General features: G+C 43.2%; 3 protein-coding genes and 1 long non-coding RNA gene across 6 annotated transcripts; 2 read left to right on the forward strand and 2 right to left on the reverse strand.

The window, feature by feature from the left end:
* The first annotated feature begins 16688 nt into the window (after positions 1 to 16688).
* Positions 16689 to 21616, forward strand: LOC117518153 (cathepsin L1-like). The gene is given in 5 exon segments (XM_034179212.1): positions 16689 to 16784; positions 16786 to 16992; positions 17073 to 17241; positions 20821 to 20926; positions 21017 to 21616. Coding segments are annotated over 5 exon segments (678 nt in total). The 3' UTR covers positions 21117 to 21616.
* A 35391-nt stretch (positions 21617 to 57007) lies between these two features.
* LOC117519161 lies at positions 57008 to 59679 on the reverse strand. 3 transcript variants are annotated; one of them, XR_004563190.1, is made up of 4 exons: positions 59522 to 59679; positions 58534 to 58595; positions 57855 to 58072; positions 57065 to 57393 (listed from the first exon to the last, which is right to left on the reverse strand). It is a non-coding gene; the product is annotated as an uncharacterized LOC117519161 (long non-coding RNA). The 3 variants fall into 3 exon arrangements; XR_004563191.1 differs by lacking the exons at positions 57855 to 58072; positions 58534 to 58595 and having other exon boundaries at positions 57008 to 57081; positions 57176 to 57393; positions 59522 to 59659; XR_004563189.1 differs by lacking the exons at positions 57855 to 58072; positions 58534 to 58595 and having other exon boundaries at positions 59522 to 59669.
* A 347-nt stretch (positions 59680 to 60026) lies between these two features.
* Positions 60027 to 79666, reverse strand: LOC117518154 (m7GpppN-mRNA hydrolase-like). Its single transcript, XM_034179213.1, has 2 exons — positions 79393 to 79666; positions 60027 to 60904 (listed from the first exon to the last, which is right to left on the reverse strand). Exons 1-2 carry the CDS (start codon positions 79664 to 79666, stop codon positions 60036 to 60038), a joined length of 1143 nt encoding a protein of 380 aa, XP_034035104.1. The 3' UTR covers positions 60027 to 60035.
* A 19974-nt stretch (positions 79667 to 99640) lies between these two features.
* LOC117518155 (40S ribosomal protein S3-like) lies at positions 99641 to 101452 on the forward strand. Its single transcript, XM_034179214.1, has 2 exons — positions 99641 to 100180; positions 101401 to 101452. Exons 1-2 carry the CDS (start codon positions 99672 to 99674, stop codon positions 101450 to 101452), a joined length of 561 nt encoding a protein of 186 aa, XP_034035105.1. The 5' UTR covers positions 99641 to 99671.
* Positions 101453 to 122760: the final 21308 nt, after the last annotated feature.

Raw genomic sequence — 122760 nt, forward strand, 5'->3', positions numbered from 1 at the left:
ACCTGGAGTGTCCAGAAGTATAATGTTCAGTGCTTAGACACATGGCCATGGGACGGAAGGCTAAAACATGACCACCACTCACAAAGTGAAATGTCAATACTGGGGCAAGAAATATCTAAACACAGATTTTTCAAAGGTTTTATGGACAGATGAAATGAGAGCGATTCTTGATGAATGAGGTGGATGGACCCATGACTGGGTCATGACTGGACACAAAGCACCACTACGAGTCAGTTGCCAGCAAGGTAGAGGAGGGGTGCTGTTACAGGCACTATTGTTGAGGAAGAGCTAACGTGCACCTTTTCCGGTTGAATATGGACCTATATGTACATAAAACCCCCCTTTCACCTCAAACTGGGGTCTTCTACTACAGGCCTGGGAGGTTGAACCAAAAATATGCACAAATTTAATTTCAATTTATTTAGTTTATATAACGTCAAATCACAACAAAGCTGCCTCAATGTGCGTCACACGAGTGAGGTTTAACCTTACCAACAACCTAGAGCAGCACACAGGCAACAGTAGTAAGGAAAAACTCCCTCTGATGATACTGAGGAAGAAACATCAAGCAGGATAGACTCAGAGGCGTGACCCACTGCTTAGGCCATTCTAACAGTTACAAGGTTTTTACAAAGGTTTACAAAGATGTTTTACTGAAGAAACAGAAAACAGGAAATCAAACAAACATCAAAACAAAATGCAATTGTTGAGATGACCATACGAACATTTACGCCGCAGGATGTGTACGGTACATCTAGAAAGCAAGGGCGTAGGTTTGGTCTCAGCTTTGGTAGGGACAATACCACCACCCCCGCCCCCCTGCTCACCACCACCACCCCCTAACCCACTCATACCATTAGACGCACAAGTACAGCATAATACATAACATATGACGACATAATGCTGAATAATTTAACACTTTATTTACATTATTAAGTGTGTAGGCAAACAAACAAATAGCTTAAATAACAAAATTGCACCCAAAATCATGAATCTATTCTATAGGCCTACACCTGAGAGAACAAGACAACAACAAAAAAAAATACTTGTGGAGCTAACAAAAAAAAAAGTTTTTGCAACCAAGATGTATAATCTATTCTCTTCATCAATAATGCAGTTGTAGGTATCTGGCAACCTAATTTGCCAACAAAAAAAAGGGCTTTACAATGATATATATGGTGTATTACGGTAAACGTAAGCCTGTGATGTCATAACGCAGAGGAAAAACACGGAAGTTCACACTAGTGCGCCGCTGATTCTCATTACCGTAAGTTCTCATGTAAGCCCTCACGCTGAAAAATTTCAACACTGACAGCAAGCCAAGAACCCGTGCTTTCCACAGTATGCTATATGTTGCATATATTACGGTAAAGTGCGTTCGGTGACTTTTGAAACGAGGGAAAAGTATGAAAAAGAGCGCAAAAGTGACAGAAAAGTACAGACAGCAAACATAAATGTAGTAATTTTTGAGGAAAAGGCAGGGTGTTAGTGTCATTTGTGAAGGTGTGCGTGCGTGTTTATGTGGGTGTGCAGTTTATTTTAAGTGTGGCGCACAGCATTGTTCGCAAGCCCCGCCCTTCTTGTTTTTCTGCACCGGAGCAGTGTTGCCAGATATGAAATATGAAACTATCGTACCAAAACCTCAAAATGATCGTATTTTGGGAGAAATTATCGTACACAAACAAAACGCATACAACGTAGCTATTTTAGCGGTTTTTTTTTTTTAATTTACAAAGAATTTTATGTTACATTTTTAAACAGTAATTATAGTAATGGGGAAACTATGGCACAAAAAGAACGCAAATGCACAAGCAAATGCACTACCAGACTAGAATGATTTATTTTTCTGTGAAGGGACACAAACGTGTTAATTACCAGACTAGAAAGAGTCGAATTCAACCTTGAGGTCGCTGTCGTCATACGATGCCATGGACACTTGTGCGATTTTGTTGAACACAGAAAAAATGTTGATACTGTTAAAGATTTTGTATATATGTTATCACTGTTAAAACTTTGTACCTTTGTCTTCTTTCTCATGAGACGGTGTTGTGCTGTTTTTGCACCTAACCCTGAGAATGTACATGTTATTCAACCTTGTTTTAGCATGCTGGGGTCAATCTGAACTGGGAATGAAGAGCTGGATGTACTTATTATTATTATACAATGTTTGTAGCCGCTAACGACTGGGAGTGAAGCATGACGGGGTCAGGGCTGAACTGGGAAGTAAACGAACTGAAGGTGTTTTGACTGTTGTGATGTGATGCTTAGTGTGAAGACCAGGACACTCCAGGCAGATGCACAACAGCTGCTAACTGCAACAGACGAACGGGATGTGCTGAACCTTCGACGATAAGAGCAAAAGAAAGAAACTGTTTTTCCTTACAGCTGCGCTTATTGACGTATGTGTTTATGTTACGGGAAGAAACTTGTCTTCGCGCGCACACCCCCCGACCCCCCCCCCCCCCCCCCCCCCCCCCCTTAGGACAAGTTTTTTTTTATGTGATGAGGGCATCTCTAATAAAAAGAGCGGGAGAGCAGGCCAGACTTTAGTGTAGCCTTGGTGTACAGCCTGACTGCACTCCGCGCGTGATAAATTTGACTTTCTGTCTCACTGGTGTTTCTTGACTCTGTTTGTCTTATCAAGTTTTTAAGAATGTTTGGGAGGAGAAAATACCCAACATTGACTGGGGGCTACGTCCGGGATCTCAACAACACCAGAGGTGTCCGGCGGAGGTCGTCAAGTCCAGATGAAAATCCTTGGCCAAGGTCCGATCGATTGATCGTGTCTGCAATTGTCGACCGCCGTTGGCACGTCTGGTTGACGAGATTTTTCCCGAAGAAGACAGACAGGAGGTCGAGTCAGTGAGTAGAATTTCTTTTGTAACAGTACTGAAGTGAGTGGTGATCAGATCACATAAAACAGTTAAAACTCCGTAAGCGATGGCGTGGAATCGTCTGTTAATGTAAAGCAGTTAAAATCCGCGAGGAGGGCGGACTCCTCTACGGTTGCGAGGAGCGCACGTAGTTAAATTCCGGAAGGAGGGTACGGACTCCTCTGTTTTAATACGTAAAGGAAATCCCGGGTAGAAATACGTGCACTGTAAAAAGGCAGTTTAAATCTCGCAGGAACGGCGGAGTCCCTAATGCAGGACATTAGTTAAATTTCACGGGAGGGCGAGCTCCCCTGGCCTAAGAATACGAATACGAATACGCGTACGGTTATTAAAAGTGTTTCTATGTGTAAATAGTGTTTTGTGTAAGTGTAAATAGAATAACTGTGTGAAAGTGTAATACTTTGGACAACGTTAGTGACAACCGTGTGCGGATGCAGAGGCAAGTGATTCCGCTTCCTACGGGGAGGTGAAAGGAATCAACCACACGACGGCAAATTAATTGTCACGTCCAAAGAAAGTGAAAACTTCAGATTTAGAACACCCTAGGTGTGCCCCCGTCTGAAGTCCAAATTATAACAAGGGATAATAAAAATGGGGGTAAGACGTCTAAAAATAAGGAAAATTTATCAACTGACGACTGGAAATTTATGGAAGCAAAAAATCCAAAAGCAACAAAGAAATTGGAGACCTGGATAAATAAACTTGACTTTGACGGACGACTGAACCTGATCAGTATACAGAAGCTAAAGAAGGAGTTAGAACAGGAACATAAAGGTGATGAGAAAAAGATGCAGAAGTAGGGGCAGATTTAGTGGCATTTTGGGAGGAGGAAGCAGAGAACAGACGGAAGGGAGCAGAGAAGCGACGATTAGAGAAAGCAAGGAAAAAGAAAGCTGTAGGTAAGGCAGAAGAAGATGTGATAATTCAGCACAGAGAACCAGAACAGCCTCAACAACCACCGCCGGCTGGATCGTCGGTGACAACAAAACCTTTATATCCCTCTCTACCAGAGGATGACGATGTACCGCCACCACAGTATGATTTGGCAGTAAAACCTATGAAAACAAATTGAAAAACGTTTCACCTGTGAAGCTGACAATGACCGATTTGATTCATGATGGCAACTCAACAGCTGTCATGACAGTGACAGGTGCCACTGAAGATGTTTTAAAATTGAGATTCACAGGTATGCCCTTACATGTGTCACTTTGTAGCCATATTGACAGAATGGCAAGAATTGGGACTGACAGTCATAACAGCTTTGCGCCACTGATTGGAGCAGAGTTGGACCACGAACGGAGTTCAGTCCATCAACTAAATTGTATAAAGTGCCAGTTAATGTCTCATTGGTGCTGACAGCTGGAACACATATTGATGTGTCCACTTCACATCCTGAGTGTTTCAGTTGAGTCCTGACGAAGATGATCTTCTCTCTTCGGTACCATCAGGATTGTGGACAACAGGTCCTTCAGACGTAGGACTGATAAAAAATGCACAACCTGTAGTTATACGACCAAAAACAGAATACAGACCATGTGTAAGACAGTATCCATTGAAACCTGATGCAATTGAAGGAATCAGGCCAGTAATAGAGGATTTGTTAACAGCAGGAGTAATAGTGCCATGTCCAGATTCACCATGTAACACACCATATTTCCTGTGAAAAGGCTCCGCCCTCAGTGGGGTGGAGAATGATTCAAGATCTGCAGGCAGTAAATGCTGCTGTGATTAAAAGAGCACCATGTGTTCCAGATCCACACACCTTGTTAAATTCGCTGAGACCAAATTCTATAGTTTCTCAGTAATGACATAAGTAATGCGTTTTTCTCTGTGCCAGTACACCCAGATAGTCAATTCTGGTTTGCTTTTACCTTTAAAGGACAACGATATACATTTACCAGATTACCGCAGGGTTACGCAGAGCGTCCAACTATTTATTCTCAAGTCACTGTCAGCATGTTTAGCCAATTCGTTCCACCGGCAGATAGCCAACTATTAGTGTATGTGATGGACATCTTGATTGCCTCTGACACACGAGAAAACTGCATAACTGACACAGTGGCATTATTATGTTTCTTATTTGATAATGGCCACAAAGTGAGTAAAAACAAAGTTTCAGTGTGTAGGGATAAAGTAAAATATTTAGGACAGAATTATCAGCCACAGGGCGCACGATCCTGTCTGACAGGAAGGACAGCAATTTTTGCACGCTCCAAAACCACAAACTAAAAAGCAGATGATGTCATTTCTGGACTGACTAATTACTGCAGGGCATGGATTCCCTGCTATGCAGAGTTGACTAGTCCACCTTTGATTTGATGTACAAAGATGATATTCAATGTCAACTGTGTTGGAATGGAACAAAGAAGCTGAGGAAGCTTTGTAAAGTAAAACAAACATTAGTGTCATCCACAGTTTTGGCACTACCAGATTATAGTAACACCATTCATCAAACAGTTGATTGTAAGAATAAGTTCATGACTAGGTTTTGGTTCAAATGTATGGCTCAAAATTAAGGCCAGTTGCCTACTACTCATCTAAATTGGATGCAGTGGCAAGTGCTCTACCACCATGTGTACAGGCTGTTGTTGCAGCCTCTATGGCTGTTCAAAGTAGCAGTAATGTTGTTCTATTCCATCAGCTGACATTGAAAGTTCCACATGCAGTTTCTGCACTTCTGTTGCAGACAAACATGAGCCTCTTGTCCCCAGCAAGACATCTTTCGTGCATGTCCTTGCTATTATCACAACCACACCTTACGGTAGAGCGCTGTACAACATTGAATCCCTCCACATTGATACCTTTACCTGAGGATGGTGAGCCGCACAATTGTCTTGATGTAGCAACAGTCTGTACGAAAGCACGCCCGGACCTCCGGGACACACCCATCCCAAACAGTACAATTGTGTATGTGGATGGTTCTTCCACTAAAAATGCTTATGGACAAACGCAATCTGGATATGCTGTTGTCACAAATTCAGAAGTATTGGACTCTACTTCATTGCCGTCGTCATTTTCAGCACAAGCAGCTGAATTAGTTGCTTTAACTGCAGCTTGCTATCTGTTTAAAGGTACGGCTGTAACAATTTATACAGACAGCCAGTACGCTTTCAGCACAGTGCATGTGTTTGCAAAACTGTGGGAAGAGCGTGGAATGGTGACATCATCTGGAAAGCCAGTGACTCGTGCCACTCTCCTAACTGCACTACTGCAAGCTGTGAAATTGCCTCAACAAATTGCTATATGCAAATGTGCGGCTCACACCAAGGCTCTGACAGTGTTTCAAAAGGAAATGATTTGCTGACAGAGCAGCAAAAGAGGCAGCAGCAGCTTCTTCTATTTTTGTTGTACAGGAAACCACTCCAGATTTGCATTTAGGTCATACACTGCTTGCTGACATGCAACAGCAGGCAACGAAAGAGAAAAACAAATGTGGATAAATAAAGAGCTACATATGCAAATGATTTGTACGTATGACCACGAAAGAAACCCATATTGCCAAAAAATATGTTTAAATGGGCAGCTATTATGAGCCATGGCGTGACGCATGTCCATCAGGGGGTATGATATCGCAATTGCAATCTATTTTTGTCTTTATGGGTTCGATGCATATGCAAAAGCATTGTAGAGCATGCATGACATGTGCAAAACACAATTCACAAGGCAATTTGAGACCCCAAAGAGGCAAATTTCCAACACCACAATATCCCTTTCAAGTGATTCATATGGATTATATACAGCTGAGTAAACATGAAGGGAAGGAATTTTGTTTAGTCATAATTGATGCCTTCTCAAAATGGGTAGAATTGTTCCCTACAAAACATGCAGATGCACTTACAGTGGCTAAGGCATTGTGCAAAGACATCATTCCACGATTTGGAATACCAGAGACAGTCTATTCAGATAATGGAGCGCATTTTGTTAATACAATAGTAGTCAAATTCTCAAAAGCATCAAACAGATGATAAGCTGTTTATAGTGGTGAATACCACAGAAAAAGGAACCATATTCCCACCTGATATAGAGGGAGACTGTTGGTTGTTCCTCCTTTGGGAATACAAACCAGGAAAAGATCCATATTTCCATTTTTTCCTCTGTGAAACAGATAGAGTACAGCAACCAATATTGACAGAATTGAGTATGTCAAAGGGGATGTCCATACAAGCAAAGGGGATGTCCGTACAAGGCACAAAAGACATGAAGGCAGATGACTGGTTCCTAGTAACTACAGGAATTAGTGGACAAAATAACAATTGGCTTTTAATGGCAGAACAAGCAGGACTAGCAGCAAAGAAGGACTGTGTTGTATGTATGGGACCCAGACCTATATTACAGGTAATACCGGCAGCATTACCCAAAGACTGTCTGCTGACTGTTATGACACAGACATACATTGCAGCAAACAACAATTGTTCTAAGTGGGACAAGATCTATCCATTGACCAAATTGACTAAGATCAAACCTTTATTTTCAAGCAAAGTTGGGCATGCTAACCATACATGTGTACACTTGACAGGGACAAGTAAGACTTTGGGTAGCTTAAACCACACTGCCTGGTGTAAGAATGTGGTCCATAGTACTCCCACATTCAAACCTGTCGGTAGGAGTGACGTATGGTGGTGGTGTGGTGATAACAGAATCTTTGACAGACTGCCACGAATGTGTCAGGTTATTGTGCATTAATATCATTATTGTTACCAGTTAAAGCTTACCCATGACCCCTGAAGACGTTACGACATATGCAGCCTCTCTTATTCCTGAAGATTGGCAGAAAGGCATAGCCAGACATAGAGTAAAAAGAGAGTGGAAAGGAGTAGGAAATCCAACATATATTGACGCAATAGGAGTCCCCAGAGGAGTGCCTGACGAGTATAAACTGGTTGATCAAATAGCAGCTGGATTCGAATCTTCCATCTGTTGGTGGTGTTCAATTAATAAAAACATGGACAGAATAAACTACATCCACTACAATGTACAGAAATTAGGAAATTGGACTGAGGAAGGATTTAAGGCTGTCCATTCACAGTTAGAAGCCACGTCCCTTATGGCCTTCCAGAATCGTATTGCTCTGGATATGTTGTTGGTGGAGAAAGGAGGTGTTTGTGCCATGTTCGGAGAACAATGCTGCACATTCATTCCCAACAACACAGCTGCAGATGGCAGTCTCACTCAAGCCATTGACGGGCTGAGGACGTTGAACAGGAAGATGAAGAGCACAGTGGAGTAAACACCGAAGGCTGGGATTGGTGGCTGGAAGGGATGGGAAAATGGAGGTCTTTGATTTCTTCACTATTAGTGTCTATAGCAGTATTTGCTGCAATTCTAACATTGTGTGGATGTTGTTGTATTCCATGTCTCCGAGGCCTTGTAAATAGAATGATAACCGCAGCAATAAGTCCAGGACCAGGAGGGGGTCCAGCATCATATCCACTCCTGGGGAAAGACGACGAGGAGGAGGACGATGACTCTCATGACCTGTACCCAGACCAATGGAAGTATGATGACCCAGACACCGATGATGGTGACAATGATGGCATCACCTCTGGGGTGTAAGCCTATAGAACATACCATGATGAACCTCTTAGTGAAAATCTCAAAAAGAAGTGCTAAGCTGGGTGATGCACTGTATGTTTAACAGGCGATAAACAGGAGGGGAATGTTAAAGATTTTGTATATATGTTATCACTGTTAAACATTTGTACCTTTGTCTTCTTTCTCATGAGAACAGTGTTGTGCTGTTTTGCACCTAACCCTGAGAATGTACGTGTTATTCAACCTTGTTTTAGCATGCTGGGGTCAATCTGAACTGGGAATGAAGAGCTGGATGTACTTATTATTATTATACAATGTTTTGTAGCCGCTAACGACTGGGAGTGAAGCATGACGGGGTCAGGCTGAACTGGGAGTAAAAGAACTGAAGGTTGTTTTGACTGTTGTGATGTGATGCTTAGTGTGAAGACCAGGACACTCCAGGCAGATGCACAACAGCTGATAACTGCAACAGACGAACGGGATGTGCTGACCTTCGACGATAAGAGCAAAAGAAAGAAACTGTTTTTCCTTACAGCTGCGCTTATTGACGTATGTGTTTATGTTACGGGAAGAAACTTGTCTTGCGTCGCCCCCCCCCCCCCTTAGGACAAGTTTTTTTTTTATGATGAGGGCCTCTCTAATAAAAAGAGCGGGAGAGCAGGCCAGACTTTAGTGTAGCCTTGGTGTACAGCCTGACTGCACTCCGCGCGTGATAAATTTGACTTTCTGTCTCACTGGTGTTTCTTGACTCTGTTTGTCTTATCAAGGTTTTAAGAATGTTTGGAGGAGAAAATACCCAACAGATACCTCCATAAGGAACTTTAACTTTTTTTTATTCTTCTTGTATATCTCTTTGCTCTTGTGTTTTGTTTGTTTGTTATTGCATTTGTTGAAATAAAGTTTCGAAAAAAAAAGATGTTGGTTGGGGAATCTTCCTGTCCTGCAGAGATTGGATGGGAACTCATTACTTTGTATGGGGAGGGGGCGGGCTTTATGATTTTGTTATATAAAAAAAATTCTAAATATTGGTAGGGACTATTTTGCCATCCCAAAATATTGGTTGTGACTTGTCCCTATGGTCCATATGCAAACCTACGCCCCTGCTAGAAAGTATTCACAGCTCTTCACTTTTTCTACATTTTGTTATGTTACAGCCTTATTCCAAAATGGAGTAAATTAATTTTTCCATCAAAATTCTACTCGAAGTACCCCATAATGGCATGAAAAAAAAATTTTTTTTGTGAAATTTTTATAAATTTATTAATAAAAGAAACTAAGAAATCACATGTACATGTACTTTGCTGTGAAGCTCAAAATTGAGCTCAGGTGCATCCTGTTTCCACTGATCATCCTTGAGTTGTTTCTACAGCTGGCTGGAGTAAATTAAGATGATTAGACATGATTTGGAAAGGCACATACCTGTCAACATATAAGGTCCCATAGTTGACAGTGCATGTCAGAGGACAAACCAGCAATGAAGTCCAAGGAATTGTCTGTAGACCTCTGGTGCAGGGTTTGCTCAAGCCACAAATCTGGGGAAGGGTACTGAAACATTTCTTCTGCATTGAAGGTCCCAATGAGCACAGTGGCCTCCATCATCTGTAAATGGAAGAAGGTTGGATCGACCGAAACGCTTCCTACAGCTGGCCGCCCCTCTAACATAAGCGATTGGGGGAGAAGGACCTTATTCAGGGAGGTGACCAAGAACCCGATGGCCACTATGTCATTATTATTATATTGTAATATGCAAAGTATGTGGCACATATTCATTTTGTGAAGTAGACGTGAACATTGCACAATCATACCGAAAACACCATGTGTTGCTGTGAGTCCATGTATCTCAGAGCCATGGGCAGTGCGCACATCTGAATGGGGTGTTATATCCATGATAAACCTTATATTACAAAGCATTGTCATTCCCTCCCATGGGTTAGATAATGTATGTGAAATATTATGATCATCGTAGCTGTAACACCGTGAGCAGGTGTTCCACGCTGCTGCCCCACGGTGAGTCAATGCATTTCAAAAGCTCAGCGGGGTGTCACAGCTGTAATACACATGGACACCATCAAACCCCTGAGGAGGAATGACATTCCAATTGTATTGCCAAGCCATTACAATATAAATAAAATAAAATATAAAATCACCTTTGGAACAGCTCCAGATGCATCTCACAGCGCAGGAAGAACAACAGCCAGGCTGCAGCCTGTGATAAAATCCCTGTCCTTCTGGGAGTGCCATGTGATGGTTACATCAGCCAAGAGTCGATGGCACATGCCTCGTCCACCATGAAATGTTGTGGGCTGCCTGCTCTGTTCCTGCTGCTGCTCCTCCTCTCTCTCTCTCTCCCCTGCAGAGGTGGCGCGCCTCAAGCTGATCGACGCACCTGATCTCCATCTAATCAGCATCAGAATATGAACCCCGGCTCCTCATTCCATCCAGAAACTCAGCAAACCTTCCACGGTAAGCCTGGTCACTTTCCTCTCCTAAATTGAATATTTTTTGTCTCTTGGTGTTTCCACACACCTGCCTGTTAGAGCCTCTGCTTAGCGTCATGTACATCCTGATTGCTTCCAAGACAATCTTGGAAAACCAGTCTCATCTGCAGCCCGTGCACAGAGCACCCACGCTCTGTATCTGCCAGCTAAGTGTATTGCTCATTTTGCTCCTGTGAGCTTCCGCTCACAGAACACTGCCTGGAATAGTCGTACGTACTGAACTTTGAACTTTTTCTGATAAGAACTGCCAGAGAAACTGAACTAAATCATTCTGAATAACTGCCTACATATCTGGACCCAGCTGTGATAGTTTATTACTGATTGACTGTGAAGAATCACTTCTGGAAGTGACTGGCTCAGCACTCACCCATCTGTGTATCTTCCCCAGCCACGTCGACAGCTTGCTGGCGGCCACCTGGCTCTGAACCCATCACACCAGGACAGAAGTCACCGGGACTGCGGAACCCCTGGTTCCACCGCTGTGCGGGCCGGTCTCCACTCGGCTAGACAACGTTACACACTCCTGCATATCATTTCCTCTGTATACAAATCCATTGTTAAATAAATCCGTCTTCTAACATCCATTTCTCTGCTCCCTGCTTTTGGGTTCGTCCTCCACGCTTGTCCGAACCATAACAATGAAATATATTTCTATATGGCGTGCTGTCCAGCCGGAGAGTGGAACATCCCACTGTGCCTCAGGGTGTAACACGCCTTTGCAAAGTCCAGGCAGTACATCATGTGAAGCACTAACTGATTGCCAGGACACGCATGAACCACAGTGTGGTCATCCAATGGATCTAATATCCTGGAGCGAGGAAAGGCGTGAGGCTGTATCAACTGATCGCTCCGCTGCGCGTGCGCGAGCTCGTGTCGTCTGATCGCTCTGCAGCACGTACATGCGGCTGTATTATCTGATTGCTCCGCTGCACGTGTGTGAGCTCATATCATCTGATCAGTCCACTTACATGCACGACAGTACTGCCACGATCTGAGTACCTGGTTTACATAACAAACACGGCACATGGCAGTGCTCCCCCTTGCTTGCTTTTCAACCAGACTTCGGGTGGCAATCAAACTGCATCCGTATGGCATTCCATATGCATTCTTCTCATTCTTGCTGAATTCTGACAGCATTCTAGGTATTCATACTGCATTCCAACCACGTTTGAACTGGAATTGTACGCATACACACGGTTGTGCACAAACCAGTCGTGGTGGGATCCGCCCACATTCTAAGTGGTCATATGGCATTCATACACAGCTGTCCAAATGTCTGTCCCTCCTTGAAGTTTGGCTTTTTCCCCATTCGGCCTGATTCAGCTTCATTCGTGCTCATGTGTGACGGGGCCCTTAAGCATATCCTGGTTGGAATAACGTTCATTTCAATAAAACACAACCAGATTTTGCAGCACTTTCATAGCTGGACACTACGAGTTTTAATCTATGTTTTGGCGAGTTAGAAGCTAAGATAAGGTCCAGGACTCAAACTCTTTTTTACCAGTGGACAAATGTCTACACAAACGTTAGTTAACTTTCTATTAACACACTGAAATTAGGTATTTTATTGAATTATATAAATAAGACCTGAGCTGTCGAAGAGTTTTGTTATTCTCGGCTTCAATTAAGAACATTTAACATTAATTAAATTGTACTAAAATTACATCTTTATTTTGTACATGATGACAACAGAGCCACAGTTCTGAAAATGTGCTATTATGACTTTTAAAATAATTATTATGACTTTTTTATTTTGGTTATTAATTTCTTCTTCTTATTTTATGATTTTATGTTTGATTTTATGATTATGATTATCTTGGCTTGTGGTGCATATTGTGATTTTAAGGGGTATATTAGGTTCCTATGATGTATGCTTTTATGTCTTACGGGCATTTTTTTTCTCACTAATAAATTAATCTAGAGTCATGCAGTTAAATTTAGATTGAAGATATCTCTAATTATATTCTGAATACTATGAATGATCTGTTGAAAAATAACTCATGTGTGGTCTTAATTAAAAAAATGCTACTTCAAAATTAAACATATCCTGATTATGGATATGTATGTCGGTTCCAGAGTGGATGATCATTGACATCACTAATGCTATCGTTCCAGAATTACAGCAGTGTTACGTCATAGTCTATTTTAGATTAGATAGAACTTTATTAATTCTTTGGGAAGACTCCCTCATGGAAATTGAGGTTGCAGCAGCCTTGTGTAGCAGCACACAGGGTAAGAAGCACACAGAGAATCACAAGTGAAGGTAAGACAAAACAAAACAAAAAAACAAAACTGTTGTGTGGGCCGCTGAAGAAGAGGTACTGCTGGCCCACCACCACCAGTCGGCGCCCGGCTTGGAGTGCGGGCTTCAAGCATAAGAGGGCGCCGAGACAGAGAGTGACAGCTGTCACTCGTTTACACCAGCTGTCACCAATCACCACCATCTCTACAAAAGCCAGATCATTACTCCACCTCCTCGCCGAGAAATCAACTACCGTCGAAGGTAATTCTCTGCATTTCATACTTTCTGAAGAGTAATTATTGTTCTGTGTGCAGCCGTATTCCTGAAGTCTGTAATTGGATTGGCGTGCAGTGAGAGTCTGCGACGTCTTCGCCTCTCACTCCATCCAAGGAGCAACTGTCAGGAGCTGCACGGGTGATTCTGTATCGGAGGTGGAGGTTTTCCCTCCGCGAAGACCTGTAGAAGAAGGATTACTGGGTATGTGGATACACACTCACCATAACTGTTTTGTCATCTTCTACCAGCAGTACCAGGGTCTGCAACAGAAGACGGTGACCACCTGGGGACTCGGGACTTGGCGGCTCCGGTGTTCTTCAGGCCGTTGGTGGTGGAAGCTGTGTGGGTCCCGGCTCTCCGATCGCCAGAGGTCTCCTATCTTCGAGCGTGCCCGCACATCACCTTGTGTACAATTGGCATTATCTGTGTCTGTATCTAGTTGTGCGTTTCACAACATTAAATTGTTACTCTTTGTCTTATCCATTGTCCGTTCATTTGCGCCCCCTGTTGCGGGTCCGTGTTACGACCCTTTCCCAACAGGATTTCTCGGCCATTCGTCATGGATCCCGAGGGGCGTCAACCACAGCTTGAACAGCCAATGGGAGAACAAGGAGCGCAGGCGTCAGCAGGAGGCATGGTAAGTGATCTGCAGCAAATCCTTATCGCTTTCACCGCTCAGTTAAATCTGGTAACCGAGCAGAATGCAGTCCTCAATCGGAGAGTGGAGGCTCTCACCGCCAGAGTGGAAACGCGCGACTCGAGCGCTGCTGCAGTGACTCCTCCTGCTGGCTCTGGGCCACAGATAGACGTTCCACTGGCCGTTCAACAAACCCCCCCACCGTCCCCTGAAGCTTACATAAGCCCTCCAGAACCGTACGGAGGCTGTGTCGAAACGTGCGCAGACTTCTTAATGCAGTGTTCGCTCGTTTTTTCACAGCGTCCAGTTATGTACGCATCAGATGCCAGCCGGGTGGCTTATGTGATTAATTTGCTTCGAGGTGAGGCACGCGCTTGGGCTACGGCGCTTTGGGAACAGAATTCATGGCTCCTGACGTCATACGCTGGGTTTGTACGGGAATTCAAACAGGTGTTTGATCATCCCAACAGAGGCGAGACCGCCTCGAGCGTGCTGCTGTCAATGAGACAGGGGTGCCGAAGCGCAGCTGATTATGCAGTCGACTTCCGCATCGCGGCTGCGAGGTCCGGCTGGAATAATGTTGCGCTCCGCGCCGCCTTCATAAACGGACTGTCTCCAGTTCTGAAGGAGCATTTACTGGCTAAGGACGAACCGCAAGACTTCGATGGGCTTGTCAGTTTGGTTATACGTTTAGACAACTGGTTGAATGAATACCGTCGGGAGCAGGCCGGGGGGCGTGGTTGGGCACAAGCCGTCCCTCTCTCCTCCGGGTCCGAAAGGGTGTCGTCTTCCCCACGTTCCACTGCCAGAGGGCTCCGTGTGGCAACAGCTCCCCCTGCTGACGAAGCTATGGACACGAGCAGGGCCAAATTAAAATCAAATGTCAGACAAAGGAGGCTGGCCCGCGGGGAGTGTTTTTTCTGTGGCTCTTGTGAGCACATGTTAAAAGACTGCTCCAAACGATCAAACTCCAACGCCCATCCTTAGGAACTGGGTTAAGGGTGGGCCATAATATGTACACAGGGAAAACCCATAAATCAGCACGAATCCCAGTAACGATCCTGAGTGGGGATTTAACCCTTCACGCCCCAGCACTGGTAGACACGGGGTCAGAAGGGAATCTGCTGGACAGCAGATGGGCCAGGGAAGTAGGGCTTCCTCTGGTAGCCCTGCCTTCACCATTGAAGGTACGAGCACTAGATGGCACTCTACTCCCGTTAATTACACATCAGACACAGCCAGTAACCTTGGTTGTGTCTGGGAATCACAGGGAGGAGATCGTGTTTTTTGTGACACCTTCTACCTCCCGAGTGATTCTGGGATTTCCATGGATGGTGAAGCACAATCCCTGGATTGATTGGCCGTCTGGGGTGGTGACGCAGTGGAGCGAAACCTGCCACGGGAGTGTCTTGGATCCTCGGTTCCACCCGGAATTACAGCTAAAGAGGAGGTCATAGTCCCCCCCAATCTGACGGCGGTGCCAGAGGTGTACCACGATCTTGCTGACGTCTTCAGCAATCTGGTTGTTGATTTAAAGAATGTTTTAATAGCTCACTTGTGTCTTTCCTGGCAAAAGTGTTCCTGAGTTGTGCTTAGGTTGTTACGTCCACCAAGGACGTAATAAAATCGTTGCCGTTTATTTATTTGTCTGTCTGCCTGTTCGCAGGATTATGTCAAAACTACTGCACGGATTTTGACAAACTTTCATCACAGAAAGTTATAGGCCATGGAAGAACCCATTAAATTCTGGAGTTGATCTGGATCCGGATTCTGGATCAAGTTTCACTTTATATAGGCTTTGAAGGATTACTGTTAGCAGATTACGTCAAAACTACTGCTCGGATTTTGACGAAAGTTTTAACACAGATACATATTAGGCCAAGAAAGGCTCCATTACATTTTGGAGGTGATCTGGATCTGGATCCGGATCCGGATTCTGGATCAAGTTTCACTTTATATAGGCTTTGAAGGATTACGTCAAAACTACCTCACAGATTTTGATGAAATTTTCAACACAGATACATATTAGGCCATGAAATGCTCCATTAAATTTTGGAGGTGCTCTGGATCTGGATCTGGATTCTGGGTCAAGATTCACTTATATAGGCTTTGAAGGATTACATCAAACTACTTAATGGATTCTCACGTAATCTGCACCACAGATAGATATTAGGGCATGGAAGACTGAAATTGCGGATGTCAGAAATCTCTGATTGCTCTTGTTACAATGTGTGGTAGAAAGAACTGAAGTAAGCAAAGAACAACAGTGTATCGCTGTTGGGGTCTTTAGAAATCGAAATAACTCTTTTTCAAAAGGGCAGTGAGGTGAAAGAGTTTTTTACAAAGTGCAGATTTGAATGTGAAGGCGGTTTGCTGGTGTTGCAGCCGAGGCACAGAGGGAGAAGCAGTGGATGTCTGTGGAGATGCCTGGAACCAGGTACCCATAGAGCTAGGTGGGACACCAGTGAAGCTGATGTCGGCTGATATCTGGGTGCTGAGAAAAAGAGGCAAAAAAAATTACATGAGGCAAAAAAGACAAGCATAAGAGAGCAATGATTTAACAGTGGTTTCTTTGGCAAAGTGCACTGTCGAGTGGAAAACCAGGGCAAATGATGATGACAGGTCTGGATGTGGACACACTTAAAATGACCAGTTTTTCAGTGACTAAAACTCTAAGTGGTGTCCTGCAGGGTTTCTGCGGTTCTTTGCTGGGCCTTCAGCACTACGGGAGCGATTGAGGGACAAATATACAAAAATACAGGCAGGCTGATCTCACTGAGCGAGCAAAACCTGGTTGATTGCTCCAGACCATATGGCACCTATGGCTGCAGTGGTGCCTGGATGGCCAATGCCTACGACTACGTGGTCAGCAATGGGCTGCAGTCTGAAACCAGCTACCCATACACCTCAGTGGTGAGTGTCCACCTGCCGGCTCAGCCACCATCCACATATTTCATATGCTCTTACATTTCACACTGTATTGATCTATGCAGGACACACAACCCTGTTTCTATGACAGCAACCTTGCAGTTGCCCATATCAGAGACTACAGATTCATACCGAAAGGGGATGAGCAGGCGCTGGCTGATGCCGTGGCAACCATCGGGCCAATCACAGTCGCTTTTGATGCTGATCATTCGAGTTTTCTCTTCTATAGTTCTGGTGAGTGGTCCTGAAACCCACTGTTCTTTATAGGCTTTAGTTCCACCAAGGAGGTAATAAATATTCAGCCCTGTTTGTTTATCTTACTGTTTGCAGGATGTCTCAAACATAAGGACAGAATTTAATTCAATATGATAGCAATGTAGGCTTTGGGTGAAGGAAGAATGTACATGTAAGACTGCATGTGGATCCAGGAGCATGCTTAATTCACATTTTTAATGCATTGATTGTACTTCTGCAGAACCCCACCTGCACTTTAACTTATTAAAGGACAAATAAAATGTTGAAAGGGCAGCACGGTGGCTTAGTGGTTAGCACTGTTGCCTCACAGTGAGAAGGTCATAGGATTGATTTCCACCTGTGGCCTTTCTGTGTGGAGTTTGCATGTTCTCGTGTTTGTGTGCATTCCCTCTGGGTGCTCCGATTCCTCCCACATTTGAGAAGTTACTTTAGTTACTTTAGTTACTTAGTAACGCGTTCCTTTAATCTGACTTGAAGAACAGTTGTTTCTCAAAGTGTGGTGATGCTCAGAGCTACGGTTTTACAAAGACATTTTTATCTTTTTTTTTCTTTAAAACTCTGTGCTGCTTTGTGAGTGTCCTCGTTAAAAACAGCTGATCCGTGAGCATTATCAACAAATACTAACGCTTTTTTTCTCCACCCAAATCCACCTAAGTCTCTTTGTGAGGACGATATGACATTTAAAAAACCCCTGATAAAACTTTCTTACTTGTCAATCTGGTCGCGTTTAATGCATAAATAAACTTTATCGATTCTTTGGCTCAAACAGAAAGTCAGGGGTGAATCCATGTGGGAAGGGAACATGGGCGGGGGGGCTCCCCACAAGAGCCCTAGATTAAAAGTCCACTTTCTAAGACATTTTTTCATACTATTATTACTACTAATACTACTTATAATACTACTATTACTACTACTAATAATAATTTCATCAACTAACATGTTTAGAAAGAATTTAAATGTGAGATAAATGTCAGAAAGAATTTAATAGTTACATTTACAAACAATGTAGGTTAGAAATGGTAAGTATTACTGTTACAGTGCTGTCAACAGTTAAATATGAGGTCAAGAAAGACTGTCTTTATTACCTCCGCCAAGGAGGTTATGTTTTTGGTCGAGTTTGTTTGTCTGTCTGTCTGTTTGTCAGCAGGATAACTCAAAAAGTTTTGAACGGATTTTGATGAACTTTTGTGGAGTGGTTGGAAATGATAAGAGGAACAAGTGATTAAATTTTAGTGGTGATCCAGATCATGATCCGGATCCAGGAATTTTTTTTAAAGGATTCTTTACCATTGCGGGATAGGGGGAATTTTGACATTCTAGTTTCTAACTCCACAAAAACAAGGCAGAAAGGCTTGAAAAAAATTAGGGTGTAACATAGTCAAATGTTCTATCAAACAACAAAGTTTGGTGATGATCGGATCCGGATTCTGGATCTGGTGATCCAGAATATGCAAAAATATAGGGAAAATAGAAAATGTGTCAGTGTGAGGTGACAAATGAAGCTAGAGATGCACAACTAACACCAAATTGTAGCTGAATCTGTACTGATTCAGTAAGGTGTCATCAGATTTGATGTAGCTTCAAATGTTATGGAGCTAGATCCAGAAGAAACCGCCATTACCGAAAAATCGTTTTATACAATAACTGTTGGGAAAGTGTAGTGACACGGACCCACAATAGGGGGTGCAAATGAACGGTCAATAGATGAGCCAAAATATAACAATTTAATGTTGTGAATGTGCACAACGAACATACAGACAATCTCAGAATATCACAACAGTCAATACACAAAGGTGACGTGTGGGCAGGCTCGAGGATAGAAGACGTCTGTCCTGAGGAGAGCCGGAACCACACGATTTCCGCCGCCCCAGAACCTGTGAATACTGGAGCCGCCAAGTCCCGAATTCCCAGGTGATCACCGTCCCCGACTGTCGGATCTGGTACTGCTGGCGAAGAACAAAGACAGTCAAGTGTGGGTGTGTGTACACCCAGTAACAATAACGGTGGGAATGCCACCTCCACCTCTCACTCAATAACTTGCAGAGTACTGAAGATTCCTCAGGGAAAAGAGTGCCTTCTAGCGCTCTCTCAGCTTCCACTGACAGCGGTACCGGTACTCCTGCAAACACTCACAATATACAAACAATATTGCAAAACGGCTGAGGATATTACCTCCAATGAAGTATGATATCTCGGCAACGAGGTGGAGATGACGTCTGGTCTTTATGGAGTGAGATGATGTTGAGTAGATGGGTGACAGCTGTCACCCCCGGCTGTGTCCATGGCGGCAGCGCCCTCTCGTGCCTGAAGCCCGCACTTCAGGCAGAGCGCCCACTGGTGGTGGGCCAGCAGTACCTCCTCTTCTGGCGGCCCACACACAACAATAACTTTTGAACTAATAAAGACATAAAAGTGATTCCAAGTTCTAGTGGTATGTTTTCATGGTCAAGGATGTCAAATATAAAGGAAAGAAAAGTGTATGTATCATAGTTTTGGTTGTAACACTGAATTGTTGAATAGATCACTGTGCCAAGGAGGGAATCTCTTTAGGGTCAGTGACCCTATGGCCTTGTGTAGCACATGCAACACTTAAAAAATAGTTCTATTTCAGAATTTACTGTTATTTATTTAGAGAAGTGTTTCATAAATGTTAAAATATTCATATATTTGCAGTTGAATAATAAATTGAATTTTGTGAATTTTGTTTATTTATTTTTTATTTTGTCTGTCTTATTTGTTTTTGTCTATAAGCACATGCAATATCAATATCAGTGCTCAGGTGACAGTAGCTTCTGGGAAAGGTGCAAGTTGCAATAAACTGTGATGCCAAGCGCTAAGGATACATGCTATCCAGTCACAGCAGATGAAACTTTTTTTTACTAGCAATAATCATTGTTAGACTTTTTTAGGTTCAATGATTCCACGGCGTGTAGATGTTATGGCGTCAGTGACCCCATGGCCTTGGCGGAGGTTTGCACTCTCCGAGTGCTTCTAGTTTTATTTTTTATAAAACAAGTATTTATGTTCATTGAAGTCAAGAAAGGGTGACTATAAAGTAAGTATGGACAAAACGGGTCATCATTTTCATGTTGAGGTGGCGGGGGTGGGGAGTTGTCGGCAGCTGCTGGTATTAACTAATAAAGTAACTTGTAATCTAACTTAGTTATTTTTAAAATTGAGCAATCAGTAAAATAACTAAGTTACTTTTGCAAGGAGTAATCAGTAATTGGATTACTTTTTCAAAGTAACTGTGGCAACCCTGCATGCAGGTTAGGTGAATTGGAAACTTTAAATTGTCCATAGGTGTGCGTGTGGGTGTGAATGTGTTTGTCTATATGTGTCCCTGTAACAGACTGGCGTCCTGTTCAGGGTGTACCCCGCCTCACGCCCTATGACTGCTGGGACAGGCTGCAGCCTCCTGCGACCCGATCTTGGATAAGAAGATGAGTGTGTGTGTGTGTAAAATATTGAACCTTGGTGGCGCTGTATACTGTGTGAGCACCATCTAGTTTTACAAATGTGAAAAGAAACCACTTGATGCCAGAATATCTTCTGCAGGAATATATGAAGAACCCAACTGCAACCCAAACAATCTGAGCCATGCGGTGCTGCTGGTTGGCTACGGCTCCGAAGGAGGCCAAGACTACTGGATCATCAAAAACAGGTATAAAAATAACACAACAAATATTGGATCCGGACAGATATTGAATAATTGCAATATTTTCAGTTGAGAATCTTTGCTTTTTTGTTTCAGTTGGGGTAGCAGCTGGGGTGAAGGTGGCTACATGCGGCTGATCCGTGATGGCAAGAATACTTGTGGTATTGCTAGCTATGCTTTGTATCCTATCCTCTGATTCTGATCGGATGTTCAGAACAAAATCTCCTGCTACGAGTTTCATGTGGCCTGTTATAAGGACTCCAGAAAACTGTCAGTCATTTCTTGTGCAGATTATTTCATGTTTCGAGTGCTTCTATGGTCAGGATTTTTTCTTTTTGAGTGTCTCTGCTGAAGTCCTTTAAGATTGCTGTTGGCTTTTACGGCTGCTCTCAGGGATCCCTACAGTACAACTGGGTGGCAGAGTATGAAAAAATGCTTTATAATATATTCATATACATATAGTTTCCATTATGCAACAACACTAATATTACTGTCAATAAAGTCTGATTTGTACATTTCATGCAAATCACTGTGATTCAAACTGCTTGCAGAGAGAGAGGGGTGGGGGTGGATGATGGACTTGGTTCAGGTTGACTGAAACCTAAACTCTTTTCCTGGTGTTTTTCACATATGATGTGTTTTAGTACAGACTAAATAAAGCAGTGGACGGTGCAAATAAATATTGTTTTATCTCTACTCAGGTGTGTGTTTGCCTGTTTGACAGCACAAGATCTCAAATGTGTATATGAGAGACTTGTACTAACCACCACTTTGATCTCAAAAAGGATTTCAGTGAAAACTGGCTTATTTTTAGTTTTATTGCCCAATAAATAGATAAACAATGAATAAATTTCGTTATCTAGATGTAAAAATGCTGGGGCATTTCTATTTCTAGCCTTTTACCTACAAACATCAGCCATCACCTCTGTCCGTGCTTCACAACTACATCAAGGTGTGAATAATTACATCCGCCAAAGACATAATAAAATCATTGGCGTTTATTTATTTGTCTGTCTGTCTGTCTGTCTGTATATCTGTCTGGCTGTTAGCAGGATTATGGCAAAACTACTTCACAGATTTTGACAAAATTTTCAACACAGATACATATTAGGCCATGGAAGACTCCCTGTCAGGATTCATAGTGAGGAATAAACAGAATGCAGACTCACAGAAACTGGAGGTGGAGTAATAAAAGGCTTTATCTGAAAAAACTGGCACAGATTCAGTACACGGGTAATCAGTAAAGATGGCGGAGGTAATAGACGTAAAGCTGAAATTTAAATTTTGGAGGTGATCTGGATCCAGATTCTGGATGAAGTTTCACTTTATATAGGCTTTGAAGTATTATGTCAAAACTACGTCACAGATTTTCACCAAAATTTCCACCATGGATACATATTAGGCCATGGAAGACTCCATTAAATTTTGGAGGTGATCTGGATCCCAATCTAGATTCTGGATAAAGATTTCCCTTTATATAGGCTTTGAAGGAGGATTCTCACCAAATTTGCACCACAGATAGATATTAGAGCACGGAAGACTCTATTAAATTTTGGAGGTGATCTGGATCCAGATTGGCGGACATCAGAATTCTCTGATTGCTCTTGTTATTAGGCAGTTTCTTTTTTTCCCCTCAGGCAAAATCTCCCGCCCCTACCTCCCACCCCACACCCAAATAAAAGATTTGCCAGACACAGAGAAGTCAAAAATTGTAAAATGACTTTTAGAAGAATGCAGCACTCTTGAAATAGCTAAGTTATTGACTCGTGGTCAAGGAACAATGAAGTGTTTTATTGTAAGGGAGATGATGGTCTAGTGGTTAAGGTGTTGGGCTTGAGACCAGAAGATCCTCAGTTCAAATCCCTGCCTGACTGGAAAATCACTAAGGGCCCTTGGGCAAGGTCTTTAATCCCCTATTGCTCCCGGTGTGCGCTTATATGGTAGCACCCTGACATCGGGGTGAATGTGAGGCATAATTGTAAAGCGCTTTGAGCGTCTGATGCAGATGGAAAAGCGCTATATAAATGCAGTCCATTGACTATTTACTATTTAAATAGTCACCAGGATCTCAAGATATGCGTGAAGAATGAACAATGCAAATTACTGGCAAAAGACTTAAGAAGACTTAAGACTTAAGAAGAATCAGAAACCCATTATCCTCCAGTACCACCATATTCCAGAACTATAACCTACCTGGAGTGTCCAGAAGTATAATGTTCAGTGCTTAGACACATGGCCATGGGAAGGAAGGCTAAAACATGACCACCACTCACAAAGTGAAATGTCAATACTGGGGCAAGAAATATCTAAACACAGATTTTTCAAAGGTTTTATGGACAGATGAAATGAGAGCGATTCTTGATGAATGAGGTGGATGGACCCATGACTGGGTCATGACTGGACACAAAGCACCACTACGAGTCAGTTGCCAGCAAGGTAGAGGAGGGGGTGCTGTTACAGGCCACTATTGTTGAGGAAGAGCTAAGGTGCACCTTTTCCGGTTGAATATGGACCTATATGTACATAAAACCCCCCTTTCACCTCAAACTGGGGTCTTCTACTACAGGCCTGGGAGGTTGAACCAAAAATATGCACAAATTTAATTTCAATTTATTTGGTTTATATAGCGTCAAATCACAACAAAGCTGCCTCAATGTGCCTCACACGAGTGAGGTTTAACCTTACCAACAACCTAGAGCAGCACACAGGCAACAGTAGTAAGGAAAAACTCCCTCTGATGATACTGAGGAAGAAACCTCAAGCAGGATAGACTCAGAGGGGTGACCCACTGCTTAGGCCATTCTAACAGTTACAAGGTTTTTACAAAGGTTTACAAAGATGTTTTACTGAAGAAACAGAAAACAGGAAATCAAAGAAACATCAAAACAAAATGCAATTGTTGAGATGACCATACGAACATTTACGCCGCAGGATGTGTACGGTACATCTAGAAAGCAAGGGCGTAGGTTTGGTCTCAGCTTTGGTAGGGACAATACCACCCCCCCGCCCCCCTGCTCACCACCACCACCCCCTAACCCACTCATACCATTAGACGCACAAGTACAGCATAACACATAACATATGACGACATAATGCTGAATAATTTAACACTTTATTTACATTATTAAGTGTGTAGGCAAACAAACAAATAGCTTAAATAACAAAATTGCACCCAAAATCAATCTATTCTATAGGCCTACACCTGAGAGAACAAGACAACAAAAAAAAAATACTTGTGGAGCTAACAAAAAAAAAAGTTTTTGCAACCAAGATGTATAATCTATTCTCTTCATCAATAATGCAGTTGTAGGTATCTGGCAACCTAATTTGCCAACAAAAAAAAAGGGCTTTACAATGATATATATGGTGTATTACGGTAAACGTAAGCCTGTGATGTCATAACGCAGAGGAAAAACATGGAAGTTTCACACTAGTGCGCCGCTGATTCTCATTACCGTAAGTTCTCATGTAAGCCCTCACGCTGAAAAATTTCAACACTGACAGCAAGCCAAGAACCCGTGCTTTCCAACAGTATGCTATATGTTGCATATATTACGGTAAAGTGCGTTCGGTGACTTTTGAAACGAGGGAAAAGTATGAAAAAGAGCGCAAAAGTGACAGAAAAGTACAGACAGCAAACATAAATGTAGTAATTTTTGAGGAAAAGGCAGGGTGTTAGTGTCATTTGTGAAGGTGTGCGTGCGTGTTTGTGTGGGTGTGCAGTTTATTTTAAGTGTGGCGCACAGCATTGTTCGCAAGCCCCGCCCTTCTTGTTTTTCTGCACCGGAGCAGTGTTGCCAGATATGAAATATGAAACTATCGTACCAAAACCTCAAAATTATCGTATTTTGGGAGAAATTATCGTACACAAACAAAACGCATACAACGTAGCTATTTTAGCGTTTTTTTTTTTTTAATTTACAAAGAATTTTATGTCACATTTTTAAACAGTAATTATAGTAATGGGGAAACTATGGCACAAAAAGAACGCAAATGCACTACCAGACTAGAAAGATTTATTTTTCTGTGAAGGGACACAAACGTGTTAATTACCAGACTAGAAAGAGTCGAATTCAACCTTGAGGTCGCTGTCGTCATCCGATGCCATGGACACTTGTGCAGATTTTGTTGAACACAGAAAAAAATGTTGATACCTCCATAAGGAACTTTAACTTTTTTTTATTCTTCTTGTATATCTCTTTGCTCTTGTGTTTTGTTCGTTTGTTATTGCATTTGTTGAAATAAAGTTTCGAAAAAAAAAAGATGTTGGTTGGGGAATCTTCCTGTCCTGCAGAGATTGGATGGGAACTCATTACTTTGTATGGGGAGGGGGCGGGCTTTATGATTTTGTCATATAAAAAAAATTCTAAATATTGGTAGGGACTATTTTGCCATCCCAAAATATTGGTTGTGACTTGTCCCTATGGTCCATATGCAAACCTACGCCCCTGCTAGAAAGTATTCACAGCTCTTCACTTTTTCTACATTTTGTTATGTTACAGCCTTATTCCAAAATGGAGTAAATTAATTTTTCCATCAAAATTCTACTCGAAGTACCCCATAATGGCATGAAAAAAAAATTTTTTTTGTGAAATTTTTTATAAATTTATTAATAAAAGAAACTAAGAAATCACATGTACATGTACTTTGCTGTGAAGCTCAAAATTGAGCTCAGGTGCATCCTGTTTCCACTGATCATCCTTGAGTTGTTTCTACAGCTGGCTAGAGTAAATTAAGCTGATTAGACATGATTTGGAAAGGCACATACCTGTCAACATATAAGGTCCCATAGTTGCAGTGCATGTCAGAGGACAAACCAGCAATGAAGTCCAAGGAATTGTCTGTAGACCTCTGGTGCAGGGTTTGCTCAAGCCACAAATCTGGGGAAGGGTACCAAAACATTTCTTCTGCATTGAAGGTCCCAATGAGCACAGTGGCCTCCATCATCTGTAAATGGAAGAAGGTTGGATCGACCGAAACGCTTCCTACAGCTGGCCGCCCCTCTAACATAAGCGATTGGGGGAGAAGGACCTTATTCAGGGAGGTGACCAAGAACCCGATGGCCACTATGTCATTATTATTATATTGTAATATGCAAAGTATGTGGCACATATTCATTTTGTGAAGTAGACGTGAACATTGCACAATCATACCGAAAACACCATGTGTTGCTGTGAGTCCATGTATCTCAGAGCCATGGGCAGTGCGCACATCTGAATGGGGTGTTATATCCATGATAAACCTTATATTACAAAAGCATTGTCATTCCCTCCCATGGGTTAGATAATGTATGTGAAATATTATGATCATCGTAGCTGTAACACCGTGAGCAGGTGTTCCACGCTGCTGCCCCACGGTGAGTCAATGCATTTCAAAAGCTCAGCGGGGTGTCACAGCTGTAATACACATGGACACCATCAAACCCCTGAGGAGGAATGACATTCCAATTGTATTGCCAAGCCATTACAATATAAATAAAATAAAATATAAAATCACCTTTGGAACAGCTCCAGATGCATCTCACAGCGCAGGAAGAACAACAGCCAGGCTGCAGCCTGTGATAAAATCCCTGTCCTTCTGGGAGTGCCATGTGATGGTTACATCAGCCAAGAGTCGATGGCACATGCCTCGTCCACCATGAAATGTTGTGGGCTGCCTGCTCTGTTCCTGCTGCTGCTCCTCCTCTCTCTCTCTCTCCCCTGCAGAGGTGGCGCGCCTCAAGCTGATCGACGCACCTGATCTCCATTTAATCAGCATCAGAATATGAACCCCGGCTCCTCATTCCATCCAGAAACTCAGCAAACCTTCCACGGTAAGCCTGGTCACTTTCCTCTCCTAAATTGAATATTTTTTGTCTCTTGGTGTTTCCACACACCTGCCTGTTAGAGCCTCTGCTTAGCGTCATGTACATCCTGATTGCTTCCAAGACAATCTTGGAAAACCAGTCTCATCTGCAGCCCGTGCACAGAGCACCCACGCTCTGTATCTGCCAGCTAAGTGTATTGCTCATTTTGCTCCTATGAGCTTCCGCTCACAGAACACTGCCTGGAATAGTCGTACGTACTGAACTTTGAACTTTTTCTGATAAGAACTGCCAGAGAAACTGAACTAAATCATTCTGAATAACTGCCTACATATCTGGACCCAGCTGTGATAGTTTGTTACTGATTGACTGTGAAGAATCACTTCTGGAAGTGACTGGCTCAGCACTCACCCATCTGTGTATCTTCCCCAGCCACGTTGACAGCTTGCTGGCGGCCACCTGGCTCCAAACCCATCACACCAGGACAGAAGTCACTGGGACTGCGGAACCCCTGGTTCCACCGCTGTGCGGGCCGGTCTCCACTCGGCTAGACAACGTTACACACTCCTGCATATAATTTCCTCTGTATACAAATCCATTGTTAAATAAATCCGTCTTCTAACATCCATTTCTCTGCTCCCTGCTTTTGGGTTCGTCCTCCACGCTTGTCCAAACCATAACAATTAAATATATATTCTATATGGCGTGCTGTCCAGCCGGAGAGTGGAACATCCCACTGTGCCTCAGGGCATGTAACACGCCTTTGCAAAGTCCAGGCAGTACATCATGTGAAGCACTAACTGATTGCCAGGACACGCGTGAACCACAGTGTGGTCATCCAATGGATCTAATATCCTGGAGCGAGGAAAGGCGTGAGGCTGTATCAACTGATCGCTCCGCTGCGCGTGCGCGAGCTCGTGTCGTCTGATCGCTCTGCAGCACGTACATGCGGCTGTATTATCTGATTGCTCCGCTGCACGTGTGTGAGCTCATATCATCTGATCAGTCCACTTACATGCACGACAGTACTGCCACGATCTGAGGTACCTGGTTTACATAACAAACACGACACATGGCAGTGCTCCCCCTTGCTTGCTTTTCAACCAGACTTCGGGTGGCAATCAAACTGCATCCGTATGGCATTCCATATGCATTCTTCTCATTCTTGCTGAATTCTGACAGCATTCTAGGTATTCATACTGCGTTCCAACCACGTTTGAACTGGAATTGTACGCATACACACGGTTGTGCACAAACCAGTCGTGGTGGGATCCGCCCACATTCTAAGTGGTCATATGGCATTCATACACAGCTGTCCAAATGTCTGTCCCTCCTTGAAGTTTGGCTTTTTCCCCATTCGGCCTGATTCAGCTTCATTCGTGCTCATGTGTGACGGGGCCCTTAAGCATATCCTGGTTGGAATAACGTTCATTTCAATAAAACACAACCAGATTTTGCAGCACTTTCATAGCTGGACACTGCGAGTTTTAATCTATGTTTTGGCGAGTTAGAAGCTAAGATAAGGTCCAGGACTCAAACTCTTTTTTACCAGTGGACAAATGTCTACACAAACGTTAGTTAACTTTCTATTAACACACTGAAATTAGGTATTTTATTGAATTATATAAATAAGACCTGAGCTGTCGAAGAGTTTTGTTATTCTCGGCTTCAATTAAGAACATTTAACATTAATTAAATTGTACTAAAATTACATCTTTATTTTGTACATGATGACAACAGAGCCACAGTTCTGAAAATGTGCTATTATGACTTTTAAAATAATTATTATGACTTTTTTTATTTTGGTTATTAATTTCTTCTTATTATTTTATGATTTTATGTTTGATTTTATGATTATGATTGTCTTGGCTTTATTATTTAAAGTGGTGCATATTGTGATTTTAAGGGGTATATTAGGTTCCTATGATGTATGCTTTTATGTCTTACGGGCATTTTTTTTCTCACTAATAAATTAATCTAGAGTCATGCAGTTAAATTTAGATTGAAGATATCTCTAATTATATTCTGAATACTATGAATGATCTGTTGAAAAATATCTCATGTGTGGTCTTAATTAAAAAAAATGCTACTTCAAAATTAAACATATCCTGATTATGGATATGTATGTCGGTTCCAGAGTGGATGATCATTGACATCACTAATGCTATCGTTCCAGAATTACAGCAGTGTTACGTCATAGTCTATTTTAGATTAGATAGAACTTTATTAATTCTTTGGGAAGACTCCCTCATGGAAATTGAGGTTGCAGCAGCCTTGTGTAGCAGCACACAGGGTAAGAAGCACATAGAGAATCACAAGTGAAGGTAAGACAAAACAAAACAAAAAAACAAAACTGTTGTGTGGGCCGCTGAAGAGGAGGTACTGCTGGCCCACCACCACCAGTCGGCGCCCGGCTTGGAGTGCGGGCTTCAAGCATGAGAGGGCGCCGAGACAGAGAGTGACAGCTGTCACTCGTTTACACCAGCTGTCACCAATCACCACCATCTCTACAAAAGCCGGATCATTACTCCACCTCCTCGCCGAGAAATCAACTACCGTCGAAGGTAATTCTCTGCATTTCATACTTTCTGAAGACTAATTATTGTTCTGTGTGCAGCCGTATTCCTGAAGTCTGTAATTGGATTGGCGTGCAGTGAGAGTCTGCGACATCTTCGCCTCTCACTCCATCCAAGGAGCAACTGTCAGGAGCTGCACGGGTGATTCTGTATCGGAGGTGGAGGTTTTCCCTCCACGAAGACCTGTAGAAGAAGGATTACTGGGTGTGTGGATACACACTCACCATAACTGTTTTGTCATCTTCTGCCAGCAGTACCAGGGTCTGCAACAGAAGACGGTGACCACCTGGGGACTCGGGACTTGGCGGCTCTGGTGTTCTTCAGGCCGTTGGTGGTGGAAGCTGTGTGGGTCCCGGCTCTCCGATCGCCAGAGGTCTCCTGTCTTCGAGCCTGCCCGAACATCACCTTGTGTACAATTGGCATTATCTGTGTCTGTATCTAGTTGTGCGTTTCACAACATTAAATTGTTACTCTTTGTCTTATCCATTGTCCGTTCATTTGCGCCCCCTGTTGCGGGTCCGTGTTACGACCCTTTCCCAACAGGATTTCTCGGCCATTCGTCATGGATCCCGAGGGGCGTCAACCACAGCTTGAACAGCCAATGGGAGAACAAGGAGCGCAGGCGTCAGCAGGAGGCGTGGTAAGTGATCTGCAGCAAATCCTTACCGCTTTCACCGCTCAGTTAAATCTGGTAAGCGAGCAGAATGCAGTCCTCAATCGGAGAGTGGAGGCTCTCACCGCCAGAGTGGAAGCGCGCGACTCGAGCGCTGCTGCAGTGACTCCTCCTGCTGGCTCGGGGCCACAGATAGACGTTCCACTGGCCGTTCAACAAACCCCCCCACCGTCCCCTGAAGCTTACATAAGCCCTCCAGAACCGTACGGAGGCTGTGTCGAAACGTGCGCAGACTTCTTAATGCAGTGTTCGCTCGTTTTTTCACAGCGTCCAGTTATGTACGCATCAGATGCCAGCCGGGTGGCTTATGTGATTAATTTGCTTCGAGGTGAGGCACGCGCTTGGGCTACGGCGCTTTGGGAACAGAATTCATGGCTCCTGACGTCATACGCTGGGTTTGTACGGAAATTCAAACAGGTGTTTGATCATCCCAACAGAGGCGAGACCGCCGCGAGCGTGCTGCTGTCAATGAGACAGGGGTGCCGAAGCGCAGCTGATTATGCAGTCGACTTCCGCATTGCGGCTGCGAGGTCCGGCTGGAATAATGTTGCGCTCCGCGCCGCCTTCATAAACGGACTGTCTCCAGTTCTGAAGGAGCATTTACTGGCTAAGGACGAACCGCAAGACTTCGATGGGCTTGTCAGTTTGGTTATATGTTTAGACAACCGGTTGAATGAACACCGTCGGGAGCAGGCCGGGGGGCGTGGTCGGGCACAAGCCGTCCCTCTCTCCTCCGGGTCCGAAAGGGTGTCATCTTCCCCACGTTCCACTGCCAGAGGGCTCCGTGTGGCAACAGCTCCCCCTGCTGACGAAGCTATGGACACGAGCAGGGCCAAATTAAAATCAAATGTCAGACAAAGGAGGCTGGCCCGCGGGGAGTGTTTTTTCTGTGGCTCTTGTGAGCACATGTTAAAAGACTGCTCCAAACGATCAAACTCCAACGCCCATCCTTAGGAACTGGGTTAAGGGTGGGCCATAATATGTACACAGGGAAAACCCATAAATCAGCACGAATCCCAGTAACGATCCTGAGTGGGGATTTAACCCTTCACGCCCCAGCACTGGTAGACACGGGGTCAGAAGGGAATCTGCTGGACAGCAGATGGGCCAGGGAAGTAGGGCTTCCTCTGGTAGCCCTGCCTTCACCATTGAAGGTACAAGCACTAGATGGCATTCTACTCCCGTTAATTACACATCAGACACAGCCAGTAACCTTGGTTGTGTCTGGGAATCACAGGGAGGAGATCGTGTTTTTTGTGACACCTTCTACCTCCCGAGTGATTCTGGGATTTCCATGGATGGTGAAGCACAATCCCTGGATTGATTGGCCGTCTGGGGTGGTGACGCAGTGGAGCGAAACCTGCCAACGGGAGTGTCTTGGATCCTCGGTTCCACCCGGAATTACAGCTAAAGAGGAGGTCATAGTCCCCCCCAATCTGACGGCGGTGCCAGAGGTGTACCACGATCTTGCTGACGTCTTCAGCAAAGATCTGGCACTCACTCTTCCCCCGCACCGACCGTACGATTGTGCCATCGATTTGATTCCGGGCGCTGAGTACCCGTCCAGTAGATTGTACAACCTCTCACGTCCGGAACGCGAATCGATGGAGACCTACATCCGGGACTCCTTAGCCGCCGGGTTGATTCGGAACTCCACCTCCCCGATGGGTGCGGGTTTCTTTTTTGTGGGTAAAAAAGACGGCGGACTCCGTCCATGCATTACTACAGAGGGCTGAACGAGATTACGGTTCGCAATCGATACCCGTTGCCCCTGTTAGATTCGGTGTTCACGCCCCTGCATGGAGCCAAAATGTTCACCAAACTTGATCTTAGGAATGCGTACCACCTGGTTCGGATCCAGAAGGGAGACGAATGGAAGACGGCATTTAACACCCCGTTAGGTCATTTTGAGTACCTGGTCATGCCGTTCGGCCTCACTAATGCCCCCGCGACGTTCCAAGCATTGGTTAATGACGTCTTGCGGGACTTCCTGCACCGGTTTGTCTTCGTATATCTGGATGATATACTCATCTTTTCTCCGGACCCTGAGTCTCATGTCCAGCATGTACGTCAGGTCCTGCAGCGGTTACTAGAAAACCGGTTGTTTGTGAAGGGCGAGAAGTGTGAGTTCCACCGCACCTCTTTGTCCTTCCTGGGGTTCATCATCTCCTCCAACTCCATCGCCCCGGATCCGGCCAAGGTTGCGGCAGTGAGAGATTGGCCCCAACCAACAAGCCGTAGGAAGCTGCAACAGTTCCCCGGCTTTGCAAATTTCTACCGGAGGTTCATTAAAGGTTACAGTCAGGTTGTTAGCCCCCTGACTGCCCTGACCTCCACTAAAGTCCCCTTCACTTGGTCGGATCGGTGCGAAGCCGCGTTTAGGGAGTTGAAACGCCGGTTTTCGTCTGCACCAGTTCTGGTGCAGCCTGATCCTACTCGCCAGTTCATAGTGGAGGTGGACGCCTCTGACTCAGGGATAGGAGCCGTTCTGTCCCAGAGCGGGGAGTCCAACAAGGTTCTCCATCCATGTGCCTACTTTTCCCGCAGGTTGACCCCCGCTGAACGAACTATGACGTCGGCAATCGGGAACTCCTCGCGGTTAAGGAGGCTCTTGAAGAGTGGAGACACCTGTTGGAGGGAGCTACGGTGCCTTTCACGGTTTTCACGGACCATCGGAACCTGGAGTACATCCGGACCGCCAAGCGGCTGAACCCCAGGCAAGCCCGCTGGTCCCTGTTCTTCGGACGCTTTGACTTCCGGATCACCTACTGTCCCGGGACTAGGAACCAACGATCCGACGCATTGTCCCGGGTGCACGAAGAGGAAGCCAAGGCCGAGTTGTCAGACCCCATCGAGACCATCGTTCCCGAGTCCACTGTCGTGGCCACCCTCACATGGGATGTGGAGAAGACCGTCCGGGAGGCCCTGACCAGGAACCCAGACCCGGGGAACGGTCCTAAGAACAGACTTTACGTCCCACCAGAGGCCAGAGCTGCCGTCTTGGACTTCTGCCACGGATCCAAGCTCTCCTGTCATCCCGGAGTGCGTAGGACCGTGGCGGTAGTCCAGCAGCGCTTCTGGTGGGCGTCACTGGAAGCCGACGTCCGGGACTATGTCCAGGCCTGCACCACCTGTGCCAGGGGCAAGGCGGATCATCACAAGATCAGGGGCCTCCTCCAGCCCCTGCCTGTGCCTCATTGCCCCTGGTCTCACATCGGCCTGGACTTCGTCACGGGCCTCCCGTCGTCCCAGGGTAACACCGTCATCCTCACGATAGTGGACCGGTTCTCCAAGGCGGCCCACTTCGTGGCCCTCCCGAAGCTCCCGACGGCCCAGGAGACAGCAGACCTCCTGGTCCACCACGTCGTGCGTTTGCATGGGATACCATCGGACATTGTTTCGGATCGTGGTCCCCAGTTCTCCTCGCAGGTCTGGAGGAGTTTTTGCAAGGAACTGGGGGCCACCGTGAGTCTCTCGTCCGGGTATCACCCACAGACGAACGGCCAGGCAGAGCGGGCGAACCAGGAGTTGGAACAGGCTCTCCGCTGTGTAACCTCTGTGCATCCGGCGGCTTGGAGTGACCATCTGGCCTGGATCGAGTACGCCCACAATAGCCAGGTCTCATCTGCTACCGGCCTCTCCCCTTTCGAGGCGTGTTTGGGGTATCAGCCCCCATTGTTTCCACTTGTGGAGGGAGAGGTCGGGGTCCCCTCGGTCCAGGCCCACCTGCGGAGGTGCCGCTGGGTGTGGCGGGCCGCCCGTTCTGCCCTGTTGCAGGCCCGGACGAGGGCTAAGGCCCATGCAGATCGCCGGCATTCCCCGGCCCCTGCATACCAGCCTGGGCAGGAGGTGTGGTTATCAACCAAGGACATCCCACTGCAGGTTGAATCGCAAAAGCTCAAAGACCGGTTCATTGGACCATTCTCAATACTCAAGATCCTCAGTCCGGCCGCAGTGAAGCTGAAACTCCCAGCTTCACTGCGGATTCACCCAGTGTTTCATGTCTCAAGGATAAAACCATACCACGCCTCACCACTCTGCACTCCTGGACCCGTACCACCTCCTGCCCGTATCATCGATGGGGAGCCGGCATGGACTGTTCGTCGGCTCCTGGACGTCCGTCGGAAGGGCCGGGGTTTTCAATATCTGGTGGACTGGGAGGGGTACGGACCCGAAGAACGCTCCTGGGTGAAGAGGAGCTTCATCCTGGACCCGGCCCTCCTGGCCGATTTCTACCGCCGACACCCAGACAAGCCTGGTCGGGCGCCAGGAGGCGCCCGTTGAGGGGGGGGTCCGGTTGTGTGGGCCGCTGAAGAGGAGGTACTGCTGGCCCACCACCACCAGTCAGCGCCCGGCTTGGAGTGCGGGCTTCAAGCATGAGAGGGCGCCGAGACAGAGAGTGACAGCTGTCACTCGTTTACACCAGCTGTCACCAATCACCACCATCTCTACAAAAGCTGGATCATTACTCCACCTCCTCGCCGAGAAATCAACTACCGTCGAAGGTAATTCTCTGCATTTCATACTTTCTGAAGACTAATTATTGTTCTGTGTGCAGCCGTATTCCTGAAGTCTGTAATTGGATTGGCGTGCAGTGAGAGTCTGCGACGTCTTCGCCTCTCACTCCATCCAAGGAGCAACTGTCAGGAGCTGCACGGGTGATTCTGTATCGGAGGTGGAGGTTTTCCCTCCGCGAAGACCTGTAGAAGAAGGATTACTGGGTGTGTGGATACACACTCACCATAACTGTTTTGTCATCTTCTGCCAGCAGTACCAGGGTCTGCAACAGAAGACGGTGACCACCTGGGGACTCAGGACTTGGCGGCTCCGGTGTTCTTCAGGCCGTTGGTGGTGGAAGCTGTGTGGGTCCCGGCTCTCCGATCGCCAGAGGTCTCCTATCTTCGAGCCTGCCCGCACGTCACCTTGTGTACAATTGGCATTATCTGTGTCTGTATCTAGTTGTGCATTTCACAACATTAAATTGTTACTCTTTGTCTTATCCATTGTCCGTTCATTTGTGCCCCCTGTTGCGGGTCCGTGTTACGACCCTTTCCCAACAAAAACAAAACAATTTGCGAATAGAAACAAATCCACAAATATAAATACCAGACATACTGATCACGACTGGTTTACTGGCGACTACTGTTCCTCTCCTTCCCATCCTCTGTCTTCCTATTACTCCTCCTCCCCTGAGTGAGGAGTTGTACAATCTGATGGTCTGAGGGACAAAGGAGTCTTTCAGTTTGGGCTCTCAGTTTTGTTGGTTTATGTGTACCAATATCTCAAAGTTGAGTACAAACTGCTGGATTGGTCTTCATATTGGTTCACTGCTGATCCAAGTGGCTTCCAATTTCTGCCTATAAAGTGAACTGGTTTGTTTGTGAATCCAGATTCTAATCCTGCAGAGTGAGAATGTATCCAGATAACAAACAGGACCTTTCAGGTGAAAAATAAACAAAAAGTCACTGCTGCTGCTGCTCTGGAGGACTGTGAAAGAGTTGTGAAATTGCTCCCAGAGGCAAAACAATGGCTGGGTTATTTCTGAAGCCAACCTTGAGAGTGTCTGGAGGAATACAATAATGTTGCTGTGAACTGAACTGAACTGAACGTGACTGTGATGCTACAAGAGTTACTGGCTGCGGTCCCCTTGGTGGACTTATTCTGAAAGTCACTATTTATTTAGACAGAAATGACAAACTTTGACTTGTTCCAGCTTTTCTTGCATGAAGGTTGGCCTTTTGCTGTTTTCACTGAGATAATGTGGTTTACTCATTTAAAGCTGGGGTAAGTGACTTAAACCAGATATCTGGTTTAATCAACTCTAGACACCAGGATTAATCAGCTCTGAACTACTGGTCACATGTCAAACTGGTTTTAGAACATCTGCTATTATTGTTGCCTTTTCGGCCGCTCACGTGTTGTTTTACGCTGGATGGCGTGTTTATTAGACCCCATTCCTGTCAGGCTGCTCAAGGAAGTCCTACCATTATTTAATGCTTCAATCTTAAATATGATCAATCTATCTTTGTTAGTTGGTTATGTGCCACAGGCTTTTAAGGTGGCAGTAATTAAACCATTACTTAAAAAGCCATCACTTGACCCAGCTATCTTAGCTAATTATAGGCCAATCTCCAACCTTCCTTTTCTCTCAAAGATTCTTGAGAGGGTAGTTGTAAAACAGCTAACTGATCACCTGCAGAGGAATGGTCTATTTGAAGAGTTTCAGTCAGGTTTTAGAATTCATCATAGTACAGAAACAGCATTAGTGAAGGTTACAAATGATCTTCTTATGGCTTCGGACAGTGGACTTATCTCTGTGCTTGTTCTGTTAGACCTCAGTGCTGCTTTTGATACTGTTGACCATAAAATTTTATTACAGAGATTAGAGCATGTCATAGGTATTAAAGGCACTGCGCTGCGGTGGTTTGAATCATATTTGTCTAATAGATTACAGTTTGTTCATGTAAATGGGGAATCTTCTTCACAGACTAAAGTTAATTATGGAGTTCCACAAGGTTCTGTGCTAGGACCAATTTTATTCACTTTATACATGCTTCCCTTAGGCAGTATTATTAGACGGTATTGCTTAAATTTTCATTGTTACGCAGATGATACCCAGCTTCATCTATCCATGAAGCCAGAGGATACACACCAATTAGCTAAACTGCAGGATTGTCTTACAGACATAAAGACATGGATGACCTCTAATTTCCTGCTTTTAAACTCAGATAAAACTGAAGTTATTGTACTTGGCCCCACAAATCTTAGAAGCATGGTGTCTAACCAGATCTTTACTCTGGATGGCATTTCCCTGACCTCTAGTAATACTGTGAGAAATCTTGGAGTCATTTTTGATCAGGATATGTCATTCAAAGCACATATTAAACAAATATGTAGGACTGCCTTTTTGCATTTACGCAATATCTCTAAAATCAGAAAGGTCTTGTCTCAGAGTGATGCTGAAAAACTAATTCATGCATTTATTTCCTCTAGGCTGGACTATTGTAATTCATTATTATCAGGTTGTCCTAAAAGTTCCCTAAAAAGCCTTCAGTTGGTTCAGAATGCTGCAGCTAGAGTACTGACGGGGACTAGCAGGAGAGAGCATATCTCACCCGTGTTGGCCTCTCTTCATTGGCTTCCTGTTAATTCTAGAATAGAATTTAAAATTCTTCTTCTTACTTATAAGGTTTTGAATAATCAGGTCCCATCTTATCTTAGGGACCTCGTAGTACCATATTACCCCATTAGAGCGCTTCGCTCTGAGACTGCAGGCTTACTTGTAGTTCCTAGGGTTTGTAAGAGTAGAATGGGAGGCAGAGCCTTCAGCTTTCAGGCTCCTCTCCTGTGGAACCAGCTCCCAATTCAGATCAGGGAGACAGATACCCTCTCTACTTTTAAGATTAGGCTTAAAACTTTCCTTTTCGCTAAGGCTTATAGTTAGGGCTGGATCAGGTGACCCTGGACCATCCCTTGGTTATGCTGCTTTAGACGTAGACTGTGGGGGGGTTCCCATGATGCACTGTTTCTTTCTCTTTTTGCTCCGTATGCATTACTCTGCATTTAATCATTAGTGATCGATCTCTGCCCCACTCCACAGCATGTCTTTTTCCTGGTTCTTTCCCTCAGCCCCAACCAGTCTCAGCAGAAGACTGCCCCTCCCTGAGCCTGGTTCTGCTGGAGGTTTCTTCCTGTTAAAAGGGAGTTTTTCCTTCCCACTGTAGCCAAGTGCTTGCTCATAGGGGGTCGTTTTGACCGTTGGGGTTTTTCATAATTATTGTATGGCCTTGCCTTACAATATAGAGCGCCTTGGGGCAACTGTTTGTTGTGATTTGGCGCTATATAAAAAAAAAGGGTTGGTTGGTTGGTTGGTTGATGGCCTTCTTGAAGAAACTTCGCTTTTACCTGGAGAAACACATGCAGCCCCCGGTGTTCCAAAGAGGTCCCCCATCCAAGTACTAGCCAGGCCCCACCCTGCTTAGCTTGTGAGATCTGACAGGCTCCCACAGAGGAGACTGACTGTTACCAAGTGATTTTAAAGTTTGATCCACCAAAAATGTACTGATCCTAGTGTTTTCAAGGTGCTTCCTGGATTTTAAAGTGTAGGTGACGCGATATGTAATGTTGTTTTTTTAGTATTTAAGACTAAAATTAAACAACAGTTTGAAATTTATCCTTTCCTTGGTGCACAGTTAGTGAAGAGATAAATATTCAGATTTTGAACTGCGCGCCACTGAAAACTAGGAACGTCCGGGCGAGTCCCAACATTGGAGAAGAAGGAGGAAGTGACATTCACACGAGAACCATTGTCTTAATAGTCCCATCAATTTGTTGATTAATTTATGGATTTTTACAGGCTACTGATAGCCCCGTTTCCACCGAGTGGTTTGGGTCGGAGCTGCACGGTGTTATAGGTGTCAGAATGGTTAATTCTGGCTGGCAGAATCCTTTTGATTGGCAGGTGGAACACTTATACTGACAAGTTCTCATGCACGGTGTCTTGTGGCTTTACCAGTCCACACTAAAACTGAGTATTTTCACATTATTTAATTGTATTTTATTGTTTTATTTAAGCACCCTGCAATTTTGCAAGTTCTCCCACTTAGAAATCATGAAGGGGTCTGAAATTTTCATCTTAGGTGCATGTTCACTGTGAGAGACATAATCTAAAAAAAAAAAAAAATCCGGAAATCACAATGTATGATTTTTTAATAATTTATTTGTATGTTACTGCTGCAAATAAGTATTTGAACACCTGTGAAAATCAATCAATCAATCAATCAACTTTTTTCTTGTATAGCGCCAAATCACAACAAACAGTTGCCCCAAGGCGCTCAAAATCAATGTTAATATTTGGTACAGTAGCCTTTGTTCACAATTACAGAGGTCAAACATTTCCTGTAGTTTTTCACCAGGTTTGCACACACTGCAGCAGGGATTTTGGTCCATTCCTCCATACAGATCTTCTCCAAATCTTTCAGGTTTGGAGGTTCAGCTCCCTCCAAACATTTTCTATTGAGTTCAGGTCTGGAGACTGGCCAGGCCACTCCAGGACCTTGAAATGCTTCTTACGGAGCCCCTCCTTAGTTGCCCTGGCTGTGTGTTTGGGGTCATTGTCTTGCTGGAAGACCCAGCCATGATCCATCTTCAGTGCTCTTACTGAGGGAAGGAGGTTGTTTGCCAAAATCTCGCAATACATGACCCCATCCATCCTCCCTTCAATACAGTGCAGTCATTCTGTCCCCTTTGCAGAAGAGCACCCCAGAGTATGATGTTTCCACCCCTATGCTTCACGGTTGGGATGGTTTTCTTGGGGTTGTTCTCATCCCCTAAACATGGTAAGTGGAGTTGATTCCAAAAAGCTCTATTCTGGTCTCATCTGACCACATGACCTTCTCCCATGCCTCCTCTGGATCATCCAGATGGTCACTGGTGAACTTCAAATGGGCCTGGACATGTGCTGGCTTGAGCAGGGGGACCTTGCTGCCCTGCAGGATTTTAAACCATGACAGCATCATGTGTTACTAATGTAATCTTTGTGACTGTGGTCCCAGCTCTCTTCAGGTCATTGACCAGGTCCTCCTGTGTAGTTCTGAGCTTTCTCAGAATCATCCTTACCCCACAAAGTGAGATCTTGCATGGAATCCCAGACCGAGAGAGATTGACAGTCATCTTGTGTTTCTTCCACTTTCTAATAAATAATCATAACAGTTGTTGTCTTCTACCAAGCTGCTTGCCTGTTGTCCTGTAGTCCATCCCAGACTTGTGCAGGTCTACAGTTTTGTCCCTGGTGTCCTTAGACAGCTCTTTAGTCTTGGCTATGGTGGACAGGTTGGAGTGCGATTGATTGTGTGAACAGGTGTCTTCTATACAGGTAACAAGTTCAAACAGGTGCAATTAATACAGGTAAAGAGTGCAGAATAAGAGGACTTCTTAAAGAAAAATTAACAGGTCTGTGTGAGCCAGAATTCTTGCTGGTTGGTAGGTGTTCAAATACTTATTTGCAGCAGTAAGATACAAATAAATTATTAAAAAAAATCATACATTGTGATTCTGGATTTGTTTTTTTTTAGATTATGTCTCTCACAGTGGACATGCACCTAAGATGAAAATTTCAGACCCCTCCATGATTTCTAAGTGGGAGAACTTGCAAAATTGCAGGGTGTTTAAATACTTATTTTCCTCGCTGTATATACATACATAAAACAAATTAGACACCTGATCACACAATTACGAGATTAGGAAAAAAAAATTTTAATCCAGTAAATGCATTATGCTTTTGTACTAAAAGTGTGCGGACAAAATGTTTTTTTCCTGTCTCAGTTGCCTTGTCAAACACACCACAGCCAGCAGGTGTCTTCTGCAAAACAGCACGACTTCTCAAAACAAAGAATGACAACTTACACTGGCAGTTTCCCTTTAGAGTATTTTTTAAACTATCTGCTCTTTCTGTCTCATATTTTTCTTTCATTTTTAGGAGATGCCCAAACATACAGAACCAGCAGTAAAGCTGAAAAATTCAACATCGACTCGTTTGATCTGCATCAGCTTTCCAGCAGGTTAAATTAGTCAGAATCTTTACCTGAGTCCATCCAGTCCTCTGTTTCAACAATTAACGTGCTTGTAGCATAAAAATGCACATAAATTTGTAACTTGATTAAGATTAATGTGTTGACCAGGTTGATCCAGTATCCAATCATGCCATGTAAGGGGCGTATCACTGCCTCTCTGGGTAATGGCGTGTACCTCAACGACATCATCGTCAAATTCTACCTCAAGATGATCCATGAGACAAGAACAGGAAAATAACGAGATCATTTTAAAAACTAGATGCCCGACACACTGTGGTGTTTCTACTCAGTCGCCATTAGGAGTTGACAGAGAGGGATAGTGTTTAAACTTCTCCTTTTCCTGCTGTAGGTACCTTCTGGAAGGAGTAGGTGGCGCTGTGGCTGAAAGGAGCCATGTGTTCAGTAGTTTTTTCTATAACCAGCTGAGCAGACAGAGAGTCGCCGGCAAAGACGCCACCAACTCTGTTTTGTAAGAAAAACAAATAAATACGTTTATGACATGTTCTTTTCTACACAGATGAAAGAAATATAAGGAGTCGATTTTGTGGTGTGCGTCGCCTTGGTCCCCGCCTGGCTCTGCTTTTCCTCTCTCTCTTTTCCAGGTGGCTTGACTCGAAGCTGAGTGCTGATCATCACACGTGCCGCTCATTATCGCAGCAGTATTTAAACCCTGGTTCTGCCTCCCATCAACGCCAGAAACTCACAGAGGTGGGACGAAGTCAACCATCAAGTCACTCTCAAGTCATGAATCACCAAGTCCCAAGTCAAGTCTCAAGTCATAATGACCAACAATTGTTTGCAAGCTGACTTGAGACTTGAGTCAAAACGACCCCCTGTGAGCAAGCACTTGGCGACAGTGGGAAGGAAAAACTCCCTTTTAACAGGAAGAAACCTCCAGCAGAACCAGGCTCAGGGAGGGGCAGTCTTCTGCTGGGACTTGTTGGGGCTGAGGGAGAGAACCAGGAAAAAGACATGCTGTGGAGGGGAGCAGAGATCAATCACTAATGATTAAATGCAGAGTGGTGCATACAGAGCAAAAAGAGAAAGAAACACTCAGTGCATCATGGGAACCCCCCAGCAGTCTAAGTCTATAGCAGCATAACTAAGGGATGGTTCAGGGTCACCTGATCCAGCCCTAACTATAAGCTTTAGCAAAAAGGAAAGTTTTAAGCCTAATCTTAAAAGTAGAGAGGGTGTCTGTCTCCCTGATCTGAATTGGGAGCTGGTTCCACAGGAGAGGAGCCTGAAAGCTGAAGGCGCTGCCTCCCATTCTACTCTTACAAACCCTAGGAACTACAAGTAAGCCTGCAGTCTGAGAGTGAAGCGCTCTATTGGGGTAATATGGTACTATGAGGTCCCTAAGATAAGATGGGACCTGATTATTTAAAACCTTATAAGTAAGAAGAAGAATTTTAAATTCTATTCTAGAATTAACAGGAAGCCAATGAAGAGAGGCCAATATGGGTGAGATATGCTCTCTCCTTCTAGTCCCTGTCAGTACTCTAGCTGCAGCATTTTGAATTAACTGAAGGCTTTTCAGGGAACTTTTAGGACAACCTGATAATAATGAATTACAATAGTCCAGCCTAGAGGAAATAAATGCATGAATTAGTTTTTCAGCATCACTCTGAGACAAGACCTTTCTAATTTTAGAGATATTGCGCAAATGCAAAAAAAGCAGTCCTACATATTTGTTTAATATGCGCATTGAATGACATATCCTGATCAAAAAGGACTCCAAGATTTCTCACAGTATTACTAGAGGTCAGGGTAATGCCATCCAGAGTAAGGATCTGGTTAGACACCATGTTTCTAAGATTTGTGGGGCCAAGTACAATAACTTCAGTTTTATCTGAGTTTAAAAGCAGGAAATTAGAGGTCATCCATGTCTTTATGTCTGTAAGACAATCCTGCAGTTTAGCTAATTGGTGTGTGTCCTCTGGCTTCATGGATAGATAAAGCTGGGTATCATCTGCGTAACAATGAAAATTTAAGCAATGCTGTCTAATAATACTGCCTAAGGGAAACATGTATAAAGTGAATAAAATTGGTCCTAGCACAGAACCTTGTGGAACTCCATAATTAACCTTAGTCTGTGAAGAAGATTCCCCATTTACATGAACAAATTATAATCTATTAGATAAATATGATTCAAACCACCGCAGCGCAGTGCCTTTAATACCTATGGCATGCTCTAAACTCTGTAATAAAATTTTATGGTCAACAGTATCAAAAGCAGCACTGAGGTCTAACAGAACAAGCACAGAGATGAGTCCACTGTCTGAGGCCATAAGAAAATCATTTGTAACCTTCACTAATGCTGTTTCTGTACTATGATGAATTCTAAAACCTGACTGAAACTCTTCAAATAGACCATTCCTCTGCAGATGATCAGTTAGCTGTTTTACAACTACCCTTTCAAGAATTTTTGAGAGAAAAGGAAGGTTGGAGATTGGCCTATAATTAGCTAAGATAGCTGGGTCAAGTGATGGCTTTTTAAGTAATGGTTTAATTACTGCCACCTTAAAAGCCTGTGGTACATAGCCAACTAATAAAGATAGATTGATCATATTTAAGATCGAAGCATTAATTAATGGTAGGGCTTCCTTGAGCAGCCTGGTAGGAATGGGGTCTAATAGACATGTTGATGGTTTGGAGGAAGTAACTAATGAAAATAACTCAGACAGAACAATCGGAGAGAAAGAGTCTAACCAAATACCGGCATCACTGAAAGCAGCCAAAGATAACGATATATCTTTGGGATGGTTATGAGTAATTTTTTCTCTAATAGTTAAAATTTTATTAGCAAAGAAAGTCATGAAGTCATTACTAGTTAAAGTTAAAGGAATAGTTGGCTCAATAGAGCTCTGACTCTTTGTCAGCCTGGCTACAGTGCTGAAAAGAAACCTGGGGTTGTTCTTATTTTCTTCAATTAGTGATGAGTAGTAAGATGTCCTAGCTTTACGGAAGGCTTTTTTATAGAGCAACAGACTCTTTTTCCAGGCTAAGTGAAGATGTTCTAAATTAGTGAGACGCCATTTCCTCTCCAACTTACGGGTTATCTGCTTTAAGCTGCGAGTTTGTGAGTTATACCACGGAGTCAGGCACTTCTGATTTAAGGCTCTCTTTTTCAGAGGAGCTACAGCATCCAAAGTTGTCTTCAATGAGGATGTAAAACTATTGATGAGATACTCTATCTCACTCACAGAGTTTAGGTAGCTACTCTGCACTGTGTTGGTATATGGCATTAGAGAACATAAAGAAGGAATCATATCCTTAAACCTAGTTACAGCGCTTTCTGAAAGACTTCTAGTGTAATGAAACTTATACCCCACTGCTGGGTAGTCCATCAGAGTAAATGTAAATGTTATTAAGAAATGATCAGACAGAAGGGGGTTTTCAGGGAATACTGTTAAGTCTTCAATTTCCATACCATAAGTCAGAACAAGATCTAAGATATGATTAATGTGGTGGGTGGACTCATTTACATTTTGAGCAAAGCCAACTGAGTCTAATAATAGATTAAATGCAGTGTTGAGGCTGTCATTCTCAGCATCTGTGTGGATGTTAAAATCGCCCGCTATAATTATCTTATCTGAGCTAAGCACTAAGTCAGACAAAAGGTCTGAAAATTCACAAAGAAACTCACAGTAACGACCAAGATAATAACAAATAAAACTGTTTTTTGGGACTTCCAATTTGGATGGACAAGACTAAGAGTCAAGCTTTCAAATGAATTAAAGCTCTGTCTGGGTTTTGGATTAATTAATAAGATGGAATGGAAGATTGTTGCTAATCCTCCGCCTCGGCCTGGTGCAGTTGAAGGTGCTATATTATTTTTTCTTTTTGAATTTTTATGCTTAAATAGATATTTGCTGGTTATTGGTGGTCTGGGAGCAGGCACCGTCTCTACGGGGATGGGGTAATGAGGGGATGGCAGGGGGAGAGAAGCTGCAGAGAGGTGTGTAAGACTACAACTCTGCTTCCTGGTCCCAACCCTGGATAGTCACGGTTTGGAGGATTTAAGAAAATTGGCCAGATTTTCTAGAAATGAGAGCTGCTCCATCCAAAGTGGGATGGATGCCGTCTCTCCTAACAAGACCAGGTTTTCCCCAGAAGCTTTGCCAATTATCTATGAAGCCCACCTCATTTTTTGGACACCACTCAGACAGACAGCAATTCAAGGAGAACATGCAGCTAAACATGTCACTCCCGGTCCAATTGGGGAGGGGCCCAGAGAAAACTACAGAGTCCGACATTGTTTTTGCAAAGTTACACACCGATTCAATGTTAATTTTATTGACCTCCGATTGGCGTAACCGGGTGTCATTACTGCCGACGTGAATTACAATCTTACCAAATTTACGCTTAGCCTTAGCCAGCAGTTTCAAATTTCCTTCAATGTCGCCTGCTGTGGCCCCCGGAAGACATTTGACTATGGTTGCTGGTGTCGCTAACTTCACATTTCTCAAAACAGAGTCGCCAATGACCAGAGTTGGCGGTGTACATGGGGCTTCTGTTTAGGGCTACGCTTCCTCCTCACAGTCACCCAGTCGGCCTGCTTTCCCAGCTGCTCGGGATCTGCTGGAAGGGAACTAACGGCAGCTAAGCTACCTTGGTCCACAGCGACTACAGGGGCCTGGCTAGCTGTAGAATTTTCCACGGTGCGGAGCCGAGTCTCCAATTCGCCCAGCCTGGCCTCCAAAGCTATGAATAAGCTACACTTATTACAAGTACCATTACTGCTAAAGGAGGCCGAGGAATAACTAAACATTTCACACCCAGAGCAGAAAAGTGCGGGAGAGACAGGAGAAGCCGCCATGCTAAACCGGCTAAGAGCTAGTAGCTGCGCTAAGCTAGCGGATTCCTAAAAACACACAAAGTGAATAATGTGTAAATAATTTAGAGGAGATTCAGCAGAGGGAGTGCTTTAGTTAAGGCATGTGAAGATTACACTGTGAAACAAATCGTTATCTAGTTATCTAGATCAATCTAACTACGCAGATTAAACAGCTAACAGATACAGCAAAACACCGCTGTGCTCCGGAACAGGAAGTGATACAATACCGCAGTGAGAGCCAACCACCAGTAGAGGAAGGGGAAGATTGGGTCCAAATTCAGCCTAATCATCTTGCTGTGTGAACCAGGCATTAGGATGCTTTGTGAATACGGCCCAGTAGTTTGACCTGTTTCTTTGTTTGTGTGAAGCTTGCTGGGGAGATTCAGAGACACACAGTTTAACATTTAGGGGTGTTGATATCGAACATGTCAGGAGTTGAGTTTTTGGTTTTGGTTGCCTGTTTATTTTGTTCTGTTATTTTGTGTATTTCGTTGGGTCTGGTTTGTTTATTCTCTTGCTGGGTTTTTCTGCTTAGGGTTGTCTGTCTCTGTTACTCTTCTCTCTCTCTCTGGCCATGCCCTGTTTCTGGTGCTTTCCATGCACACCTGTTTCTGATTTGCTGATTGCCACCTGGGGTTTTATAAGCTCACTGAGGTTGTTTGTCTCTCGCCAGTTTGTCGTGCCCTGTGCCTTCATTCCAGCTCTGTATCTGCATTCCACAGTCCTGCGTGCCTCCTTGTGTGTGCCTGACCTCCAGCCTGTTGCTTTGACCACGCTTGTTTGCCTGATAATTTTTGTACTGTTGTTTTTTCTGGACTGCTTACTTGTATACCGACTTCCGCTAACCACCATCATAAAGTCTTCTGAAAACCAGAGCTGTCTGTGTGAGCTGTGCATTTGTGTCGTACCATTCCTGACCATCCAGCCTGATAGAACACCTCTGATGGACATTTGATGACATCTTTCCAGAATTTCTGAATCTTCATTCATTTCCATAGACAGTGAAGTATGGTTCCTTTTTCAGTTAGATGTTTAGTTCATATGGTTGGAATAATACCAGAGTCCACCTGATGCAGCTCCTTTGGAGTTTTTTGTTACAAACACCTGGGATAATCTGTTTTCTTGTTGCGGACAAATGTCCTGACGGATCATCTGAGACGTCTCTGCTGTTATATTCATGTTGAGTCAAACTCTCGTGTCATTTAATGTTGTATGTTGAGTCAAACTCTCGTGTCATTTAATGTTGTATGCTCATACAACATTAAATGACACGAGAGTTTGACTCAACATACAACATTAAATGACACGAGAGTTTGACTCAACATGAATATAACAGCAGAGACGTCTCAGCTTGTAACTTTTAATGTCCACAACCAGGGTTCTAACCATGATTGGCACCTGGTACTGCAAATTTCCGCCCAGGTCTCATTGTCAAATTGGCACAGAATGTCTGAAGAATGAACTGAAATGTTGCTGATAATGTATCAATTTGATCGTATGTCATGATTACAGTCACAGTTTTGCAATTTTAAACCAATAATTAAAGTAATATGATATATTTCTCATTTTCTTCGTATCAAATTGCAAACAGCAGAGATCAGAGAGTCAGCGCGTTCTGTGGCCACAAAGCTATGAAGAGCCGCAGCGTCTCTGCTCTTAACTGAAGAAAAAAGCCGCCTGTGAAAAACTGACATTAATGTGAAAAACTGACATTAATCCAGGTCCTTCTGTGTCCGTATCTGACGATACATCCAGAAATTTGGTTTATTTTACAGCAGAAAGGCTCTGTGTTTCCAAAAAGCTCTGAGTTAGAGAGAGAGAGAGAGAGAGAGACACGTTTTTAACATTTTTAATGTTATTTAATTTATTAACTTAAACTTTGACAGAAACATACAAAAAATAACTTTTATCTTACATATATTACAATATAAATATAATTTTTAATTCATGCGTTCAATGTGTCTAAAACCACAGCAAATGAGTTAAAATTGTTGTGTGGGCCGCTGAAGAGGAGGTACTGCTGGCCATCCACCACCAGAGGGCGCCCTGCTTGAAGTGCGGGCTTCAAGCACGAGAGGGCGTCGGAGCAACAGAGTGACAGCTGTCACTCATCAACAGCACCAGTTGTCACTCATTTAACTATCATCATCCACATCACCATAAAAGCCAGACTGCAACTCCATCTCCCCGCCAAGAAATCAGCTACCACTCAGGTAACCTTCTCTGCTGTGCCTTACCGTGACTAAATATTGTTCTGTGTGCAGCCGTTGTTCCTGTGGATACGGTCTTCTGCTGGATTGGCGCATAGTGTGGGTTTGCGACGTCTTCGCCTCTCACTCCATCCAGAGAAGCGACTGACAGGAGCTGCACGGGTGTTCCTATTTTGGAGGTGGAGGTTCACCCTCCCGGAGGAACTGAGTACTACTGGGTGTGTATTCACACACCCACCATTAACTGTTTCTGTTTCTGCCAGCAGTACCAGGTCTGACAGCTGGAGACGGTGGCCACCTGGGGACCCAGGACTTGGTGGCTCCGGTGTTCTTCAGATCCGTTGGCGGTGGAAGCCGTGTGGGATCCGGCTCTTCTCTGGACTGGCGTCTTCTATCCTTGAGCCTGCCCACACGTCACCTTGTGTACGATTGACTGTACTCCTCAACTGCAATTGTCTGTATTCCGTTGTGCAATTCACAACATTAAATTGTTACGTTTTGGCTTATCCATTGTCCGTTCATTAACGCCCCCCTGTTGTGGGTCCATGTCACTACACTTTCCCAACAAAAATAAGGTCTTGGGATAATTCAGGGGTCTCCAGTGACCTCGCCTCTCCCTGTCTCTTATCCCATGCATCCGTTGATTTGAAAGACGGTTTTGACCAGTTATTTAAATTTAAACACAATTACCCTGAGGGCTAAACTCCGCTCAGATTTATTAAACAGAATTTAAATATCACAGAATTCAAGTTTTACAGAATGAGTGAGATAGATCTGATCATACCCAGAAGTTCTGAGGGTCCCAGGAGCTGAGAGCTTCCAACCAGGCGTCTGGTGTTCCAGCAAGCTCTCAGCAAAGAGGAACCCCGAACAGTGGGCTGGGCTCTGTTTTTATACTCCTCTGTCTTCCTGTGCTAGGACAATGATTCATGCTAATCTGAGGCGTTGTCCTTCATCTGAGTGTTCTTCATCCCTCTGCTTCATGGCATTGGTTCTGCCCACACACGCCGTGGAATCTTCTAGCTTACTCTTTCTCCTAAAGTGACACCTGTACCTAAACTGATAGGAAATTGTTTGGGACATAAAACTGCTAACTGAGACTGTCAGCAAGTCTCATCATCGTGGTTATACCACAAGAATATTTGCACATCTCAAAATTGCACAACATTCTGACAAACAATTCTAATCATACCTGCATATTAAGTTTAGTCTCCTTATCTTGCAGACTGTGGTCAGTACTAGCATCCTGTTCCATATGCTGTTTGCATGGATGTTACTCATTGTATCTTTCAGGGCCTCACTGAGAAAGGGAAACATTACCTTTACAACACTTTGAAAATGATAAGTAAATCATCTTTATAACAGCATGCTAAGAAACTAATGCTAAAGCAAATATAATCATAAACATATGATGTATATCATGTATATGATATCTTGTTTTTTATATTGCTGGCTTGGAATAAACTAAACTAAACATAACATGCCTTTAATTTGGTACACAGTTCAAAAGCATGCAAACATATATTTCAAAAGTATTTGAACATATAGCTATCACATAATTAACCTTAGCTATTGATTACATGTTTAATAAGCATTGATGAATATTGATCACTGTGCGCATATGAGCAATATCCTTCAACAACAACAGGCTCTATTAATATATAAATGATCACTTTCAAACATTAGAACACACTCATAAATGTAACGATATTCTTGGCTCAATAAAAGATAAAACATAATATGATGATTCTGAATGGGGAAAAAGCACAAATGTTAATGCATATTTAAGCACATTTAGGATATATTCCTTCAAAGGCTTCCCAAGGATGTTTTTGTGGTATAAAACCAAATAGTTTCGGGGAGCCACAATCACATAATTTACCCGACACTAAAATGGTCCTAGCTAGAACCCTGTCCACAACAAAGTAAACTGTGAAGAGAACCACCTCAAAGACATTCAGTGACTTGGAAATGTCCAGGTCTCTGTCTTCTGACTTAAACATGATGTCATGATTCTGCCCGTTTGGGGCTCTTGTTATGGTTTTGTCTCTATGTCCTTCCTCTTTGGTCCTCTGTCTTTTATTTTTTGTTTGTTAGATTGAAGTCACTGGTTTTGTTTTCTGTTTATCATACTTTGGCCATGTGTTTAGTTCCATCCTAGTTTCTGTCCAGCCTTTGTTTTTCCGCTGTGTAATCATTTGTTGTATCACCTGTTTAACTTTTGTCATATGTTGAATTATGTGTTTATTTTACTTTTGCCAATTGTGAGTTCCATTTGAGTTTAGTCTGAGCCTTTATTTTTGTCATGATCCAGCCCTTTAGGGCCAGTTGTTATATGTCTGGACCCTTTTCTGTTCCCATGCTCTGAGCCTTCTGTGGTTTTATTCAGGTCTTGTTATGGTCATGCTTCAGTTATGATTGGTTTTGTTTAATTTATTCTCTGTGTCTTTTTTTGCCACATATTTAGTTTTGCTTTATTGATTGCTTTCACTCTCGGTCCCTTAAGTTACTTTAATTTTAGTTTCTGTTTATCACATTTATTATATTAGACTTTACTCACAGGCGCTTTGGGATTACCTTCCACTGCTATGCTGATGACACTCAGTTATACATGCCGATAACTGCTGGTCATCTCATCCACATAAAATCCTTAGAAGATTGCCTTGCATCAGTGAGAAGCTGGATGTCTAGAAACTTCTTACTTTTAAACTCTGTAAGACTGAAATGATGGTTCTTGGTCCAGTGAGACATCGGCAAGAATTTGAACAGTTAACGCTTAGCCTAGGCCCGTTTGTCATACATTACACGGACAAAGTGAGGAACCTTGGGGTAATTTTTGATCCTACGTTGTCCTTTGGCCTCCACATTAGAAATATTACGAGGACTACTTTCTTCCACTTGCAAAATATAGTGAAGATTTATCCCATCCTGTCTATGGCTGATGCTGAGACCCTGATCCATGCATTTATCTCTTCTAGATTGGACTACTGCAATGTCTTATTTTCTGGTTTACCGCAGTCTAGCATTAGGGGTCTCCAGTTGGTTCAAAATGCTGCTGCCAGACGTTTGGTACGAAGCAGAAAGTTTGACCACATTACACCCATTTTGGCATCCCTTCACTGGCTTCCTGTCCCAGTGAAATCAGATTTTAAGGTTCTGCTACTAGTCTATAAAATTGTTCATGGACTGGCACCTCCCTACCTAGCTGACCTAATTAAACCTTATGTACTGGCCCGGGCTTTGCGTTCTCAGGGTACAGGACTACTTTGTGTCCCTAGGGTGAATAAGAAGTCTGCAGGTCATAGAGCTTTCTCTTATCATGCTCCTGTTCTGTGGAATGATCTCCCTGCATCAATAAAACAGTCAGATTCTGTAGAGACTTTCAAGTCCAGACTTAAGATGCACTTTCAAGTCCAGACTTAAGATGTACTTATTTTCCCTTTTTATACTATACTGGCATAGTATAGTTCTACGCTTTTCACTCTTTTAATTAATTTTATTAGGAAATGGCGCATGCCACGGCCTCAACTTTACCTAAATTCTGGGTCTTTTAGTGAAGCTCAGGGCTAGTGGCTGGTGTTCACCTTAGTATTTCCTGTTTTTCTTGTTGTTTAATGCTGACAAATTATACTGTATTTCTTGTCTTTCTGATGCTTGATTCTGTTTTTTTTCTCTTTGTTTAAGGTGCAGCTCCATCCAGAGATGGGTGTGGTATTTGTGCTGGAGACCTCCTGTCCTGTGCACCAACAGCATTTCCTGTATATTAGTTTTGTGAATTGTTCTGTAATTTGTCTGTAGCATGGCCCAAGTAGAGGGTCACCCCTTTGAGTCTGGTCTGCTTGAGGTTTCTTCCTCAGAGGGAGTTTTTCCTTACCACTGTTGCTCTGGGGGGGTGGGCAATCATGTGCCATAAAGGGCCGAGACACTGCAGGTTTTCCGTGCAACCAGTCACCTCAGCAGGTGATTTCATTAATGATCAGGTGTCTCAGCAGGTGATTTCATTGACAACCAGGTCTTTATGTTCAGAGGAGAAGCTCATCAGCAACCCACCTGCTGAGGTGAATGGTTGCATGGAAAACCTGCAGTGTCTCTGCCCTCGATGCCCACCCCTGGTTAGACCTTACTTGTGTGAAGTGCCTTGAGGCAACTCTGTTGTGATTTGGAGCTATATAAATGAAAATAAATTGAAATCTATCTTATTGCATTTTCTGGTTATCAGTTATCGTGTTTTCTTTACGGCACTATTCTATAGTCACTGGTTGCATTTATTCTCTTGTTGATTTTGCTTTGCCACTTTGTTTCTTTGTTACTTTTCATACTTTTGCCATTATTCTGTTCTAGTTTTGTTCAACCAGTTTGTGTTTTTGATCATTAGTTTTTCACTTGTTTATTTTGTTCATCTCATTTGTGATTTCAGTTACGCTATAATGTCGGGTTTTGTTTTCAGTTCGCATGTTCATGCTCTGTCCTGGTCCTGGTTATAGTTGTATTTTATTCTGTCCAGTGTTTCTGTTATTGCCTCATCTTCTTTGATTGCCCCTACACCAGCACTTGTGTCTTCGTCTCTCACTATGACTCTTTCTGCTCTGTGTTTTCATCCACTTCCGCTCTTGCATCTGCTCACGTGTCTTTGTCTCTTTCGTCACTCCACTCTGTTTTCCTGCCTTCACTATCTTACACCATGCATAATCTTTGTTTACTAGTCATGCCCCTTCCCAAACTTTCACTGACACCTGTGTCTTGTTTCACTAATTACACCACCAGTTATTTAAGCCCTCACAGTCTCACAGCTCACTGCAAGATTGTTGAATGTATTTCACTTTCTATCTGTACTTCATCTTATTTAGCCTTTGTATCAGCCTGCCAGTGTTTGACCTTGTTTTGCCCTTGACCTCCTACTTGTCTTTGCCTCTGAATACCACCACGCTGTGTTTTTTTTTTACCTCAGCCTGTTTGTTCAACCAAACCTCAGCCTCACATCTGTCTGTACCTTTGCCTTCACTGCTGGGCCACCTGTGTACCAAATCCCTGCCTGTTTTTATGATTATACCTAATTCTAATTGCACCTGCAGTGAGAGTTTGCATTTGTGTCCTGTTCTGTTTGTGCCACGCCCTGATCATTTTTTGTTGTTCTCTTTTCAGTACTTACATTTGTTTCTGGTTCTTCTTTCTTTCTTTGTTCTTTCATGTTTGGTCTTTTATTTTATTTCTTATTTATTGGAACTTGGGTTTTGCTCTTCTCTGTTTTTGGTATTTTGTTTAGATCACTCTGGTTTTAGTTTCATCTTTGAGTTGGGTCCTGTTCACTTTGCTTTTGTCTTACTGCACACTCTTGTCTGGTGTTCAGGGTTTGGTATGGGTGTGTCTTGTCGCTTCTGTTTGCCACACCCCACTTCCTGATTATTCCCTCACACCCATGTCTCCTTTCTTAATCACCACCTGTCCTATTTAAGCCATTTGTGTTTGCTTTCTTACTGCTACTTTGTTGAATTTTCATTCACCTTCCAGCCTTTTCTCCACAGTCCTGTTTTTCATTGTTTTACTGCCTGTCTGTATTTTGACCCTGCCTGTTTTTACCTTTGTCTTTGCCACTGAACTCCACCACGCTGTCTATTTTGACCTCTGCTTGTTTTTTGGACCACACCTCAGCCTCTTGACTTTCTGCTACCTCCGACTCGCTGCTTGACCACCTGTTTACCAAATCTCGGCTTGTCTTCTAAATTAAACCTTTTTTCTTACTCCATCAGTGTGTGAGTTTGCATTTGTGTCCTACCCTGTTTGAGCCATGCCTCTGTTAAACCTGACATGGTTTGTTATACTAAAGTGTGTCCTCAAATGTTTACATTGACTCTGATATTTTTAGTTGCTTTATATTGTGATGTAAATGTTTGTGTTCAGAAATGAATCAGACATATTTTACATTTCAAATCACATCAAATTTAAAAAGATAAAATTTACAACATGTGTGCAAGTAGTTGTGTGATGTGTGTATTTGTGATGTTTAGGCATCACATAATGAAGAACAACCTGGAGGATGAAGATGATGTTTGATTCCAGCTCTGGAATCATTGATTTGACTTCTCAAAGAAGTCAAATCAATGCTGTCAGCAATGTGGACAAAGAAAATCAAAATGTTCTTACCAACAAGATGATTTGTAATTTTGGCTCATTTCTTATTTATAACTTTAAAGAAAAGCTCTTAACTTTTAATTACCAGTTCATGAAAATGCAGCTTCTGTGCACTTGAAAAACTCTTGTTGTTGGCTGAATATCTCAGTTCTAATTTCTAAGTTTGTTTGTCCCAGTAAACACATGCAGTGGCTTTTTTCGATGGAATTAGAATGAAGGTTTCTGTCATTTGTCCTTATTTTGTGATAAAATATAAATATGTAAATCCCACTTGTTGAATGGACATTGTGTCCAATCCCACCCAGTGTAGCTTGTAGCTCCTCCAGAGTGCTGGTGATGGCGGTGGAGGACATCGGATGATGTGTGTAGGGGCATGGGGACAGATTCTTCAGCAGTGATGGTTTGGAGGCTCTGTATGGAGCGCTGCCTCGGGGCTAATGGAGTTTCTCCGACCAGTACAGACGTCTGCTCCATCAACTGTGTAGCGCAGGGGTCACCACCCCTGTTCCTGGAGGGCACCTGCCCTGCACATTTTGTAACTGTCCCTGGTCCACTCCCAGGCAATTAACAACTTCACGTGCATGCCAAAATAATTAACAATTTTAAGACTTAATAATAATTATTTAGAATGATATTTAATTACCTCAAAGTTATCAGAGCACTGCCTATGTTGTAAGTCATAGGAACTTTAATTTAAACATTAATGAGTTTCACATCTAAAAGTTGTAATTTCTACGATACAGTTGACCAACACTGTTTCCACCTGAACACAATAAAACCACTGCAAGGATATTTTACATATATTTATTTCCATATATACAAGAAATGAACAGGTTATTGGCATTTTTAGTATATGAACAATGATTAAATTGTTTATATTGACACATTTTGTTACTCATCAGATGTTGAAAGTTAAAGCAGTGAAAGAAGTTTCAGGAATAAATCTCATTTGAATTTAGTGATGAATTTTGGGTCGCCAATTGTTATTATTAAGAAAATTATCAAACAAATATATGAAGCCACCTTGTACCACTTAACAAAACCCTGCTAAATCTGATGGGTCCCTTAGCTGGTCCTTTGATAAAGATCCGATTGATTCGGTCATTGATGAGCTTGCCTGGTTCTGGTGTTGAACTGCTGGTTTTCCCTGGTGACACCAGATGTGGTTTTGACTTGGTTTACCGGCAGGACAGACTGATGGTTCTGTGGGTCAGTCTTGGTTCTGGTTGACCCAAGGATGAAGGTTTAGGTGTTTGTTAAAAGTGGTACTCTGGTGTCCTCAAAAACATGTGGAACCAGATTATAAGATTTGTAAACTTAGAAAAAGTCTTGAAACTTGAGAAGAAGACTTTAAGACTTGAAACAATGTTGTAAAGTTAAAATAAGACTCTTCTGTAAATTTGCCCTTATTCTGAAAAACTCTGCTTGAAAGTTGTCTATAAAAGTGAAAAACTTTACAAGCCTTAAAAGGAACTATCAAAGCTGGTGTGCTGCCATCAAAAGTTACCCAAGTCATGAAACAAAAGAAGAAGCCATGTGGTAACTTTTAGCTAATGGGCCTGTTCGGCCACAAAGAAAAATAAGCACTTGCAAAAGAGACCGTAAAAGTAAAACCAGAAGAGAAAAAACGAGAGAGGACAAGAGTAAAACAAGAGAAGAGAAAGGACGGCTTTGTCCTTGGCCTTTTTTAAAGCGGACTCTACATCACTAAGCTCCGCCCATTTGGTCTGTGATTTCACTCATGCAGAGTGTCAGAGTTCACATAGCTAAAGACATTAAGTATATTATTGTCACACACTTTGTTCTTAGGTTTTCTTAAACAACCACAAATATGAGTTTTTCTGGATACATTTTACAAACCACTGATTAAAAACAAAACATTTCACCCTGGCAAATCATTAATAATTCAAGAATCACATTTAACATACACCAAGTTACAAAAGAAAGCATGTCGGGTTAAATATATGCAAATAGTGTTTTGCTTAATTAGGCACACAAGAAAAACATTATAGCTTTCATATGTGGACGAAATAACATTCTTTGCAACACAAAGTGATTGTGTTTTCCCATTGTAAAAACCTGTAAGGAAAAACTGTGATTTTGTCAAGGTTCTGAGTTCATTGCCTTGTTATCTTTGAGGAGACATTCTGGCTGGTCTGGAAAGCTTCTCACATTGACGTGGTAATTAAAATGTCCGTTAACTTATGGTTGCAGGGACACCTTTCGAAGAATAACTGAATTATCACTCTGCTATCACTCTCACTCTGAGTGTTATGGCTGCAGGAGTATTCAGGAGACATCGCCAGTTGGAACCATCAGGTCAAAAGTGTACCAACAGTCTTTTAGAAAAGAGAATTAATGTACTTATTGGATTAATTCTGAATGCAGCTATCTTCACTACAACTGTGAGCGCTTCATCTCTGCACCTGAAGAATTTGGAGAAAAGAGAGTTGAATGAAAGGACAGGACTTCAAAAAGCCTTAGTGCATGCAGTGTTATTGTTTTCAGATCAGTGTGTGTGTATGTGTGTGTGTGTGTGTATGTGTACAATATAACTCAGAGTTTTTATGGGATTTACATGAGAGTTGGTGTAATAATTGAGTGTCAGTGATGGACAAAATGATATGAATGTGAGACAAATCGGTTCAAAATAAAGGTTATAGGCCAAGGTCAAATATTTGGCCTAATCTGATGCAGACAAAAGTGTGTGTGTGTGTGTGTGTGTGCATATGTGTTGATGGTTTAGGTCACTGGGCAGATTTAAAAAACTGAAAGAAAATTCCCACAAATTGATACAAATTAAATAAAAATGAGTGAGTATGCAAAAAGGGGAAGCCAGTGAGGGAAATCACCATGAGACCTACATGACAACCTTGAATGAATTGTATGCTTCTGAGCGTGTGATTGTAAAGATTTGTGCATATTTGTGTTACCCATTGAACTCCTTATTGATTTCTTTGTTTTTTTTTATTTTCCTTTTGACTATTTTTAGGCTGTATTTTGAAATAAATCAAACAGTTGTTTTTAAATAGTTGATGAACATGTTGCTTTGAGAAGCAAATTATAATATCATTACTGACAAACATCATGTCTTCTAGTCCATGTCATGAGTTTGGGAGCTAAATCTGTTTCCATTTTTACCATCAGCAAGGTTCCAGATGCTGCTAGTCCTTCCTCTTGGTCCACCCATCTGCTGTCCGTTGCTTTGAGAAGCAGATGTTAAAATCATTACTGATATACATCATGTCTTCTAGTCCATGTCATGAGTTTGGGAGCTAAATCTGGTTCTGTTCTTACCTTCAGCAAGGTTGCACATGCTCCTCGTCCTTCCCCTTGGTCCACCCATCTGCTGTCTGTTGCTTTCAGAAACAGATTATGAAATCATTACTGATATACATCATGTCTTCTAGTCCATGTCATGAGTTTGGGAGCCAAATCTGTTTCCATTTTTACCATCAGCAAGGTTCCAGATGCTTCTAGTCCTTCCTCTTGGTCCACCCATCTGCTGTCCGTTGCTTTGAGAAGCAGATGTTAAAATCATTACTGATATACATCATGTCTTCTAGTCCATGTCATGAGTTTGGGAGCCAAATCTGGTTCCATTTTTACCATAAGCAAGGTTCCAGATGCTTCTAGTCCTTCCTCTTGGTCCACCCATCTGCTGTCCGTTGCTTTGAGAAGCAGATGTTAAAATCATTACTGATATACATCATGTCTTCTAATCCATGTCATGAGTTTAGGAGCCAAATCTGGTTCCGTTCTTACCGTTACCAAGGTTCCAGATGCTTCTAGTCCAGTGGTGTCCAAAGTATTCCAGAAAGGGCTAAGAGGGTGCAGGTTTTCGTTGCAGCAACTACAGCCAGCGGGTGATTTCACTGATGAACTCATTCAATCTGCTCAAAGTGATGTTAATCAGTGAAATCACCTGCTGGAGTCAGTGGCTGCAACGAAAACCTACACCGTCTTGGCCCTTTCTAGAATACTTTGGACACCATTGTTATAGTCCTTCCTCTCGATTCACCCATCTGCTGTCTGTTGTTTTGAGAAGCAGATTATAAGATCATTACTGATATACATCATCTCTTCTAGTTCATGTCATGAGTTTGGGTGCCAAATCTGGTTCTGTTCTTACCGTCAGCAAGGTTCCAAATGCTTCTAGTCCTTCCTCTTGGTCCACCCATCTGCTGTCCGTTGCTTTGAGAAGCAGATGTTAAAATCATGACTGATACACATCATGTTTTCTAGTTCATGTCATGGGTTTGGGTGCCAAATCTGGTTCTGTTCTTACTGTCCGCAAGGATCCAGATGCTTCTCGTCCTTCCTCTTGGTCCACCCATCTGCTGTCCGTTGCTTTCAGAAACGGATTATGAAATCATTACTGATATACATCATGTCTTCTAATCCATGTCATGAGTTTAGGAGCCAAATCTGGTTCCGTTCTTACCGTTACTAAGGTTCCAGATGCTTCTAGTCCAGTGGTGTCCAAAGTATTCCAGAAAGGGCTAAGAGGGTGCAGGTTTTCGTTGCAGCAACTACAGCCAGCGGGTGATTTCACTGATGAACTCATTCAATCTGCTCAAAGTGATGTTAATCAGTGAAATCACCTGCTGGAGTCAGTGGCTGCAACGAAAACCTACACCGTCTTGGCCCTTTCTAGAATACTTTGGACACCATTGTTATAGTCCTTCCTCTCGATTCACCCATCTGCTGTCTGTTGTTTTGAGAAGCAGATTATAAGATCATTACTGATATACATCATGTCTTCTAGTTCATGTCATGAGTTTGGGTGCCAAATCTGGTTCTGTTCTTACCGTCAGCAAGGTTCCAAATGCTTCTAGTCCTTCCTCTTGGTCCACCCATCTGCTGTCCGTTGCTTTGAGAAGCAGATGTTAAAATCATGACTGATACACATCATGTTTTCTAGTTCATGTCATGGGTTTGGGTGCCAAATCTGGTTCTGTTCTTACTGTCCGCAAGGATCCAGATGCTTCTAGTCCTTCCTCTTGGTCCACCCATCTGCTGTTCGTAGCTTTGAGAAAAAGATTATAAAATCATTACTGATGCATCATGTCTTCTAGTCCATGTGATGAGTTTAGGAGCCAAATATGGTTCTGTTCTTACCGTTAGCAAGGTTCCAGATGCTTCTAGTCCAGTGGTGTCCAAAGTATTCCAGAAAGGGTCAAGAGGGTGCCCGTTTTTGTTGCAGCCACTACAGCCACAGGTGATTTCACTGATGAACTCATTCAATCTGCTCAAGGCGATGTTAATCAGTGAAATTACCTGCTGGCTGCAGTGGCTGCAATGAAAACCTGCATCATCTTGGCCCTTTCTGGAATACATCTGACACCACTGTTCGAGTCCTTCCTCTCAATTCACCCATCTGCTGTCCATTGTTTTGAGAAGCAGATTATAAAATCATTACTGATATACATTATGTCTTCTAGTCCATGTCATGAGTTTGGGTGCCAAATCTGGTTCTGTTCTTACCGTCAGCAAGGTTCCAGATGCTTCTAGTCCTTCCTCCTGGTCCACCCACCTGCTATCTGTTACTTTGAGAAGCAGATTATAAAATCATTACTGATATACATCATGTCTTCTAGTCCATGTCATGAGTTTGTGAGCAAAATCTGATTCTATTCTTACTGTCAGCAAGGTTCCAGATGGTTCTAGTCCTTCCACTTGGTCCACCCATCTGCTGTCCATTGCTTTGAGAAGCAGATGTTAAAATCATGACTGATACACATCCTGTTTTCTAGTCCATGTCATGGGTTTGGGTGCCAAATCTGGTTCCGTTCTTACCGTCAGCAAGGTTCCAGATGCTTCTAGTCCTTCCTCCTGGTCCACCCATCTGCTATCTGTTACTTTGAGAAGCAGATTATAAAATCATTACTGATATACATCATGTCTTCTAGTCCATGTCATGAGTTTGTGAGCAAAATCTGATTCCATTCTTACTGTCAGCAAGGTTCCAGATGGTTCTAGTCCTTCCTCTTGGTCTGCCCATCTGCTGTCCATTGCTTTGAGAAGCAGATGTTAAAATCATGACTGATACACATCCTGTTTTCTAGTCCATGTCATGGGTTTGGGTGCCAAATCTGGTTCTGTTCTTACCGTCTGCAAGGTTCCAGATGCTTCTAGTCCTTCCTTTTGGTCCACCCATCTGCTATCTGTTACTTTGAGAAGCAGATTATAAAATCATTTCTGACATACGTACATCATGTCTTTTAGTCCATGCCATGAGTTTGGGAGCCAAATCTGATTCCATTCTTACCAGTGGTTCAAGGTTCCAGATGATTCTAGGTTCCAGATGATTCTAGTCCTTTCTCTTGCTCCACCCATCTGCTGTCCGGGTCTCATACTCCTGGAGGCGCCGTGCAGCCCAAGTGTCAAAACCTGATGGTGAAGGTCTCCAGGAACTGCTGGCTGTGAGTCTGCCCTGAGACAGGCTTTGATGCGTGTCAATCCACCTTTGTAATGGCCTGATAAATTTTGTGACTGTGTAAAATTTGTTGTGTCCCCGTTCAAATTGATGTTTTTGAGACAGTTTGTCAATTGAAAACCATTGAATGTCCTGAATTTCATTCACAGTTTTTGGCTGAAAAATGGTGTCCTTGGACACACCAACAATTATATATAGCCCGGTCACCCGATTTGCTATTTTTACTTCAATATAATTGTGTTGGCAGATTTTGTTCTTAATGTCGAAACCAGTCTCCTCCTCCACTTCACGGATACCACAGTCTATTTGCTTTTCACCCTTGTCCAGTTTTCCAGAGGGAAAGGACCAGCGCCCATGGAAAGTCTGAACCAGCAACACGTCTCTCATGGTCTTGTCCAAAATAATGGCACCGTAGATGGGGATAGTCTTCCTGTACTCGTACCACTTCCGAAGGACACTGTGTACGTTCTCCCCATTGGGCAGCAGATAGGGAAAGTGGTTGAAGAAGAGGTGAACAAACTGTTCCAGTGACAGTTTTGGCAGTCTTGGACATTGGGGCATATAAACATCCAAATAATGCCAGTGGGCCTTCTCCATGTTGAAGCACAGCTGGTTCAGGTCGTCCTTGTCCTCGCTGTCTTGGATGAACTTGCTGTGGAGTTCTTCCAGGTGGGCGGTGAGCTTCACATTTTCTTGTCCTGTGTTGGTGGAAAAAAGGTAGTAAGTGAATGTCTGTGTTTTAACTGCTCAGAGGTTGTGCAGTCTATCCCAATCCTGGTCCTTAGGACCCAGAGCACTACACATTTTCCATTTGCCCCTGAATGCATCAGATCAGATCAGTCAGTTTTCATCTGCTTTCACCAACTGCCAGGGTAGCAACAGTCTCTCTGCATATGAGTAACATTTAAAGTGCATAATTGTTGTCAGAATCCCCCCCCCCCAGTCATCACTGGCAGATTTCAGGATGCATGTGCACCCACTTATTTCTCACACTCACTCATTTTCAGCCGCTTACTCCAACTGAGGGTCGTGGGGGGCTGGAGCCTATCCCAGCAGTCATAGAGCATGAGGCGGGGTACACCCTGGACAGGACGCCAGTCTGTCGCAGGGACACATATATACCCACACACCTACGGACAACTTAAAGTATCCAATCCACCTAACCCACGTGTAATTGGATGTGGGAGGAAGCCGGAGAGAACCCATGTGAACACGGGGAGAACACGCAAACGTCACACAGAAAGGCCACAGGTGGGAATCAAACCCATGATCTTACTGTGAGGCAACAGTGCTAACCACTCGGCCATGGTGCTGCCCCACTTTTTTCTACAAATTTTAAATCCAGACATCTCGGTGACCAGAGAGGATTGGACTGGGGCCTCTTTATTGAGAGAGTGGCAATCAACTTAGAACATGGTGCCATTTTGGCGCCAATTGTGCTGAATTTCTGAATTTAACTTTTTTTTTTTTTATCAGTTAACCACATACAGCAACACATCCAGGTACAGGAACTATCAAAACAAATATAAAAAATAGTTAAGCTATCAAATTTAAATAAATGTACCATTTCTGATTGATTATTTAATTAATTTAAAGCCTGATTTACACTTCTGCAGCTCTGTAACTCCGTGTCATGAAATGATGTGCGTGAAAGTTTTAAAGTTCTCCATCGCTGGATTATACTTTACGAGCTGGGGTACCCGGCACTGCCCGGGTTAACCTCTTTTAGACATAAGCCAAATGCCAATCATTTTAATCAAAACAATTGCCCAACATTTGTTTTTTTAATGATGATGTCTTATAAATATAATAGTTAATGGGCTAAAGTTTGTCCAGCATAACTATAAGAGGTGGACTCCTCAAAATAAGTGGAAATACTTGGTTAAAAGACAAAAACATTTGAAGTCCTTCATGCAGACTTTGTTTTGCAATCAAATTTATAAAAAAAAAAAAAATTGCACACAAAAGGTAGGTAACAGTAAATGTAAATATCAATGAATCCAAACTGAGGTCATGGTGTATTTCACTGTTTTTACATTGCAATTTTACAAACATAAAATGAATGTATTCAGACAGGAAGGCAAACTGGGTTGTACAGGATGTACAGTCAGGTGCTTTAACAGTTGAGAACATAAAGTAGCTGAAGGAAGGGATTAAATAAACAGAGATGGCCAACACATATACAGGGCTGGAAATTTGAATTTGCCTGATCATACCCACAGCCTCAGCCTAAGCATGTTGTTGTTTTGATGAGTGTGCTGTGGCTGTGCTGTGCTGAGTGTGCTGTAGAAAGGGATTAAATAAATAGAGATGGACAACACATATACAGGGCTGGAAATTTGAATCTGCCTGGTCATAATCACAGCCTCAGCCTAAGCATGTTGTTGTTTTGATGAGTGTGCTGTGCTGTGCTGAGTGTGCTGTAGAAAGGGATTAAATAAACAGAGATGGACAACACATATACAGGGCTGGCAATTTGAATCTGCCTGGTCATTAGAGGTGGGCGGATCAATCCTAATATCGATAATATCAATACCAATGCTGGTATTGATATTGAGCAATCCTCGTGTAAAAAGATCGATACTCAAGCTTTTTTCTCTCCTGCATGCACTGACTGCAGATTCATCAAAGTCTACTTTCTGTCTGTAAGAGCAGCACTGCGCTGTGTCACACAACGATTCCTAGATGGCCCGCTCCACTGCCGACCCGCGCTGACCGACCCGCTCCACTTTATAGGACGACCTGCTCCACTGTCTCAAGACGACCCGCTCCACTGTCTCAAGATGATCCGCTCTACTTCTCAGTTGAAAGAATCACTTATTTAATGATATAAATGTAGAAGGAATAACACTTACTAACCGACATGACTGAGTGAACATGACATTGTGCGCTTCAGATGACGTTTTTATATAATTTGTTAACAACGTTTAAAAAGGTGAATTTTGCTAGGGGATTGACAATAAGTTATCTGATGAATAAGAATGGAAAAACAAGTGAATGGTATTTGGTAAATAAGAATTCATTTTGAAGTTATTAATTCCAAGCGGACTCTGTCTCAGCAGAGAGCCGCACAGTGTTTGGAGCTGTGCAAACGGAACGGAGGACAATTCTTTTTTGTTGAATGGAACAAGACACAAGTCCCAGTTAGTGACTTTAATCCACACAAAAATGACTCATGATATTTTAATGGCTTTAAGAGAGGTTAAGAAGCGGACTTACTGCTTCTGAAGAGCAGCGAATCAAAGAGCCATGAGCCATTGAATCGAAGTATTGCTTCATTCATGCTTCAAACTGGAGTCGCGCTGTAGAAACGGTTGATTACACTGTCCAAAATAAGCGTAACGGTCCAAAATGATATTGTAACAGGCCGTAACGCAAGTTTGCACTAGCTAGAACCCTGAATAATGAGTGTCAATTGATGTGACAGGATTTGTGAAGTCATTGTTTTGTGGGCATATATATATTAATTTAAATTGTACATTACTTAATTTAATAAAAAACAAATATTGAGTGTCAAGTGATGTGTGGAAACTTCTCAGGGACCATCACAATATATTATCATACGACTATGTATAAGATCTGCATATATGGAAAACCACTATGCCGGTGTTATCACGGGGGTCACGGTAAGTTGTAAAAGAAGTTGGCTTAAATATGACAATGACAAAAACTTTATTTCTCCTTTAGTATAATGTGTCTCTAGTATTTGAAACTCGCTCCCCTTCCCAGGATGACTTGCTCCAATATCTAGGACGACCTGCTCCACTTTACGACTGAAGCGGGTTGTCCAGAAAACCGGAGCAAGTCGGCCAGTGCGGGTCGGCAGTGGAGCGGGTCGACCAGACACCCACACAACACGGAGTAGCACATCCTCCCCCCTCTGGTCTTTTGTTGTTGCGCCATCACGTGGCTCAGCGGCACCAGCCAACAGCCATGCAGGTAGGCTCAAACTGGCCCGCCCACTCAGCACTCTCCTCGAGTCAGCCCTCTACCTCAGGCAATTTTGTTTTAAGTTGTGTTGAGTGATATTTTTTAAACAAAAATGTTGATTGTGATAAAGTATTTTGTTGTCACAGACAATGTTTGGCGAAATTCTATCCTAGGTCTTTTGGATCCTTTGGATCTATGAAACTTAAATATGAAAAAGTATTGGTATTGGTATCGATATCAGCGATACTGGGCCCGTATTTACTTGGTATCGGATCAATACCAAAATTCCCGGTATCGCCCACATCTACTGGTCATACCCTCAGCCGCTATTTTGGGGGTAATTTTCAGTTCAACTTTTAAAAAAATGGTACCAGTTTGTTCCTCATGTCATGGGGATTCAGAATATATATAGTTTTTAGGGCTACATATAATAGTTTGGGAGTTTATCGCACATTGTACATCACTGTACGGTCTTACATAAATGGCTATTTTGGGGGTAATTTTCAGTTCAACTTTTTAAAAAAATGGTACCAGTTTGTTCATGTCGTTCTGGGAGAGAGTGAAGTTTGCCCTTCTTGATTATTGTTCTTTACAACACTGTTTGTCCTCTTTGTTCCAGACTAATATATATAATATGTCAAATTAGTTTTGCGTTTATTAAATTCCATGCAGATTAAACGTAGCAGACATGGATTACTTGTTATAATTGTTTTAGCAAGTTTTCAGGGTATCATGCATGCGGTCTCTTATTAACGTGACGAAAAGCATAAAAAATTACATTTTTGTAGTATAATATTAATTTACAAGTGTCGTGGATTCCCTATGTTGTTTTGACTGCAGCGACTCTCTGGCACACAAGGGTTTATGGGATACGTGAAAACCTCATTATCATGATTCAGAACATATAGTTTTTAGGGCTATATATTATAGTTTGGGAGTTTATCACAGACAGACAGACGTAGCCCTTTATGTATATAGATTCTAGACTAATTTGTCCCTCAACAAGCTTTTCTTTCTCCAATCATCACCTCCAAATTAAAAGGTAAGCTGTACAAGTTTCTCTTTTTCTGACTCCGTGCTGTAAATTTGCAGACTTTTCTGCCAAATGTATGTGATCCCGAAATGTAATCAACATGCGCACTGCAAAAACTATTAAAATATGATGGGAGACGAAGGAGTGAAAACAGAAAAGTGTCAAATCACAGCCTTTTGTGTCTGACTTAATAGGTGCACGTCAGGCTGCAGGTTCAGGTCTGAGCACAGTATGAAAAAAATAAAGAGTCTTTTAATCATGGTAATGACTCCCGTCCCACATGCGAGGGGTTTTAATGGAAATACATTGCAATTGGACAGGACCTTTTATCAGATGTGAGCGAAAAATCTGTTATAAAAAATGTGTTAATGGTGTCTATTACTTGGTAAACAATACAAAAACTTTGTGACTTTTTTTGTCTGGCGACTGCAAATATCCGGTTTATACAATGACGGTTTAGATGAGTTTTACTGTACATGGGACTGAACAATAAATGTACCCCTCAAAGCTTTGACAATGAAGTCATTTCCATTCCACACGACTGACTTTATTTTCACAAATTTGTCTTCTGTTCCCATCAGAAGGGAATCTGAACATCTTGAAGCCCTTGTTGTGTCTATTTGTGCATCCAAATGCACAACAACCTGGCATTTTCAGCAAATAAATAAATAAAAAAGCTGGATTTACATTGAGACTTTTCAGGTTTCAAATCCCACAAAACCTCGGAGAGGTCGCTGCGCTGCGAGATCTCAGTAAGGGCCCTGTCCCACTGGCATTTAGGAGGATTTGCAGATGGAATGTGCACAAAAGTGGCCCACATCCGCCACACAACCACAGTAACCGTGTAACATTCCTGTATGAGTCGGCCGCCATCCGAACACGTCCGTGATCATCCGCAGAGGCACGCATGTCCGCAGCCAGGATTTTTGAGCGGCTCAAAAATCCTGCTGCAGATGAGATCCGCATCACTGCCTGAACACATACTGAAGACATACGCAGGACATACACAACCAACGCTCCACATATCCCCTGTCATCCGCTGATATCCGCAACCGACAGGTTGGTGCGGCTTGGCGGCGGACCGGGACAGCGTGCAAAACAGATATGACGCGTGCCCAGCACGGCCACATCACGGTCGCAAATGGTATGTCGTGCATGCAGACAGTGGGCACGGATGAAGCGAGTGCATCACGGCCGCTGTGCCCCTCATGGGGGCGCCTCCGCGGTCCCCTTCGCTTCTGTTCCCTGTTATATCCGCTTTTCTTCCTCATGTATTCGCTGATCCACCCCGGGACATTTGTCATTTCTGCCCACCTTTGTTGTGGACGCTCAGCTTTTGTCTCCTCATTTCATACACAAATCCTCCTAAACGCCAGTGGGACAGGGCCCTAACATTGAGAACTGTATTGATACGCTCTGATCACACTAAACTTTAACCGCTTCACACAGACAACACCATTAACATCGCAACATAAAACTATTTTTATGTTGTGCCTAAAACGCTTGTGAATATACGAGGTCTGTCAATAAAGCAACGGTCCTTTTTATTTTTTTCAAAAACTATATGGATTTCATTCATATGTTTTTACGTCAGACATGCTTGAACCCTCGTGCGCATGCTTGAGTTTTTCCACGCCTGTCGGTGACGTCATTCGCCTGTGAGCACTCCTTGTGGGAGGAGTCGTCCAGCCCCTCGTCGGAATTCCTTTGTCTGAGAAGTTGCTGAGAGACTGGTGCGTTGTTTGATCAAAATTTTTTCTAAACCTGTGAGACACATCGAAGTGGATACGGTTCGAAAAATTAAGCTGGTTTTCAGTGAAAATTTTAACGGCTGATGAGAGATTTTGAGGTGATTCTGTCGCTTTAAAGACTTACCACGGTGCGAGACGTCGCTCAGCGCTCTCAGCCGCCGTCGTCAGCCTGTTCAAGCTGAAAACCTCCACATTTCAGGCTCTATTGATCCAGGACGTCGTGAGAGAACAGAGAAGTTTCAGAAGAAGTCGGTTTCAGCATTTTATCCGGATATTCCACTGTTAAAGGAGATTTTTTTAATGAAAGACGTGCGGACGGGTCCGCGCGTCGGGACGCAGCCGACGCGGTGCGGCGGCACAGGAAAAACACCTCCGTGTTGATAACCATTTGTAAAATCCAGGTGGCTTTTGATGGCTTTCAGTGGAGTGAGTATATGAGAAATTGTTTAACAGCAGGACATGTTCCAACTCGTCCTTAAGGCTTTCAACAGAGGTGTTTTTCCTGTGGCAGAGCGTCGCGTCGGCTCACAGCCGACGCGCGGACCCGTCCGCACGTCTTTCATTAAAAAAATCTCCTTTAACAGTGGAATATCCGGATAAAATGCTGAAAGGGACTTCTTCTGAAACTTCTCTGTTCTCTCACAACGTCCTGGATCAATAGAGCCTGAAATGTGGAGGTTTTCAGCTTGAACAGGCTGACGACGGCGGCTGAGAGCGCTGAGCGACGTCTCGCACCGTGAAAAGTCCTTAAAGCGACAGAATCACCTCAAAATCTCTCATCAGCCATTAAAATTTTCACTGAAAACCAGCTTAATTTTTCGAACCGTGTCCACTTCGATGTCTCTCACAGGTTTAGAAAAAATTTTGATCAAACAACGCGCCAGTCTCTCAGCAACTTCTCAGACAAAGGAATTCCGACAAGGGGCTGGATGACTCCTCCCACAAGGAGTGCTCACAGGCGAATGATGTCACCGACAGGCGTGGAAAAACTCACGCATGCGCACGAGGGTTCAAGCATGTCTGACGTAAAAACATATGAATGAAATCCATATAGTTTTTGAAAAAAATAAAAAGGACCGTTACTTTATTGACAGCCCTCGTATTCTCTGGGATTTTAGACATTGTTATTGCATTTGTTTTATGTAAACATGCGAGAATCACGGACTGTCTCTCCGTTATTTTCAATGGGAGCTGCTGTGAGCTCCGTTCACTTCCTGATCTTGTCGTTCTGGGGGAAAGTGAAGTTTGCTCTTTAATGTCTTGATTATTGTTCTTTACAACACTGTTTGTCCTCTTTGTTGCAGACTAATACAAGTCTATTAGAAAAGTATCCGACCTTATTATTTTTTTCAAAAACCATATGGATTTGAATCACGTGTGATTGCGTCAGCCAAGCTTGAACCTTTGTGCGCATGCGTGAGTTTTTTCACGCCTGTCGGTTGCGTCATTCGCCTGTGAGCAAGCTTTGAATGAGGAGTGGTCCACCCCTCTCGTCATTTTTTCATTGTTTAGGAATGGCTCAGAGACTGCCGCTTCGCTTGATCAGAAACTGTGAGGGACATCAAAGTGGACACCATTCGAGAAATTCAGATGGTTTTTGGTGAAAATTTTATGGGCTTCAAAGAGATTACGGAGTGTTACTGTCGCTTTAAGGATGGCCCAGAGCAACTGGTGGTGCGCCATGCTCCGAAGCCACCATCGACAGGCTGAACGACCATTTCATTTCTAAACGGATGGCTGTATGGATCCGTGACCATCGTGTGCAATTTCTCTGGTTATCACAAGAGCTGGACATCAACCATTTTCTGTCAGATTTCACTTTTAACAAGAGATTTTGTCATGGAAAGTCGAGCGGAGGCTTCACGCATCACGATGGATTCACTACTGGAACGAGACAAAACCACCTCCGTTTTGGTCTCACAGGACGGCTTTGAGATGGCGTTCAGACAGCTGTCGGTGGATTTTCCTTCGAGTGATTATCCGAGAAATTGTGGATGTGCCTGGACATGCGAGAACATGTCCTGTGAGGCTTCATCACGGCGTTGCTTTGCGCCATGCGGCACCGCCGCGACGAGCGGAATTCCTCTGCACGTCTGTCTCAATGTGCCGAAAAAGTCTTTTCACAATTCCTGTGCTAGCCAGATGACGTCCCGGATAAAACACAGCGTCCAGTTTGGAAATGAATGGCACATTCCACTGTTACAGGAATTTTTGTCATGGAAAGAGGAGAGGAGGCTTCGCGCATCGCGGCGGTGCCGCATGGCGCACAGCAACGCCGTGATGAAGCCTCACAGGACATGTTCTGGCATGTCCAGGCACATCCACAATTTCTCGGATAATCACTCGATGGAAAAACCACCGACAGCTGTCTGAACGCCATCTCAAAGCCGTCCTGTGAGACCAAAACGGAGGTGGTTTTGTCTCGCTCCAGTAGCGAATCCATCGTGATGCGCGAAGCCTCCGCTCGGCTTTCCATGACAAAATTTCTTGTTAAAAGTGAAATCTGCCGGAAAATGGTTGATGTCCAGCTCTTGTGATAACCAGAGAAATTGCACACAATGGTCATGGATCCATACAGCCATCCGTTTAGAAATTAAATGGTCGCTCCACCTGTCAATGGCGGCTTCGGAGCACGGCGCACCGCCAGTCGCTCTGGGCCGTCCTTAAAGCGACAGTAACACTCCGTAATCTCTTTGAAGCCCATAAAATTTTCACCAAAAACCATCTGAATTTCTCGAATGGTGTCCACTTTGATGTCCCTCACAGTTTCTGAAAAAATTTTGATCAAGCAAAGCGGCAGTCTCTGAGCCATTCCTAAACAATGAAAAAACGATGAGGGGGTGGACCACTCCTCACTCAAAGCCTGCTCACAGGTGAATGACGCAACCGACAGGCGTGAAAAAACTCACGCATGAGCACGAAGGTTCAAGCTTGGCTGACGCAATCACACGTGATTCAAATCCATATGGTTTTTGAAAAAAATAATAAGGTCGGATACTTTTCTAATAGACCTCGTATATATAATATATAATATAATATATATAATATGTCTGAAATTTGGTTTGCGTTTATTAAATTTCACGCAGATTAAACGTAGCAGGCACGGATTTTTTGTTACAATTGTTTTAGCAAGTTTTCAAGGTATCATGCATCAGTCTCTTATTAATGTGATGAAAAGCATAAAAAATGACATTTTTGTAGTATAATATTCATTTACAATTGTCATTGTGTGGATTCTCTATGTTGTTTTGACTGCAGCGACTCTCTGGCACGCAAGGGATTATGGGATACGTGAAAACCCAGAATGCAGATAGATTAACAGTGAACGTTATTTTGGCCCCAAGATGCCACCACGAGTCATGTGATTGTTTTTTCCCGACTTGTCATGTTGCTTGCTACTCTCTGAATAAAGCGACTCTTCTTTGGACCAGCTCTGTTTGTTCATGTTCCCAAACAAGCCAAAGTTTGAACATTGGTCTCCATGTAAACATCTCAGCCTGTTTTAATTCATACCTCTGAACCGGAACCCATTGTGGACTAGATGCTGCCGCTTAAATGTCAATCAACAACTTTCTTCTTCTGCAAATAAACATTTGTGTTGTAGACCAAACGGCTCCCCCCCCAAAAATCGGTCCGCCTGCCTTCACTGCACATGTATCATTTGGGACCACAGCAGCTCGTCTGAGACGGACTCTCTTAACCCAAAGCAATCAAATGGATAAATGGGATTATTAACCATCAGATGACAAGGTAAAACCTCTTAAATCATTCTAAAGTCAGTTTTAAGCAGAAATGAGGCCATTTTAAGCAGAAACGGGGTGAAACTCGATGACTCTTTGAAATGACCGACGCGCAGTGAACACATCAGCGAGCAGCTTGTGTAGCCGCAGCACATTGTTCGCTTCATCCATCTTTTATGATGAAATAATGCTGAATTTATGTGGAAATGATTGTTGTACAAAAGCTTCAGATATCTGTCACTAAGATAGATGATGACTGGAGTGCAGTTTTAAGCAGCAACAAGGTGATAATCCGTGAACCGCAGCAAATCACACATGCGCAGTTAAGGCGGGGTGGACTGATTTTTAGGGCGGACTGTTCGATTGGCGACACTGATTTGAGCATCCTTTGATACATTTGTAAAACAGCTTAAATGCGGTTATCTGTTTTGTAACCCTTACCATGTGTCATTTGCATTAGCAAGGAGTGCTAACACACAGACAGCCTCAACAAAATAATTTGTTGAGGCTGTCTGTGAAACAGCACAATAATTTGCTGTTTTATGTTATGCTAACACTCATATAAGTTTGTTAACAATACTTTGCTGATTTATTACTGACCGTGCAGCATTAGCAAGCATAAAATCAAAACAGATAGCTTTGTTAACAATGCTTTGCTGTTCTATAAATGACCTGTGGCATTAGCATTAGCAAGGCAGTGCTAATTGTTTTATATCTCTGTCCATTTAGTGTTAGCAAGGTAATGCTAACAGCCAGATAGCTTTATCAACACTTTGCTGGTTTATGTCATGCAAACACTCAGATAACTTTGTTAAAAAATGCTTTGCTGTTTCAGAACTGATCATATGGAATTAGCAAGAAATTGCTAAAAATAGCTTTGTCATGAATTTTCTGAGCAGATCAAATCAGTCAGTTGGAAATTAACAGCTTGACCAACTGTCAGGGTGGCAACAAGAATCTCTATGCATATGAGCATCATTTAAAGTGCATATTTGTTGTCAAAATCTCCCCAGTCGACTCGTAACTGACAGATCTCAGGATGCATGTGCACCCACTTTTTTCTACAAATTTTAAATCTTGACAACTTGGTGACCATAGAGGTTTGGACCAGCTCTGTGTGTTCAAAAATGTTCACAAACAAATTAAAAGTTGGAACATTGGCCTCCATGTAATCATCTCAGCCTGTTTTATTTCGTACCTGACTCTGAACTGGAATTCATTGTGGAATAGATGCTGCTGCTTAAATGTCAATCAACAAATTTCTTCTGCTACAAATCAGTTTTGGTCTTTTCCTGCCAACTGATTGCTGGAAACTGAAACACCAGCACAAACTGTTGGCCTTTATAGAATTCTGGCAGTTGATCTTCAGCACAGGAGCTATGGTTCATGTTATCACAGATAATTAGTATAGTAATAATGAATGTTTTTGAGTTCAATGGCATGAATATTTCATGAGGTGAAAGCTGGCTTTCACTGAATTAAATATTTGTTCAATATTTGTTTTATATAATGGCTAAAATAGATCCTTGTCATTTGATATTATATTAATTCATAAACAACAGAAAAGGGACTTACATTTTGGTGCGTCACTGCACTGACTTTGCGCACGTCCAGAAAAAAAAAGAGTTGGTGTATGAGCCTAACTCCAACGAAAAATCATGTCTGAGATCAACAATCAAACACAAACTTTAAATACGAGTACAAAAATAATTCTGGTCTGTTAGAAAAGAAACCGACCTTTTTATTTTTTTCAAAAACTATATGGATTTGAATCACGTGCGATTACATCAGACAAGCTTGAACCCTCGTAAACTTTAAATACGAGTACAAAATTAATTCTGATGATGTCATCCGCGATGCCATGCACCATCTTCGTGTACTTCCAAAAAAAAAAACAAAAAACCCAAAAGAAAAAAAAACAGGCTGTGTACTTCCTCAGTGCAGCGAAAAAAATTACATCAGAAATTAGGCCAGCTTTTCATTCCTAACAGCTCTTCATGCGTCCAGATGGCTTACAGCACAGTGGATTTGTTGCACAAGTGCACATTGTGTGTGCGCACAGTGCAATGCTACCAAACGTATGGAACCAAATTTGCACCCTAATGGAACCAAATTGCACTCTAAAGGCAATGCATCACAAGTGGGATGAATAATCCATGTCACGTGACATACAAAGCACCAATCAAATGACAAGGATCCACTCAGCTGTTATAAAACAGCTCATAACTGGAAGCACTCAGAGTGCAAACCTCCGCCAAGGCCATGGGGTCACTGACGCCATAACATCTACACGCGGTGGAATCATTGAACCTAACAAAGTCTAACAATGATGTTTGCTCAGTAATAAAAAAGTTTATCTGCTGTGACTAGATAGCATGTATCCTTAGCGCTTGGCATCACAGTTTATTGCAACTTGCACCTTTCCCAGAAGCTACTGTCATCTGAGCACTGATATTGATATTGCATGTGCTTATAGACAAAAACAAATAAGAGACAAAATTCAATTTATTATTCAACTAAACTGCAAATATATGAATTTTTTAACATTTATGAAACACTTCTCTAAACAAGGCCATAGGGTCACTGACCCTAAAGAAATTCCCTCCTTGGCACAGCGATCTATTCAACAATTCAGTGTTACAACCAAAACTATGATACATACACTTTTCTTTCCTTTATAGTTGACATCCTTGACCATGAAAACATACCACTAGAACTTGGAATCACTTTTATGTCTTTATTAGTTCAAACGTTATTGTATAAAAACGATTTTTCGGTAATGGCGGTTTTCTTCTGGATCTAGCTCCATAACAATTGAAGCTACATCAAATCTGATGACACCTTACTGAATCAGTACAGATTCAGCTACAATTTGGTGTTAGTTGTGCATCTTTAGCTTCATTTGTCACCTCACACTGACACATTTTCTATTTTCCCTATATTTTTGCATATTCTGGATCACCAGATCCGGAATCTGGATCCGATCATCACCAAACTTTGTTGTTTGATAGAACATTTGACTATGTTACACCCTAATTTTTTTTCAAGCCTTTCTGCCTTGTTTTTGTGGAGTTAGAAACTAGAATGTCAAAATTCCCCTTATCCCGCAATGGTGAAGAATCCTTTAAAAAATCTGTTGATCCGGATCATGATCCGGATCACCACTAAAATTTAATCACTTGTTCCTCTTGTCATTTCCAACCACTCCACAAAATTTCATCAAAATCCGTTCAAAACATTTTGAGTTATCCTGCTGACAAACAGACAAAGAGACAGACAGAGAGACAAACAAACAAACGACCGAAAACATAACCTCCTTGGCGGAGGTAACAACCAAGGAACCAATGAGATTAGTTTTCATCTGCTAATATATGAAGCTCTGGTTCCATCCACTCCATGTTGTTGGAACCTGTAGCATACGAGGTCTGTTAGAAAAGTATCCGACCTTATTATTTTTTTCAAAAACTATATGGATTTGAATCATGTGTGATTGCGTCAGACAAGCTTGAACCCTCGTGCGCATGCGTGAGTTTTTTCACGCCTGTCGGTTGCGTCATTCGCCTGTGGGCAGGGTTTGAGTGAGCACTGGTCCACCCCTCCCGTCGGAATCCCTTTGTATGACTACTTGCTGAGAGACTGGCGCTTTGCTTGATCAAAATTTTTTCAGAAACTGTAAAGCACATCCAAGTGGACACCATTCGAGAAATTCAGACGGTTTTCGGTGAAAATTTTAACGGCTGATGAGAGATTAAGGAGTGTTACTGTCGCTTTAAGGACAGCCCACGGCTCTGGACGGTGCGCCACGCCCCGAGCCGCCGTCGTCAGCCTGTTTCCAGCTGAAAACTTCCAAATTTAAGCCTCTGTTGACCCAGGACGTCATGAGAGAACAGACAAGTTTCAGAAGAGGTCAGGATCAGCAGTTTATCCGGACATTCCACTGTTAAAGGAGATTTTGTAATGAAAGACGTGCGGACGGATTCGCGTGTCGGCACCCAGCCGCTCATGGCGCGGTGCCACAGCAAAACACCTCCATTGGAAGTCTCACAGGACAAGTTTGAACATGCCCAGCTGTTAAACAATTTCTCAGATACTCACTCGACTGAAAGCCATCGAAAACCGCCTGAATCTTACGAATGGTTATCAACACTGTTGATAACACAACTGTTTGTCTGTTTGTCAGCAGGATAACTCAAAATGTTTTGAACGGATTTTGATGAAATTTTGTGGAGTGGTTGTAAATGACAAGCGGAACAAGTGATTAAATTTTAGTGGTGATCTGGATCACGATCCGGATCCATGGATTTTTTAAAGGATTCTTCACCATTGCGGGATAGGGGGAATTTTGACATTCTACACTCAACAAAAATATAAACGCAACACTTTTGGTTTTGCTCCCATTTTGTATGAGATGAACTCAAAGATCTAAAACGTTTCCACATACACAATATCACCATTTCCCTCAAATATTGTTCACAAACCAGTCTAAATCTGGTGTAGTTTCTAACTCCACAAAAACAAGGCAGAAAGGCTTGAAAAAATTAGGATGTAACATAGTCAAATGTTCTATCAAACAACAAAGTTTGGTGATGATCGGATCCAGATTCCGGATCTGGTGATCCAGAATATGCAAAAATATAGGGAAAATAGAAAATGTGTCAGTGTGAGGTGACAAATGAAGCTAGAGATGCACAACTAACACCAAATTGTAGCTGAATCTGTACTGATTCAGTAAGGTGTCATCAGATTTGATGTACCTTCAAATGTTATGGAGCTAGATCCAGAAGAAAACCGCCATTACCGAAAAATCGTTTTTATACAATAACTTTTGAACTAACAAAGACATAAAAGTGATTCCAAATTCTAGTGGTATGTTTTCATGGTTAAGGATGTCAAATATAAAGGAAAGAAAAGTGTATGTATCATAGTTTTGGTTGTAACACTGAATTGTTGAATAGATTGCTGTGCCAAGGAGGGAATCTCTTTAGGGTCAGTGACCCTATGGCCTTGTTTAGAGAAGTGTTTCATAAATGTTAAAAAATTCATATATTTGCAGTTTAGTTGAATAATAAATTGAATTTTGTCTGTCATTTGTTTTTGTCTATAAGCACATGCAATATCAATATCAGTGCTCAGATGACAGTAGCTTCTGGGAAAGGTGCAAGTTGCAATAAACTGTGATGCCAAGCGCTAAGGATACATGCTATCCAGTCACAGCAGATGAAACTTTTTTACTACTGAGCAAACATCATTGTTAGACTTTTTTAGGTTCAATGATTCCACAGCGTGTAGATGTTTATGGCGTCAGTGACCCCATGGCCTTGGCGGAGGTTTGCACTCTCTGAGTGCTTCTAGTTATGAGCTGTTTTATAACGGCTGAGTGGATCCTTGTCATTTGATTGGTGCTTTGTATGTCACGTGACATGGATTATTCATCCCACTTGTGATGCATTGCCTTTAGAGTGCAATTTGGTTCCATTAGGGTGCAAATTTGGTTCCATACGTTTGGTACCATTGCACTCTGCGCACACACAATGTGCACTCGCGCAACAAATCCACTGTGCTGTAAGCCATCTGGACGCATGAAGAGCTGTTAGGAATGAAAAGCTGGCCTAATTTCTGATGTAATTTTTTTCGCTGCACAGAGGAAGTACACAGCCTGTTTTTTTTTTTCTTTTGTTTTTTTTTGTTTTTTTTTGGAAGTACACGAAGATGGTGCATGGCATCGCGGATGACATCATCAGAATGAATTTTGTACTCGTATTTAAAGTTTACGAGGGTTCAAGCTTGTCTGATGTAATCGCACGTGATTCAAATCCATATAGTTTTTGAAAAAAATAAAAAGGTCGGTTTCTTTTCTAACAGACCTTGTATATTATAAACGTTTGACTTTATTTGCATGTCTGCCTTTGGGAAATGGGCTGAGTCGCATCCTGAACCAGCCCATTGAGCATCAACCATAATTAAAGTGTTGATTTTAGTATTGCCAACTTGGCGACTTTCTCGCTAAATCTGGCCACTTTCCAAACCCTCTTGATGACTTATTTTCTCAAAAGTGATTAGCGACAAATCTAGGTACTTTTCCTGGTGTCACTGGAGAATTTTCTGGTGTTTGGCGACTTGTTCTCACAGAGCGGCAGCGGGTCTTCCCATCTCAGCTGCAAAACACTGAGCGGAGGGATATCTACAGTCCTCCACGTTCAAAGTGCAAATGAAATACGCACTTGCGATGCCTCCGCAGCCTCACTCAGACTCGCTCAGCATGCTTATCTCATTCGCCGCTCTCTGCCTCTGTGACTAATTAGACTCCAGACTTTGAAAAGCCCTGGCCTTGAAAATTTATTTTACTTTGGTCAATTTTAATGGCAAAATAAATAAACAAACCAAAAATCAAGTTTATTTGTAGTTCTAAATAATTTTTTCTTTTTTCCTTTCCTGCAGCATCTGTTATGACATCATACTATGCAAATTAGATGATGACATCATATAACAATTTCTAGACTTTTAGGACAGCCAATACTTTTCTTACTGAGGAGCTGACAACACTGGTTGATTTTTGGTTAAAAACTGGATGTTTTCTGGTCTGAACATCCTTTGATACAGTTTTAAATGCAGTTATCTGTTTTGTAACCCTTACCATGTGTCATTAGCGTTAGCAAGGAGTGCTAATGCACAGACAGCCTTAACAATTTCCTGTTTTTATAATTCTGACCATGTGGCATTAGCAAGGCAATGTTAACACCCAGGTAACTTGTGAAAAATTATTTGGTGTTTTATAACTGACCAAACTTCATTGCCATTAGCAAGGTAATGCTCCCACTCAGATAGCTTTGCAAATAATTTGCTGTTTCATGTAATGCTAACTCTCAGATAAGTTTGTTAATAATACTTTGCTGATTTATTACTGACCATGCGGCATTAGCAAGCAAAAGCTAAAAATAGATAGCTTTCTTAACAATGCTTTGCTGTTTTATAACTCATCTGTGGTATTAGCAATAGCAAGGGAGTGCTAACACAGACAGCCATAACAGTAAGCTGTTGTTTTATATCTCTGACCGTGTGGCATTAGCATTTTGTAATTTAGCAATCTACCTTCTGCCCCCAAAAAGAAAACCCTCCTTTTCTTTGTCAATCATGACAAAATAACACAATTCACAATAAATATGTGAAACTTTAGCCGTAAAACATAACTTTGCTGAAGTGTTGTGTGGGCCGCTGAAGAGGAGGTACTGCTGGCCCACCATCACCAGAGGGCGCCCTGCCTGGAGTGCGGGCTCCAGGCACCAGAGGGCGCCGCCGCCTCACGGGAGCAGCCTCGGTGACAGCTGTCACCCATCACCTGAGACAGCTGACGGCAATCATCAGTGGGGTATATCAGCAGGACGGCATCTCCACCTCATTGCCGAGATATCGTTCCTACCAGAGAGGTAACATATCAAAGCCTACTGAGTACACAGTTTTGACTGAGCTAGTTATTGGTTTACTGTTCCAACGAGAGGTGGAGGTACCTTTCCTGCCGTTCGGAGTTCTGGGTGCAAACGCGCCCCCATCTAACTGTTCTTTTTCCCTCGCCAGCAGTACCAGGTCCGACACGCGGAGGCAGTGGCCACCTGGGAGTTCGGGACTTGGCGGCTCCAGTATTCCCGGGGTCCTGTGGCGGAGGAAGCCGTGTGGTTCCGGTTTTACCTTGGAGAGGCGTCTCCTATCTTCGAGCCTGCCCACACGACACCTTTGTGTATTGACTTTTGTCCATTTCTGTAATTGGTTGTATTCGTTGTGCACATTCACAACATGAAGACCAAGTAACTTACAAATCAAGTTTATCTGCTGGTTTGCTCACTCTACCAAAACGGGTAACTTTTAACCCTGGTTTAAGGGCCTCAGGTGTAACCACTGGGAGTTCCTTGTTGGTTATGTTGGAGTTGTCTGTCTCTGAGTTTGCAACAGGATCCACATTTTCTGGTGTGGCCCTGGAGGGTATTGTTGTGAAAGTGTCGTGACACGGACCCACAACAGGGGGCGTTAATGAACGGACAATGGATAAGCCAAAAAGTAACAATTTAATGGTGTGAATCGCACAACGAAGTACAGACAATAACAATATGGTGGAATGTCAATTATACACAAGGTGACGTGTGGGCAGGCTCGACGATAGAAGACGTCTGGCGAGAGCTGAAGAACACCGGAGCCGCCAAGCCCTGCGCCCCAGGTGGCCACTGTCTTCAGCAGTCAGACCCGGTACTGCTGGCAGAGAACAGAGACAGTACTGATGAGTGTGAGTTCGCACACTCAGTAATCCCACAGTCTGTATACAGTTAGGAGGGAAAACCTCCACCTCCAATCACACACTCGTGCAGCTCCCGATATAACCACTTATCTGGGTGGGGTGGGAGGCGAAGCCGTCGCAGTCCACACCAAACGCCAACTCAACAGACAGGGTATCCGTCCCAGGAAAACGGCTGCAAAAGAGATCAGACTGATGCTCGGGTTAAGGTTCAGCAGAGAAGTAATTACCTGAATGGTAGCTGATTTCTCGGCGGGGAGGTGGAGTTGCAGTCCGGCCTTTATGATGGTGGTGATGGGTAGTGGATGAGTGACAGCTGGTACGGATGATGGGTGACAGCTGTCACTCCTGGTCGCTCCGAGGCCCTCTCGTGCTTGAAGCCCGCACTTCAAGCAGGGCGCCATCTTGTGGTGGTGGGCCAGCAGTACCTCCTCTTCAGCGGCCCACACAACAGGTATGGCCAGAAGGTGGTGCCTGTTCCTTCTGTAACGCTCACCTTGTGTCGTCTCCACTATGTATGACCTGGGTGTGGAGCTGGCACTCTGAACCACAGCTGGCATTGTCCATTGTTTTCGTCCATCAAGTTTGGTGAGCACAGGGTCCTCTGGGCTCAGTGGTGACAGCCACTGCACTCCATTTCTGCGATTGTAAAATTGTGCCTGCTTCTGTTTAGCTGAAGCATTAGCTTGATGTATCTTCTCGAAATCAGGCCAGCGTGGGTTCAGACTATCCTGTAGAATGGGCAAGGTGGTTCTGAGCTTCCTGCCCATTAACAGTTCTGCAGCACTGGCTCCAGTGGAGAGTTGGGGGTGGCTCTGTATGCCATGAAAGCCAACAGGGGGCCATTCTGTTTCAGAATGGTCTTTGCAATCTGGACAGCCCGCTCTGCATGTCCGTTGCTATGAGGGAAATGTGGAGATGACGTGATGTGGGTGAAGTCGTAGTCCTTACTAAAGTCACTCATCTCTGCAGAGGCTAGCTGTGGTCCGTTGTCACTACTAGCACCTCTGAAATACCATAGTGGGGAAAAGTAGTCCTAAGCCGAGATACAACCTGGCTGCTTGTCATTGTAGGTAAATGTAAGATTTCCACAAACCTAGAAAAGTAGTCAGATACAATAGGAAGTTCTGCTTTTTGAACTCACATAGGTTTATTGCTACTCTCTGCCATGGCCTTAACAGGAGTACAGTGTGAAATAAGGGCTCTTTCCACTGTGTGTTTTTTTTCTCTGTGCAGTACTGGCAGTGCTGCACTTTCTCGGCTATATCCTGTCTCATTTTTGGCCACCATACTGACTGTAAAGCTCTTTCCCTACACTTAGACCCTGGTGCCCATCATGGATTCTGTCTCGGACTAGCTCTCTCATGTTTACAGGAATCACGATGCGGCTCGCTCTCGCAATCAGGCCATCTAGCTCAGATAACTCTCCTCACATTATAGAAGTCTCTTATAGGCTCTGGGACATTAGCAATGAAATCTGGCCACCCTTTTCTGATAAAACTGCAAACCATTTGCAGCTGTGGATCATTGGCAGTGCTGTCTTTAATCTCACTAATCCTCTGTGGTGTGGCTGGTACCTGATTTATGACTACATCTAAATGTGCAGCTACATCTGCATGGGACGTCTCATCTCCATAACGCTGCTCTAGGCCCCTCGATAACGTGTCAGCTACAGCTAGAGTTTTGCCTGGTGCGTATTCTGCAATACCACTATCAATCAATCAATCAATCAATTTTTTTTTATATAGCGCCAACTCACAACAAACAGTTGCCCCAAGGCGCTTTATATTGTAAGGCAAGGCCATACAATAATTATGTAAAACCCCAACGGTCAAAACGACCCCCTGTGAGCAAGCACTTGGCTACAGTGGGAAGGAAAAACTCCCTTTTAACAGGAAGAAACCTCCAGCAGAACCAGGCTCAGGGAGGGGCAGTCTTCTGCTGGGACTGGTTGGGGCTGAGGGAGAGAACCAGGAAAAAGACATGCTGTGGAGGGGAGCAGAGATTGATCACTAATGATTAAATGCAGAGTGGTGCATACAGAGCAAAAAGAGAAAGAAACAGTGCATCATGGGAACCCCCCAGCAGTCTACGTCTATAGCAGCATAACTAAGGGATGGTTCAGGGTCACCTGATCCAGCCCTAACTATAAGCTTTAGCAAAAAGGAAAGTTTTAAGCCTAATCTTAAAAGTAGAGAGGGTGTCTGTCTCCCTGATCTGAATTGGGAGCTGGTTCCACAGGAGAGGAGCCTGAAAGCTGAAGGCTCTGCCTCCCATTCTACTCTTACAAACCCTAGGAACTACAAGTAAGCCTGCAGTCTGAGAGCGAAGCGCTCTATTGGGGTGATATGGTACTACGAGGTCCCTAAGATAAGATGGGACCTGATTATTCAAAACCTTATAAGTAAGAAGAAGAATTTTAAATTCTATTCTAGAATTAACAGGAAGCCAATGAAGAGAGGCCAATATGGGTGAGATATGCTCTCTCCTTCTAGTCCCCGTCAGTACTCTAGCTGCAGCATTTTGAATTAACTGAAGGCTTTTTAGGGAACTTTTAGGACAACCTGATAATAATGAATTACAATAGTCCAGCCTAGAGGAAATAAATGCATGAATTAGTTTTTCAGCATCACTCTGAGACAAGACCTTTCTGATTTTAGAGATATTGCGTAAATGCAAAAAAGCAGTCCTACATATTTGTTTAATATGCGCTTTGAATGACATATCCTGATCACGATGACCACTAAAGGGCATTAGTCTTATTAACAGTCTCTGTCACCTTATGGGAACGTTGTCTAGGTCCTTGCTGTTAATCAGGGGTACAAGAGGCTTGTGGTCGTTCATCAGTCTGAAGCTGTCCAGTCAAAACAGGTACTTTTCAAATCTTTCACACACCCAGACGCTGGCCAGGCACTCTTTTTCAATTTGAGTGTACCTGGTCTCCATTTTGTTGAGCCGTGTGGACGCATAGGCCACTGGTTTCCATTGGTCCCCATGCTGTTGGAATAGAACAGCTCCCAGTCCGTAACTGCTTGCATCTGCTGAAACTAAAGTAGGTTTATTAGCATCATAAAAAGCGAGGACAGGGGCTGTGGCCGATAAAGCTTTCAGTTTTTGAAAAGCGGAGTGTTAGGTGGGCTCCCACACCCACTCATCCTTCTTCAGCATGGCATAGAGCAGCTGGCCCATGGTAGATAATTCTGGGATGTATTTAGCCAGATAGTTCACCATTCCCAGGAACCTTTTGAGTTCCGTGACATTGTGTGGCTGAGGAAAGTTTTCAATTCCTGCTACTTTGTCTGGATCTGGACAGATGCCGTCCTTGTTGATGAGGTGTCCAAGGAAACGAATCTGGTCTTCCCGGAACTTGCACTTCTGTTTGTTCAGTTTGAGTCCTGCTGCCTCAATAACACCAAGTACTTTTGCCAAGCGCTGGTCGTGGACCTCTTTATTCTTCCCGTGGACGAGGAAATCATTCATGTACACTTCAGTCCCCTCGAGTCCTGCCAGAGTCACTGCCAGCGTAACTATATATACATCCATTACATCAATACTTTGCTGTTTTATGTCATGCTAACACTCAGATAACTTTGTTAAAAATACGAGGTCTGTTAGAAAAGTATCGGACCTTTTTAGTTTTTTCAAAAACCTGATGGATTTGAATCACGTGTGCTTGCATGAGCAAACCTTGAACCTTCGTGCGCATACGTGAACTTTTTCACGCCTGTCTATTGCATCATTTTCTGGTAAGCAGCCTTTGTGTGAGGTGTGTGTCGTGCGCTTGGCGGATTTTCATTCCAACTAAAAAGACGGAACAACTGGAGCAGCGCCACATCAAATTTTGCCAGAAACTGGGTGACAGCCAGGTGGAAACCATTCGGATGATTCAGACGGCTTTCGGTGACTTTTCAGTCGTGTGACTATCCGAGAAATTTTGGAAGAGGTGGGCATGTCACAGCATGTCCTGTGAGACTTCAACACAAAGGCGCTTTTGCTCCGCCGTCGGCAGCTTCGTGCCGAAGCCATCGGCATGATTTTCACCGCCAATCTTTTCATGGCCAAATCTTCTCTCACAGTGGAATGTGCCGAAAAAGTGCTGATGTCCACCTCTTCTGCAATTTCTCGGATAGTCACACAACGGTCCCGCATCACCACAACGTTCACTTTGGAAATGATCTGGTCATTTCAGCATGTTGATGGCCAACCGGAGCATGGCTCGCTCTCCACCGTTGTGCAGACGTCTTTAAACCGGTTGTACCGCTCCTTAATCTGTGTGATGCTCATAGCATCATCACCGAAAGCCGTCTGAATCATCCGAATGGTTTCCACCTGGCTGTCGCCCAGTTTCTGGCAAAATTTGATGCGGCGCTGCTCCAGTCGTTCCGTCTTTTTCCATGGAATGAAAAAACACCGAGCGCACGACACACACCTCACACAAAGGCTGCTTACCAGAAAATTATGCAATCGACAGGCGTGAAAAGTTCACGCATGCGCACAAAGGTTCAAGGTTTGCTCACGTGATTCAAATCCATCAGGTTTTTGCAAAAAATAAAAGGTCCGATACTTTTCTAACAGACCTCGTACTTTGCTGTTTCAGAACTGACCATATGGAATTAGCAAGATCATGCTAAAAATAGATGCCTTAGTTAACAAAAATTTGAGCAGATCTGGGGCAGTATTGTTTTATTAAACTTTTATCCACCTGTGCCATCTGTAGTGCCTGTGGTACTGTACATGTATGTCTGGGAACCAATGATGACCAACATATGATGACAGTTCTTTAATTGTGAATCGATGGACATAGTTGGGCTATCCTAAATAAAGGTTATTATTAATACTTTTTCCATCTATTTTGCAATCCTGCTTGTCCCAGTTCAGGATCAGGGGGGACTATCCCAGTGGCTCCTGAGCGAGAGGCAGTGTTCACTCTGAACAGGCCACCAGTCTTTCGCGGGGCCAACACGCACACACACACACACACCTGCGCTTGATTTAGAGTCACCTTCTCACCAAAGCAGTGTATCGTTGGAAGGAGCTGGAGCACCCAAAGGGAACCCACACAAACACGGGAAGAATATGGAAACTCCCACAGAAAGGACCAGGTCGGACCCAAACCTGCAAGCTTCTCGCTGTGAGGCAGCAGTGCTAACCACTAAGCCAAAGTGATGCTTGTTATTGTACAGTATAAAGAGTGACTATTGATGTGGGCAGTCTTAGACACGTTTGTAACATGTAATGTGCCCCCAACGCCACAGACAATCCAATCTAGTTTACAAAGTGTGAGCAAAGCGTATGCAAAGTGTACACATCCATAAAATGGTGATCTGATGTATTGACAGCATTGTGACTCTCTCAGAAATCAAAGCTGACATTGGAATATTACACTTTACTTTGCATTTGTGTTGGTTTCTGAAGTTTTCTGAACTGCGGTTCATATTTCTGTCTGAACCTGACCAAAACCCGATGCTGTTAATGTTTATATATATATATATATGTCATCATCTGTGTATTTTTCATTGTGACAGGGTTATTCCTTTCATCTCTTCTTTATGAGTTTCATATATTTTATAAAAGTGACAGACAAAGACACAATGGCAGGTGCAGTGATGTGGAGTGGGAACACAATCACATGGACGTGAGGAAAACAGAACACAGATCAAACAGAAACCAAGGACAGAGTAAAATACAACTATGAACCGTACCAGAACAGAGCATGAACATGAGAGCAGAAAAATAAGTACAGAAGAAAAAACTACACGAGAACTAATCAGAGAATAATACACTCAACAAAAATATAAACGCAACACTTTTGGTTTTGCTCCCATTTTGTATGAGATGAACTGAAAGATCTAAAACTTTTTCCACATACACAATATCACCATTTCCCTCAAATATTGTTCACAAACCAGTCTAAATCTCCTTCGCATAGAGTTGATCAGGTTGTCAATTGTGGCCTGTGGAATGTTAGTCCACTCCTCTTCAATGTCTGTGCGAAGTTGCTGCTTATTGGCAGGAACTGGTACACGCTGTCGTATACGCCGGTCCAGAGCATCCCAAACATGCTCAATGGGTGACATGTCCGGTGAGTATGCCAAGCTTCCAAGAATTGTGTACAGATCCTTGCAACATGGGGCCGTGCATTATCCTGCTGCAACATGAGGTGATGTTCTTGGATGTATGGCACAACAATGGGCCTCAGGATCTCATCACGGTATCTCTGTGCATTCAAAATGCCATCAATAAAATGCACCTGTGTTATTCGTCCATAACAGACGCCTGCCCATACCATAACCCCACCGCCACCATGGGCCACTCGATCCACAACATTGACATCAGAAAACCGCTCACCCACACGATGCCACACACGCTGTCTACCATCTACCCTGGACAGTGTGAACCGGGATTCATCCGTGAAGAGAACACCTCTCCAACGTCCCAAATGCCAGCGAATGTGAGCATTTGCCCACTCAAGTCGGTTACGACGACGAACTGGAGTCGAGACCCCGATGAAGATGACGAGCATGCAGATGAGCTTTCTGGTTTCTGACAGTTTGTGCAGAAATTCTTTGGTTATGTAAACCGATTGTTTCAGCAGCTGTCCGAGTGGCTGGTCTCAGACGATCTTGGAGGTGAACATGCTGGATGTGGAGGTCCTGGGCTGGTGTGGTTACACGTGGTCTGCGGTTGTGAGGCTGGTTGGATGTACTGCCAAATTCTCTGAAACGACTTTGGAGATGGCTTATGGTAGAGAAATGAACATTCAATACACGAGCAACAGCTCTGGTTGACATTCCTGCTGTCAGCATGCCAATTGCACGCTCCCTCAAATCTTGCGACATCTGTGGCATTGTGCTGTGTGATAAAACTGCACCTTTCAGAGTGGCCTTTTATTGTGGGCAGTCTAAGGCACACCTGTGCACTAATCATGGTGTCTAATCAGCATCTTGATATGGCACACCTGTGAGGTGGGATGGATTATCTCAGCAAAGGAGAAGTGCTCACTAGCACAGATTTAGACTGGTTTGTGAACAATATTTGAGGGAAATGGTGATATTGTGTATGTGGAAAAAGTTTTAGATCTTTGAGTTCATCTCATACAAAATGGGAGCAAAACCAAAAGTGTTGCGTTTATATTTTTGTTGAGCGTAAGAAAGTAGATGCAAAGACAAAACTAAACTGTAACTGACTAAGAAAACAAAGTGGCTAAAAAAAAAACTATAAGAAAAACAGAGACTACATGATAACAGAAAACAAAACCTGACATTACAGCATAACTGATAACATAAATGAGAAAAGCAAAAATAAACAAGTGATAAACTAATGATCAACACTGAACACACAAACTGACAAAACAAAACTAGAACAGAACAATGGCCAAAGTATAAAAGTAATAAAGAAACAAAGCAAAATAGAACAGGGAATAAACCCATAATGCAAATAACTAGTAAATCAAAGCTGGAGCAGAAGGTGAGTAAGAGAAAGGAGGCAAAAATGGACTCCAAATCCCGGATCCGGCTGAAAGCTGACAGAATCGGACCGAATGGGGGGGAAAAAGCCAAACTTCGAGGTGCAGTTGGGAGGGACAGACATTGGGACAGCCGTGTAAGAATACTGTACGACCACTTAGAATGTGGGCGGATCCCACCTTGACTGATTTGCGCACATTCCGTGTGTATGCTTACAAATGCCATGTTGGGGCTATACTACTGGCCAATATATAAAAAAATACTTAAATATTCTGCTTATACCTATCCACGCAGAATACAGGGCTTTCTAATCTGATATGGATTTTGCAGTTCACCGGGGTTTGAGAGGACAAATTGTGATGGAGTTTAGTGCAGGAGATGCTGTGTTTTTGTTTCTTTTTTTTTGTGTTTGTGCCATGTAGGTCAGTGAAGCATTTTAACATTTCTACCATACATTTTCAACAATGTGGCTTTGTTAAAACTTTTCACTTTGCTGTGTGCAGTTTTACCGGATGCAGCAACTCGAACCAGTGCATGTGTCCGAACATCTTATTCTGCAATTGCTAGATGTGCTGACCTGAATATTATAAGTAGCAGGCCAGATATGTGTTTTATGTAAAGGTATATGTTGTATGGCTGGGGGGGCCTGGCTGCCTTTTTGTTTCTGTCTTTTGGTTTTCCTTCCAGGTGGCTTGCATTTGGGACTGAGTGGCTGTGTAGCTGAGGTTATCAGGACCTCACCCTGATCACCTGCGGCTCGTCAGGACTCACAGCTGTTGTGCATCTATATGGATTGGAACATGCTGGCATTTAAGACTGGAGTATACAGTGTGTATTTGCCAGAGACTCGACCTTGTGACCAGACGGGTGAGATCGTCGTCTCGGGAGCCATCTCATCATCAGTGGATGCAGAGAACGTCCAGGGTTTGATGCACGGTCTGTGAAAGAGGAGGGGGTGAGGTCTCACGCTCGTCAGCACACTTCCTGAGGTACGTTAGATTTTGTGACTAACATTTATACAGTCAGTAAATGTGGTGTCCCTCACACCTTATTATATTGAGCTGTACGTTAGTCATGTATCGGCTTCCACTGCAGTGGAGTTTTGTGAACTGGATGTTCCATGCCTGCAGGTTGGGAAGCTGATTAGTAATTAAGCCAGGAAGTGTTTGCTGTTTATGTACACCTTTGAGTGGTCTCTCTGTGTGTAGAGTGTGGACTCACATAATGGTTCCTTCTTTCACAGACTCGGTTTGTTGCGGCCACCTGGGGGGTGTCGGCGGGGTCCTTGGGTCCGAACAGCTTCTGGCTCCGGACCGTTAGCGCTGCTGGGAGCGCACCGTATCACCACCACGCCAGACCGCACATTCTTTTGTTGTTTTGTATCACTGTTATGTATTAAATTCAGTTAGCCTTTGTACCGTGCTCTGCTTATTTCATACTGGGTCCTTCAAACGCTGGTCGGTTCTCCGAGCTGCGTCCGACACATAACAGTATAAATGTGTTGTCCACGGGGGGGCCTTTGCACCTAGCTCTTTCCTCACTTCCGGTGCATGTGGTCTTCAGAACACGGTGGCTGCAGTAGCGACATCCATGCTGGACCTTTGGTCAGGACTGTGACAGATTTCAGCTCGCAGCCCTTTGGAATGTGGAGCGAGATTTGTGTTTTTTGTTTAAGTAGCTGGTGGACATTTAAAATTCATTTTTCTATATTTTACTCCAATTTTATTTGTTTTATGTGGGTCAAGTGCACGTGAGCACATGGTAAATTAGCCAGCATTTTTTATATGTATTCTAATTCATTTGTATTATATTTTTGTGTTACGGTGTTGCATGCCACTGTTTGGTGCTACTAACGGTAAAAAACAGCTACACCCGTTTGGTAAATCTGTCCATTCATTCCTGGGAACGCTTACAAAAGGCACAAAAGTCTGCACAGACATCGTTTGATTGATTTATTTTTTTTAAGTGTGTGTGTGTGTGTGTGTGTGTGTGTGTGTGTGTGTGTGTGTGTGTATGTCAACCCCCTTCCGCCTTTTTTCCCCTCAATGGTTTATGGATGTAGCGTGCAAGTAAACTCAGAAAACTGCATTTTATAAATTCAGATCCATAGTGATGTTTTGCACATCTACCTTGGTAAAGCACTAATTTTGCTGTTCCTGTTTTGCACATATTTTTATTACCATTATGAATAACTTTTTTTAGATAATGTGAGCAGAATCTCAGACTTCAGACATGTTGCCATTGTTAATGTTTGAGAATTCAGTGTTAACTGTCCCAGCTGAACCATTCCATTGTGTATGCTGATTGCAGTAACTTTTTTGTGTATTTGTTGCGGCTAATTTTCTTGGCACTGGATCAAATCATGCGAGTGGAGCTCTTCTGACAGCTTATCCGGAGCTCGCTGAGATAAAGACACTGTTCAGACAGGGAAGAGTTCCCTCCTATATTGTAGACCCCATAGACTTTCTGTTTGAGTCTGAAATTATTGCTGCCTGTTCTGAAGAACCACGTTCCATTACACTGTCTGACGCAGTGGTTAGTCTATCTGAGACATCGAGTTCTGCTCCGGCTCTGGAGCTTCCTACGCCTGCACCACGAAAACTTCGCGCACCCGCACTGGATCAAGAGGAACCGCTCAACTATGACAGAACGTCATCAGTGCGTCTCCTCCGGGAAGCTCCGATCACATCACAGGCTTCCCAACACCCGTCGCCTCTGCGTATTTCTGGCCTGGTTATGGCCAAATCTAGTCAGCGGCCTGTGCCTGCACCCAGAGGTCGCATGTGCTGCAGCCACAGTGCCCAGCTCCTTCGCTCATCTCGTCCACGAAAGCTGGAGCTTTTTTGTTGCCCAACCCTCTTTAGCAACCATGCCTTCAAGACCAGCTGATCTCTCGCCTCCAAGATAGCTAATAGAGCAACTGGGAAAAGTCACATCACCATGGAGCTCAGAAAAGCCCATATTTCATGACCAAGCTGAGCCACCCATGTCCCCTGAGTATCCAGCTTCGGTCACAGCTAGACTCGACACAGCGTGCGCCGCGCCGTCAGTGGCTGGACTCGACATGGCACGCACCACGCTGTCAGGTGCGGGATCAGCTGATTCTGCAGTGCATACACCGTGGAAATCATCTTCAGTGTCTCCTCTTCTCGCCTCGTCATCAAAGTCACCTCCTAAGAGGACTCAAGAATTCGAGACCAGCGGGACAGTGAGTTTTCTTACATTGCTTATTCTGATCATGCTGTTTTTTTTTCTCCTTCTCCTGATGTGGCAGCAGCACCCATTGGTTGGCCCGTGTTTTGTAATATTCCCATTGGGCCGGCGGTGCTGGGGGGGTTTTGCTGTTGGATCGCGTCCCGTACTGTTACTACTCCCTGTCCTCCCCTGGAGTCCGCAGTAGTCCTCACCGATGCTGGTGATTGGTCCTCTACCTCTCCCACGGGCTTTAGTATGCCTCAGGGTCGGGTTCTTGGTGTGCCTTTGCTTTGTAGTGGGCCTCATGGCTATCCGCCCGATTCAACCTTGGAGTCTGTTGGCCACCCTAGTAGGACCAGGAGGGTGTTCCCTCAGGCCTGTGTTCCCTCAGGCATCTAGGCTCGCTGTTGGACCTCAGGGCTGACCTTTTAACGGGTGTTGTCCAGGTATACCTCTGCCTGATTAGCCTTTGTCTCACCCTCTGATCTCTCTGACGCCGGTTTCCTGTGAACTTTGCTCGTTGTTTGACCACTCCCCAGCCTGTCATTTTTTTGTACTTCTGCCATGTTGACTGCCTAACTGTGTACCGTATCCCTACCTGTGATTTTTGAATATGTGAGAGTCTGTGGAATTTGGATCAGGATGTGTGTGCTGCCCACATCCTGTACACGAGGCGCTGTTTTAATTTGGCGTTAACATGAATGTAGAGCATCTCCATGACATTTTTTCCCCCGGCAGCCCATACAGATGTATATTTTTTTAGATTTTATTGAAAACAATACTTATAATTAATTGTGCAGAAAGTTGAGCCTTAAGCAGAGATTGGTATTAACAACCCAGTCTTATGGCAGTTCGACTGGGTTAAAAACGTACATTAATCTATGGGTTTGTGGTGCTGGGTAGAAGACTCTAATCCTCTTGTCTTGATTAGTCATTTAGTTACTATTTAATTAAAACACTCTATGCTGTACTCAGGAAAGAAGACACAAAGAGTGCTCCGTTAGCTAATTGCATACAGGACAAGCCTCGTCCACCAATTGTGTTGAGGGAGAGCCAGTGAACAAGCACGTCTCTGTAAGAATTAGCCAATGGTTAGAGAGTCAGTGCAAGAAGCATCTGAGCAAGTATCCGCCTTATTCCTGAGGGTGCTGCTGTAGAACTGATTATGGGTGCAACTTCCTGTTAAACACCGGAAGTAGCAGTGAGCCATTGTATTCTAGTGGATTTCATTTCCCGGACCGGTTTATTGTTTTCTTTTCTAAACGATGATCAGCTCCTGTTGCATTTAACAATGTCCTTGCACAGCTGTGGAACATGTTGCGCTGTTCGCGGTTGCACTAACAACCAGACGTAGTTAAATCTGTGGCTGGACTGAGAGAGTTTTCACCGCCGACCAAGAGATGAGGAACCCAGAAGGATGTGGCTGGGGAAAAAAAAAAACTCAACTTGAAAAGACCACTTAAAGCTTATGTGTGTGCTCTTTTCACTTTCTTGACAAAAAGCCCACAGAGGAACGTCTTAGTTTGTGGTTGGGATATAAAAGACCACCAGAGAAGATAAAGAGGATTGACAGCAGTGTCACCAGAATAACAGATATGATTTCATGTGTCTGGAGGACAAATTACTGTAATATTAATCATTACCAACAACATGTATGACCCTTTTCTGAACAGTTCAAATATACTATGCCTTTGGACTAGTGGTCAGTTTGAACCTAAAAATGCCATAATTTCAGTACAGAGATAAAATGTTCAATAATGCAGTATTTTAATCTTAATCTGAATTTAATACTGTATCTGTTATTATGTACCAGGTTTCTCTTGGTTTCTGGAGCACAGAGGTGATGTTGTGACCAGTGGGAAGTAGTGGGGTTGATGGAAGGTTAATGATGTAATTCAAGTGCTGTAATGAAAACCTTAATGCATCACTTCTTGACAATCATGTCCTGCATCGCTGCCCTCAGATGAACAAGATAAGATGGATCAGGGTGAGGAGCTTCTTTGCAGTAACAAAGTCATCACGTAATGCCCAGAGATGGAGGATCACACTTGTCCAAAAGGGCCCACCATCACGTGTGAAATGCATCCACCACCACCACCACCAGGTCCGCCACACCCTGTAGCTGACTGCATCTTAGAGAGTGATGCAGACTCCCGTCTGGATGCAGGGATTCCACTCACAGAATTTAAAAGACTTCACCATAGATGCCGGTTGTGGCCCAAATTCTAATGACTTTGATGAAACTAAGACAAAACTTTGTCATGGCTGATTTGGCACACAGATTTAAAATATCACAAGGTCAGATCAGCAGCACAGTGGAATTGTAGGTAGACATTATGTGTGAACACATGAAGGATCTCACTGTATGGTTGCCTCATGAAACAATCAAAGCAGCATTGCCAAAAGCTTTTAAAGAGTACATAACAGATCTTTTTTTTTTTTTTTTATTTGGAACATACAACCCCTGGCAAAAATTATGGAATCACCGGCCTCAGAGGATGTTCATTCAGTTGTTTAATTTTGTAGAAAAAAAGCAGATCACAGACATGACACAAAACTAAAGTCATTTCAAATGGCAACTTTCTGGCTTTAAGAAACACTATAAGAAATCAAGAAAAAAAGATTGTGGCAGTCAGTAACGGTTACTTTTTTAGACCAAGCAGAGGAAAAAAATATGGAACCACTCAATTCTGAGGAAAAAATTATGGAATCACCCTGTAAATTTTCATCCCCCAAATTAACACCTGCATCAAATCAGATCTGCTCATTGACATTGACCCTATGCCATGACATTGACCCTATGTGTCTTTTTGCAAGGAATGTTTTTGCAGTGTTTGCTCTATGGCAAGATGCATTATCATCTTGAAAAATGATTTCATCATCCCCAAACATCCTTTCAATTGTCCAAAATATCAACATAAACTTGTGCATTTATTGATGATGTAATGACAGCCATCTCCCCAGTGCCTATACCTGACATGCAGCCCCATATCATCAATGACTGTGGAAATTTACATGTTCTCTTCAGGCAGTCATCTTTATAAATCTCATTGGAAAGGCACCAAACAAAAGTTCCAGCATCATCACCTTGCCCAATGCAGATTCGAGATTCATCACTGAATATGACTTTCATCCAGTCATCCACAGTCCACGATTGCTTTTCCTTAGCCCATTGTAACCTTGTTTTTTTCTGTTTAGGTGTTAATGATGCCTTTCGTTTAGCTTTTCTGTATGTAAATCCCATTTCCTTTAGGCGGTTTCTTACAGTTCGGTCACAGACGTTGACTCCAGTTTCCTCCCATTCGTTCCTCATTTGTTTTGTTGTACATTTTTCGATTTTTGAGACATATTGCTTTAAGTTTTCTGTCTTGACGCTTTGATGTCTTCCTTGGTCTACCAGTATGTTTGCCTTTAACAACCTTCCCATGTTGTTTGTATTTGGTCCAGAGTTTAGACACAGCTGACTGTGAACAACCAACATCTTTTGCAACATTGTGTGATGTTTTACTCTCTTTTAAGAGTTTGATAATCCTCTCCTTTGTTTCAATTGACATCTCTCGTGTTGGAGCCATGATTCATGTCAGTCCACTTGGTGCAACAGCTCTCCAAGGTGTGATCACTCCTTTTTAGATGCAGACTAACGAGCAGATCTGATATGATGCAGGTGTTAGTTTTGGGGATGAAAATTTACAGGGTGATTCCATAATTGTTTCCTCAGAATTGAGTGATTCCATATTTTTTTCCTCTGCTTGGTCTAAAAAAGTAACCGTTACTGACTGCCACAATCTTTTTTTCTTGATTTCTTATAGTGTTTCTTAAAGCCAGAAAGTTGCCATTTGAAATGACTTTAGTTTTGTGTCATGTCTGTGATCTGCTTTTTTTCTACAAAATTAAACAACTGAATGAACATCCTCCGAGGCCGGTGATTCCATAATTTTTGCCAGGGGTTGTATATTGAAAATTTTATCTTAGGTCACTTCTTCATGCCGTCTTCCCACCTCTCTATATTTGTAGACAGCGGAATTGTAATATTGTCTTGTTTGAGCTCTGTTTACGGCTCTAACTCTTGTAGAAGAGCGTGAACAGTTAACATGTAAACAAACACAGGTTCCGGTTCTTACCGGAAGTCTCACCCATAATTCATGCAAGGCTTCATGGAGACTCAGAATAAGGTGGATAGGACAGATTAGATCAGGCTTGATATTATTGTAATGTTTTTTGTCTAAAGCCTGCATCACAACTCACGGCACATGTGTGCCTCAGCTATCTGGGAAAAGAGTACAGGCTTCGCATTTGTCATGTACAAGCTGTTGTACATGATGCGCAGGGAATATTGCACCATCAGCCATGGCAATGACATGTCTGAAGCATGTGAACACTGCCTGTGCAGTGTGTGTGAGACTTGAAATTAAACAGTGTTGTAAACCAGGAGTACCTGTGGTCCGCACGTGACAATCAATGGCTTTCTGAGGTCCCAGATAGCTTTTCTGATTTACTTTTCTAACTTTCAGAATTTAGTAAATTAGCATATGGTCCATTGATACTTATGTGTAGACACTAGTCCCTAGAGGCAACTATTTTTGCTTTCAAATGTGGGCAAATGCAGTCCCAGAAAATTCTGAATGTGACAAACAAGAAACAGGTGTTGTAAACAAGTCAATGCTGCTAAAAATACAAACTTGCAGAAACAAAGATACTATTCTGATATGGTTTTGCACATAAGACTAACATGGTTTGCACATAAGACTGGCATAGCATGTTTCAAGTACACACATATATGTCAGAAGGTGGGGGGGACATACCATATTCTGCCCCCCCAGTTGAAAAGGTGGGGGGACATGTCCCCCCCTATCCCCCACCAAATTGCGCCCATGCATTCAGACAGAATTGAAATAAAACCCACAGATGTTTGCATTGCCATTATTTAACATCGGTGCATACAGCAAAACACACTCACACCACTTTGCCATGTTGGGGCTATACTACTGTCCAAGCTGCTGTACTGTCTGCAGGCACTTATCACCACTGAGGTCATATTTATGGTGGATTTGAGTGGAGATTGCCATGGTCTAAAAGCATGACATCATAGTTCCTCACTGTTTGTCTGAGTGAGTGAGAGAGATTGAGACACCTGATCTCCGCTCAAAGTTTTGACCAGGCACAAAGCTTTTGACAATCTTGGGAGGACATCAGCTGATGAGGAACTCATTGTGCACTTTATAACAGGGCTTTAGCAGCAGTGCTGACAGCAGTGAGCGATCATAGCACAGCAAGACAGAAGCTCATCTCACTCTCCACCCCTATGTGTGGCACACACAGACCCACAGCAGGCACTTTCATTGTGGCACTCATTTATGATCACATCTCCTCTCTAACAAAAAAGAAAAGTAAAAGTAAAACGTGGGTCAGCGTATTCCATGGGTGTGTGTGTGTATATGTGTGTGTGTGTGTGAACGAGAGTTACTTCTGTTTTACAGGCTGTACAAACAGTAGATGTGGAGCACTACGTCTGATACATGACACCCATGCAATGTTCATACAGCTTACAGTTAGGAGTACGGCACATGCTAACCGTGCTCCTGACTCGGGTTAGATGTAAGGCAACGCTATGGGCCTTGCATGTGTTCTTGAGTGTTCACAAGACATTTAGAATTTGCACGCGCTCCTTGGGCAGTCTGTGACCTTCTACGGAACTGAAAACACACTCACATGACCATTTTGCTATTTTTTTCGCGCAATGCTTCTGCCTTGCACTCACGGGCAGCCACACACCTACAGTAGTGTTCAGAATAATAGTAGTGCTATGTGACTAAAAAGATTAATCCAGGTTTTGAGTATATTTCTTATTGTTACATGGGAAACAAGGTACCAGTAGATTCAGTAGATTCTCACAAATCCAACAAGACCAAGCATTCATGATATGCACACTCTTAAGGCTATGAAATTGGGCTATTAGTAAAAAAAAAAGTAGAAAAGGGGGTGTTGACAATAATAGTAGTGTGGCATTCAGTCAGTGAGTTTGTCAATTTTTTGGAACAAACAGGTGTGAATCAGGTGTCCCCTATTTAAGGATGAAGCCAGCACCTGTTGAACATGCTTTTCTCTTTGAAAGCCTGAAGAAAATGGGACGTTCAAGACATTGTTCAGAAGAACAGCATAGTTTGATTAAAAAGTTGATTGGAGAGGGGAAAACTTATACGCAGGTGCTAAACATTATAGGCTGTTCATCTACAATGATCTCCAATGCTTTAAAATGGACCAAAAAAAAAAAAAAAACAAACAAAAAAAAAACAGAGACGCATGGAAGAAAATGGAAAACAACCATCAAAATGGATAGAAGAATAACCAGAATGCCAAAGGCTCACCCATTGATCAGCTCCAGGATGATCAAAGACAGTCTGGAGTTACCTGTAAGTGCTGTGACAGTTAGAAGATGCCTGTGTGAAGCTAATTTATTTGCAAGAATCCCCCGCAAAGTCCCTCTGTTAAATAACAGACATGTGCAGAAGAGGTTACAATTTGCCAAAGAACACATCAACTGGCCTAAAGAGAAATGGAGGAATATTTTGTGGACTGATGAGAGTAAAATTGTTCTTTTTGGGTCCAAGGGCTGCAGACAGTTTGTGAGACGACCCCAAAACTGAATTCAAGCCACAGTTCACAGTGAAGACAGTGAAGCATGGTGGTGCAAGCATCATTATATGGGCATGTTTCTCCTACTATGGTGTTGGGCCTATATATCGCATACCAGGTGTCATGGATCAGCTTGGATATGTCAAAATACATGAAGAGGTCATGTTGCCTTATGCTGAAGAGGACATGCCTTTGAAATGTGTGTTTCAACAAGACAATGACCCCGAGCACACTCGTAAATGAGCAAAATCTTGGTTCCAAACCAACAAAATTAATGCCTCGCAGATGTGAAAAAATCATGAAAAACTGTGGTTATACAACTAAATACTAGTTTAGTGATTCACAGGATTGCTAAAAAAGCAATTTGAACATAATAGTTTTGAGTTTGTAGCGTCAACAGCAGATGCTACTATTATTGTGAACACCCCCTTTTCTACTTTTTTTTTTACTAATAGCCCAATTTCATAGCCTTAAGAGTGTGCATATCATGAATGCTTGGTCTTGTTGGATTTGTGAGAATCTACTGAATCTACTGGTACCTTGTTTCCCATGTAACAATAAGAAATATACTCAAAACCTGGATTAATCTTTTTAGTCACATAGCACTACTATTATTCTGAACACTACTGTACATGAACACCTGAAGCGTTGAGTCACAGACACTGCTTCCAATCTGGAGTCATTAAGTGTGTGTGACCGTAGCAACACTTCTAGACCCCAGATTTAAATCACTCAGGTTCTGCAGTTCCTCCAAGTGCAATGAGGCCATCAATAGACTGCGTTCAGAATGTGCATCTGTAATCGGGCGCACAAATGAGCCCTAGCCGGGACCATCTGCACAACAGCCATCTGCACCCACTTCAGGCATGTTATTCAGCATTATTTGTTTGTTGTTTGGAAATCATGTACTGAAATGCCACATTGATGTTTTTAGATGACCTTTGGCAAAATCTCGACATCGAAGTGGGCAGGCAGACCAAAAGTGCCACAGCTGATGCCTTCCAGGAGGTGTAGAGGTACCTGGCAGAGGCCAATATTGCCAGGTCCTAGGATCTTCTGAGATACTGGGACAACCACAAGACAGTATATCCAAACCTTTTCCAGCTGTCATTACAATTTCTCTGCACTCCAGCCTCATCTGTGCCCTGTGAGCGGCTGTTTTCTAAAGCTGGAGAAGTTGCATCAAACAAGCATAACAGACTTGACATAACATAATTGACAAAAGTCAATTGAGAGTGTCAACTCAGGTGCCTGTAGGGATTTTCAAGGTGCAGCAGATGTCAGTATTCAGTGACACAGTTTGGCAATGTGTTGAAACACTTCATGACGCCTCATCGACCCATCACTACACCAGGGTCAAAGGTCAAAAAAAGAAATACAGATCGAAACCAGGACTGAACAAACCAGCAACCAGGAGTCTGCTAAGGAGAGTTTAAATACGAGGTCTATTAGATAATAAACCGACCCTTTTACTTTTTTTTAACTATATGGATTTGAATGACGTGCGATTCCACCAATCATGCTTGAACCCTCGTGCGCATGCGTGAGTTTTTTCACGCGTGTCGGTGACGTCATTTCCCTGTGGGCAGGCCTTGAGTGAGATGTGGTCCCGCCCTCTCGGCTGAATTCCTTTGTTTCACACGCTGCTCGAGACGGCGCGTGTTGCTTTATCAAAATTTTTTCTGGACCTGTGAGGAATATCCGAGTGGACACTATTCGAGAAATTAAGCTGGTTTTCGGTGAAAAGTTTAACGGCTGATGAGAGATTATGGGGTGTTTCTGTCGGTGTAAGGACTTCCCACAGAGCAGGACATCATGCAGTGCTTCCAGGCGCCGTTGTTGGCCTGTTTCGACCTGAAAACATCCTAATTTAAGGCTTAATTCACCCAGGACGTCGTGATAGAACACAGAAGATTCAGAAGAGGCCGGCATGAGGACTTTATGCGGACATTCCACTGTTTAAGGACATTTTTTAATGAAAGACGTGCGCGCAAATTCGCCGCGTCGTTTCCGTGACGACTCGGCAAATCTGTGTGCGCCGCGACAGGAAAAACACCTCCGTGTTGAAAACCATTTGTAAAATTCAGGCGGCTTTTGATGGCTTTCAACAAGTGAGTAACTGAGAAATTGTTTAACAGCTTGGGCATGTTCCAACTTGCCCATTAAGGTTTCCAACGGAGGTGTTTTTCCTGTCGCGACCCCCCGCGGTCGGGTCCGGCCCGACATGCGACTCTGCCCGCACGTTCTTTCATTACAAAATGTACGTTAACAATGGAATATCCGAATAAACTCCTCATGCCGACTTCTTCTGAAAGTTCTCTGTTCTCTGATGACTTCCTGGATCAACAGAGCCTGAAATGTGGAAGTTTTCAACTTGAAACGATGAGACGCTGCCGCCTCGAAGCGCAGATCGCTGTCAGGCGCCGTGGGCCGTCCTTACGGCGACACTACCAGACCAAAATCTCTCATCAGCCGTTAAAATTTTTACCGAAAACCAGCTGAATTTATCGAATGGTGTCCACTCAGTTGTGCCTTACAGTTTTGAAAAAATTTTGATCAAACAAAGCAGCAGTCTCTGAGCAATTCCTAAACAATGAAAAAAAAAGACGAGAGGGTGGGCGACTCCTCACTCAAAGACTGCCCACAGGCGAATGACGTAACCGACAGGCGTGAAAAAACTCTTGCATGCCCACGAGGGTTCAAGCATGTCTGATGTAATCACACGTGATTCAAATCCATATGGTTTTTGAACAAAATAATAAGGTCGGATACTTTTCTAATAGACCTCGTAGACTGGGAGGTGATTATAATTGACTGCAGGTGCACTGATGGCTGAATGAGTTCAGGTGTGAGGGCAAACAGGAAGAAAGCAAAACAAACAAGAATAGAGAAGACTGTGTCAAAGTAAAACAGGAAGTAGGATGAAACTGACAAGCCGTTAGAATAAAACCAAAATGGTGTGTTTAGGAATAAACCTAAACCTCAATATACACTTAAATATTAACCAGAAGTAAAACAGCTAAAGTGTTACATGGATGGACCCAGAAACAATTTCTACAACACAAACTTGACCAAAGCTGAAATTACTGTAGGATAAATACAAAAGTGAGAATGCACTAGATACTAAAAACACCAGACTCAGGTAAAAAAAAAGAAAAAGAAAAAAAGCCAATAGCCTATGTCTACAGATTGCAAAAATGTGAAATAAAAGAATTAAGTCAACACAATGAAAGCTGTACATTGAAAGTCCAACACATAGCACAAAAAATACCCCTACCCTTAAATCTAAATAAATTTCACTTATTACATGGGGTAGATATGTGAAACAATTGTGCACATATTATGTGTAAAAGTAACAAATTTTCCACAGACATTAAGTATATAATAATAATAAAAACAAACAGATATAGTATCATGCCAATCTCATTTTTTAAATGTATTCGGTCAGCGGTCAGCTTTCCTGTCTCCGGCCTGTTTGAAGATGGCGGTGCAGATCTCTAAAAAGAGGAAGTTTGTTTCAGATGGCATCTTCAAGGCTGAGTTGAATGAGTTCCTGACTCGTGAACTTGCAGAGGACGGATACTCTGGTGTGGAGGTGCGTGTAACGCCAACGAGGACAGAGATCATTATTCTGGCCACAAGGACCCAGAATGTCTTGGGAGAGAAAGGCCGTCGGATCAGAGAGCTGACCGCTGTGGTCCAGAAGAGGTTTGGCTTCCCTGAGGGCAGTGTGGAGCTGTATGCTGAGAAAGTTGCCACTCGCGGTCTGTGTGCCATCGCTCAGGCAGAGTCTCTGCGCTACAAACTCCTGGGAGGTCTGGCCGTCAGAAGGGCATGTTACGGTGTTCTGAGGTTCATCATGGAGAGCGGGGCCAAAGGCTGTGAGGTCGTGGTCTCGGGCAAGTTGAGGGGTCAGAGGGCCAAGTCCATGAAGTTTGTTGACGGTTTGATGATTCACAGCGGAGATCCCGGACGAGCCCCCAAGTCAATGTTGGGTATTTTCGCCTCCAAACATTCTTAAAACCTTGATAAGACAAACAGAGTCAAGAACCACCAGTGAGAAAGTCAAATTTATCTTGCGCGGAGTGCAGTCAGGCTGTACACCAACGCTACACTAAAGTCTGGCCTGCGCTCCTGCTCTTTTATTTAGGACTTCCCTACATACATGGGCGGTACAGCTCCTAAGGGGAGGAGTGATAGCGCCTGAGCTGTTGCCGCAGAACCGCTGATTGCACAATACATTCAGGACTTTCAGAACCTTTTTAATCTTGGGCTCGATTAAGATGTGTTTAAGACATCTAACGATTAATCACACTTCTTCTGACACAAGGACTAATGTATCATAATCACACTGTGGTTGGAACATTCAATTCTCTATTCTTTATCTCACTGCTCCGCTTATGGCTGCATTCTGCCTGGGTCATCTTCACATGTCCTGAAAAAGAGCTTAGCGTGCACACAGAGATACCACAACTTGCAGAAGCACGTCATGTCACATATCTTAAGTAACCTTCACCCATCACATCAGTACAGTACACTTTATCAGAGCAGAGAGAACTACATTCTACCAGAGCAGAGAACACAAAACATGCATGATAAAATAAAACAGTGTATCTACAGAATAACTCCAACATATTCAGTGACTTTATTTGATGTTTTTCCATTACCCATGATGCAATGATACCTATACGCAGAACTGTTGGAGTTCCACTTTGGTTCCAGTCTCTTTACTCTAAGTTATCTGTTATTTGTTTGAGTTTGCAAAGACTCACTGTTCAGAAAATAACTGACAATTGCATGTTGTCATGCTGCCTGTACTCTCTACTCCCACTCGCTCTGCTCAGGATGCGAACTCATGATCTCTGGCACGGCAGCAGATGCTCTGAGTTCTTCTTACCCCAGCTGGTCCTGTTATGGGTTGCCACAGCAGATCAGTCGTTTCCATCTCACCCTGTCCTCTGTCACACCAACCACCTGCATGTCCTCCCTCAGCACAAACCTCCTCTTTGACCTCCCTCTTCTCCTCTTCCCCATCCTCAAGATCCTTCTCCCTATATAAAAGGAAAATAACAAATATAAAAATATAATACAAATTTATTCACGTTGTTAGTGGAGAGACAGCGAGAGAAAGAAGGAGATTTTAAAACATCAGTATGATGTGTGATCATTTCATTGCATCAGTGTAATTATATTGAAAACATCCTGCTAAGATATGACCAAGGGTTCACTGAGGCAGTACATGTTCAGGATGAAGAGCAGTGAAGCACTAAGACTGGATCAGCATGTAGCTGGAGAAGGCTTTGAAGAAAGGTTTACAGATTTACCAAGGACTGGCGTCAGTTCCCGACACCACTGGACCGAAGTACCAGGTTTTTACTAGAAGGGGGCGGTGTTTACCAGCATATTCCCCACACCTCTTCAAATAATCCCAAAAGCTTCACAGTCCAGAACTCTTCCATTCCACTGCTGTTTTAAAAGGAAAACATCTATTTCCAACAAAGGTCTGTTTTTAGATATTTTGGGGTCATCTTTGGACAAAATCATTTCATTGGCACACTATTTATTTGCAGCAGCAACTAAGTGGCCAATTAATGTTATCGGAAAGGTCACCAAACAGTCATGGTAAATGGACTGCTTTAATGTAGCAATTTTCTATCTGCATTGGAACCTCAAAGTGCTTTACAATTATGCCTCACATTCACCAGACACACTCACTCACTGATGTCAGGGTGCTGCCATGCAAGGCACTCACTACACACCAGGAGCAACTAGGCAATTAAGGACTTTGCCCAAGGGCCCTTAGTGATGTTTTGGTCTTGCTGGGTTTTGAACCGAGGATCCTTTGGTCTGAAGGTCAATGCTTAACCATTAGACCATCACCTCCCCATGAGGTGATGGTCCCACACCTGAAATAATCACTGAACAGCCAAAAATGACATTAAAAGTGTCTGGCTGCATCAACCACGTCAATGCACAACCAAACATGCACACATTTATCTCACTAAATGTAAATACACTTTTTAAAATGAGCAGCTTACCTTAGCCAATTCATCCTCTGTTGCTGGTCCCCTCTGAGGTATTTACACGTTGACTGCAGATGAATACAAATTGGGGCTTGAGCCTTGCCCATGGCCAGCGGTACATTTGAATCAGCAAGGGAAACAGCAGCCACAGAACCGTGTCATCCAACAAGGTAGGAGAATGTTACAGGATCTTACATGAATATGACTGCATTGTTTGTTTGAAATGAGCTTACACTCACAAACTACAGAGTCAAGAACTTTATGAACACAACCAAATATCAAGCAAGCACAACAACAAGACCCAGCAAGCAAGCAATCAGTTTGAACTAAAAGGTCTTACCTGCCCCACTAAAATTCAACACTCTAAATGGGAAAATGTTTCTGCATTATTGCAAATAGTTTTAAACTGGATTAGTGTCATTTTAAAATCATTTGATCAGCACTTTAAGATATTTCATCCTCATCATAATTGTTTTACAGACAAAATATTAAAAAAAATAAAATAAACTTTTTATTATGAATTAAAGCCATTTATCAGTCAACTCAAACTTTCTATCATGTTTGAAGTCTGATGAACTTATTACAAAATGCTGTTGGAGTAAACCAGTTTAAAATCAGCCAAAATCTGATTTAAATGAAAATAGAATTGGAGCAAATCCTCATTTTTCTGAGTTGTGGGAGCAAGTTCATCTTTGATATCCTCCCCAGATTATCCTTATAATCATCATTATTCATTTGGGGTATTTATGTTTTATCCTTAACATGAATGTCAGTGAAAATAGAAAATATCAGAGTTCCAAATATTAATTTAAGAAAATTAACTTTATGTTTCAGATTAAAATCAAAAACCTGATTAATTTCCACACAGGCCACGAAGACAGCAGGTGATAATAATCAGTGTTAATATATTTTAAAACGTGATAATGGGGTGAATTAATTTAAAAATACTTCAGTTTTATAGGTTAAAACTGCTTTTGAATGGGCAAGATTTAAGTATTTTTGACAACCGGTTTGAATTACTTCATTCTAATTTGCGAATTCACTTAAAACAGGCTGTATTTAATTTGAAGTGGTTTAAATATCTTTCAAAACAGCTCATCAGCACTTTAAAACTCAAGTTGTTGATGGTGTATATTTAAAAGACATTAAAGCTAAACCAAGTTACTACAGGTTTAGATACATTTAGAATTTTTCCACAAATACAAAATATTAGACTTGTTCATCAGTGACAGCCAATCAGGAAGTATCAGGTGTTCTCTATAAATTAATCAGCTGTGAGGTGAATAATTAAATTTAATTTAATGAGTTGGTTCTATATTAATTTGATATTTCAGGGGTTTTTTTTTGTGTGTGTGAGATCACTTCTTGTTAATTAGATGGGGAGGTGATGGTCTAGTGGTTAAGTGTTGGGCTTCAGACCAGAGGATCAAGAGGTTCAAGACTTAGCCAGATTGGAAAATCATTATGGGCCCTTGGGCAAGGTGCTTAATCCCCAATTTGCTCCCGGTGTGTAGAAAGCGCCTTGAAATGGCAGCACCCTGACATCGGTGTGTGAGGGTAAATGTGAGGCATTGTTGTAAAGCACTTTGAGCGTCTGATGCAGACGGAAAAGCGCTATATAAATGCAGTCCATTTACCATTTGCAAGTGATTACTTACAATCCAATAGCATTAAGAAGAGTTTGGAGTCTGTCTTGCATTCTTTTTCTTTGAGCGCCATCAAATAAAAGCCAGTCCAAAATTAACAGTTCACAGAAAAAAAAGTTGTGTCTACATGCAACAAAAACGGTCGCGTCCGTTTGTTTATTGGTTGATTGGTTGGTTTCTTAGCAGGATTGCTCAAAAAATCCTCAATGGATTTCAATGAAATTTTTACCAGGGGTGTATCTTGGCCTAACTTAGATGTCATTAAATTTTGGTAATGATCTGAAACACGATCCAGATCCAGTAATTTTTTAAGGATTCTTTATCATTGTAGGATAGGGCCAATTTCAACATTTTTGCGTGAATACGGGTCACAAAGGCTGAACAAAAATTAAGTTACGACACAACAATAATTTAGCATTTGTTACTCCTCACTGAATAAACTTGTTATTAGAAAATAAAAAAATTGTGTAGTTCATGCAGTTTCTCTTTATAAATACATTTGCTGAAGATGTAAGGGTTTAACCCTCTGGGGCCGACGCCGTCGTATACGATGGCTGAGACCAAGCTTTACTAAATTATAAATAACTTTTTAATGATATGAGATAGAAATATACTTTTTTTAAATGAAAAATTAACTCCGCGGACTTTCAAGCCACCGTCCACCATCTTTGTACTCCTCATAGAAGCTGTGTGATGACGTGAGCAATGTGAGGGTCCAGTCGGAATAAGCGAAGTGCACATCTTTGGCCGCGCTGTGCATTATGGGTATGCTAAATTTTTCGGCTACCAATTCACATGCTATGACGGTGGAAAGCAGCGAGGAGTGCTATGATTTGGATCATTTCAACCGCTAGAAATTTGACGATTTAAAGCATTTTTGTAAGCTCCACCTGTTACAACCGTCTGGATCTTTCTTTTCTGCGGGTAAATTGTGTAGAATGAACGGAGGTTTGCGACCACATTTCTTCTTCTTTCCGTATTTGGGTGGACTCGGCAGAGCCTAGCAATCGTGTGTTTTCAGCCAACTTTCAAGCCTATTATTCCGTTTGAGCATTTGAAAACAGTACAATGCGCACCTGTCATTATTGTATGCGTCACTTAAGGCTTAAAAACTTTGAAACAATCCCTGTAAGCCTTAACTTTTACAGTCCGCTAATGCTACCGTATACGAAATTCAGTGGGAGCGGTGTGAGTTTGGTAGTTGGAATTTTTGCCCCCCTTTGACCCACCCATGCGCGGATGCGTTGCGCACTTCGATTATTGGTTCACTGTCACATGGTTTTCCAAAATCCAATCATAGGGCAGATCCACCTCATGTGACACACCAAAGATTTTTTTTAGGAGAGATGTGTTACCAGTTGGCCCATTTGAATAGCCCCTGGCTGCTCCAATGCGCCCTGCGACACTACGCACAGGGAAACTGAAAGTGAGCAGACGGAGAGCTTCTCATACAATCTCACATGCTCAAACAGAGTGTGTGAGTATCAGGATTGCTCGACTAGTTTTCCTGTGAATGTTACTGGAAAAGCCTGTGGTAAGCTCTCTCGCTACAGCGTAAAGCACTGTTTACCATATCAATGGAGTGAGGGGGAAGGGCCGCTCCTCAAACTGAATGAGCCTGGAAGTGTGAATGTTGCTTTCAGAGCAGGAGAGAACAAACACACAGTCAACTTAGAAGTAGAAGTTTGTGATGTGACCTTTGTGTAATAGCAGACAGAAATTGTTTTGAGATGAAGACAAATAAAACGCATAGACCATTTTGTATATATTGTTCAAAATGTGCATTTGTGTTTATTGTTTGAACCTTTTTGTTGTACAGTCTTTCACACAAGAGCCCAAATTACTTTTATAAAGTGTCAAAACAGTTGTTTATTATAGTTTGCTGTGTGCTTTGAATAAATGTGTGGAAAATTATTTCCGCTTTACTTTTTCCTTTCTTATTTCTGATTGTAAACCTTTATTACACGTATAAAACACAACTATAGCATATATATTTTGAAGTACAGGTTGTCCTGAAAAAAGAGACATAAAACTTGATTGTGGGATGCAGGGAGAGCTGTTAACAACAATAATAAAACATTTATGCCAGGCGAGTGAACTGTCCAAAAAATGCCCTTGGACCCCAGAGGGTTAACCACTGAATCTGAAACATGACAGTAGATGTGTGAAACGATGTGGAATAACTCTCTTTGCCAAAGGGTATTTCATGTGACGTCAGTGACCCTATGGCCTTGGCGGTGGTTTGCGTTCTCTGAGTGCTTCTAGTTAGCAATAAAATACATCAGCGGCCACTAACTATTATAGCATCTGCATGGATAGACTTACAATATTGAATACTTTGATGATGTGTTGCTAACCGGGATGTTAAATACCATCCCAGCTATATAACGATGATTTTATTACGTCCTTGGCGGATGCAACATCAACAAGTTCAAAAGGAACAAAGAAGAGAATAGAAAGTATGATGCCAACCTTTTAGCATACTTGCTGATTCAGCACAAAAGTGTTTCTCCCATTATTTGCTACTACTGTTACTAAAAGTGCCCAATAGCCTGTCACTTCCTATATTTCAAAGTGCATTTGTGCCAGGTTTGGTTCAATTCAGAGATGATGTTTGGACAGGGACACACACACACACACACACGCACACGCACGCACGCACGCACGCACGCACGCACGCCTTAATGTAAAACAGCTGTTTTGGAGCATATTCTGCAGTCTTGGATTATTTATTTGCCTTTTGTATAGCTAACATACTGGCATAGTATGGTACTGTGCTTTTTACTCTTAAATTCATTTTATTCGTAAACACAGCGGGCTGCAGCCTCACCTTTATCTAAAGTCTGGGTCTTTTAGTGAAGTTTAGGGCTAGTAGCCGCCGATCACCTTAGTATTTCTTCTGTTTGTCTTGTTGCTTAATGCTAACAAATTACACTGTATTTGTTGTCTTTCTGCCACCTGATTCTGTTTTTTTCTCTCTGTCTGAGGTGCAGCTCCATCCAGAGATGGGAGTGTCTTGTTTTGCAGGCCTCCTGTCCTGTGCACCAGCATGGACTCCCAAAATTTCCCAAAATTTCCTGTATATTCGTATTGTCTGTTGTGTCGGCAGCATGGCCCAAGCAGATGGTCGCCCCTTTGAGTCTGGTCTGCTTGAGGTTTCTTCCTCAAATCATCAGAGGGAGTTTTTCCTTACCACTGTCACCTGTGCGTTTGTTCTTGTCTATTTTGGCCCTGCCTAGGTGGCAGCATAGTGACCACTGTCTTGTTTTGCTGCAAAATGCCCACTCTGATTGAAGATGAATTGTTGTGGCTGGCGTGCCTGGCTGGCTTTTGTTTGTCTTCTGTTTCTGTCTTTTGGTTTTCCTTCCAGGTGGTACGCATTTAGGACGGAGTGGCTGTGTGGCTGAGTTACCAGGACCTCACCCTGATCACCTGAGGCTGTTCAGGTGCAGCTCGTTCAGGACTCACAGCTGTGGTGCATCTACACGGATTGGAACATGGTAGCATTTAAGTCTGGAGTACACAGTGTGTATTTGCCAGAGACTCGACCTTGTGACCAGACGGGTGAGATCATCGTCTCTAGAGCCATCTCCCATCAGTGGATGCAGAGAACGTTCCAGGTTTGATGTATGGTCTGTGAAAGAGGAGGGGGTGAGGTCTCACGCTCGTCAGCACACTTCCTGAGGTACGTTTGGTTTTGTGACTAACATTTATACAGTCAGTAAATGTGGTGTCCCTCACACCTTATTGTATTGAGCTGTATGTTAGTCGTTTAATCAGCTTCCACTGCAGTGGAGTTTTGTGAACAGGGCGTTCCATGCCTGCAGGGTGGGAAGCTGATTTGCAATTAAGCCAGGAAGTGTTTGCTGTTTGTACACCTTTGAGCGGTCTCTCTGTGTGTGGAGTGTGGACTCACATAATGATGTCTTCTTTCACAGACTCGGTTTGTCGCAGCCACCTGGTGGGTGTCGGCGGGGTCCTTGGGTCCGAACAGTTTCTGGCTCCGGACCGTTTGTGCTGCTAGGAGCGCACTGTGTCACCACCACGCCAGGCCGCGCACTCTTTTATTGTGTTTTTTTTTATCACATCATTGTTATGTATTAAATTCAGTTATCCTTTGTACCGTGCTCTGCTTCTTTCATACTGGGTCCTTCAAACGCTGGTCGGTTCTCCGGGCTGCGTCCGACACATAACATGAATGACAGCTTGTTGCTTTGCCTGTGTCACTTGTAGCTATTCTGAATGTAGGGCCTAGATGTTGCTGTGAAGAGTTTTGAAAATATCATGTCTGTCTCAAAGTGAGGAGATACATCAGTAGGCTAAAACAGATGATTTAAGTTGACCAATACATCTGTGCACTACACAGTGCACAGTGGTCCACGCAGTTATTGCAACTGCTTCCCAAACAGAATATCCCTGGTTCAAGGGTGGCCATGTCCCATTCACCTTCCACAGGTGGAGGTCTGTTAGAAAAGCCAAATCAATGTGTGGATCCCAAACATGTTGTGGTGATGATTCCATGTTGTGGTTGGGTTCTGATGTGACCCCATATGCAGAGAACCAACAGGATGTGTTCAGTGTTCTTTAATGTAGCCCCAAAATACAGTCTTAAGTCATACACCAGCAGTCAAATTATTGAAAGTACAAAAACAAATAGCAGGATCAGAGATCATAAAAGAAAACACAGGTGTAACAGAAGATCTGATTTGGAAAACATAAACACACAGCAGTACTAACAGCAAAGACAACTGAGCACCCTGCTCAGAGCGCCGCTCTTGTGGAGCGATAACACACAGAATGTGTCTCTTCCCAGTGAGATCTCTTTCAGTGCAGCTTCTTGTTCTGACTGTAACACGAAGTTAACACCCAAGTCTTTCATCGCCAACTGTAAATGGTCATCAAAACATTCCAATTGTATCTTTCGGAACTCTTCTGTATCAAACTCTATCGTGTTAAAATGCTCATAAACTTTAACCCCTTAACGCCTGAATTTATATAGCTGTATATAAAAAAATGTTTTGTGTGTGTTTTTGCCTTTAAGTAGATGGTAAATAATGTTGAGATTATTAATTTCACTTTTGCACAAAAACTAAATAGTAATTTTGGTATTTTGGTAATGACTTTATGTTATAATGTTATAATATAATAATGGTATGTTGCAAATTTGCGACAACTGGCATACTGGTCAATTTAGTATATTGCATACTTGTATTTGAGTCAAATATTGTAGCATATATGCAACGATAGGCGTTAAGGGGTTAAGTTTCTTAAATATTTATTACAGCCACTCTTAAAACTTCAGTTATCTTTGTAATTTTATTACTGGCAAATTTTAGAATTAATTTAGATGAGATATGCTCATTATCTCACAGGAATATAACACAATTATCTGGGAACTACCTTTTGCGCAGGAATTCATCAAGCACATCGGCCGCGTACTAACACAGAATCCCCAGAAACTGTGGAAAGTGTTATGTGTCGGACGCAGCCCGGAGAACCGACCAGCGTTTGAAGGACCCAGTATAAAATAAGCAGAGCACGGTACAAAGGATAACAGAGTTTAATCAATCAATCAATCAACTTTTTTCTTATATAGCGCCAAATCACAACAAACAGTTGCCCCAAGGCACTCCATATTGTAAGGCAAGGCCATACAATAATTATGAAAAACCCCAACGGTCAAAACGACCCCCTATGAGCAAGCACTTGGCAACAGTGGGAAGGAAAAACTCCCTTTTAACAGGAAGAAACCTCCAGCAGAACCAGGCTCAGGGAGGGGCAGTCTTCTACTGAGACTGGTTGGGGCTGAGGGAAAAAACCAGGAAAAAGACATGCCGTGAAGGGGGGCAGAGATCGATCACTAATGATTAAATGCAGAGTGATGCATACGGAGCAAAAAGAGAAAGAAACAGTGCATCATGGGAACCCCCCCACAATCTACGTCTAAAGCAGCATAACCAAGGGATGGTCCAGGGTCACCCGATCCAGCCCTAACTATAAGCCTTAGCGAAAAGGAAAGTTTTAAGCCTAATCTTAAAAGTAGAGAGGGTATCTGTCTCCCTGATCTGAATTGGGAGCTGGTTCCACAGGAGAGGAGCCTGAAAGCTGAAGGCTCTGCCTCCCATTCTACTCTTACAAACCCTAGGAACTACAAGTAAGCCCGCAGTCTGAGAGCGAAGCGCTCTAATGGGGTAATATGGTACTACGAGGTCCCTGAGATAAGATGGGACCTGATTATTCAAAACCTTATAAGTAAGAAGAAGAATTTGAAATTCTATTCTAGAATCAACAGGAAGCCAATGAAGAGAGGCCAACACGGGTGAGATATGCTCTCTCCTGCTAGTCCCCGTCAGTACTCTAGCTGCAGCATTCTGAACCAACTGAAGGCTTTTTAGGGAACTTTTAGGACAACCTGATAATAATGAATTACAATAGTCCAGCCTAGAGGAAATAAATGCATGAATTAGTTTTTCAGCATCACTCTGAGACGAGACCTTTCTGATTTTAGAGATATTGCGTAAATGCAAAAAGGCAGTCCTACATATTTGTTTAATATGCGCTTTGAATGACATATCCTGATCAAAAATGACTACAAGATTTCTCACAGTATTACTAGAGATCAGGGAAATGCCATCCAGAGTAACGATCTGGTTAGACACCATGCTTCTAAGATTTGTGGGGCCAAGTACAATAACTTCAGTTTTATCTGAGTTTAAAAGCAGGAAATTAGAGGTCATCCATGTCTTTATGTCTGTAAGACAATCCTGCAGTTTAGCTAATTGGTGTGTATCCTCTGGCTTCATGGATAGATAAAGCTGGGTATCATCTGCGTAACAATGAAAATTTAAGCAATACCGTCTAATAATACTGCCTAAGGGAAGCATGTATAAAGTGAATAAAATTGGTCCTAGCACAGAACCTTGTGGAACTCCATAATTAACTTTAGTCTGTGAAGAAGTTTAATGAACATAATAGTGCTGTGAAAAATATAAAAGTGCGCGGTCTGGCGTGGTGGTTTTGCGGTGCGCTCCCAGCAGCGCCAACGGTCCGGAGCCAGAACTGGTTCGGACCCAAGGACCCCGCCGACACCCCCCAGGTGGCCGCGACAAACCGAGTCTGTGAAAGAAGGAATCATTATGTGAGTCCACACTCAACACACAGAGAGACCACTCAAAGGTGCACAAACAGCAAACACTTCCTGGCTTAATTACTAATCAGCTTCCCACCCTGCAGGCATGGAACATCCAGTTCACAAACTCACTGCAGCGGAAGCTGATTTAAACGACCAACATACAGCTCAATATAATAAGGTGTGAGGGACACCACATTTACTGACTGTATAAATGTTAGTCACAAAATCTAACGTACCTCAGGAAGTGTGCTGACAAGCGTGAGACCTCACCCCCTCCTCTTTCACAGACCATGCATCAAACCTGGACGTTCTCTGCATCCACTGATGATGAGATGGCTCCCGAAACGACAATCTCACCCGTCTGGTCACAAGGTCGAGTCTCTGGCAAATACACACTGTGTACTCCAGTCTTAAATGCCACCATGTTCCAATCCATGTAGATGCACCACAGCTGTGAGTCCTGACGAGCCGCAGGTGATCAGCCTCAGGTGATCAGGGTGAGGTCCTGATAAACTCAGCTACACAGCCACTCAGTCCCAAATGCAAGCCACCTGGAAGGAAAAACAAAAGAGAGAAACAAAAAGGCAGCCAGGCCCCCCCTGCCATACAACAGTACCCCACCCTCACGGGAAGCCTCCCGGCGACCACACAAACCTGGCCCAGGAGAAACACCCCCCTCCAGGGACCATGGCTGGAAACCGTATCCGCATTCATCTTCCAACAGAATCTTCATCTAACAGAACGGTTGATGTCTTCTCCTCTGGCTGCATCTTTGCCTTTGTTTCTGTCAGTCACTTAGCACAGGTGTGGCCAGGAGTTCTTAAACCTGTGCGGTCAGCCTTTGTCCAACCAAGTTCATAGTCTGGTTAGTCATAAAACAAAAAAGACAAACACAAACAACCAAAACACCCCCCCCAGAGGACCGTTCCATCAAACCCTGGGAAGGGGAGAAAAGAAAAACCCAAACTTAAGCTTGCAAATAAAACTGCTAACACCCCCCCCCCCAACAACATGTAGGGACCAACACCCCCCAGAGGACATCCCGCCAGCTCCAGGAGTAATAACCACAGCCGAGGTCCCTCTGGGATCCAACGTCACCCACGGGGACTCCCAGCGCCTCCCAGAGGACCATTCCATCAACCCCAGGAGACGCCTCCCCTCATGACCAACGGACCCAGCCCCGGCCGTCTATGGCTAGATGGACCCACAGCCCTTTCCCCCCCAGAGGACACCACAGTCAAACCCTGAGGGCGGAAACTGGGGGGAAAAACAAAAGGAGAAAAAAAAACATACAAACAAAACAACCCCAACCCCACCCCCTTGGCGCAGTGGAAACTGGAAGCACGTCCAGTGTCACCAACCATGACTATACCCCAGAAGCCAACCGGGAGGAGTGGAACAGCGGTTATGGCAGACGGCACAAAACAGCGCCACTCCTCCAACTTCTAAACCAGCCACCAGCTGCGGGTATATCCCCCTGCCCCAAACCTCAGCCACGCCGATGGCAGACGGCTCAAAGGCATGCTGAAGCCGGAGGTGGAGCAGGGAAACAACAAACAAAAACACCCCCCCCCCCCCCCAGGTGCAGAGGTTACCTGGGAAACGCCCAGCATAACCAAACTGCACCACTCCAGCAACGCCGACACTACGGCTCACCCGGCTGGAGTCAGAGGAGAAGAGAGGGCATAACAAAAAACAAAACAAAAAAAAAAGAAAAAAGAAAAAACAACCCAATTACCCCCCCATGACCCCCCAGGGGACCGTCCCATCAAACCCTGGGAGGTGAAACTGAAAGAAATAAAAAGAAAGACTAAGACTAACATAAAGTTGCTTGGGTCCTTTTTTTTTTTCCCAGACAGAACTGCAGGGTCACGACCCCAGACACTAAATAGTGTACAAATAAAAACCCCACACAAAAACCAACTCAAAAAACACCCACACAAAACTAATAAGTGATGTATACCGTCTAGCTTAAACAAATGGAACACACCTGTTCCAACTTAAGAGCTTGACGGTAATGTGACTCAGTCACCAAAAGAGGGAGCCAAAGTGCTAAAAATGAAAAACCCCCTTTGGTAACTGAGAAAACAAACTCATGCTGCCTTTCTGTGCGCAGCTCTGTGTAACACACAACCAAAAATGTGATTTAACTAAATAACACCGGAGCTGACACAACAGACGCAGTAGTTATCTTCATCCGGGGAAACGGGGCTACAACTGTCACACGGGAAGCACAGCGACAAGTGCCACAGAGCTCCGCCGTGCGCGTGCACCCATTACAGACACACTCTTGCAGCTCCCGTTTAAACCTCTTATCCGGTCGGAGCGTGACGCGAAGCCGTCGCCAGTCACACTCCACCACGACCCTCGGATAAGGCACACACAGGAACACGGCTGCATGAGTGCTCAAATCAGTATTCAGTAATGGGTTCTCCAACGCGCACCATCCGGGCGGAGAGCACCCGCAACTGATCCGGATAACTTCTGAACGTCTGCTGCCGCCTTCCCGGCGCGTTACCGTCTCTGCTACCGCTGGGTCCGTGATGTTTGGCCAGAGACTACTGTTATGTGTCGGACGCAGCCCGGAGAACCGACCAGCGTTTGAAGGACCCAGTATAAAATAAGCAGAGCACGGTACAAAGGATAACAGAGTTTAATGAACATAATAGTGCTGTGAAAAATATAAAAGTGCGCAGTCTGACGTGGTGGTTTTGCGGTGCGCTCCCAGCAGCGCCAACGGTCCGGAGCCAGAACTGGTTCGGACCCAAGGACCCCGCCGACACCCCCCAGGTGGCTGCGACAAACCGAGTCTGTGAAAGAAGGAATCATTATGTGAGTCCACACTCAACACACAGAGAGACCACTCAAAGGTGCACAAACAGCAAACACTTCCTGGCTTAATTACTAATCAGCTTCCCACCCTGCAGGCATGGAACATCCAGTTCACAAAACTCACTGCAGCGGAAGCTGATTTAAACGACCAACATACAGCTCAATATAATAAGGTGTGAGGGACACCACATTTACTGACTGTATAAATGTTAGTCACAAAATCTAACGTACCTCAGGAAGTGTGCTGACGAGCGTGAGACCTCACCCCCTCCTCTTTCACAGACTGTGCATCAAACCTGGACGTTCTCTGCATCCACTGATGATGAGATGGCTCCCGAGACGACGATCTCACCCGTCTGGTCACAAGGTCGAGTCTCTGGCAAATACACACTGTGTACTCCAGTCTTAAATGCCACCATGTTCCAATCCATGTAGATGCACCACAGCTGTGAGTCCTGACGAGCCGCAGGTGATCAGCCTCAGGTGATCAGGGTGAGGTCCTGATAAACTCAGCTACACAGCCACTCAGTCCCAAATGCAAGCCACCTGGAAGGAAAAACAAAAGACAGAAACAAAAAGGCAGCCAGGCCCCCCCTGCCATACAACAGAAAGTTGTTCGGCCATAACGAGCGCGTCCACTTTTAGCTTGTCATAAACTTTGTTTATCTTGTTAGCTTGCTAGGTACGGTTGGCTTATTAACGGCTAATTTAGCTCTTCTAACTATAACTATTTATTATTTATTTATTTATTATTATTTTTGTTATTTACAATTTTTATTTTACATGGTGTAGATTTGTAATTATTCATCAGTTTATGTGTTCTTTAAAAGATATCAACATATAGTACCTAAGTTCTTAGGTTTCCATTTAATAGGATATAGATTACGCTTTTTATTTTCCTATAGTATGCTAGCAGAGTTACTTTAGATAGATACCAAAACACATTACATCATAGCTTCTGTTTCTATAATAAAATGCCAGATTTATAGCTTAGCCTACTTACTATAATTTAATTTTACTACTAGTCTACATACTAAAATACCTATACTACAATCTTCTCCTGTATTAATATTTAGGATTTAAAACCTACTCTTGTATATTATATAATACCATATTTTTGTATATGTTGTTTATTATCATTATTATTTAATTATCAGTTATATATATGATGTCTTATCTTTCTTATGTCTTATTATTTATTAATATATATCCTTTTTCTTGAGCCGCTTGGGTGGATAGGGAGAGTTCCCATGGGATAAAAAAGCTTTTCAACCTACCATCCCTGGTTCTTAAGACCAGGCACCTAAGTGGCTCTACTCTACTCTTTTCTATTCTTCTGTTTTACTATTCCTTTTTAGATATACCTTAGTATACTAGCATATTTTCACCTTTGAATTGGAATATAAGATATATCTACTGAATTTTCATAAGCTAAGCTAGTGACACTCGTGAGAGTGGGACAACTGAGGTACCAGCAACATGAAAAGCAGAGTTTAAGTAGACTGGGAGGTGATTACAATTAACTGCAGGTGTAACGATGGCTGATTGAGTTCAGGAGAAAAGACTGAGACAGGTAGTTCCAAGATGGCCCCATGTGAAGGCGCCCTGGTATTCTGGTGCTCCCTGTTTTGTCTGTTTTTGTGCGTGAATCGTGTGTCATCGTGTCCCTACACCCGCGAGGAGCTTCTAAACATCAAATCATCAACACCCACGGACATTACGCCAGTTTTTTTAGTGCCTGCAGCTGAACTGGTTCACTTTTTGGCCAAAAAAGTGAGACGACGGCGGAGAGGGAAACGCGCTGGAGCTCTCGTGCGCCTCAGACGAAGAGGCACGCGCACGCCCCTACCTGGGATATTTCTCTCCAACGTCCGCTCACTCCACAACAAGATGGATGAGCTGGCACTGCTGATGAAGAAGAATAGAGATTTCTCCTCATCTTGTGTACTGTGCTTCACGGAGACATGGTTAAATGCACAGACACCGGACTGCGCACTCCAACTAGAGGGATTCCAACTCCTCCGCGCAGACAGAGACCGAGCACTCTCTGGTGGAAAAACTAGAGGGGGAGGACTCTGCTTCTATATCAACAACGCCTGGTGCTCCGATGTGACTGTGATCTCCCAACACTGCTCTCCCTCTCTGGAATATCTCCTCATAAACTGCAGACCGTTCTACTCTCCACGTGAGTTTAACTCTTTCATACTTTGCTCTGTGTATATTCCACCGAGCGCGCGCTCGCAGATCAGATTATGAGCGTGGAGAGAGACTTTCCGGACTCTATTGTTATAATTCTCGGCGATTTTAACAAAGGGAATCTCAGTCAGGAATTACCAAAATACAAACAGTTTGTTAAATGCCCGACCAGAGAAGGGAGCACGTTAGATCATTGTTATACGACAGTGAGTGGTGCGTACCGCGTGGTGGCCCGTGCAGCTTTGGGACTCTCAGATCACGTGATGGTCCACTTGATCCCCACGTACAGACAGAGACTTAAACTCTCTAAACCTGTTGTGAGGACATCTAAAGTGTGGAGCAATGAAGCTGTAGAGGAGCTATGCGCGTGCTTGGCCACCACGGATTGGGATGTGTTTGAGGCTTCAACAGACAGTCTAGATGACTACACGGACACTGTGACATCATATATTCATTTCTGTGAAGACAGCATCATCCCACAGCGCACCAGGGTGAGATATAACAATGACAAGCCCTGGTTCACACCTAAACTCCGGCAGCTCCGTCAGCAGAAAGAGGTGGCTTTCAGAGAAGGAGACAGAGACAGCTATAGAGGTGCAAAGTACAGATTTAGCAAGGAGGTGGCAAAGGCTAAATCCATGTACAGTTCACGTCTGCAGCAAAGGTTCTCTGCCAACGACTCGGCCTCTGTGTGGAGGGGGTTGAAAGAGATCACCAACTACAAGCCCAAAGCACCTCGTTCTATTGACGACCTGAAGCTGGCCAACGACCTGAACGTCTTCTATTCACGGTTTGAAGACAAGGACTCACACCTCCCCACCCCCCAACACAACTGGATATTCAAACACTCTGGACCTCCCCCCTCTCACTGCTGCCCTCCCCACTCTCCCTGTTGCCCTCTCGGTCCAAGAGGAGGACATGAGGAGACATTTCAAAAGGCTGATTCCATGTAAGGCCCCGGGCCCAGACTGTGTCTCTCCTGCCACCCTGAGACACTGCGCTGATGAGCTGGCCCCAGTCTTCACGGGGATCTTCAACACCTCCCTGGAGTCATGCCATGTTCCAGTCTGTTTCAAGTCCTCAATCATAGTTCCAGTCCCCAAGAAACCACGCATCACTGGACTTAATGACTACAGGCCTGAGGCTCTCACGTTTGTAGTCATGAAGACCTTCGAACGCCTGGTTTTATCCCACCTGAAGTCCATCACCGACCCCCTCCTGGACCCCCTGCAGTTTGCCTACAGAGCCAACAGGTCTGTAGATGACGCCATAAACCTGGCCCTGCACTCCATCCTGCAGCACCTGGACTCCCCAGGAACCTACGCTAGGATCCTGTTTGTGGACTTCAGCTCTGCATTCAACACCATCCTTCCAGCTTTGCTCCAGGACAAGCTTTCTCTGCTCCATGTGCCCGACTCCACCTGCAGGTGGATCACAGACTTCCTGACAGACCGGAGTCAGCGTGTGAGGCTGGGAAAAAATGTCTCGAACACTCGGGTTCTCAGCACAGGATCTCCACAGGGCTGTGTCCTTTCCCCTCTGCTCTTCTCCCTGTACACTAACTGCTGCACCTCCAGCCACGACTCTGTAAAGCTCATCAAGTTTGCGGACGACACCACCCTCATCAGACTCATTTCGGATGGGGATGAGTCTGCCTACAGGAGGGAGGTGGAACGGCTGGTGACCTGGTGCAGCAGCAACTTGGAGCTCAACGCCCAGAAAACAGTGGAGATGATCGTGGACTTCAGGAAAGCCACAGCTCCCCCGCCCTCCCTTGCCTTCACCAACAGCCCCATCACCGCTGTGGACTGTCACCGTTTCCTCGGCACCACCATCACCCGGGACCTCAAATGGGAGTCAACCATCAGCTCCCTCATCAAGAAGGCCCAGCAGAGGATGTACTTCCTGCGGCAGCTGAAGAAGGCCAAGCTGCTTGTCCAGCTGATGGTGCAGTTCTACACGGCCATCATCGAGTCCATCCTCTGCTCCTCCATCACGGTGTGGTACGCCGGGGCCACAGCCAGGGACAGACACAGACTGCAGCGCATTGTGGCCTCTGCTGAGAAGGTGATCGGCTGTAGCCTTCCATCTCTCCACGACCTGCATGTCTCCAGGACTCTGGGCCGAGCAGGTCGGATCACAGCTGACCCTTCTCACCCTGCACACGGTCTGTTCAAACCACTCCCCTCGGGCAGGAGGCTACAGTCCATCCGGACCAGAAACTCCCGCCATAAGAACAGTTTCTTCCCCTCTGCCGTTAGACTCATGAACTCCTCATAACTCAGTCACCTTAAGCTTAACTCTGTCACTTTATCATTTTATCACGGGTCACTTTAGACAGTGTACTTTGGTTTTTAATTGCACTCCTCCCACTGCACTGTTTTTTCTGTTTCTCTGTTTTTCTGTTGCACACAGCCTTTCATATTTCATATTTCTTTTTTTTATCTTATATTTTATCTTATTTTGACACATATGTTATATTTTATCTTAGCGTTTTACCTCTTCTTAATGTTGCACCATTGTACCGAAGCAAATTCCTAGTCTGTGAATCCTGTTCACTGGCAATGGCAGTAAACTTCTTCTGATTCTGATTCTGATTCAATAGAATAAAACCAAAGCAGGACATTTAAAAATAAACCTAAACCACAATAAAACTAAAAATACTAAAGAGTCACAAAGATGAACCCAAAAACAATTACTATAACATAGAACACAAACTTTAGCAAAACTGGAAAATGCAAACACTACGAGATACACGCAGTAAATATTCAGAAACGCCAGGGACAGATGGCAGGGATATTAACCACAACACTCCAAGCAAAATGGAAGAAATCCAATGAAACAGATTTCTCTCTCTCTCTCTCTTCATTTCATTTCATTCATTTATTTGACCGAATTTCTAGTTGTTGTCCTTTCGGGTTTTTCGACTTGTTGTCCTTTTCAGCCAGATCTGCATTGGTATTTGGCACAAGTTTTCGCCAAGTACTAACAAGGCCTCACACTGCTTATTTTCGGAGATCTGACAGGATCAGGCTTACACAGAGCAGACTGGCTGTGCCCATCATCTGATTTCTGTCAGGCTAATGGGCTGTAAAATTGAGAAATTAATTTTGTTATATTAAGCAGAGTGAGTCTTCATACAGTAGGTTATCGAGGGTTTTATATTATGTAATTATGTTTGAAACCTATTAAAAATATTTCAAAAGATTTTTTGTTTTATATTGATTTAACATCATCAAACAAACATGTAAGGTAGGTATACTGTAACAGATGCAGAGAAAAAACAATTCTAAAGGGCCTTTCACACCGGACACTTCGAAAGCATCACAAATTGGTCTAAAAAGCAGCATTGAGCAATGTGCAAAAGCTTTAGTGCCATCAAAGGCTCTTAACTGCTTGCAAGATGAAAAGGAAAAAGTTTACTTGCAGGACACCATGGCTGATGCTACCATAGATAATGATGGTTAGCAACTCATTGCTAATGAGCTTTTTATACAGGGAATGTCTCATCTTACTGATCAATCAATCAACTTTTTTCTTATATAGCGCCAAATCACAACAAACAGTTGCCCCAAGGAGCTCCATATTGTAAGGCAAGGCCATACAATAATTATAAAAAACCCCAACGGTCAAAACGACCCCCTATGAGCAAGCACTTGGTAACAGTGGGAAGGAAAAACTCCCTTTTAACAGGAAGAAACCTCCAGCAGAACCAGGCTCAGGGAGGGGCAGTCTTCTACTGAGACTGGTTGGGGCTGAGGGAAAAAACCAGGAAAAAGACATGCCGTGAAGGGGGGCAGAGATCGATCACTAATGATTAAATGCAGAGTGATGCATACGGAGCAAAAAGAGAAAGAAACAGTGCATCATGGGAACCCCCCCACAATCTACGTCTAAAGCAGCATAACCAAGGGATGGTCCAGGGTCACCCGATCCAGCCCTAACTATAAGCCTTAGCGAAAAGGAAAGTTTTAAGCCTAATCTTAAAAGTAGAGAGGGTATCTGTCTCCCTGATCTGAATTGGGAGCTGGTTCCACAGGAGAGGAGCCTGAAAGCTGAAGGCTCTGCCTCCCATTCTACTCTTACAAACCCTAGGAACTACAAGTAAGCCTGCAGTCTCAGAGCGAAGCGCTCTATTGGGGTGATATGGTACTATGAGGTCCCTAAGATAAGATGGGACCTGATTATTCAAAACCTTATAAGTAAGAAGAAGAATTTTAAATTCTATTCTAGAATTAACAGGAAGCCAATGAAGAGAGGCCAACACGGGTGAGATATGCTCTCTCCTGCTAGTCCCCGTCAGTACTCTAGCTGCAGCATTCTGAACCAACTGAAGGCTTTTTAGGGAACTTTTAGGACAACCTGATAATAATGAATTACAATAGTCCAGCCTAGAGGAAATAAATGCATGAATTAGTTTTTCAGCATCACTCTGAGACAAGACCTTTCTGATTTTAGAGATATTGCGTAAATGCAAAAAGGCAGTCCTACATATTTGTTTAATATGCGCTTTGAATGACATATCCTGATCAAAAATGACTCCACGATTTCTCACAGTATTACTAGAGATCAGGGAAATGCCATCCAGAGTAACGATCTGGTTAGACACCATGCTTCTAAGATTTGTGGGGCCAAGTACAATAACTTCAGTTTTATCTGAGTTTAAAAGCAGGAAATTAGAGGTCATCCATGTCTTTATGTCTGTAAGACAATCCTGCAGTTTAGCTAATTGGTGTGTATCCTCTGGCTTCATGGATAGATAAAGCTGGGTATCATCTGCGTAACAATGAAAATTTAAGCAATACCGTCTAATAATACTGCCTAAGGGAAGCATGTATAAAGTGAATAAAATTGGTCCTAGCACAGAACCTTGTGGAACTCCATAATTAACTTTAGTCTGTGAAGAAGATTCCCCATTTACATGAACAAACTGTAATCTATTAGACAAATATGATTCAAACCACCGCAGCGCAGTGCCTTTAATACCTATGACATGCTCTAATCTCTGTAATAAAATTTTATGGTCAACAGTATCAAAAGCAGCACTGAGGTCCAACAGAACAAGCACAGAGATAAGTCCACTGTCCGAAGCCATAAGAAGATCATTTGTAACCTTCACTAATGCTGTTTCTGTACTATGATGAATTCTAAAACCTGACTGAAACTCTTCAAATAGACCATTCCTCTGCAGGTGATCAGTTAGCTGTTTTACAACTACCCTCTCAAGAATCTTTGAGAGAAAAGGAAGGTTGGAAATTGGCCTATAATTAGCTAAGATAGCTGGGTCAAGTGATGGCTTTTTAAGTAATGGTTTAATTACTGCCACCTTAAAGGCCTGTGGTACATAACCAACTAACAAAGATAGATTGATCATATTTAAGATTGAAGCATTAAATAATGGTAGGACTTCCTTGAGCAGCCTGGCAGGAATGGGGTCCAATAAACATGCCGATGGTTTGGACGAAGCAACCAATGAAAATAACTCAGACAGAACAACCGGAGAGAAAGAGTCTAACCAAATACCGGCATCACTGAAAGCAGCCAAAGATAACGATACATCTTTGGGATGGTTATGAGTAATTTTTTCTCTAATAGTCAAAATTTTGTTAGCAAAGAAAGTCATGAAGTCATTACTAGTTAAAGTTAATGGAATACTCAGCTCAATAGAGCTCTGACTCTTTGTCAGCTTAGCTACAGTGCTGAAAAGAAACCTGAGGTTATTCTTATTTTCTTCAATTAGTGATGAGTAGAAAGATGTCCTAGCTTTACGGAGGGCTTTTTTATAGAGCAACAAACTCTTTTTCCAGGCTAAGTGAAGATCTTCTAAATTAGTGAGACGCCATTTCCTCTCCAACTTACGGGTTATCTGCTTTAAGCTACGAGTTTGTGAGTTATACCACGGAGTCAGACACTTCTGATTTAAAGCTCTCTTTTTCAGAGGAGCTACAGCATCCAAAGTTGTCTTCAAAGAGGATGTAAAACTATTGACGAGATAGATTTAGTTTCCTTCCCACTCAACATTTGGACTCCTGATGATCCACGGAATGATACAACATTCACAGCAACATGTGAGCTGGCTTACGGCAACATGAAATATGAACTCTCTGGAGTCGGCTGTCGCGGCAACGCATCAAAGTCACATGACTGAATTAAGCGGATGTACCATCAACTCCACCACATTCTGAGTCTCTGTTTGAATGTGTGTTGAAAGTGCGGACTTCAAACTATATAACAATTTTTTAAATTGTATTGATTGGGTTCGTAAAAGTAATGATTAATAATTTTTGCCATGCTTTTTCCTGAATATTACAGTCATGTGTGTTTCGTGCTGAAATGTGCTTCAAAACGGGAGTGTTGGAAAGGTGTAGTGACATGGACCCACAACAGGGGGCGTTAATGAACGGACAATGGATAATCCAAAAAGTAACAATTTAATGTTGTGAATTGCACAACGGAATACAGACAATTGCAGTTGAGGAGTACAGTCAATCATACACAAGGTGACGTGTGGGCAGGCTCGAGGATAGAAGACGTCTGTCCAGAGAAGAGCCGGATCCCACACGGCTTCCACCGCCAACGGATCTGAAGAACACCGGAGCCGCCAAGTCCTGGGTCCCAGGTGGCCACCGTCTCCAGCTGTCAGACCAGGTACTGCTGGCAGAAACAGAAACAGTTAATGGTGGGTGTGTGAAGACACACCCAGTAATCGTTTCCTGAGTAGTTCCTCCGGGAGGTAGAACC

The sequence above is a fragment of the Thalassophryne amazonica genome, chromosome 10 (genome assembly GCF_902500255.1).
Source record: "Thalassophryne amazonica chromosome 10, fThaAma1.1, whole genome shotgun sequence".
Classification (NCBI taxonomy): domain Eukaryota; kingdom Metazoa; phylum Chordata; class Actinopteri; order Batrachoidiformes; family Batrachoididae; genus Thalassophryne; species Thalassophryne amazonica.

What these genes read in the sequence shown, in the direction of transcription:
- LOC117518154 (XM_034179213.1), bottom strand. Translation starts at nt 79,666, where the DNA reads ATGGGCAGGAAGCTCAGAACCACCTTGCCCATTCTACAGGATAGTCTG. An exon ending in CATAGTGGAGACGACACAAG is followed by an intron (nt 60,905 to 79,392) that starts GTGAGCGTTACA and finishes ACCTCTGAGCAG; the next exon opens with TTAAAACACAGACATTCACT.
- LOC117518155 (XM_034179214.1), top strand. Translation starts at nt 99,672, where the DNA reads ATGGCGGTGCAGATCTCTAAAAAGAGGAAGTTTGTTTCAGATGGCATC. An exon ending in GGACGAGCCCCCAAGTCAAT is followed by an intron (nt 100,181 to 101,400) that starts GTTGGGTATTTT and finishes CATCCTGCTAAG; the next exon opens with ATATGACCAAGGGTTCACTG.